The sequence below is a fragment of the Anarhichas minor genome, unplaced genomic scaffold, assembly GCF_050575085.1.
Source record: "Anarhichas minor isolate MPS153535 unplaced genomic scaffold, ASM5057508v1 ptg000136l, whole genome shotgun sequence".
Lineage (NCBI taxonomy): Eukaryota > Metazoa > Chordata > Actinopteri > Perciformes > Anarhichadidae > Anarhichas > Anarhichas minor.
Window position 1 is genome coordinate 5,665,959 of NW_027466582.1, and position 142,774 is coordinate 5,808,732.

At 41.6% G+C, this 142,774-nt stretch overlaps 8 protein-coding genes and 1 long non-coding RNA gene across 18 annotated transcripts in view; 5 read left to right on the top strand and 4 right to left on the bottom strand.

Annotated features, from left to right (window-relative positions):
• Positions 1-17,727, top strand: part of hbs1l (HBS1-like translational GTPase) — a 20,109-nt gene extending 2,382 nt beyond the window's left edge. The window contains exons 4-18 of one of the 2 annotated variants that reach the window (XM_076084547.1): positions 1-81; positions 8,530-8,638; positions 8,958-9,208; positions 10,086-10,251; positions 10,966-11,083; positions 12,359-12,505; positions 12,928-13,002; positions 13,121-13,238; positions 13,972-14,040; positions 14,132-14,236; positions 14,753-14,843; positions 14,990-15,098; positions 15,415-15,515; positions 15,788-15,932; positions 16,028-17,727. The exon at positions 1-81 is cut by the window's left edge and continues 171 nt beyond it. In XM_076084547.1, the coding sequence (XP_075940662.1) occupies positions 1-81; positions 8,530-8,638; positions 8,958-9,208; positions 10,086-10,251; positions 10,966-11,083; positions 12,359-12,505; positions 12,928-13,002; positions 13,121-13,238; positions 13,972-14,040; positions 14,132-14,236; positions 14,753-14,843; positions 14,990-15,098; positions 15,415-15,515; positions 15,788-15,932; positions 16,028-16,039 (1,697 nt within the window). In that variant the 3' untranslated portion in view covers positions 16,040-17,727. Of the gene's footprint in view, positions 82-1,014; positions 3,644-8,529; positions 8,639-8,957; positions 9,209-10,085; positions 10,252-10,965; positions 11,084-12,358; positions 12,506-12,927; positions 13,003-13,120; positions 13,239-13,971; positions 14,041-14,131; positions 14,237-14,752; positions 14,844-14,989; positions 15,099-15,414; positions 15,516-15,787; positions 15,933-16,027 lie in introns of those variants that run through there. The other variant, XM_076084548.1, reaches the window with a different exon arrangement.
• Positions 17,728-18,064: 337 nt separating this feature from the next.
• Positions 18,065-22,883, top strand: aldh8a1 (aldehyde dehydrogenase 8 family, member A1). Its single transcript, XM_076084552.1, has 7 exons — positions 18,065-19,527; positions 20,125-20,272; positions 20,798-20,953; positions 21,037-21,186; positions 21,331-21,587; positions 21,954-22,115; positions 22,210-22,883. Exons 1-7 carry the CDS (start codon positions 19,381-19,383, stop codon positions 22,660-22,662), a joined length of 1,473 nt encoding a protein of 490 aa, XP_075940667.1. The 5' UTR covers positions 18,065-19,380; the 3' UTR covers positions 22,663-22,883.
• A 25,035-nt stretch (positions 22,884-47,918) lies between these two features.
• Positions 47,919-65,206, bottom strand: LOC142942382 (uncharacterized). Of its 2 annotated transcripts, none has more exons than XR_012951597.1 (4): positions 65,062-65,206; positions 59,143-59,406; positions 49,919-57,163; positions 47,919-49,332 (listed from the first exon to the last, which is right to left on the bottom strand). It is a non-coding gene; the product is annotated as an uncharacterized LOC142942382 (long non-coding RNA). The 2 variants fall into 2 exon arrangements; XR_012951596.1 differs by having other exon boundaries at positions 47,919-48,867; positions 49,112-57,163.
• On the top strand, positions 55,405-84,207 carry sgk1 (serum/glucocorticoid regulated kinase 1). 6 transcript variants are annotated; one of them, XM_076084681.1, is made up of 13 exons: positions 55,405-55,527; positions 59,174-59,413; positions 69,572-69,787; positions 72,341-72,404; positions 79,773-79,848; positions 80,063-80,138; positions 80,300-80,488; positions 80,583-80,714; positions 81,458-81,694; positions 81,792-81,887; positions 82,143-82,298; positions 82,410-82,499; positions 82,747-84,207. In XM_076084681.1, exons 1-13 carry the CDS (start codon positions 55,420-55,422, stop codon positions 82,912-82,914), a joined length of 1,848 nt encoding a protein of 615 aa, XP_075940796.1. In that variant the 5' UTR covers positions 55,405-55,419; the 3' UTR covers positions 82,915-84,207. The 6 variants fall into 6 exon arrangements, with proteins under 6 accessions (XP_075940796.1, XP_075940792.1, XP_075940791.1 ...); XM_076084677.1 differs by lacking the exons at positions 55,405-55,527; positions 59,174-59,413 and adding an exon at positions 65,397-65,516; XM_076084676.1 differs by lacking the exons at positions 55,405-55,527; positions 59,174-59,413 and adding an exon at positions 66,635-66,685.
• A 3,507-nt stretch (positions 84,208-87,714) lies between these two features.
• Positions 87,715-93,400, top strand: slc2a12 (solute carrier family 2 member 12). Its single transcript, XM_076084281.1, has 5 exons — positions 87,715-87,871; positions 88,329-88,425; positions 90,196-91,491; positions 91,767-91,889; positions 92,527-93,400. Exons 2-5 carry the CDS (start codon positions 88,353-88,355, stop codon positions 92,661-92,663), a joined length of 1,629 nt encoding a protein of 542 aa, XP_075940396.1. The 5' UTR covers positions 87,715-87,871; positions 88,329-88,352; the 3' UTR covers positions 92,664-93,400.
• An 847-nt stretch (positions 93,401-94,247) lies between these two features.
• On the bottom strand, positions 94,248-99,777 carry tbpl1 (TBP-like 1). Of its 2 annotated transcripts, none has more exons than XM_076084282.1 (8): positions 99,605-99,777; positions 98,855-98,931; positions 98,420-98,660; positions 98,216-98,298; positions 97,772-97,835; positions 96,851-96,954; positions 96,270-96,364; positions 94,248-95,969 (listed from the first exon to the last, which is right to left on the bottom strand). In XM_076084282.1, exons 3-8 carry the CDS (start codon positions 98,552-98,554, stop codon positions 95,887-95,889), a joined length of 564 nt encoding a protein of 187 aa, XP_075940397.1. In that variant the 5' UTR covers positions 98,555-98,660; positions 98,855-98,931; positions 99,605-99,777; the 3' UTR covers positions 94,248-95,886. The 2 variants fall into 2 exon arrangements, with proteins under 2 accessions (XP_075940397.1, XP_075940398.1); XM_076084283.1 differs by having other exon boundaries at positions 99,673-99,710.
• Positions 99,778-118,852: 19,075 nt separating this feature from the next.
• tcf21 (transcription factor 21) lies at positions 118,853-120,204 on the top strand. Its single transcript, XM_076084792.1, has 2 exons — positions 118,853-119,275; positions 120,008-120,204. The coding sequence occupies exons 1-2, from the start codon at positions 118,853-118,855 to the stop codon at positions 120,095-120,097; spliced, it is 513 nt and encodes a 170-aa protein (XP_075940907.1). The 3' UTR covers positions 120,098-120,204.
• Positions 120,205-135,523: 15,319 nt separating this feature from the next.
• Positions 135,524-138,705, bottom strand: LOC142942273 (zinc-binding protein A33-like). The gene is made up of 6 exons (XM_076084538.1): positions 138,054-138,705; positions 137,819-137,914; positions 137,507-137,737; positions 137,382-137,404; positions 137,033-137,151; positions 135,524-136,839 (listed from the first exon to the last, which is right to left on the bottom strand). Exons 1-6 carry the CDS (start codon positions 138,456-138,458, stop codon positions 136,328-136,330), a joined length of 1,386 nt encoding a protein of 461 aa, XP_075940653.1. The 5' UTR covers positions 138,459-138,705; the 3' UTR covers positions 135,524-136,327.
• A 1,355-nt stretch (positions 138,706-140,060) lies between these two features.
• The window catches only part of LOC142942139 (zinc-binding protein A33-like), a 3,180-nt gene continuing 466 nt past the window's right edge, over positions 140,061-142,774 (bottom strand). Inside the window, exons 1-6 of one of the 2 annotated variants that reach the window (XM_076084347.1) lie at positions 142,579-142,774; positions 142,349-142,444; positions 142,037-142,267; positions 141,915-141,937; positions 141,566-141,684; positions 140,061-141,372 (exon numbers count right to left, since the gene is read on the bottom strand). The exon at positions 142,579-142,774 is cut by the window's right edge and continues 466 nt beyond it. In XM_076084347.1, coding sequence (XP_075940462.1) covers positions 140,861-141,372; positions 141,566-141,684; positions 141,915-141,937; positions 142,037-142,267; positions 142,349-142,444; positions 142,579-142,774 — 1,177 coding nt within the window. In that variant the 3' untranslated portion in view covers positions 140,061-140,860. The remainder of the gene's footprint in view (positions 141,373-141,565; positions 141,685-141,914; positions 141,938-142,036; positions 142,268-142,348; positions 142,445-142,578) is intronic. The other variant, XM_076084348.1, reaches the window with a different exon arrangement.

The window sequence follows — 142,774 nt, forward strand, 5'->3', positions numbered from 1 at the left end:
ACACGGCTTCGGTGGCAAGAGTTAGCCAGGAGAAAGCGCCGCTTCCACAAAGAACCAAACAAGAGGCCGTGGCTGAGAAAGGTACGCCTTGAGTGGATCAAATTATGATCATTTTATTGGTTGTGGAATAAAATTTATTAGAAATTGTTGTTGTTAACTGATCCACGTTATTTGCTAAAGAAAGCACAGGATCTTAAAATGTCTTGTCATGTAGCTAGTGATCTAGTTTCCTTTTTAAAGAAACTGCACTCAGTTACTAGTACACAAAATACGGCCTAGTCTATTTGTATCACTTGATCCATAATTAGAAGTAGTTTGTTCAGTATACATACACACTGCCAGTCAAAATATTTTGAATATGCCACATTTTTGCATTTTAAAACAATCAATATGGTTGGCTTTTAGAGTTGTTCTTATACCGATACCATCATTGGAAATGCCTCCTGTACAACCTTAAATGCTTATCAGCTCATTTGCGCTACACAGGAACAACAACAACATTAGCAACATGTGTCACTCGCTACCCGATTCGTACATCCTGGTCGATCGGTACTGTGCATGTGCAATTCCCAACACAGATTAGAAATTAAATAATGGAAGTATCTTAACAAGTTAGCCATCTTGCTTCTTTCTCATCTGTGCTGAAAGTTGCACATGCACAGTACCGATGGGACAGGTGCTAGCAGAGAGTGTAACGTTAGCCAGAAATAGCGAAATGTCAGCAAATTGGCAATGTTTTACTCTGGAATATCTGTCAAACTAGAAATGTATGAATGCCTGTGGATTCTTCTGAAGGTACTTGATCAAAAGACCATTTTGAATAATGTTAATTAGTTTTGTGTACATGAAAGCTCACGTGTGTGACGATGACACATTTTAGCCATGCGAGTGTTTAACAAAGTGCCTTCTTTCTCTTCTTTTCCCTCATGTTTATGGTACGATTCATCTGACTTCTGTTCTGTGGTCCTCCTGTTTCTCCTCTTCGGCAACTGCGATTGGCTTTCGTAAGGTAAGGAGCTTCTCACAAAGACATTACATGCAATGCACATAAACCCCAGACCGATAGGTGCAAACACACACAACCGCGTCCGCAAACAAGTGCACCAAACCTGAGTGACCTCTTATTGCAACATACGGCTGACTTTTGGGTTAGCAGCTCTGAAGATGAACATTTTATTCATCAGAACAGTGGTCCAGGTGTTACTTGTGGTGCCAATCTTGCACAGCTCATGTCTGCGCATGAGCAGAAGAGTAAAGCGTCAGGAGCGGTTGACACAGGGCGAGGTTTGGGTGTTCACTCATTAAGTGCCCTCACAATGGGACCTAATTCCCCACTGTCCATTGTGCCTAACCAGAATAGTCTTTCATTGGGAACGTTGGCGTCTTTAAGCATGACTTCAGCATCTCACAGCTCTGCTCCCCCCCTCCTCTCAGTGTCACTCGGTAGTCTGTCGCTAAACAACCCCAAGATAACAACTGCAAGCTCTCCTCTGGCTGCTCCTCCCGGGTTCAGAAGTCTCAGTTCTGTCCTATTGTGCAATCAGCACTCGGTGGGAGTTGGGATTGGCGGCAAAGCCGCAATGGCTCATCCTAAGGGAAGCCCATCATTGGCTGATTTAATGCAGGAACATTCAAACCGCAGCCCAACCATCAGTAGCTCCTCTCACGCTCCCCAAAGCAGCATAGCTTCTGTGACGTATCAGGGGGGGGCTGCACCAGCACAAACATTCTCGCTGTCTGGGCTCGCTTCACAGCACCAAAACAAGAATACGCACATTCAATCGCAAACACAAAGCACTGAACAACCGGCAAACTCGCTCACCTTTTCTAAACCAACCAACAATACTCGCGCATGCCTAGCTGGAACCGCCTCATTGTCTCAGCTGGCCTCGCAGCATCAGCTCAACAGTTCCTTAACTTTCCCTCAACCCGTGAGCGTTGAATCTCCAGGAAATGCACCGAAACAACCACCTGGCATCTCTGAGCTGCTCTCTTTGTCACAATTGGCATCTGAGCACAAAGGCAAAACCTCAACTACCTCAAATGGGTCACAGTACTCCCTCACCTCGCTCCTTTTACCAGCAAAACCAGAGAGGGCTGGTGTCTTAGCAGAAAGTACTGAAGAGGGTGGGACCAAGTGTAAGCTCGACCACAAACCATACCACCGAAACATCAGGTCACCGAAGATGAAGCAGACTATTGATCTGAGTGCACTCATGGCCCAGTCAGATGGAGCAGGCCCTCGGCACTTTGACAGCGACCCACTCTCACCGTCCTCTCCAGATTCAGTTGACGTGGGGATGGACTCTTCAGTGTTTGCACAACCATCAGTATTTGCGATCACTTTGTCGATTCAGAGCCACAGGCAACAGAAGAGGGTGAGGAATAAGCCGAAGTGGAAAATAAGAGGTCAGAAGACAGGAAGTGGTTCCCAGGCTTTCCTGTGTAAATCCCAAGATGAATTCCAAGAGCAGCATGCACCACTCCCGCCGATTGTACCATTCCACTTCGACGTGCCTTCACCTGACGACATCGTCCGCGCTAATCAGCGAAAAGCTTTCACCAGGTAGACGAGTGGAAACAAATGGCTCTTAATTCAGCCGTGTGAACTCACTTTGGATGAGAACCTCAGATCTTTTTGGTGGTCTTTCCTCCACCAACTGAACTAATCTTAAAGAGATGCAGGACTCATCATCAATTTTTAAAACTTTGTCCCTCATGAGGAGTGAAGAAACTTTTGGGACCAACAAAGACCGACAAATGACAAACTCACTGCTGAAAAATAAACTCTGCCAGAAACCGTATTACTACAACACTTCTTTTTTTTATAGCGGCATGCTAAAAGTCTTAAGTTGCTACTATATACAGATAAATAATGTTTCTTCATCTCTCTGGCAGCTTGAAAATAATCACAGCTAAGTTACAAATGGCAAGTATTTTAAAAACTTTTAAAAATGTTTTTTTCTCATTTACTGTAGTTATTTTTTCTACCTTTTTTAAATTTGAGTCTTATTTTTCTATGCTTAGATAGTCATTGGCTTTTTAATTTACATTTTATTTGTAAAATAGTGTCATCTTATCCGGGGAACATTTGAAGTACATCTCTTTCTGCATGGCCTCGTTTCTGGTTTTGATCTGCATGAACCCTCAAAACGAGAAAGAGGTTGATTTTGTTTGCAGGTGTGCTGCAGCTATTGGAATATGGATCAGTTAACCATTGTTCTGGTTTATTGCTGCCTGGGTTTGAGATCATGGGGTAGACATTTTGGTTTAGAGGACACCTGGAGATTTTCCCATGAGGGAGTGAGAACAAACGCGTGCAAGTGCATGACACACGCACGCACGCACGCACGCACGCTCGCACGCGCGCGCACACACACATAGACAAGTGAACCCTTTCAGTGTTTGATATTGAAAAAGAGTTTACTATGAATTCAGGCACTGTGAATAAAGATTGCACTGAATGAGTCAAAAGGGAATGCCTTCAGACTTGAGGTAAACGGGGGTTTTCTTGCTCTTACAAGCTTTTAACTTTAGGATGTGCAAATGAGTTTGATTCAGTGGGTGTGTCATGACACTCTGCCAGAGGTTAATTTGTCCAATTTTGAAATAAAGATGACTGAATGTACGTTCTCCGAATGCACCTGTGTCTGCGTGTGTCTCTCTGGTTGTGTGTGTGCTTTTGTGTGTCTGAGTGTAAAAATGATCTTTTTAGGGTTGTTGTATTAAACTAATTCTACATAACCAGTTAAACCGGTGCTCTATTCCCTGTTCTCATCTAAAATATAAGTAGAGTATGTATGTTTGTACAGTAGCAACTCTTTATTGTAATAAAGATTAAGGAGTTAAATAGAAGGCATGCTCTGCAGTATGTATCTGGTGCAGTGAATGCTTTTTTTTTTTGTAGGGTAGCCCAGGGTTTGTTTTGGTAACTTTTGAGTTTGAGTCATTAGTATTGGTTTGAATGGTGAAACTTGCCCTGAAAGAAATGCATGTTTAGGACTTCAGATTGGACAAGGACTGGTTAGATGGTTGGTAGATAAACTTTCCAATACTGTTGAGTCATTTTCTTGCACTGCCTCATTGTTTGCATAAATGTGAGAACGCTCTTTGAGTGAAGTAGGGGGTTTGGCTAGATGTGCATTGACTTTATACTGGTGCAGAGAGCTGAGTGAAGTGAACCCTCAGGGTGGCAAACAGACCGCTGAGCCTGAGGGGAGAACATAGTCAACGAGGAGCAGATAGTGGAAATAATGACAAGTCAAACATTTAGAAGTCAAACAGGTTTCTCCGTGTGTGAGCAGTCCTGGGAGTTTGGAAATAAGATGGTTTATTATGGATGTTGTGGTGTGCTTTGTGAGTGAAGATATGTATCATGGTACAGCGCGTTTGGATGTGAAAATCTTGAAATGAATAAGTCTTATTAACAAGTGGGTTTGTCCGGCAACTGTTTCGTCCTTTTTCTATCTCGAGGCGGGCCAGTGTGTGGGTTTGAGCAGGAAGCTGCACTCTTGGAGAAAATGTCACCGACTCGGCGTAGCAGCCGATCGTCTCACTCTCTGTGTGTCTCACTCGCCACCTACGTAGGAAAATCTGATCATGTCTCTTGACTTTCACAGCTTTTGTCAAAGGCTTCGACAGATCAAATCATTTTGTGTCTTTACAGGCTCTGCAGCTCTGCAAGGCGTACATGTTGCACAAACATAGCGCTTTATGTGATGTGGTGCCAATACTGGAAAATACCATTTTACTCACAGCAAGTGGTCAAAAGAATGCGGGTGCGTTTAGATTGACGTGCCATCGGTACTACTGCTTTGTTGTGGTGTGATTTGTTTGAGAGAGAAACAGGATTCCTTATTCAAATGGAAAGTTGCATTCTTGTTACAAGAAATACAAGAGTTGACTTCTAGAGCGGTTGAAGGCACAAACACTCCTGAACAAGCGTATTAAGCAGTGATGTGACCGTCTGCAGAAGCCATGCGCAGTCTGGTTCATTTATTATCTAAATGTTGTGGTTGTGCAGCCTGAATCAAAAATCCTGGCTATGACAGCAATAATGTTTTTTAATGGAAGTGCAGAAATATCTTGTCATGGATCGGTTTGGTACCGATCTGTATAGTAGAATTTGCCTGTTTGTTTTGCATGTTGGAAGCTAAGTTGGAAGCTAAGTTGGAAGCTAAGTTGGAAGCTAAGTTGGAAGCTAAGTTGGAAGCTAAGTTGGAAGCTAAGTTGGAAGCTAAGTTGGAAGCTAAGTTGGGAGCTAAGTTGGGAGCTAAGTTGGGAGCTAAGTTGGGAGCTAAGTTGGGAGCTAAGTGTACATGACGAGTTGTCTTCGAGCGATTCCATCGATTTTCATTTTGTTTTCGGCTGTGGTAGAAATCATTCCCTCATCAGCTGTTCCCGACATAACAAACACTTGTAGTGTAGTTTAGCAGCAACGTTGTTAGCTGTGTGTCTGGCTGGCATTCTCTGTCAGGGTTTCCTCTAATGTATTGCAACCGTGGCGTAATGTTAAGAGTATCCGGTGCTAATTTGAGCATCTAGCATGTGTTGAGAGACACTCCTTTGAATTGTCTTTGCTTGATGCAGACATGATGAACAGTATGATCATGACGGTGCATGACTGTCATGTCAACTTTGCACCACAGTAAAGACTAACAAGTGGAACAGAAAAGCAACTAACTTAATTCACAGCATGGTCACATTGTGTTGAGCCTCTAAAATGAAACGCATCGCACAACTCCGATCCAGTGTGCCGGGCTTTACTCACCTAACACTTCTTTTGTCCATCTTGCCTTTTAGAGATGTTCCGATCCCTTTTTTTCCTTCCCGGTACCGATTCCAATACCTGAACTTGCGTATTGGCCGATCCCGACCCGATACACGTGCGTTTAAAAATAAACAGAAGACTATATTATTATTTTTTAACCACTAACTATGTATGGATGTGATTAGATTGCTATCATTGTTGTGTCGCCTGGCTCAGGTTAAAGCCTTTGTAAAACATGAACAAATACATACAGCGAAAAGAACCTTCGGTAGCACTTATACTCTATGACACCCATGTCTATGATGAAAAACATACTTATGTGTTATAATCTGCATACAGCACTGTATAATCATAGTTAAAAGTTGTAGTTAAAAGATGAGTTGTCAAATGTGAATTAAGTTGAACTCTTTTTGGTATATCCATCCATCGGTGGGGTTTAATCCTAAACGTATACTGTGTCAGGTGACTTCACTTCATCCTATCTGGTGAACATCACCACTCGGTATGATTTAAATCTTCATAGCGTTTACTTTGTTCCTTTTGTTCCCTGAAGATTCAACCAGACAAAACTAATCCCAAACCTTTACAGACTTATTGACCCAAACTCGGATACAACACTTAAATCGGCTAAAAGGTTTTCCCCCTTTTTTCCCCCACTGTAGTCCTATGAAGATTTGAGTTAAATCAAACACAATCTTTTACAGCCTTTAGCGGCCTCAAGTGGTAGGGAGCCTCTATCAATATTTTATACACATAATTCTCATTTTGTTATTGGCATGACCATCAAAGCAGTTGTTTTAAATAACCCTTGTTATTTTACTTCTGCTCTGTTACTCTGACCTGCATGCTTGTGTGTTTGGATGGGTGGTAAGGGGGGGATCTTGATATTTGCATATCCTGGGCGGACTCCCTTTTATCCTGTGCTCAGTTGGGCCCTCAGGCCAAGGTGTAGAGATGACTCACTCGTCTCACTCACTGCATGGGTCCCCTCTTCCAGAGAAATCCTGGCTGAGAGGACACCAACTGTTTACCTGCCGGTCCAAACAGTGTAAAGAGATCCTGCTCTAAGTAAGCCTCACAACCTGATTGCACTGTATTGCTGCCCCCAGGCCTGCCCCAAAAAAAGATCTGGCAAGTCAGTTGTTTGCAAAGGTATTACAGTGTTTTGAGTCCGGTAGTTAGAAAATAGGTTGTTTACTATGCGAGAACTTTGGCGAGTTACGAAGGGTGTGTCTGTCTGTTTCAACACAGGTTAAGATGAAAGTGAATAAAATACAACCATCATGTGCTTAATAATGATGCACACTAGGGACGTGTAGGTTAAATTAACTGATCCTAGTGACCATATTGGATTGGATGTGATCTAATTGTTTCACAGCTGATATAAGTATATTTCAGGCTGGCTGATGTCCTGTTTGACACAGGTGGTAGAAACCTCCTCGTCACTGTAATAAGGACATGAAAAGCCCCCCAGCTGCAGGAAGAACCAGAAAGTCCCCCGAGAGGTCTTTCGCTATCTCATGTTGCCGCTTACTGCAGGACAGAAAACACTCCAATGATGCAGCTTTCAGTGACGACAGTGGTGTTACAGACGTAGAACTGTTTTTAGCTTTCTGCTGTGATCTTTTTAAATTACTACCTTATCCACTTTTCCCAACTTTTGAATTGATAAGGATCAGTGTGTGGGAATAAACGCCATGCAAAATGTCATTATTTTAAAAAGAGAATCAAAGCCTCTTCAGGCTGCAGTGAGCTGCCTCACTTGTGAATCAGTGTTTCAGAATGAGAGGGACTTTTTCTCTAATGCAGAGCCAGTCATTCACAGAATGTGCTGCGAGAGAAAGTCCATTAATAATTCAGTTGAATCACATCTCCTTTCCTCTCATTTCCCTCAGGGTATTTTTTTTTATGATGAATAAACCACATTATGCATACAAGGGATTAGTATGCTTTCTAAATTGCATGCTTAACCAAAGCTGTAAGATGAAGAAAGTACATTTGTACACCTTATCGTGTGCGATAATACACATTCACCTCCTGCCCTGCACTTTGCTAAAGTGACACCTTTTTTTCGGAAGATTCATTCTGTGAAATGCTCCGTCACACTGTTCTATTCACGTGGAGATGGGGAGGCAACGGCCACTTCTGATATTAACCCTCTCAGAACCTGGATGTCACGTCCCCACATATATGCACACAGATGCGCACGGGGTGCAGTTGGCTTGGCTGTGCAGCCCGGTCTAAATGAATCAGTCGCAGGTTGATATGACTGGGACCGGCGGCCATTTGGGACTGGGATGACGAAGCAATGACCTCAGCAAGTCTCACTGCTGCAGAATATGGACTATCAGTCAGATCTATGGATGCTCAGAGAGCAACTGATTGCATCACATGCTCACACAGAATATATATATACCTTCTATGCCAGTAAGACACATGGCTATGACCAGGACAATAGTCATATCCTCTGGATGTCTCAATCAACACCACATGGCCAACCATTGCTGAATAAGCTATGTTAGAATATTACCAGGTATTTTATGTAACTATTTAGCAGATGCACGCAGGCAAGAAACCCTTCAGTCTTACCATGGTTATGAAGAATACGTAGCGACTGTCACCAATTCGTATAAATCACCTCGATGCCCTTTTTAAATAGGAAAAAAATGTAACATTTCATTGGTATTGTTCACAGTGGGTCATCAGGATTGCCTTTGTTTCTGAGGAGGTGTACAGTTTTGCTCCTCTCTTCCCTGTAGCTAAAAGCAGAGATGTCGCTCACAATAAACTGGACTCTGAAGTGGTACCCAAAGTGGCCCGCATGACCGTCTCTGGCAAGAAGCAGACCATGGGCTTTGATGTCCCCAGGTACCTAACACACAGGCCTCTGTCTATTTACATTGTAAATCATTTAATCTTTGCAAATTACTAGTTATATTTGAAATGAAAAGCAGTGAGGGCTTTAAATTTGGATGAGCTGTGAACCTGAGGTGTGTGTGTGTGTGTGAGTGTGTGAGTGAGTGAGTGAGTGAGTGAGTGAGTGAGTGAGTGAGTGATCACCCGAGTAGACTTTCTTGTTTGTGGAATATATCCGCACTAATGATTTTGGAAGATGCATACCGGCATGATCATGATCTGTGCAGAAGATGTTCCACCGTGATGAAACTCATCCGTATTCTCTCCTCAGCACAGCGGAGAACGGCGTTGTCGCCGCTTCGGTACGCCGTGGTGGCAGCCCTGAAAACGGCACCGCCACCGCTGCCTCAGAGGCCGCGTCCAAGCGTCCCGGGACTCCGTCTAAAGGGTCAAATGGAGAAGAGCCCTCCACGGTTCCCACCCCGAGCCGCTCCGCTGGAAAGGCCCGGCAGACGATCAACATCAAAGCTGAACTGGAGAAGAGGCAGGGGGGCAAACCTCTGTTAAATTTGGTGGTTATAGGTAGGAAGAAAAATACATGAAACCACTCATAAATTCATATTTCAGTTAATAGAACGTCAAGGGATCAGCATAATAACAACAAGGGATGCAAAAGACATTCTGCACAAATATGATGTGCAGATGAAAAAACTAAATTATGCTCTATTCAATCCTCGTACTACTACATTGATCGACAGTTAAATACAAAGAGGAAGTAGTCTTCATTTATTGAGCAATATACAGTACAGTAACATTTAAGATAAGATACAGCTAGAGTATAACATGGAGGAACTTATTTAGAAATACAGTAACAACATTTTGGGAGTTAATTATTTTTATGAATTTTTCAACTTTCTGCAATAAATTCACATCAAAATATCCAACATTTGTTAAAAAAAGTACAACATTTTCTGGACTGTGACTTTTAAACTTGAATCGTTTCGTGCACACGTCTAAGTTTAATAGTAGTGAATGTGTTGAACTGCAGACCAGTGCAGTTGCTCAATCATGTTGTCTCATTCTCAGTTAGACCAGAAAAGGTGACTTGGTAGTTTCATAAGTACAGATGATTGTAGTTTCCCACAGCCTGTGAAACCTTTCGTGTCACCACGTTTATCTCCCTTCCCCCCCTCTCACCCTCCATCCTTGTTCCCATTTCTGTCTGCCTTCTCTCCACTTGAGCAATGCTACTTCTTTCCTTCTCCCATCCGTGGCTTCCCCTTTGCAATATCTTATCTTCTCTCTTCCCCTACCTGTCTTATCACTCTTGTTACATAATCCTCTGTCCTGACCCATCCCTCCCTGGTGTCTTCTATCCCTCCCCACACTCTGACCTCCTTTTTATCTTTCCGTCTACAGCCCTAACTCCTGCGCATTATTCCATTCTTCTTCTCTGCAGGTCATGTGGATGCGGGTAAAAGCACTCTGATGGGCCACCTGCTTTATCTGCTGGGCAACGTGAACAAGCGCACCATGCACAAGTATGAGCAGGAATCAAAGAAGGCAGGCAAAGCCTCCTTCGCCTATGCTTGGGTCCTGGACGAAACTGGCGAGGAGCGAGACAGGTACATTTAGAGGGTGAAGCTACTCCCAAAATTTGCCGTTGTCCCCCCCCCCCCCCCTTCTGCACATTGAGAGCAGAGGTCTGGATCTGGTTATAGATGGAGGACACTGGACGCTTACATACATGCAGTCCCTTCCTGCTGTGTGCTTTGCTTGATAACAAGCTAATCTTAAGAGTCAAACATGTTGTCCCATCACTGGTGCTAGTGATTGTAACTCAACGTAATATTGTCCTAGATGTGATCTGGAGAAAACAGCTTGTTCATGTGAAGGGCCAAATCTTTCCTACGCTAGTTGGGGTGTGTTGTGCAGATAACTAACATTTGTATTGATGACCTTTTATCAGCTGAAATATGCTTTATAGAACACACGTCTCCGTTTGCCGTCTCTGTTGTTGTTACCAGAGTGAAACGGAAGCGAAAACCGCCAGAAACAGAAAGTGACTCGGGTGGGAATCCATATTGACTTATCAGTAACTTCTGAAGCGAATGCATAATACTCCGCCCAGCCCACCACAGGGCGGTGCTCTTGAAATGAAATTGGCCGAGGATTTAAATCTACATGACCTTATAAGGCAGTCCAGCTACTCAGCACTCCATCCACGTCCACAAGATTTTTACACTTTGTTCAACTTCTACACAAATGATTGTACAGATGAAATTTTTGACTGAGTCATCAAAAAAACAAATCCCCTCATTTATTTGTGTTTGCTCCAGGGGTGTGACGATGGATGTTGGCATGACAAAGTTTGAGACAAACTCTAAGGTGGTGACCCTAATGGATGCGCCAGGACACAAAGACTTCATCCCCAACATGATCACAGGAGCTGCACAGGTATACCAAGTATCCAAGCATCCAAGTATCCAAGTATCCAAGTATCGAAGCATCCAAGTATCCAAGTATCCAAGTATCCAAGTATCCAAGCATCCAAGTATCCAAGTATCCAAGCATCCAAGTATCCAAGTATCCAAGTATCGAAGCATCCAAGCAGCCTGCACAACGCATACAAACCATCACAGTGAATGAGGGATCTCCAGGTATCAGAATGCAGACCTCCTGATGTTTGTGTTCTAGTGGTGGAAGCCGCCATTATATAAATATATACGATCCCGATATATATATATATATATATATATTTCTCCATCCCGGGGATCAAAAGAGGTTCAAAGTTAATCTAATGTAGTATAGGAGATGATGTAAAGTCCTCTGTCACAGTTCATGCAATTCTATAATTTATGTGATTTTGATCCCCCTTGTATACAATTAAAAAAGGGTTCTTCCAATACCTCTGAATATATCAGTCAGCTACTAGCTAATTGAGCCTCACAGTGAAACTCAGCATCTCTCTTAAGTTAACGAACATCCGCACGATTAAAATGACTTCCTTTCCTTTTTTGGCGGTACCCTTGCCACACCCGTCGGCGTGAATTGAAATAACTTTGGTGGTTTTGGGTGTGGGTGTCACAAGGTGTTTTTGCAGCATGGGTGTGCTTGTCTGTGTCTGTTTCGAGGCACTAATGTAATTTCTCTTTTTACCATATGACTATCCTCCCGATCAGCCTCATCATGTAGTGACTAAGGGGTTTTCTGTCAGTCACATGCTCTTTGAGTCTCAAGATGATATTTCTCAGCCTGTAATTATCTCCAGTAAACGGTTCATTAATTTAACACGAAAACCAAATATTATTGCATTGCTGTTTGTACGATGTACGATTACAAGATAAAACATTCGTCATCGATGAAGAGCAGCAAATGAGCTCAGCTATTGGAAGAACTCACAGGGGTTTGAATGCATAATTGTTCCAAAAGACTTAGGAATTGTATTCAAACATGACAATAAATCGTGAGTATTGTTTATCTTGCGTCATAGTGGCTTCAAGCTTAAATTAAAGTTTGTCTTATGAACTAATAAAGTTCCTAATGTGATGGTTTGATGGGGCTAGAAATGGTTTCTAACATTACAGACACTCTTCTCTTAGGGCTCACAAAAGAGGTTTCACAGGTACCATATGTGTAAAAACACCAGAGTTCAGGCTTTAAATGACCTAACAAGTTGAGTTTGTGTGTGATTTTAAACGCCCACATCTTTGCCCTCGGTTCTCTCTCCAGGCCGACGTGGCGGTGCTCGTGGTGGATGCCAGCCGAGGAGAGTTTGAGGCCGGCTTCGAGGCGGGGGGTCAGACCAGAGAGCATGCCCTGTTGGTGCGTTCGCTTGGCGTCACTCAGCTGGCTGTAGCCGTCAACAAGATGGACCAGGTCAGACTTGCTACACATTACTGACACAAAGTGGGGATGTGTTTTTTTGAGAGTTACAGCATAGCTGATATTGATTTGACCGTTGACACGCTGTAATGCAATCTGCTCCTGGAAAAAGAAAAATCTTCTTTTTATCTAAATCACTTTAGATCAAAATAACTGGTCAAGCAGCTGACGTTATATTTTCTGTGATGAGGTGAAAGCTGCTATATTTCGCCTGCAATAAAGTGGAACCTTATTATGAAAGTTCAAGACTTAACGCTTCTACATTCTCAGGAGAAAAGCCCAAAGACTTTGTGATTTAGTTTCCTGTAATCACTGGCATGTTGCCGACACATTTCCATTTCGATGCCATGCTGAAGGGTGTTTCTGAAGAATGTTTCTGTCTGTGTGTGTTTCCTTTACGCGTATGTATGAATCAGGTAAACTGGCAACAAGAGCGTTTCCGAGAAATCATTTCCAAGCTTGGCCATTTCCTCAAGCAGGCAGGATTCAAGGTGAGTTTGCATCAAGTTACTCGACATCTGAGAACATCGAGCTAGTCATTAACTCATTTTAAGGATACGTATTTCATAGCTTTGCTATTGTTTGATCCATTGTTTACGTGTTTTCCAGGAGTCTGATGTTTTCTACATCCCCACCAGCGGCCTGTCCGGAGAGAACCTCGTCACCAGGAGTTCAGTGTCCCAACTTACCTCTTGGTACTCCGGTTCCAGCCTGCTGGAGCAGATCGGTAATGCACACTGGCATGGAGCAAGCTGCCCAAAGCCTTTACTGCCTTTGGACACTTAGCACCAGGTCTCTTTGAGGGAAAGTAAAAAAAAAACTAAAAAAAAACGCATAACAAGCACAAGCTGCTTCTGCCCTGTTGTCATCATGGGTCTCATGAAAATGCATGAACAAAAATAATTTTAGGTTTTCATGTAAGTTGTTTGCATCTAGACTTTATCCAATTTGAATAAGCTTCTTGAACTCAAAAAATAGTAATCAACCAATAGAATAAAAGTGTTTTCCTGAAAAGCGGTGACACCATGAAATAATACTGACTCTGCTAGTAAGTGATCGCTTTATTCAAGTGTCCATAAAACACATTTGTTTGCATCAAAAAAACTGCTGCCAATGACTTTTCTCTGGGTTTTAAAGTGATACTCATACTAACAAAAAATAGTTGAGTATTAAATACTCCTTCATAGACAAGGGGTGAATGTTTGCTACTCGAAGCACACATTTTGAGTGGAATATTACTTAACAGTGACTCGGTGGGAAACGATTTATTGTGTCTTTAGAGGTTTGTGTGCCAATTTCAATAAAGTGCTGATCGTCTTGACTAATAGCCGGTAAGGGAACTAGCATTATTCCTCCAGTACGAGTGAAAATGATTCATCACCCTTCTCGGAATCATTTCTAGTCTAGCCTGCTTCTTATTGTTTTTTTCCTCTTTTTTTTTTGTCTGTCATCTTCTAAAGACGTCTTCAAAGCTCCTCAGAGATCTGTTGACAAACCGTTCCGACTGTGCGTTTCCGATGTGTTCAAAGGTAAAATCACTGACGCATACTTCCAAGGCATATGATTCCTTCTCATTTCTTTTTTCTGTGTTAAAGCTGATGTTGCATATTCTCTTCCCAGACCAGGGTTCAGGCTTCTGTGTCACAGGAAAGATTGAGGCCGGTTACATTCAGACCGGAGAGAGGATACTGGCAATGCCTCCCAATGAGACCTGCACCGTCAAAGGTACGCACGGATGTGTCTTTGCTTCCAGTCTGGCAGGGTGTTTGACTTTTGTACTTTTTCATGCAGTCCTTCAGAGCATTTTCCTCATAGATGGCAATGAGAGAAGGGCTCACAAAAATCCAACACCCATTACACAGGTGGAAATACCTGAAGAAGACACTGTTCCACTTGTTTCCGCATCAAGACAGCACATTATTTCTAACATATTGTCGCCATCCAACAGCAAAAGAAGCAACAAAAAAAACCACTCCCACATGCATACAAAACTATTTATTATTAACATTAACTCGGGATACAGGATTTTACATTATATGATACTTTCTCAGGCATAATCGATAGTTTGTCGTCTTTGTTTTCTTCCATTTACTGGAGGAAATAACACATCAGCTACAAACACACCTGCGCCTGGATTTGCCTTTTTGTGCCTCTCTGAAAGTGGGCGACTATTGAGTGAGTGGTGAACGCTGCCATCCTGTGGCAGTCGGGGGAATCACACTCAATCTGCTTCTACTGCAGGTATTACTCTCCACGATGAGGCTCTGGACTGGGCTGCAGCAGGAGACCATGTCAGCCTGACGGTCACCGGCATGGACATCATCAAGATCAAGTAAACGCATGTCTTCACTGGTTCTTTATTATATGCCTGCATGTCCTTTTTTAGCTCTTATCATATTTACTGGTGACGCTTTGTTATGCGTATGTTTGGGTCGTGCACATTTGGATACATAATTAGTGATAACTGCTTCCTTCCAGTGTGGGCTGTGTGTTCTGTGATCCCAAGGAGCCCATTCGAGCCTGTACTCGATTCAGAGCCCGAATCCTTCTCTTCAATATTGAGGTCCCCATCACACAAGGCTTCCCAGTAAGAGCAAGCACACACACACACAGTCACACTACCAACAGGCATTATGTTTTCAGGTGTTCCGTACAGACGTTCATATGTCCGGTCCGTTCTCATGAACGCGATATCTCAGGAACACCTTTCTTCAAATTTGGCACACATTTTGGTGATCAACGGTCACAAAACCTGTGTGTGTGTGTGTGTGTGTGTGTGTGTGTGTGTGTGTGTGTGTGTGTGTGTGTGTGTGTGTGTGTGTGTGTGTGTGTGTGTGTGTGTGTGTGTGTGTGTGTGTGTGTGTGTGTGTGTGTGTGTGTGTGTGTGTGTGTGCTCGGTGTAGGTTTTGCTGCATTACCAAACAGTAAGTGAGCCAGCCACCATTAGGAAACTGGTCAGCGTTCTACACAAGAGCAGCGGTGAGGTCCTGAAGAAGAAACCAAAGTGAGTGTGCATTGTATTACGCTTTAGATTACAGAAACAAGTACACATAAAGACGTTACTTACTGTGTGCAGCACTGACGTAATGAATAGTCACTTTCAACAACTTATCACTTTCCCCAGGAAGTGCTTCATGTTACTTTCTACTTCACTAAATATGGTGGATAAAACGTAATCAAATCAAACAATGCTTGAAAATGTAATTCCTGTTTGAACGTTGAAATCCAGGTGGCTGTGTTATCCTTACTTCCTGTTTGTGTGTCTTTCTCTTTAAGGTGTTTGAGTAAAGGTATGAATGCCATCGTGGAGATCCAAACCCAGAGGCCGGTGTCACTAGAGCTGTACAAAGACTACAAAGAGCTGGGCCGCTTCATGCTCCGATATGTCGGCTCCACCATTGCTGCAGGGGTCGTCACTGAGGTAAAGTGCTGCGTCAAATATATTTGATGTTATTGTATAAAAAGGTGTGTCCCTAGTCAGGTTTCTCGTGATTTTTTTATTTTTCCTTACCGCAGATCAAAAAATGAAGGGCCTTTCCCTTTCCATCGACGGAGCCAGTCAGACCGTGCTCTGGACACTGCAAGCTGCCACAGACGAAGTGCAATTCCTCAAGAGATGTCCCTCATGGACTCAGAGCGTCACATTCATTCATCCAACGTCCTCTCCACCCGCCGCACCGGCTGCTTCACCTGCCTGCTCTGATTAACACTAACTGCACAGATTACCATGTGGCAAGATGCTGAGGAGCCTCCAACGTCAAACAGGCGCTTTACCCAGCTATCCACCCACTTCACATCTCCCCATTCATTTGTTAGTTAAACCTTGTTGCTCTAAATTCACTGTTCGATCAAGCCAGATCAATAATAAGACAATCTCACCCATGCCGAGACTTCCACAGTGAATGATGTCACTGTGCTTTTCTTGAAGGAGCCGTAGCCGATCATTCATTTTGACTGAAAAAGTAAGAATGCCGGTGTAGCAACCAGTGCAGAAAGAAATCAGCTGTGCTGTAAGCACGTCATCAACTTCCTGCTTATGTTTGGAGTAAAAGAAGTCCACATTTCGTTTTTTTCTTTTTTTTATGTCAAGTTAAGATGAGGATTCACCTCATGGCTCCTTTGCATGAAGCTCTCCCAATCAAAACATGAAATAACTGATTTTAGATTGAGACCGAAATAAAAAGACGAGATGTTATGTCGTATGGGAGTTGAAGGCAAAACATTTCATATTATTTTTACTATAAATATGTTTTGCATCTCACACTACATAGCCAAGCAGACACGGTCCAGTCTCACCAAAGTAGTTTGTGAACAAACAAAAAGGGAACACTTAAATGTTCACCTCTGGATAAAGAGACATCATTCTAATTTATGTTGGCAAAAAGAGACTTGAAGTACTTCTGCAGTAAAGCACCAACATGCTTTTTGAAGTGCTCATCTGTGTTTTTTCCTATCAAAGACTCAGCAAAGAGGAGGAGGAGGAAGGTTGAAGAAGCTGTGTTTTTGTTTTTTTCCCATGTGTTGGGAAAGGTGGTGTGACGGAAGATGATGCAAAAAATGAACATGACATCAGTAATAATGTGTTTTGAGTTTTGATTCCAGCAGTGTTTCTCGCCTGTAATAACAACATCTGACAACAAGAACTCTGGCGCCAAAGTGGGTTTTCTATTTTTTTTCAAAGTACAAATGTAAAAGTAAGTAGAAAGTGAAAATGTAGAGGTGATCACTTCCCGTCAGCTTTGACAGTGACACAGATGCGATGGTTCCCGCTGGAGTGGAAAGCACCTCAACAGACGCATCTCACCGTCATCGAGTGCGTAAAGAAGAGAACATTAGTTCAGAGTTTTAAAGAAATGCCCACAACACACGACCGACAAGGAACATGTTCCGTTAAAGTAACGTAAGAAATGCATCAAAGGAGATCACAATTTAATAAACAATAACTAGTCAATGGAAAGAGTGAAAGCAAATCAATCTAAAGACACTTTATGCCTTTATTTTCTGTAGTCAATCAAATATGCTTTTTTTAAATTATAAAATGTAGATTTGTTTGAGTAGTCTGTAAAGTTTGTTTATTCACCAAAACTCTCTTTTAGAGTATTTCTGCAAAGGAGAACAGTACACAAATTAAAAGAACATAGTATTAAATTAAGATAAATAAAAATCAGATACAGATGCATATAATGCCTGATGGTGTTTTTGCATTTGTGAGGGTTTCTGGTGTGGGATCTTTATTTGATTTTTCTTTTTGCTCCAAAAATGTGTGACGGTGTCTGATTATGTCTCTGATTAACAATGAGCAATAGTTCCCGTACGCATAGTCGCATACACAGGGAAGTGTGTGTGCGTTAAAGCTGGCTAAAGACGAGTTATGCAGAGAAAGCACAGAAACACACATATTGTAAGTATGATGGTTTGTATGTTGTGTTATTATTTTATTTTATTTTATTTGCATTACATGATTTGGCAGTTTGTGAGTGATGAACCAGCAACCCAGGCTGTGACTGTCGGTCCTCTCCTTACCTAGCTTTGGGTGATTTTATTATCTTTGATCAATTTATTATCTTTGATCAAATTGACACCTGAATATATAATATGACTCACTACAGCTGCCACAGTTGCTGGATGAACTACCAAGGCATCAGTCACAAACACTGCAGTTAAATGACGTGGCCGTCTCAAGAATCCTGACTGATTCCAGACTGCAGAAACAGAACAGCAGTGGAGAGGAACGTCCACCACACAGTCAGTGCGTCGGTCCACCGGAGGGCAGTGTTCAGCAACATGCGAGGTGTCTCGTCATTAAGTCAAAGAAGTGTCCAGTCCCCTTGGACCACGTATGAAACACAAAGCCTGAAAGCCTTTCTGTCTACAGACCTCTGAAGGGCCATCAAGGCATCTAATAGGAACCGTTAAGTCTGGTGGCCCCTACCATGATGTCGCTTTCTCTGTTAATGGATGATGCTGATCACCTGACACCTTTCTGAAGAACTTTCTACAATGGACTGTCACACTAGTTTACACAAGAGTAAAAGAATAACTATAGTGGGCACCATAAACTCTAATAATCACTCTAATAATTTAAAACAGAGGTTTAGTTTTACATTGTCATCATGACAGAAGGTGTTCTTTTGTGGCCCTTCAAGTGTGAACTAGCATGTGCTCCTTGTGATAAACTACATTGGTGATAGTAAGCCACAGCTCTCCTGTGAGCATTAAAAACGGGTTAATCTTCAACATAAAGTAAAAGTCAGAATACTGTTTGATCTCTGCTGCTTTTTTTCTCTCTCTCTGCAACAAAACAATCTCGTCTCAAAGTCCATTTATTTACTGTTCTGGAGCGTTTTGTTTTCTTTTTTTTTACTCTGCATTTTGAGGACAATCTTACCTCATTTCAACTTCGTGTTCCCGAAGCCAAGAATGAATTTAGAAGCTTCACTGTCAACATAGTGGTGAAGTCCAAGTGTGTACATGTTGCACCTTATTGAACAAACAAGTCTCACCGAAAATAACCGACATTTTCTTTTGAAAAGCGAGTTCCCTTTATTTTACTATTTAAAAAAAGAGTCATACACCTTCCTAATGTGTCTGTTCATTTGACTGAATTGATCTAGTTAATGGGCTCTTATCAGCATGACAACCTTGATTCCTAACCAGTGCCTGGGGGAACAAGTAGCCTAACCATGATGCCTTTTATTGTGAAATGTGACGGACGAGGCCGCTCTATAGTGGGAGGATCATTGCAAAGTCTAGGTAACTTCTCTTTACTGGATTACCTATATGATTAGAGACCATTACCTGCAGCAGCATCTCCTGCTGTCCTCTCACTCGGCCTGTTGTGTTAAGTTTGACGGCATCGCAGTGCAGCCATGACGAACCCCTCGGCGCAGAGCTCATACCTGGTCCTGGAGAACTTCATAGGAGGGAAGTTCGTCCCTTGTCGGAGTCACATCGACTCCTACGACCCGTCCATCGGAGAGGTCTACTGCAGGGTGCCTGACAGCGGGGAGGAGGAGGTGGGTCATCCTCAGACGGGAGAGGCTCGTGCAATATTAAGTTTGTTGGTACTTTCTGCAGTGGCCGCAGATGTTTGCATATTTGTAGGCTGGTATGTGTTGTGTCGGTGGCTGCACGTTCCTCCAGCTGACTCATCGTGCATCTGTCATATCTGGTTTGGGGTTAATCATTGTCATGTTCCTATTTTGGTCACTTTTATTTGATGATAAAATAATCTTATCAAACTTTACAAAGGTTGTTATTTATTGCAGGGGTATTGAACTGGATTGCATTCGTTTTTTTCTTCCAAACACTGCTGCATTTAAACCAGATTTTTTATTTAGCATTCTTGCAGATGGTCCAGGAAATGAAAAAGATAATGCATTTTTTTTCATGTCGTATATTCTTGTTGAATATCCAGGTTCTGGTGTTGCATATGAAACACGTTCGGAGGGAAGCACCTTTGTTCTTTACAGTGTCAACAGTGAAGTAATCGAACATGTCAATATACCTTGGGGATATTGACATGTGCTTTCCCTGCTGGGAACCTCCATGTTGGGAAGCAGTTAAACTTCACTCAGAACAAAGTGCTAATCTCTGTGCTTTACTGCCTTCAGGTGGAGGCGGCGGTGGCGGCTGCTAAAGAAGCCTTCCCCGGCTGGTCCGCCCGCAGCCCAGAGCAGCGGGCTCAGGTCCTCAACAAGCTGGCCGACCTGCTGGAAGCCCACCTGGAGGAGTTCGCCCAAGCTGAGTCCAGAGACCAAGGTGTCCTATACTGTTTCAACACATGTGGTATCAACCCAAGACTCTGCCAGATCCAAATGAACACAACTGCATGTTCAAATTTTTGAATTTAATTCCATTTGGAAACCCTAATTTCAAAACTTCTGTTCAAGCGCAGTAGTAACAGACGACTGATGACATGTGTAGGGCTTCAACCGAAGAATATTTTGGTTATCTATTAACCTGCAGACAGATCGATTTAATAATTTGGTCTAGATTGACCACGGAACAGTTCAATCCGACCAAGGGTCATGAAATGGGGTCATTCAAATCAAAAGAGCGTGCAAGTACTGACCAAATTTAATGGTAATCTGTGTAGATTATGAGATGTATTGTGCACTAAAATGACATTTGGCCTGAGGGTGGCACTAGAGGACAGCTCAAGCATTGTCCAAAAATAATCTGTGATCGTGCCACCGGATCATTCATCAAACACTGATTGATGAATGTCTGATACCTGTATTATTCTCTGCTGTTAAATTCTATATCTTTGTTGTTACATCACAGGTAAAACGGTAACATTTGCGCGGACTGTGGACATTCCCCGGTCAGTGCACAACTTCCGCTTCTTTGCGTCATCGGTGCTCCACCACACCACCGAATGCAGCCTGATGGACCACATGGGCTGCCTGAGCTACACTATCCGCTGCCCTGTGGGAGTGGGTGAGAGCTCAGAGTGTTCTCCATTAAAACCTGTTCTATTTTGTGTTTTAAGTGGTTTTTAAACTACGTTGTTGTGCGTGTAGCTGGTCTGATCAGCCCTTGGAATCTCCCCCTGTACCTTCTGACCTGGAAGATTGCGCCTGCAATCGCTACAGGCAACACAGTGGTGGCAAAACCCAGCGAGATGACCTCCGTGACTGCCTGGATGATGTGCAAGTTGATGCAGCAGGCTGGTAGGACTACAGCACCCACAATGCATGAGTAGTCCACTTATATGTACAGAAGTTAGCAGGATTCTCTTCGGAATTATTGCACATAAATATTTCTACACTATTATCTTTATTAAAAAGATAATGCACACCTGTCTGTCTCTGCAGGTGTTCCTCCAGGAGTCGTCAACATGGTATTTGGCACTGGCCCGAGAGCAGGCGACGCCCTCGTCGGCCATCCTGAAGTCCCATTGGTCTCTTTTACTGGTTCCACGGCAACTGCCCAGCGCATCACAGAGCGGAGCGCCCCGTACTGTAAGAAGCTCTCACTGGAGCTGGGAGGTAAAAACCCTGCCGTTATTTTTGCTGATGCAAACCTGGACCAGTGCATCGAGACCACAATTCGCTCCAGCTTTACCAATCAGGTAAGAGAAAAGTGTTAGGGAGTGTTGGTTACTTTTTACTATTGCTGTACTCGTGTTGTATGTTGCATGCTTTTGTGAAGGTTAATCTCAAGGCTGGTAAATCTACTGTTTTGTGCTAATTGTTGTGCTAGTTGCAATTGGAAATGTGTTATGGAATCTGCTATGTTAATGTAATCAAATGAAGTCTGTCACCTTAATGCTCTGTGGCTATGTGATATGGATGCAGTTACATGATTTGTCCACATGAGGGAGATCACAGTCCATATTTTGTCACGAGGCAGATTTTTTTTTTTTTTAAAACAATGTCTTGAACAATCAGTGCTTCAATCTGAATCCTCTGTCTTTCTCCTTCCCTCCTTATGTCAGGGAGAAGTCTGCTTGTGCACCAGCAGGATCTATGTAGAGAGGAGTATTTACTCTGAGTTCCTGGAAAAGTTTGTGGCTGCAGCTAAGAAGTGGAAGACTGGTGCGCCCTCTGACCCCAGCAGCAACAACGGAGCGCTCATCAGCAAAGAGCACCTTGAGAAGGTGATGGATTAAAACTGGTGTGAAAGAAAAATGTTCTATTGTTTCCAATACTCATATACTTTAAGTTGAAATCCTTCTTTGTCTTGATCCCCAGGTTCGAAGCTACGTAGCACTCGCCAAATCTGAAGGTGGCATCGTCCACTGTGGCGAGGGGGTGGACCAGCTGGACCTCCCTAAGAGCAACGCCAACGGGTACTTTATGCCGGCCACCGTCATTTCAGGCATGTCCGACAGCTCCCGCGTCATGCAGGAGGAGATCTTCGGCCCCGTCACCTGCGTCAGCCCCTTTGACACAGAGGATGAGGCCGTTTCCAGAGGCAATGGCGTGCGTTACGGCCTGTCGGCCACCGTGTGGTCCAGGGACGTGGGGAAGGTTCACCGGGTGGCCAGGCGATTACAAGCAGGTCTGGTGTGGACCAACTGCTGGTTGGTGAGAGATCTGAACCTGCCCTTTGGAGGGATGAAGAACTCTGGTGTGGGGAGGGAGGGAGGCAAGGATTCCTACCACTTCTTCACTGAGGTGAAGACGATCGCAATCAAACACTGAGGGAGGAATGGATAAATGTGAAGAAAGTTTATAGACATTCACTCATCTCTTTTGGGCAACTCTTAGGAATTTCAATGACTAGTTTCTCCTCCCACCCTCTCGGATTTCCGGAGCCTGTAATTAAGTCCCTTTAATAGAATACAAAAGTCAGAGTGGAAAAATTCAGATGTATAAACAAACTGAGATCCAATAAAGAAATGCGTCACAGTGCAAAACACTAATATTCGTACGTTTTTCATTAATTCTTTGCTGAATATTGTGAATCATCATCTTTTATTGTTGAGCAGTTGGGGGGGGGGGGGGGAAGGGATTCAAATTTTGAATGAGTGCAGACCAGATAAGGCAGAAACTTATTTTTTGCAGATGTCAAGAAAAGTACAATTTATGAAGAACAGCAGCCTAATCCAACATCCTTTAATGTTTACACTGCAGTCCATTTCTGCGTGACTCAGAAGCATTCTGAAAGTCAGCTACAAACACTGACAATACTAATAGAAAGCAGTATAACACAAGGAGAGTTGTACAATTGTGTGCCTCAGCAAATACCCCTATAGACATATCTTTGTCAAATCACCCTACTACTGAACGTATTTCATTACTGTAATTGTAAAAAAACAAATTAAAACGCTGTAAATAAATGCCACCTGTAGTTCAGTACGTTTTTATGGTTACATTCTATCGTTGTCGTCTGTGGAATGTCGTAAATCTTCATATTTGTCGCATAACGTTCGTCAAAGAGAGATTCTGGGTTCCCGCTGACAGATTAACAGTCACTTTAATATGTTTTAGATTTTTATCAGCGCACTTTGTACGTAGTAACGTGTGTCGAGGTGTTGTCTTTAATGGCCGAACACTCGGTCAAAGTCTGCTCGGTTTAGAATGTTTTGCGTCATTCAAACCTTAACGCGACTGTTTTACAGCGAGTTGTTTTTATGTCGGACCTGCTGACGCAAGAAAGGTGAATAAATGCCAAACTGCCCCGTCTGACAACATGTTTGCAGAGAGGAATAGGAATGTCAGCAAGCTGAGTGCTCTGGATGACCTAGCCTGCTGACATTAGCCTGCTGACATTAGCCTGCTGACATTAGCTTTGCAGGTTTTTAGTCATAAAACAAAGCATCAGACAAACTCACATTTTGACCTGATGGTAGTGTTGCTAGATGAAAAGTCAGGGGATCACGAAAGCTAATAGTTAATGATGAGGGAGGCATGAATGGTTTTACCAAAATTTATGGCAGTCCAAAAAATTGCTGTGATATTTCAGTGTGGACCAAAGTGGTGGGCCGCAACCACTCAAAATGTGTTTCAAGTTTCATTTGACAATCTTCAAAAAAGGAAATACCAATTTAAAATGATGGGTGTCAAAAGGACTCTTTAAATATTAAGTTAAGTGACTTTAAAGTCAGTACATGCCAGTTGAAACAAACATTTAAGTAATCAAACTGCCCACCAAAAGCTTGTTTCATCTTCCTCCTGTAGTTTTCAGCACACTACCCCTCCCCTCTCTGCCCTCTATTAAACATGTCTCCTCACCGTGCTGATCATCTGATCATGATTTAATGCAGAGCGAGATGAGACTGACTGTGCACTACGCATATGAGAATGTGTGCGTGATGCTCTCCGCTCCATCTGAGCCCACGGACCATTTTAGGAAAAGAGGGTAAACGAGGGACGTGTGTGAAATCACGTCCCTCGGTGAGGTGTATGTGACATTTACCATAGAGCGCGTGTGTGTGTGTGTGTGTGTCCCACCCTTTGTGTTTTGGCTAGGGACTGGGCATTGTGCTATGTCACGTTGCATGATTGCATACACACATCCGTGCTCCTGTGCCTTCGACCTAGAACATAACGTGATGAAATGGATACCACCCAAAACTCATGTTAGGAGGTCTGAAGTGGCTTATTGCGCACACACACACACACACACACACACACACACACACACACACACACACACACACACACATCAAGGCAAAATCTTACAATCAGAATGTGAACAAAGTCAGCAATTATTTCATTTTCCTATTCTTCTTGATTTATCTTTCATCTCCCCCTCTTGTGGATGTTTCATTGAGAAGGAAAAGGCTTAGTGAGGCGGGTCTCGCCCCGCTGTACGTGACTTTGAGGACACCCCCGGTGGCTTCAGCCAAACCAAGCATTTAACTTTCGCCTCACTTATCGGGCACTGCGAGAAATGAAAATAGAGCATCCTTCCATTTTATAACCACAAGGAAACTGCAATATCTAGCTCGCCAGAATATATAAAGGACATGTTTTCATACTGCCTGCAGGGATGTGACAGGCTTCATGCAGAGGGCCATCCCATTGATATGTATGTGGAAATAACAGTTACAGCCAACGACCGCTTTCTCTCTTCTTTTGGCCATAAGTCTGTGAAATGTTATCTTTTTATGTGTTATATAATGTACACACAGGAACATTTTGTTTCCTATTTGGAAACGGGTATGTGAATGTGTGTGTGTGTGTGTGTGTGTTCAGATAGAGACCGATAACAAGAGAAAAAGCAACACACAGAGAAAACCTGACTCAACCGCCAATCATTATGTTTCCTTTTGTCCCAGATTCTGCAAATTGAAAGCTTTGTTTACATGTATCACATTAACTACCAACCTCGTCCATTATGACATCTCGAATTACGGGCTATGTGCGTCGTCATTGAAAAGAAAGTTCTTTCTTTCAGTCTCATGAGAAACAAAGTAGAATATGGAACAGTAGAGACAAAACCGGTTTCTAGTCTTCCTATCTCTTTCCTTTATCCTGGCTGTGGTATTTTCCTTTTTCTCCTTTTCATTCTTTTTTTTGAATGTCATGTGCCTCACACAGTAGGCTTGCTCAATCTCACCACAAGCCTCTCCTTCTCTCAGCATGCTCCCGTCACGTTTGGGTTTGGGAATTTTCCACAGCGGGCGGCCTTGGTTTTGTGGTAGATAAGCCCCGAGATGAAGCAGAGTCCCGAGAAAATGCTGCAGTTCCAGCAGGTTAAGTAAACTCGGCTGAGAAACCTGAAGTGTCTTTATGGAGGGACTGAGAGAGCTACTTGGCTACAGGAGGCTAAGTGTTTGCAGCTGCGTGTCAATCTCTGGTAGCTGCCTTACTTTCACCAGTCTGCAATGACAGCTAAAATCGACATATCTGTGATTTTTGTACGTTGCTCTCTCACTCGCACGCAGTTTATTGGTTGTGCGAGTGTGAGTTCAATGCTATATATCCCTGGTGTGTGTATGGATTGCATCATCAAATTTGCTTTTATGAATATTGTGTGGCCCCACCGAAAAAAAGTGAAGCCAATGTGGAAGTGTCTTGAACGTGCTTTCTCTCTAATGGCCAGCAGGGGGCGCCTCTTCTGGTTGAAAATATTGTATGGAAGTCTATGAGAAAATGACCCCTACTTCTCACTTGATTTATTTCCTCAGTTATCATGATAAACATGAGTTTATTGTGTCAAAAGCCTCAATACAGCATGATATTCATTTTGTAAGTTAGGGTCCAATTTAGAGTAAAATAGACGATGAAGCAGGATATGCTTTAGGGCGTGGCTACCTTGTGATTGACAGGTTGACTTTGTCCAGTGACAGTCTGGGAGGCGTCTGTGTTTTCGCCTTACAACTTTAACCCTTTCAAAGTCTGTTTTCAGTTCGTGTAAGTTAATTATAACATTTTTGGAAGCCTAAAAATGTCTTTTGCAGAGTTCAGTTGTATCTAACTCCATCCTCTCGTGTCACGTTTCAGAAACTGTATTCCACGAACCAATGGGTAACGTCACGTTGACTACATCCACTTCTTATATACGGTCTGTGGCTCCTCCACAGTGTTGCTTGTTTTATGCCAAATGACACCAGTGTGGACAAACAGAGTAAAGAGGTTTGGTTTTAAATGGAGCACAGTGCAAACACGTGTCAGGAAGCCCCGGGTCATGGTATTATGACAAAAATGTGCAAAGTTCTGTGTCTGGTTGCAGGTCTGAAATGTTGCCAATCCATCCTTGCATTCTGGAGAGCAAAGTGATGTTGAAATAAAACGTTTTATCGCTGCAACAACGAGGAGTCGAATAGAATGAAGCTGTTGGATATCATTGGACACGTCTGTGGCATATTTTGGCGTTTGATAAAAATCAGCATCAGACAAAAATATCATTACTGATGTAGACTGTTGCGAGGGTAAGAATGTGCTGCCTATTGTCTAAATGTGGCCAGAGATTGCAAGCACACTTTTAGGCATCACAGTTCAACTCCCCAGGCAGCAATGATTCATGCTTGAATAAATAGTTCCCCGCTCATTATCGTTCTAGTATTTGTGCCGTTGGGAATTCTCCTCACCCATTTAGGAAGAGCTAGTTAGTATCTCATTCTCTCAATAACATAGTGCAGGAACAGGTACAGGAGGCTCTGAGGAGATTAAACTGAGCTGCGATGTAGCTGGTGTTGTCCTTGTGGTTAAGTAGAAAAGGTGTCTCAGAGCTCCAAGACGTTTGTGCTCTTGCTATCATATCCCCCTTCGTCGTCCTTTTGGCGATGACCTTCTCATAGTCGTTTGCAATGAGGAGAGGCATTGCAGCACTGTTTGCTAATATCTAGTGCAGAGGACGTCACCATGCCGAGGCCGTTTCCGCAAAAGAAGTTTGCGTAACATCATGTAAATAAAGCAGACACGAGAGGATACAAAGGCCTGGGTCAACCACAGCAGAGCAAACAATACAGAGGAACCAGGTCAGCATGGAAATATTAGATGCTTACAAAGGGGCGCTTACCAATACAAAGTTCAGTCTGCTTGAAAAGTCCAGAGAAGAAGGGACATAAAAGAGTTTATTATCGATAGGACTACTTTAATGGTCAAACATGTAAAAGAGTGGAAGGCGAACTTCAAATCAGACGACTGCTGAAGTGTCCATAAGCGAGACATTGAATACCGACCAGCTGTTATGTCCAATGTAACGTGACATTTTGACTGTTGTCATACCAACATCAACATGTTTGCCCAATGTTTATTTATGTAAGATGCTCTCCAGCTGAAGTACTCTGGGCACAAGGCACTGTAGGCTGCAGAGTGAGAGGGGTCACCAGCGGTGGAGGCCAACGAGCCTGACGCTGCCTCTCCTTAGGTTACCTAACAGCTCTCATCTGACACTAGGGAAGAAAACACTGAACACGTTGACACCTCCGTCGTGCAGGTGATCACTCATCTGTAGTGGAGCCGTGTGAGTGTGTGCTCAGTGTGGGATGCTCTGCTATAGATAACTCATATTCAAGGTTTGACATGCTGATGAATGTCTTTCACATAATCCCATAGCTTGCTCTTTTTACGTCGTACATTTCATACTTTTATACCGTCTGTCGATACATCTTGTGAGTAACCTGCTCTACAGTACGTGAAATGATAAAGTCTTTGGTGTTATTATAACGTGTGCGTTACTGGCTCACATGAATGGTTGAGGTAGAGAGCGGAGGAACAACCTTTTAGTGCCTTTTGAAACCTGATGAAATGGCTTCCACCGTTACTGTCTTTGTTAGTTCACATGACTGTCTGCCAGATAGAAAAGAATATTAATTAACCTCCCTTTCATTCTCTCTGTATGCAGCAGCTCTTATCTTTGCATTTCAAATCTAGCTGGATCTGTTCAGCGCTAAGACTGGAGCCCTGGGTGACTGCTCGGCCCGGATTTATTGAGCCTTAATTAAAGAGTTTGAATGGAAGCAGACAATTGACCTTTCAGGTGAGTATATTTCGTCCAGGGGTCTTTTCACTGGGAGTCACTTTATCTTCAAAGGTGAATAGATGCAAGATAGAGTTAGCAAGTTAATAAAGATCATGAGATGTTAAAAAAAAAAAAGAAGTGTTATTTATAAAAGCAAGTATGCTTGTGTAGAAAACTGGCTGCAAGGTTGAATCATATCTCATGGAACTGTTTTGAGACACAAACATTGAGTTTTAACTTTCCCATTATAATGTAAGTGTCTACAAAGTTCAGATTTACGCATCACCAAATATAATTCTTCTAAATTAGTTGTTACTAAAGATTTACCAAAATGCTGAGGCATCAGTTTTCCTTTGCTGCTCTGCATCATTAAAAGTGTTAAACACTTATTTGTGAATGCTGCATCTACATTTGCTGCATCTCTTAAACACATGTATTTCTTGTGTGCTTATGACAAAGTCATACCAACATTTACAAAAAAACTGGCATATTTCTATATATTTTTAATGCCCCCCCCCCCCCCCCCCTAAATCTGTAATTTTCAGAAGTTATGCTACAGCTTGTGATTCTACGGTATCTTCCTGTTTGTAATTGATTGCTTTTGAATGGAAAGTGCTCCAGATGTTTCTAAAATATTGATTTACAGATTACAAAAGTGTGCACTGGCTCAGACATTCCTTAAGTTTTAGCCATGCAACCGAATTCAGCAAATCACTAGCTTGAAGCTAACTAGTAGCTACTAAGAACCTACTAGGAACTGACAAATAGTCATGGTTCTATGAACAGCTGGTGCAACCAAATCCTGTCATTCTGATCCAAACCCACATTTTTTTCTTGAAATGTCTTGAAGAGGAAAGACATTTAGCCTCACACAGTCTCACGGGTTTCTCTTCTGCATACCGGAGAATATATGAATTCAGAATTCCTACAATTAGATCCTTTCAAAAATATACCTTATGGCAGTAATGTCTCACTGGAAAAGGGCTCACAAAGCTTGATTTCATTTTCCATGCAGAGGGGGAAGGATGACACCAAATCCTCCCCTGAATGGAGAAATAACGAAGCCAACATGTCATGGTGGAACAGTGTGCAGAGCCTGTCGCCTCCAGCATGGCTGCCTCACAAAGGCCATCAGAGTTCCGCTGAGACCAGCACAGAGCCGAGGCCTGTCTGTCAGTGCGTGGGTGGATATGTGTGTGTGTGTGTGTGTGTGTGTGTGTGTGTGTGTGTGTGTGTGTACATAAGTGTGGAGAGAGGGAGAGAAAAAGAGAGACAGAGAGAGGGAGAGTTGCCTATTTAATGCTGAGTAGTCAGTTCCAGGCTGTAGGACCAGATGGCCCAGTTTGGCCTTTGATTGCACAGGCCATGGTCCAGGTAAGCATTTCAGAATCAGAATCAGAATCAGCTTTATACGCATACATGGAATTTGTCTCCGGTTTCCACTCCGCTCTCAATATACAAACACAAATTTACAATAAACAAGAAAATCTATGTATAAACTCATGGAAACACACAACAATATGCATATATATATATATATATATATATATATATATATACACACCAGAATAAACCAAACCTTACCTCCCAGCCAATGTTTTAGTTTTCAATTCCTGCCTGAAAAACTCACATATCAGGTCATAACCTGAGCCTCTCCTCAGTCCTCCCACCTAAACGTTTTTTGGAGAATGGAAAAAAATGACATGTGAACAGAGGGAGACAGAGCAAAAGAACATTTAGATGTTCCTATTTGAGGGTAATAACTCACAGAGCAAGAGAAAGATATGGAAATAGTAGCAGCATTACTTTAATCTGCTACAGAACTCATTCACTAGTTTAAAATGTTTCAGTATTACAAAAACAAAGCCCTCTTACTAGATTTCTTCCACAATCTCCCCAGTATCCCATGGCCTTCATTAGCGGATGGAGTTTGCTAATATCAGTTAGTTCATATCATATTTCATGTTAATTGTAACTGTTCCATTGTTAATCTTTCATTACCTGTTTATGTATCATATAGTATGTTAGCAGTCAAAAGAACAAGCTATGCATGAACGGAATCTACTCCCTAGACGAACACAACGAAACGGTAAAGTTTGATTTAAAGTTTTACTAAAACATCATCTTTTGACTAGAGACCTTGAAAAGGTGAAGACCCTAGTTGGTTAAGTTTTGAACAGAGTACGAATGTGATTTGTGAGTTTGATTATGTTGATAGATGTTGTGGCCGTGGAGGGTTTGTCTGTGGATTGGTAATATTGGAGTAACACACACTATTTTTATGTATTTGGATTATTACAGTGGATACAGGAGTGAAATGGACTGTACTATAATTTGCAATTAGTTGGGGACACTGGAGTGTAACGGACTATTTCAAATCTTCTGATTATTGAATTGACAGTAGTTGTCTTGTCTGTCTGTGTGTGTTTGTGTGTGTGTGTGTTTTAGTCTCGTCTTGTTCATTTTGTACTGCTATGGTTATGATGTAAGTTGCAATGTTTGCATTGTCACTACGTAAAGCTGCTGCAAAGCTGTAGCTAATAGGTAACTTTGAAAGTGCCAAAGTGCCAATCCCAATAAATCCCACCAACATCTGCTGTCTGTCTCAGGTACAGTATCTATTATCTACCTGTATTCCAGCCCTCCTCTTCCCCTCTTTACCTCCACCTCCCTTTTACTTTCATCCTACCTCTGCTTGTGCATCTGTCCCTTCACCCGCACTCATCTTTTGTTTTTTGGGGGCGTGCACCCTTTCCTGACATTTTATTGGTTAGCCTGTGACACACCGCCAGCTACAAAACATCAAACACATCTAACTACACAAAGAGTGGCGACCCTTCCTGACTCAAAAGGCGCCATGTGACCTCTCCGTCTGTTTACATTTGCTTCCTGTCCACGACTGACAACATTGATCCCTTGTCGCGTCGGTGACAAAGATAATAAACACATACGCATTCCTGACATAACTCAGCTTTTTATTTGTCCAAGCGGCATATCATTTTCCATACATCCATTTTTTTAACCATCTAATAGTGAATCCATTCCATGACCTCAATGTAGGCTGTAACATTGCATAACATGGCAAATATTTACCAATCAAATTAGTGCAAGGCCAATTCAGTTTGATACTATTATTTTAAAAGTGCATTGATTCGACACACACGCACACACACACGCACACACGCACACGCACACACACACACACACACGCACACACACACACACACACACACACAGACACTAGCACTGACACACACACACTCCTTGCCGTCTCGTTTCGAGCTTTCCGTGACAATAGGGCCTTGTCTCAGTGCATTTCCTGACTTAGTGCAGAGAGAAAGGGACACTTTCCGGGGATTCTTCTGCTGTGTTGGCCTCATGTCTATTATTACAAATACACACACACACATTTGTGCACAATCTGCACAACTAATTTCACTAATCAGCCGTATGCCGTCATAAATGTGATCACTTTGTGGGCGGACAATGAGCCTTGTTGTGTCCTGTACTTGTTGGCTGCGGTGTACGTTCTGATATGATCAAAGCCGGTTTTCCTTTTATGTGAAGCGTCCCACCAGTTCTCTACTCATGCGACATTTGGTAAACCCTGTACAACAGTAGTTTATTGTGGAAACGAAAATCTGTAATGTCGTTTTAATAGGATAGTTCGGTTGTCACATTCGTGCACTTTTTTTGCTTCTGTGTGGGGATTTTATCTTAACTTATTACTGATTTCATTCTCTGTGGGATCCAATTCATCACAGACGGAATCACTGGTAGAATTTGAAAGATAGACGGCTGATGCAACTAAACCACAAATTATAAAAAAAAACAATAATTTGTGGGTCTGATTTATGTTTTAATGCGCAAAATATTTCCTAAAACATCTGGGCTCTGTAGTTTTTAGCAAATGTTATTTAAACAGGAGTAAGTAGTGAATTTGTTGGGAACTACTTTTGGCTGTGGATTAATACACAGTTGATGCTCGTGAGTTTTTACGGTAGTAGGTTGGTGTTTCTAGGACTGGGACTGAATTTAGTGAGTCGAGAATACTGAATAAGGAAATGTTAATTCCTCTACACAAAATGATGCGTTTCTTTCGGACTTTTCTAGAGAAATATTATATTATTTTCTCTTCATGTAAGTATTCAAATGTAGTCTCATCGGGGAAAATCACATACATCTGGCAGACCGTATTCATATGCTTTCCTCTCCGTTCCTCTTCCACTTCTCCGCTAATTGGATGATTTGGCATTAAGTATTAAAGTGTGAGTGTATTGGTCCTCTGTGTGTGTTGCGTAACACTCTGTTTGAGAAGTGCTTGAAAAGGAAGCGGAGCACTTGTCCTAGGGTGCTGTCAGTCGTGGCACTGAAACCAACTGTGGGCTTGAATAAAAAGGAGAGAGGCAGAGATGATCTGAGAGGGACAAAAAAAAGAAAGAAGGTTGTGTAGATGCTCAGCGGGGCCTCACAACACCCGCAGGCCAGCCATCTATTGGCCCACTGGGATGTCGTGCTCAGGATACAACGAGACCAGTTGGGGAGAAGAGGAGAGGAAGGCAGGCAGGGAGGAAGGAAGTGGCAGAGACTGAGACAAAGAGGGAGCTGAAGACTTGCAAACTCCAGAGAAAAGAGTTATGAAAAAAAAGGAAAATAAGATGAGTAATGGAGTCGTCATGATATTGTTTTCAATAGTTGCCCATTGTTATGAAATTGTGCTTTCAAAATGCATGGTTTCATGTAATCACATATCATTTAAGTCCCTCTAAAGGCATTGATAATAGTGTGTATGAGTGAGTGTATAAAGGGAAATGTCAGAAAGGAAATCAAGATTAAAAGATTTGGGAATGAAGTTGGTCCATTACAAATAAATGTATTGTTTCGCATCTGATTGCAGGAAAACGTGCTTGAACCTCCATCTCTTTCCTTCCAAAGAGTGACCTGAGGCAAAAATGCAACTCCGTCACAACGCATCCTTGATCTGTTGCTTCATGCAGTGTTTTCCACATCACATCCACCCACACTGACGCAGCATTAAACATGTTTTTCACACAAGGATTTTCAATTAATTGACCTTATTCCCTCACACTGACCTGAGACTCCCCCTTACTAGTCCATTCTGATTGGCTGGGTTGCTCAACAACAACAACTTTCCCATGCCTTCAACCTGTTGCTTGTCCAATTACTATAGTGTTGTTTTTTTTAATCCTGTGTCCCCATGTGAGGTTCTCAGGGACGGTCTTATTGGATTGATTCAACCTCTATAAATGCTTGAGTTTGAGTTGATTTATGCACATTTATCCCCATCAAAGCCCCCTCATGGTTTATTAACTTGTCTCAGCTACCTGTTTTCACGTTTGCATAGGACTCAAAACGCCCCCCAAACATTGAAATAACAGAGCTGACGTGCAGCTGTTTATGCACGTACTGTTTAAAGGTGGAAGGGGAGTATTTAGTGACAAAGAGGGAGGGAGGGGAGGAGGAGGAAGAGGTGAATGTTTTGGTTTGGAGAGGGAAAGTGTGCGTACGGTTCGGGTCAGCATGGAGCCAGGGTATAAAAACACTGGAGGAAACACTATGTGTAATGTGGATGAATGAACACCGGACTAAGGTTACTATAGTACACGCACCGAACATGGATTTATTTGTGTGATACATGGATTCACGTTTGAGAGCATAAGGGCAAGTTGTGTTAACATTCATTGACAAAATGTTACACAATTGGATAGAACATAGTTTTCAAACCAAAACTGACTAATAAATCAATGGCCTGCATTATTCATGCTCTGATTTACTCTAATTTGGAGGCTTAATGTTCTCCCGATGTCATCACTTTTGCCATATTGGTAAATCTGCTGCAGCAGCAGGGAAAAGCAACAGTAAACATTTCCTCCTAAACTTTTCCTTCCAAAAACAGCATTTTGAGCAAAAAATACCATTTATAACTCTTCAATTATAAGTCCGCTAGTTTTAAACACTGTACCTTGTTGATTGCAATTATTTGACACAGACAATACTTTGCAATAGAAGTATGTTAGATTTGTGATTTGTGCTCCCAGATAAGCCAAATATGGCTGTGGATTCTAAACCTATAGAGTATGAGCGCTAAAGTCACTAATAGAATGGTATGGCCAAATGTGTAAAAACGTACAATAATATCCACGTACGCAAAGGATAGTCTACACATCATTTATTACACTCACTATATTCTCCTCATTATTTCGGTTGCTGCCCAAACAGCACAGATCTAATGATACTAGGATGGGGTAAATATCATGTTACAATTGTGTGCGGCCTCTGAACATCAACATACCTGACCCAGTGCATCATGGGATACATTGTGCCCTTGGTAGGCTTCAGCAAATGGCTAATGACAACAACAACAACTCCTTTCAATGACATTGCTGATCTTAACGAACTATTTAGAGTATCAATGCGCTGCATATGTTTATACCTCATAATACATTTCTAGTTTGTGACTACAAGTGGGCTACATGTTGTGTCAGTGACCAAGCCGCTTGCACCAGCTCTTTGTTAGTGAATTAAGATCGCCACAGCTTATGGCCGGATTGTGATGAAATGTGCTCTGATATTTATGCTTCTATCAGATTATATTTTAGCCACATTAATGTCTGGCTTTGAAAATGGCAAACATTTAATTCAATTTGGAGTAGTATGATGGATAAGGGTTTGTGCTATGGGCTGAAATTAGATGGGTCAGCCTCGATCATAAGCGTATTTTCTCATTAATGATAGCATTATTTTGAAAGGGCACATCGCCGGTGAGTGACTGCATTCTATACATTCACAGTTCTATTGTCTAGCTGCCACTTTAATGATACAGACGCCGTTAGATACGTTTTCAAAACAATCCTGTTCCGCCTGCTGCTTTAGCCTCAGAGTAAAAAGTAATGATAATAAGGGGGGTGATTCACAAAGGAAAGGACAGATCAAAAGACAATGAGACAGGAGAGGATAGAGATTGGGTCATCACCTCCTCATGGGCTGACAGAGGCTTTGTGCTTCCTATCTATTAAAAGAGCTGTGTTGAACTCCGGGTCGAGTGAAAGTGTGTGCATGCTCTCCGGTGGTTAGAGGTTAGGGTCTGTATAAACAGGAGAGGATTTTGTGCACCAGTTCTTTTCTGATTCTAAGTCACTACCTCTTCCATACATGTCATCAGATTGCGTGTGCATGTGTGCTTGTATTTGACCTGCAGGACACCAGCTCAGACTGCTGTCTCCATGGCGAGGGCTGCTTCCTGTCATCGGAAGGCTGGGCTTCCTGTGCTGAGGGCGCTGTTACAGTTGGTGAGTGTACTATACACTTCTCATATTGGGTTACTTTTCAGCATCAAGCAGATGGGTAAGTCCATACATTTGTATACAATAAACTATATACTATACTATATAGGTATTGTTGTTTGTGGTACATTTAGGGACTAAAATATTTATGCAAAAAGCAAATCTGAATTCACCCCTGACCCAAAACACTTCACTGGCCAGTCTTCATCCCATTGTTCGAATGGCAGCACAGGTCGGGGAGGCAGAAACAACATCCAGGAAGCTGTTTCAGTCCACAAGAAGTCCTGCACACTGTATGACTCATCACCCCCCCCCGTATCTTGATTAGTATTCTGTAAGCACGAGACCAAAAAGATAGAGCTGAAGTGAAACAGAGGCGGGTGGGTGATGTTTGGGGCGAAGCTCAAGTTGGAGGGAGCCTCTCAAAATAGCAGAGGCAGGTCAAAGCCATTGTTTGAACTGTCCCAGTGTCTGCTCTGCAGACTACTCCATCCCTGTTCACCACACCCCAACTACTAAACTGAGTGGACAGTAGACACAGAGGCACCGGGGCAGGGGGGCAACTATTTCACGGCATGCTATTCTTTGAGGGTGGCTATTGTAAAGCATCAATAGGACAATAGGACGGTGCTTTCAGTAAAATAAATGACAGTGCTGAATGTAAAACTTAACATTTGTTATTGTATGCCAGTATACATTACGTCTGTGTAACTGTGTTACTGTGTTGTTTGCATCCATCGACAGTATAGCAGTACACTACAGATACATTATAAAGTATATTTTGTTGTTGTTAAAGTCAGTCCAGAGTGTGACTTCTTATTCCCACTGACACTGAAGCCTCCTGAGCATTGATGGAAGTTTCCATGACCTTTTCTACTTACGTTGCAGCCTTCTAAATTAAAGCAGTGATTGACTGCCAGTGCTTACATAACAATGGAAATACAACACAAAGTCTTAAGGCTGTTTTGTAACTTTAAAAAATTGCAGGAAATTTATGCACAAGTAAGTATCTATGGTTGAAAGTTCCTGCTCAAGGGTTGCAGAGCTGACAAGGTCACAGTAATTTCACTCTCAAGACAAATTTGCTTATTTTAAAAGAGATTAACAAACCAGACACCATAATCACTGCTAAAATGCTGCAATATTAACATTCCCATAATGTCTTATTTGGAATAAAGCTAATGCACAAATACTTAAAGGTGCTTTTAATAGTGGACTCTGTGTTTTTTGAAAGAAAAACAGATCGCTTGAACACATTTTGGTCTTATATTTACAAAGGTGACATTTGTACAACTTCATTGTTATAATGCTTTGTAATAAGACATTGTTTGGACAACATAGACAAATGGTTTACAAATTCTGAAAGCTGAAGACTCCATGTTTTCAAAACCGTTTAACATTCATACTTTCTATAAACAGAACTGTTGTAACCACGTCATAGAGGTAAGATGCGGTACCAGGTTCGAGTTACTTCTGATACCAGTTTTGAGTCCAGCCCTTGTTTCTGTGACATGCATCAGTTATAATATGAAATAACACATTCCAAGACATCAGGCCATTGGTTTTCCTATAAGGCATTCCTTAAAATATTCATGTGTCTGGTATATGTTGGCTGTCTGCTTGACATTTGAGACTGACAGCGGGAGACAAAAACTGCTGATGTCCATCTGACTTTTTGTCTTTTGTCAGTTAAAATCTGTTTTCTTTTCTCTCTCACAGCCACTCCCTGTGGCATACGAACAGGTTTGTGTTGTTGACATACGCAGCAGAAGTCAACTGTCAAAAGTCAACTGTGAAGAGTTTTCCGCAACGGACAAACTCACCTTACACTGTTGAGCCACCCAGCTAGAGTTCCACACAGGCTAAAATATACACTGACACTTATTTGACCCAGTTCTGATTGTCATCTGGCCAGGCAAGACTGGTACTGCAGCTCTGCAGTATCTGATGAAACTGTTCTTCTGAAATGTCGCTTGACATTTCAGAGCAGCGCCGCTCCCTGCACAGTGAGGCAGTCCGCATCTTTACGTTATAGCTGATATGTATCAAGCAGAACTAAGAGAGAGATACAGAGTGGCGAGATTGCACAAGAACACCCACTCTATCTAAAAAAGACTCTGTGTGTGTGTTTGTGGGTGTGTGTGTGTGTGTGTGCTACCACAACTAATCGGTCCATAAGAAGCAGTAGGTGTCACAGCAAAAATATGCAGGATGTCGGAGTTACAAAAGTGAGTTTTCAACCAGGAAAGTTGCTGCCTACTCAAAGATTAGATAAAAGACAATAAACTCTGTGCACAGAGGCATCGTTCTGAATTGGAAAGCAACCACTCAAACCTGGACCGAGGCGTACTTAAAACACTTCACTTTTTATCTTTTCTGAGGGCTCGGACAAAGACAAATGCAATTAATCGACTCTCAAATACTTTCCTGAGATTGTTGAAACTCTATGACTCAATGTATCGTCCTGCGAGGCAAACCATACCCATCTGGCACATGAGGAGGATAAATGAAAACCTGTGAAAGAGTTTGCAAATAGCATCTGTCCCATTTTGGCAGTTATCTTCAAAACTGGCCTCCTCTCCCAAGCAAATAGTGCCACACACACACACACAGACTTGCTGTCAGAGACACATGATGGGTGGTTGTGTTGTGTTAAATAGACCAAAAATAAGAAGTGATGTGCCGTAAAAGAAAAGTGGGTACCATTTTGCAAGAAGGCACCCTTTATCTTTAGCAGCAACAGTAAATAAATAATTTACTAATGCTTTAGACCTCACTTATTGAGCATTGACAAGAACTCTTTTGGGGTTTCCAGATTGTTCTTAGAACTCACTATTTATTAAAACATGAGATAATATTTAGAGCTGCTTTGCCTCTTTTTTCACATACATATGCACTGACCCCAACCCTCTGACGTGAGTGACCCTCACCCCTTCACTCCAACGACTAATCCAACATACTCCCATGACGCAACCATGAAGTCAGTGATGTAATTTCGGTGTAACTGCACCGATGGCCTTTGGCACCGGTGTTCTTTTCACCAATGAAGAAGAACGTCAGACTGAGACGTTAATATTCACTGACGGACAGAGCAAACTCACAAAATGATCGACGTTCATTGTTATGTAACCTGGTGTGTCTCTCTGTGTGTGTGTGTGTGTGTGTGTGTGTGTGTGGGGTGGAGCCATTCACTTCTTATCCTATCCATCACAAGATTGTCCAATCTGAACATTTTCTACAAATATAAAGACAAGTGAATACAAATTGGTAAGGAATGCAGAAGTGTATCTCATGTTATATCATTTATCAAAGAGAAAATAATATGCTCACACATCTTTCCCTTTTGACCTCTTTCCCCCCTCTATCATTCTCTTTTATCCAGCTTTATTTAGCTCCGTCTCTTCTTCTTTACTTTCATCTTTTTCATCATTTCTACAGATATCCTTGTATCCTTCACAGATCTAAGCTCATATGTAGACACATTGTGCTGTGTTTCTCAATGTGAGTACAAGTTAAGTGAGCACACTGCTGATTTATGAATGTGCTATCCTTGCAGGGAATACAAGCTGATCGCCGGCCCAGAGAAACGAATTACTCTGTCAGTTGGAAGCAATATGCAAGACCAGGGAGGAAGAGGATAGTGAGGAAAAGAGCAGAGGAAATAAAGAAGCTGATCTAGGAGGAAGGGGAGGTGAGGAAAGAAAGAAGAAGAGAAGATATAAGAAAAAAAGCTTAAAAGGAGGTGATGACTTTGAAGAACAGAGGAAGGAGGAGCAGTAAGATTTGGGAGCAGTAAGATTTGGGTCCTGATAATAAACAATTTGGAGGAAGAATATGAACAGCGGAGAGAAATATAGAGCCAGAACCAGGGGAAGGAGAGAAATGCTTGCTGTCATAGAGGAGTCAATTAGTAAGGGGTGATGAGAGGAGAAGGAAAATAGGAGGAGACAGAGAAGACGTAAGACAGAGCGCACACACAGAGACACACGGAGTCAAGCAATCAGTGGTAATAATAGTGATGTCACATTTCCTTCACCCTATTTTTAATACGTCTTTCTCTTTGAGACAGATGGGCCTGCTCTGTATGCAAGACATGACCCACTTCCCCTCATCTGCCCTCTGTGTGTGTGTGTGTGTGTGTGTGTGTGTGTGTGTGTGTGTGTGTGTGTGTGTGTGTGTGTGTGTGTGTTGTGTATATGCTCATGAATTGGCATACCAAGATTCAGTCACCGAGTAGTTTCAGCAGGCTCCCAGTATACAGACCTGTCCCGCGCACTCATTGGTTCGCGGGGATGTGCCTCAGCCAATTAACTTGCAGCAAGATTTTATGGCCAGGCTTGCGTGTGCAATCAATTTGTGTGTGTGTGTGTGTGTGTGTGTGTGAGAGAGAAAATAAAGAGAGAGAGAGAGAGAAAGCAGGAAAGAAGGTCAAGAAAGAACATTAATTAACACGCCTGTGTATGTAGCAAATGCAATGTATGTGCCAGGCTATGGAAATAGAGAAGATGCTGCGTAATGACACATTAGAAGCAATGTAGGCACCAGGAGTGATCACGCACCTCACAGCACCTATTTCTCATTCTGTCTGACTCTCTACTTCCCTCTCTTTCCCCCTTACTCATGCCAGTTAATGGTTGAAGGAGCCGAAAGAAACCCCACAGGAATCAAATTGTAGGGGGTCAAAGAACCAGCCAGTGTAGTCAGCGGTGCTTTGTACACCATACCTGTGGGTTCTCTGTGGGTTGCTTTTTGGTTCCACTTTGCTGCCTTTGTTTTCACTGTGTGGCATCTAAAAGACTACAAGACAACCACTAGGGTAGAGTGCACTGCCCACTAGTTTATTACTGGTAGTGAAATGTCAGGTCGATTTGTTTTGGAGTTAGTAATAACATGTCTTGCCGGGCCACGGTAACCTACATTGGGATGCTTTTCCTAGTGTTTACAGTTTCATGATAAAGTTGATGTCACAAAATATCTGATTGATTCAGCACAAATCTTTGGCCTACTTTGACAAACAAATCTTGAAAATCTTACAAAGTCAAATTGTGTCTTTAGGGAGTGATTTGGTTTTTCTAGTCATTTTCCTTCTTTTTTGTTGTATTTTTGTTTTTCTCTGTTTTTGTCAGGAGAGTATATTTTCTTTCTCAGCTCACTATTCCCTGGAACACGGCCGGAACATTTCCATTTCAAAGCAATGCTGGAGTCTCTAAATCAGTGTGTGTGTGTATGTGTGAAAATGCGTGCATGTGTACGTGCGTGTGTGCGCGTGTGTGTGCGTGTGTGTGTGTGTGTACGCACATCAGTGTTTGAGTTTGTTTGTGTGTCAGGCGGCTGAACTCCGTGACGAGACAGCTCTCTGATATCTTCTGCTCAGATGTTCAGTGACATCTCTCTTTGCTGCTTACCCAAAAGCCAAACTGTTATCTTATACACTCTTCAAAGGCACACAGATGAATGCACTTTTTGCCAAAGAGGAAGTGAGTGAGGTGAATAAGGAACAGAAGGAGAAAAAGTCCTGAGCAGACCTCAGTCAGTGCCTGCATATAAAAAGTGCTCCCTGCAAGGAAACACCATTTTAAGTCAAATAACTTTGGCTTCAATTAAATATCTAATGCTTGGTTCATATTTTGCCTATTTACAACTAGTCACATGCATTTTACATTATTGTGGAAGTGCTTTTTCCTACCCTCAAGTCAGCTATGGATTATCTTGACACAGTTAATCCAGCACAAAGAATACTTTAATTTGTTTATTTGTTTGGGGGAGCAACCATTATTCAAATACATAGTAGACCCTTTTGTCCAATATTTATTCATTGTCTATGCTAAACCAAACTGTCCTCCTTTTGCGACATAAATCAGTCATGCATTTAAAACACCCAGGCTCTGGTTCTGAAAAGTGAAGCAAATACAGAAGTCCCTTAAATTTGCATTCTCACTACTGGCCATCAGGGGGCGACTCCTCTGGTTGTATAGAAGTCTATGGGAAAATTACTCTGCTTCTCACTTGATTTATTACCTCAGTAAACATGAGTTTATGGTCTCAATCGCTAATTTCAAGTCTTTCTCAATACAGCATGAAGTTCATTTAGTACATTTTGATCTCATTTAGAGTAAAATAGACAATAACAGGGAATGTTTTAAGAGCACGGCTACTTTGGGATTGTAAGGTAGCTACCATGGCATTGTTTGGTCTGGAAGTTGTCCGTGTTTTCGTCTTAAAACTGTAACCCTGAACACAGTGTGTGTTCACCTCACCGCTAGATGCCACTTAATCTTACACACTGCTCCTTTTATTACAGATACACATTCATGGAATTTATTGGCATTATTTCTCAATACAACTGCAGTTTGGATAAACTTGGATTAAGATTTTGGTGATTTAGTCTAAAAACGGTTCAGCTGCTTCAACTCAGATCTTCATACAGAAAAGTAATCTGGTTTCCTGACTTGCACATCTTTATTTATTAGCACACTACTTGCTGTTAATGCAATTTCTGAAGACCAGGTTGACTTGTGATGTATTTCTACTAGTTGTGCTTCTCTTTGCAATTTGGTGCATTAAAAACTGCTTAAAAAGTGCCAATTGCGATACATTTGATACAAAGAAATGACTTTGTGATGAATGTTTTGAGGCTGAGTCTTGTATTTCTTTTTGTCTTTCTCTCAGCAGAAAATACACATGAATGAATGATGAAGATGATTAGAAAATAAATATGGGAGCGTGTGTGTGTGTGTGTGTGAGATCTGAAGTAGCTATGTGTAGATATGTAGTGGTCTTGGGAGTGGATGTAATATGAGAGCCTAACCCCCCCCCCCTCACATAGCTAACAAATATACATGTAAAACAAAGGGAGAAAAACAACAAGCCTGAAAGATGAAAGCGAATAAGAGATGAAGTGTTTCTCACTGGGGGCTACAACTCAGCTCTCTTTCCCTGCATTTCCCCAGTACAATAAGTTTATGTTTATGTTTTCAGATTATTTTACATATTCGTGTGTGTCCAGAAGTGGATGTCACTGCCTATCTACACTGCATATATAATGTTATCTTGTGTAGACAGAAAAGAAACAGGTCAGAGCATTGCACTTACTGTAACAGGATGGACATCCATTTGCAATGATAAATCCGTCCAGTCGACCTCTGGGGCACCGGCAGTGAATGTTGTCCTTCTCAACTATGACTTTCAGCATGAAAGGAATTTAAAGGACAGGAAATAGCCACAGAGAAAAAGAGAAAGCTCTTAGCCTCGCAGGTATAAGCAATTTCTTTCCCTATTTTTGGTCTCCCTGGTCTCCTTTTTTAATCATGCATTTAGAACCTCAACACTGTAATGCACATTCATGTTATTTTGACATATTTTTTAGGACAAACTGGGCAACACGATGAATACAAAAGAAAAATGGATATTGAATCTCACTGATACTTATTCAATGAAATCAGCAACACAGTGAGTCAATTAATTGATGCCAGTTAACTTGCATGGTTTAATAACAATAAGTAGTTCATATTGAATGAAAAACAGAACTTCAATGTGGGACACTTTGTTAAGTCTGGGACAGTTGAAATTAGATTTGGAACAGTAGCGGGATACACTGAGTCTTGGTCGGGTGGATGCTGGTATTAAAAAACTCCGACCCTTATCACTACTAGCGAGTAGTTACTTAAGGAGGAATTTACGACCCAAATTTAGGAAGGGATTTACGTACAGCTGGTGCAATCCAATCCTGGACTGTGTCTACTGGAAGCAACACGTCATTGTGTTGCTTTGAAGTCTATTGAGGTTGCTGTCAGTGGAGGAGCCGTTGCTTCTGAGAAACCGGCAACAAAGGCTGACATCTACTGTTGATGCTTAGAGTGTTTTTCTCACTTAAGTTTGCATCAAAGTATTTGTTAATAGATACATTAAGAGGGAAAATTAATTTGGCTCAGGACATACAGTTTTTGAATTCACTGTATATTTTACCAACTTTGGCTTTCATCTATCTGAATCCTCAGTCCCAGCAAATCTATTTGTTTGTGCTCTTGGTTGATATAGTGTTAACTTCTACTGACAGATCACTGTATATGTGTGTGTTGGGAAAACAGAAACCAGGCCACATCCCCTGGGGAGACAGACTGAGGCTCATATCCAATGCTCTTTATGAAAGAGAGCTGTCCCCCCTGTCAGATCTCTCTTCTCCCAGTGCCTTCATCTCTCTCCCTCTCTCTCTCTCCTCTTTATATTCATCTTTTCTTTTCTCTCACATCTACTCACCCCTCCAGCACACTCCCCTGTATTTCATTCATCTCTTCGTATCTTTTCTCAGAATCTATCAGGATTTCACTTTGAACTGGTCCCCCCTCCCCCTCCCCCCTCCCTCTCTCTCTCTCTCTTCGAACTTGTCCGCGGCATTCATGATGAAATTGAAATTCTTACCTTACAGCTAAAGCAGATGATGATTTATGTTTCACAATGAATACAATCACTCCAGACTTGTAATTAGCCTTGCAACTTTAAATGATTAGAAGATCCGTTAATAACCTGTGTGCTTTTATAAAGAATGCCATCAAATATATCTAGTGAATCATTCAATAATACTCTTTTTTTTAATTGCCAAAATAAAATCCTTTTTTTCTGGATTTTCCAGGCAGTATCCAATGTCTGTGTCTGTGACACGATCTCACACCTTATATGGCTGAAGTGCCTGCTGCATGCCAAAATCACTCTGCAATTTCCACAATCTACTCAAGTTTGAACCCTGGAATGTCCCTTTTCTTCCTATCAACATTGCTCATCTTTACCCCCCTCTGCTCTTGACTCCCTCATAGTGTTAACGTGGCGACGGGGGGCCGGCGGTTGCTCATTGGTGTGGCGCCAGATAGGAAGCAGCTGACTGCTGTGCAGGAAGTGGACAATAAAGGACAAACTGAACCTCAGGCAAGTAAAGAATAGAATGTGTGTGTGTGTATGTAGCCTATGTGTGTATGCATATATATAACCACATTGTAGTGTGTTAACATTTGTTAAGTGTTCATATATTATCCAAACATAATATGTGTCAATATGCATCAACAAACAAACATTAAACATAAAATTACATTTGATGCTAATAGCTTAGTTAGAATCTGTTTAACTGATATTCAGCTGCTGGTAAATGGTCTGATGATGATCTGACGTCTGAGACCGGAATCATAGTTGTTTAAGCTCATAAGATTACCTTCCAAGGTAAAGAGTAAGTATAAACTTTCATATCCGAAGCTCAGATCGGGGCAAAGGGAAATGATTGGCATGCCATGAGCCTGCTGAGAGACAAAAGGCAGAAACAAAGCGTGTCTGTAAATAGTGCTGCTGTACGTCTGCGCGCTCTCTGTGGCTCCTGCAGACTTCCTTATCTGAGAGGCATCGCTTGGATCGCCTCTCTGAAGTCAACGCTTCCCATTGTTCCTGGAGAGGCTGGAATTTCACAGCTGGGCTCAATGAGAGTGACAGACAGCGGTACACAGGGGAAAGTGAAGGGTTGATAAGGACCATGCATGTAAAGAGAACAGACAATAGGAAAAGTATGGAGCACAATAAGACTTTTTTTTTTGCCAAGTTGAGTTACCAATGAACCAGCTATGTGTCAAAGCATAAGGCTTACATCAATACAGTCTAGTTCATTTCAAGTAAAACAACTCATATACATTAGAATTACAGAATATGCTGTATTCAGGTCTTCCCATGATATTACATTATTTTTGAGCAAAACTTGTTTTTACTTTGGAGTGATTCTAAAAAGCCCATGGTGACACTATTGGACTGATGACCTTATGACATAAACATTGTTTGGACCAATAGCCAACAGGAAGGAAAGAAGGTTCATGATTCTGTATTTAGGGAGAGAAACCAGCTCAATATCTCCTCCCCTGTTATCCACTGACTCGCCCTTTAAATTCTGAAGTTAGCACTTAGACTTTGGGAGAAACTAAACCTACAGAAAAAAAAGTTTTAAACTGTGTAAAAAAACATATCCCTTATGAATAAAGACACTTTTCATGCCTTGCGGGGAAACTTTCCAGTCTCATAACTTTTTCAGCAGTTCAGCTCAGTTGCGATGTTAAAAACCAGGGTTTGAAACAGAAGCTTGTCTTTATCTTCTTCACTAGTGCCAGCTCGCTCCAAAACGAACTCATTTGTGCTGTGGAGGACAGAGTGTTGTGTTAAGGTACATTTTGGTAACTACGACTGTACTATTTAGACTGCCAAAAGTTGTTATTCAAAGAAATCACAATTTTAGGGTTTGCAAATTTCTCTGGAAATCAAATGAAATGTCAATCCCTGTAGAAGGACCTGCATTTGGAAAGATACATTTTTTGACTAGTGTTTCAGGATAAAACAACTGCAAATGATTAGTTGACTACTTGCACGTGCATCCTGCTGTCACCCAAATTGGAAATGCAGCATGCATATAACAACTGTGTGTGTCTTTATTCCTGCCTTTGTGGTTTCTAGGCAGACTAAGATCATTATCTAGTCAAATATCTAAAGATATGATACAATGCCCTTCGCTCTATCTCCAGAGACACATGACTCAGGTGTGTGTGCGTGTGAGCAGGTAATACGTCCCCGACTCCCCCTGGCTTATTCCTGTCAATCATCCATTGGAGACTGTCTTACTGAAAAGGTCACAAGGAAGACAGACGGATGGAGAGAGAGAGAGCTGAATATTTTAAATAGTTATTGGCTCAAAATAGACAGGCAAGAATGGGGATGAGAGGTTTGCACCAAAGTCTGAATTATAACAGTTCCAACATCAGAACTCAACACACATTTTTGGTTTGTTCAACATGAAGTCTGACTACACCAGAATGTTCCTACCTGCCCTGCTCAGACTAGGTAAATCACCGTCTCAGCTATGCAGCAACCAGCCCATCACAACTGGGCCACGGTTTCACTTCCTGCAGACATTTCACACATACAGCACGTACTTCACATTCTAAACCTTTCACGTCATTCCTTGGATTTTGCTGCTTTGGAAACCCTGTGAGAAAAATCATGCAAAGCTAATACCTTGGTCTTTGGCACTCCGTACACAGATACAGAATGTGCTTTAACATGTCTATGTCCCGAACAAACACTGGGTGCACTCTCACATACACACACACACACACACACACACACACCCTTTTTCGTCTTTGATTCCTGAGAATAATTTTGTCTTCTGTGTAGAATTACAGACAGAAGAGGAACAAACAAATTAGTGTCTGTGTGAGTGTAGATAGACAGTGTTAGCGCGTAACACCGCATGTATCCATATCATTACAAATGACGCAACCATTTTCTATCTATGCGTGTACTGTACACATGTCACACCACCATTCAGTCATCAGATGGTGAACATCTGATTAATGTGTGTCAGGTGACTCAACCGCAGCACCTCTGCCAAGCCTCCGAGACATCACCGCACCTCAGCACCACATGTTTTTAGAATTGCCTTGTCCCTGCTTGTCTGTGTGGAGATTGGTATTGAACAACACCGTATGAGAGCAAAGCAGTCAGACAGGAAGCGATCACAAGTGAATGTAAACACCAGATTGTAATCAGTGACTCGAATCCCTCTCAATTGCAATTAAATTATAGTCGCTGCAAACTGTAGGAGCAGATTCTGAGTAACTTTTTCGTAAGATATGAACCGTTGCATGGAGATATGTTGATGCCCTGATATGCCGCCTGTAACAAATTAGTCTTCTTGTTTGGTTGTACATCAGCAAAATGGGTGAGGTAAACCTACTCGCTTGTTCGGAAGCGTTTAACTGTATCACATGGTCCGAATCAGGAGGTATGGAGATCAGAAGATGTCAGTGCCATTTCCAAGTTCAATAGCGACGAGGCAAGATACATTTTAAGTCGATGATATGATGATAAGTGCTTTGGTTTGCAGTTTACGCTGAACTTGCTGTCAGTGTAAAAGAATGTCTAGCTGTTTGTGTCCCAGTAACCCTTGCTTGCTGTGGTAGATGTCTGTTCCAGTGAGACACCTGAGCCTGGTGAAATGTTGTGGATTGAGCACAATGTCTTCAAATACAATTCTGTGCTCTGTTCAGAGAGTCTTATGTCCGTCTCTGAGGCGATCGTATGATTATGACATCTTTAGAACGACCATTGTGTTTGAAATGTACTGTAAAAACAAACTCACCGTGCGATCTGAAGAGGCGTGTACAGGGTTGGACAAGAAGGCAAACATTCTTGACATCAAGCCAAGACTAAAGCAATCATAATTGTTTTTCAACCAACTGTCATTTTATTAGAATGTTTCAATTGTTTTGATCTAACCCGTAAATGTGTGGGACAAAACCATTCGGTCATGTTTTCACCCAAACAAATGGAGTGACAATTGTTGCATTGTTGTGATTTTTTTTTTAACAACAAAAGCAAGACGAGGTCATTGACATTCTCACCTCAAGTCAGGTTTTAAATTCTACTCTTTGCGTTTTGAGTTCTTAACACTTTTTAATGTATTTAAACATGATGTTATTTTGACAATGTTAAAAACAGGAAAATAGTTCAAAAACCCATTCCTCACATTATCTCCCTCCATCCCTGTGTCTTTTTACACACACCCCAGCATTGTGCCATACCACGATGACCTACATACACTAGATTGGAAGATTCATAAGCTTTGGGCTTGAGGAGCATAGTCTCAAGCTCAAGTCCATGTAAAGTGAAACGTCACTTTCATATGTCATTCTTCATATGTTTTATTGTCAACAAATCCCATTTAATGACCAAAACCAATTATAAGTTAGTTTATTTCTCAATATTTCTTTCCTAACCTGTCTGTGGCACTCAGCCCTGAGTCTATTCATTCCTCACGATGTAAATCCTTTAAAACAAGTGATCTGCTTATTAAACAGGCAATGTTTTAACAAACGTCGCTCAGAGAGGAATATTCCTGCTTTTGTTGGGGACTACTTTCAGCAGTGGAATAAGCAAGTCTGTTTTGATATGGTCATGTCTAATGCATTAAATATGTGACTTGTGTCTGACTCGAATCCAAGTCACGTGACTTGACTCCACACATCTGCAAAGTACCGACATTAAACCATATTTATGCCTCCGCGCCGGCGACAGCCGTGGCGTTATGGGTTTTAGGTTTTCCATTCTCGTGAACGCGATATCTCAGGAACTCTTGGAAGGAATTTCTTCAAATTTGGCACAAACATCAACCTGGAAACAATGATGAACTGATTAGAAGTTGGTGATCTGTGACCTCCATAACTCAAGAATTGACAGGCTAAATATGAAAATGTTTAATAAGATAAAGGATAGGATGGAGTGATGACATTTTGGACATGGAGGTAAACTGCAACACAACTGGTTGGCGGAGGCTTGCAACCGTGATACCGTAATTCTTGTTTTAAGTGTCAAATGAAACATTATGTAAAGTAAATCCTAAGTGAGGGAGTCTCACCCGCTGCGTGTTGCAGTCGCTGCTCCTGTTTTAGCTGACTGAGCACACTTATCAGAGTCGGCCAGTGAGCCTTCGTAATTGGTTGTCTCCTCTCCAGTTCTTTCCCTCTGTCTCCTTAGCTCAGCACTGCAGTGTTGTCAGTCCCACTGGGACTTGTTTCATGGCTGCACTCCCACCCACGCACACCAACATGCACACACACACCAACACGGTACTGTGCCCTGGCAAACAAAAATACACAACCTCACACAAAGGCACCAAGTGGCACATATAAGCATGTCTATGCACCCCACTAAAATCTTACCACCCATCCCTCTATTTGCAAACACCAATACTACTAACTCTTATGTATCGCTTCCTCTCTCTCTCACACACACACACACACACACACACACACACACACACACACACACACACACACACACACACACACACACACACACACAGGAACCAACAGTAGGCAAGTGGCTACATATATGCTTCTCATTAGGCCATGATGAATTCAGTAAGCTTGACTTGAGGCCCTGTAGAGCCTTAAGGTAAAGTACACCTAATAAAAAGTATGACATACACATAGGACATACATATACAGACACACAAACACCCCCACACTCGCAAAATGGTGTTCATCACTCAATTCATTAGTCAAATGTGCCTGTCACTGAATTAATGTGGTTTACTGCACCTGTCAACAGTCTGTATTTGTTTGCAGGTCGCAGTCCTTCACTAAATCTCAGTTATCGTTATATCATAGCACACACACACCACGCGCCAGAGCAATGCAAACACACACACACACACACACACCTATAGATGCAGATTTTTCACCCTGTGAATCAGATTTGAAGGAATCGAGAGCTTAGCGACAACACGTGTGCAAGGCACGGTTACTATTTTCAGCGCGTGGAAGAGAACATGCAGTGGTGGATGAGAGAAGCACTTCTAGTAGATGCTCTTTGCTGCAGCTGGGAAAAAAGCAGAGCAGAAATATGTTTAATTCATGAAAGTGAGTCTGAGTCTGAGAGCAGCTTTTCTAAAGACAGTTGATGTGAATGTGTCTCAGGAAACAACTTGCACAACACAGAGATGCATGCAGTCAGGTACACGTGGTGGAGGGAGTTTCGGGGCATTGTTCCCGAGTGATGAGCTCACCTTCTGGGTGTCAATGGCCTGTCAATGCCCAGAAAAAAAACTCAACCTGTGGCAAGACGTCAGTCCATTACCCATTACCCTGTGTGTCTCTGAGTGGACAAGCAGAGCTAATGAGGGCAGTGGAAATTGATCGTGTTTGATCCTGTGGTAACAAGTCAGAGGACAAAGTAAATAGAGAGAGAGAGGAGGATATGCTGCCAAACATGCATCATTTCATCATCTTCTCATCTGCAATGTTGATTTACTCTTTTCTTGCAAATGTAACTTGCTGTAAATGTGAATATCGTTAATCTAGCTGCAGAGGTGGAGATCTCTTTGCACTGCATGGCTTGTAGAGCAAGAATAAACAGAGGCTTAATCGATTTCCATTGATGATCTTTTGCTGCCCTTTACACTATGATTCTTATTTGGGCTGGAAACTGATTTTGCAGAATGTATAATGTGAAATGAGACACATTTTCATTTACAAACACTGTAGTTGTTTGAGTTTTAAAGATTTAAAAATAGCGATCAAAATAATGTACCGGTAATAGAAAAACATTTTCTCATTGAGTTTTGTTTGGGCCGTCTGTGCTGTCCCTCGGATGGTTTCATCAGTGAGGCGAGTTGAGTCAGGGTGTTTTTTCTCTCGCTAAAAGGGCTGAGGAGGATTAGCAGAGATTTTTTTCTTTTTTTTTTTTTACCAGGTCTTCGGTATATGATCAAAACATGCCCAGTGGAGCTCATTAGCAGACCGAGATAGAAAGTGTATACCACCTCTGACCATCACAAGGACTTAAAACTGCCTCACTTGGCTTTCTATTAAAAGTTCTCGGTCGGAAAATAAAGTGTCTGATTATTCTGGGAAAATAATAAGCGTGGAAATGCCTGTAAACACATCAAACGCCACTGATCACGTGGCCGTCATGGGTTGAGGCTGTTTTTGAGGAGTATATGAAACTTTACTGCATCTAGCTCAATCCATAATTTATTGACTTTGCGATCATTTTGGCAATTCTCTGAACCATTTAAGAAAGCTTGTTATTAATTATTTATTCGCTGCATTTGAATTCACAAGAGCAGCAGAGAATCTTTGGGTCTTTTGGGAGATCACAGAATAATTTATGTTGCTATCGAGCTATGTATTTGAGTGAGTGTTGCAGTTATGTAAGAGTGTTGTTGCTGTCAGACTAATAGCACCCTACAGATCTATGAGGAGATGTTTTGGCAGGCTAGGTTTTTGTCTTCTTTTAGTTTTCTGACTGGATTCACCAGAGCAAACCCCTGGTGCTCAAATGTTCAGAGCCAAAACATGCCTTTTTCTTCTCTTAATTTCATTGACTATATGTAGTGAGGCAAGTATTAAAAATGTAATAGCTCAAACTATCTTTTATATCTTTGTGTGCTGTTTTTGTGTAGCCCTTTCAATTAAAACCATTTGAGGGCTCAAGTTAAAAACAACTCTAAGGACTAATAATGTGCGGTATATAAAGTTTTACAGGCAAATTAGATTTTAACAGATGCCGGTGGAACCAAAAAAACAAGTCCTGAAAAGCTTTCTGTAGAAGAAAATACATTGTTTGCCTCTGTTGGTAAATTGCAGGCCACCCTCGCTTTTTATCCAGCCGGGTGCAAAGCTGATTTCACCAATCATTGTTCCGTGTCTTTACCGATGAGTCACAGTTGATTCACGACTATGACTGATGCTGATTACAGTGAATACCGCACAGTCACTGTTTCCCCCGCAAGGAAAGACACATCCGTCTCAATATGAAGCCGGGGCAAACTGGCTCGCTTGCTCCATAATGAGAGTTTAATTTCCGCATGTGCCAACGAGTGTTATTAAGACACACCTTGTAATCTACACAGCGAGATGAGGTGGTGATTTATTTTGTCCCATTGAATTATCAGGTTCTTAACCTTTCTTTATAATTGGTTCAGTCTTGATCAATACACTAACAGTATTATAACTTTGTTATTTATTTCAATATATTTTCTGCAAATCAAATTGTGCATTTACAGCATTTTCTGCAAAACTGCTAGTACAAATGTTGCACAGTCAGTTGCACTGTCACTGAAACAAATATTTTTACACACAAATATACAAATATAGACCACATCTACATAAATAGATCATAAAGAGGAAGTATGATAAACCTTGACTGAAAGGCAGCAGAACTTAATCCGGCGTATCATACCTTCTTGGGTTAATTTTAAAGGATTAGGAAGGAATCATAAAGTCAGTATTGTCTGATAGAACAGCCATATTGCCTGCAATTTGCTAACATTAGCCACCATAAAATACCGGACCAAGTAAAGCTGTGGCAGCAAAACTGCTGAGTCTATTTGGATTGAGCAATAGTGTGTAATTACATTCAACTTCTGATTTGTAACTCTTGTTTTTACAATCATAATATAACATCTTAATTAGGGAGAATCTTTATATTTCTACCTTTTGACAGGGCCAAGTTGTTTCTCACTTCTATATTTGTTTATGCATCAAGTTAAACTGGTATTAATCTTCTGGATTTGGCAAGAAAGCAAACAAGCTAATTTCCCTTGATGTCAAACAATTCCTTTAAAAATGCTGATGTTTTTGAACTGACTCAAAGTGACCAATTTAAAGACAGAAACAACTAAAAGTCACCAGATTCTAAGACCAAAAGTCTTGATTTTCACTCCAACCAACAACTGTTTTCACTGACTCATACCAAACAAGAACTGATCAGATAAGAGCAGTTACTTCTGGTAAAAACAAAAAAGCAAACAAACAAAAGGCCACACAAATATTGCCTTGGATCTAGTCCCAATTATAATTCAAGTCACACTCTGACATTAGCCGCTAGAAATGCCTCAGGCCATTTGAGTTTGTGAGCTACAGTCGGCAAAGGTCAAGTCAAATCTAATTTCCTCATCATGAGTCAATTTATCCTCATACAACGGTTTGTATGATCGTGTACAAAAAGTTATGTTTCATTATTTCGTGCGTTGTACGACTGTCCAGTGATCATTGGGCCTGCACGAGCTCCCGCAGTGCAGAACCTGTGTTGGCACCAAAACTACCTGGTTAGGTTTAGGAAAAGATCACAGTGTGGATTAAAATAGGTACATTTGTTGCCCGACTTACTAATGTAGTGTTAGTCAAGTATACAACGTAACACAGCTAAGGTGATATAAGTCACAACTTGGTTTTGCACAGGACATGAACATCAGTCTCCTGGGTAAAAGTCCTGTGCCTGTTTGATCCATCCACCCTCTCCAAACTCCTATCTATGTGGACTTTGTCACTGTTTGGACTACGCCACCTGACTTCATTAAAGAGAGCCCCGCACGTCCTGTGAGTTCTATACAAATTAAATGACATTACTTTCGTGGGTATAAGTAGGAACAGTGAATGATATCGACCTGAATGGGTGAAGTCAGCAAACATCAGTTGTTAGTTGGTAAGTGAAGAAGGCAGACGGACACAAGACAAGGAAAAGCTGCAAAACATGCAGCAATTATTTCAATGATTAAAAAAAAGTCTATATTGTAAAAAAATATTTGTTTTTCTTTTGGCTTAATTTTTCATTTATTATTATTTATTTTTAATGCAATACAGCCAACTCACAACTAAACATTTTGTTATTATTTTAAAGATTTTATTTTTGTTGCCAGGTTTGCTGTGCACATTAAGTTTATGGACTCATAAAAGGAACATGATTCAGCTTTATCGTTCTTGGGTCACATCAGGAAATTAAACTACCCCCGTGTTATAGGTACAAAGGCAAGGGCATACACACAGATATGATTATGTGTGTGTGTGTGTGTGTGAGTGTGTGTGTGATTGCTTGTGTGTATGAAAGCCATCTGGATCAAAGCTAGAAAGATAGCACACTACATTAAACCCTCACACACTTGCCGTGGTGGAGACATATTTTGGGTGTCCCTGTCCTCTTCAGTCAGACAAGAAGAGAGAAAGAAATCACCAGAGGATGAAGTGTGAGGTAGGTTAGATCGAAGGAGGAGGGAGAGGGAGAGGGAGAGAGAGGGAGGTGCCACCATCGACTGCAGCAGAAAATTGAGCGAGCGGAGGAAATGGGGGAGGGCAGTGTGGTGATGAGAGATGGAGAAAGAGAGGGAGAGAGGGAGAGAGGGAGAGAGGGAGAGAGTGGCGGCATTTGCTCACTGCAGAGCCTTTCATTGATAAAGTAGCGCTGGTGTGAACCAGAGGACTGCAGCTGGACACATCACACACACACTACTCTCATACAAACACTTCCTGGGTGTTTGTTTACAGGCTGACACCACGGCACCGGCATCAATGCATTCACTCACAGTGCACTCCAAACAGCACCACTGAGGACACACACACACACACACACACACACACACACACACACACACACATACACATCACACGCTGAGACACTCTTACTGATACGGACATCCTCGCAGACTCCCCCTCCTCTTCTCCCAACCCTCTTTTGGGCATGGGAGCATAGTTCGGTAACAACAAGGAAGAGACACCTGAGGAGCAAGGAGTTGGTGCATCTGATCCGGGATCCTTGGATAAAAAGAGGCTGTTAAAGGTGCAGCGGAACCAGCCAACACACCAGTATCAAGGTATGGAATGACGAAGGCATGTGTGCATGCATTCTTATGCCTACAGACACACTTTGGAGGGATATGTAAAGATGCTCTGCATGTGAATACACTTACACGCGCATTGGTAAACTTCGCACACACACATCAGACAGCTTACTGAGATGCTTTCTGACTCCGTGGCTGTAAACAGAGCTGTTTTCTCCTCACAGCAACAGGAGCTGGCACCTTCTTCGTCTCTCCATCTTTTTGTATGCATTCTCTCTCACATCCTCCCTGTCTTTTTTCTCCATCCTGACCCCTAGTTGTTTCAGCGATATCATTTTTATTGCAGCGTCCTGCCTCTGTCCCTCTTATTTTTGTAGTCCATCTGTTTTCTCCACCTCCACCTCCTCTCACTCTCTTTCTCGCACCCTCTTTTTTGCCACCTCTCTCTCTTTCTCTCTCAACGAAGGAGCATCCCTATCATTTTGTGTGCCGCGCTCGCACTCTTTCTCCTGCCTTAATCAACTCTTCCTCTTTCTGTTTGAATCCCTGTCAGTCTCTCCGTCACGCTGGGATCTACGGAGGCAAACGGAGTGCCGGTGTCGGCCATGAAGCTGGTGAACGGGGGAGGAGGAGGCGGGGGAGGTGGAGGAGGTGGGGAGAAGACTGCCTTTTCCTTTAAGAAGTGCTCCGCTTTCCAGTTTGTCAAGAGAAAGGTCAGTTTGGGTGACACACACACATTTTGGGATTGATGCATCTGCGAGTGTGTCTGCCTACACATGCACCTACACCACCAGAGTGGAAAGTAGGTTGGCAGTAGGAGGAGGTGTCACAGCCGGAGTGTTCCCTCTCTCTCCTTGTGTGTGTGTGTGTGTGTGTGTGAATGCCAAAGATGATGTCATTGTAAAAGCTAAGCCTTGCTAATCAGGCACAAGATTCGTCTCCCTGCGTACTTGTGTTTACTGTGTGTGTGTGTGTCTCTCTATGCATGTGTGTGTGTGTGTGTGTGTGTGTGCATGCTCCAAAACACTGTTGCATTACAGAACCCACAAGTGTCTGTTGTGTTAAAATCATGACATCACCGAGCTGGCGGGGTCCTACAGTTAAAGATCTACTCAGCATATCCTGTATTATGCTGCAGTGCTGTCACAAGGCTCATTTCCTGTGCAATGTTAATGGTTTGCTTTAATTAATTGGTTTTCTTGGTGTGCGTGTTTGTGTTGAGTGTGTGCGCTGACGTCAACATTTGGCACAGCTTTCTGTTTAGGCACACTTCATAAAGGTTTTACTGCTGCCGTTTTTCCCCCATCCAATCCAACTTAAGTCAAATTGCAGTTATGTTTACTCATTAGCATCAGCATTACACTTTCATATATATGTCTTGGACATTTAATTGAAGATTTACAACCCAACTGATAACTTTGTAGACTATTAAAGTGGATATGATTAATTATCATTTGTAACTGACTAACTAACCCTTGTAAATTACTTATTTTCTAACAATCCACCAAATCTGCAGTTATAAATGTTAGTAAGTCAAACGGTCATGGGTTTGTTACCTTTAAACGAGACATTTGTAAAGATTTTTCACAATTAGGAATCTTACGTTGTTCATATTACTGCCCTGTAGGCAACTAGTTTGATAATTGATTAGTCATTTGGTCATCAGTAATCATCAGAAATTGTCCGAGCAAAAGTGCAAACAAAGTCAGGTTTTCCGATTTGCTAAAACTGTGAATTTCTGCCAAACTGGTAGACATGATCGGGGGTTTGCTGGACTTGTGAGCTTCAGTTGACATGCTGTTATCTGTCAAAACCCCACTTAGTGTTTGTTGCACTCGCTCAAAACATGCCGAGCTTGACAAACAGTACAGCTTCTGCTCCCTCAGATCTGAATAATTTGCCACAGATTTACATGAGATCAAAAGAAAACATTGAGCAATATATCTTGGGAAGATGGGAAGGAAATTACTAACATTACTTCCAGCTTGTGGAGGAGACAAGGATTGATGCATTGATTCAATAATTACAGTATTGCTTTGGGAATATGGCACAACATTTCCTAAACATATTATAGATCAGATGATAGAGTAAGTGTTTATTGCACAGGTTGTTCAAGTTACCACATTTTCAGCATCAGGGAGTGAATATATTTCAGGATAACAATTGGAAACACTCAACCTTCATGTGTACTTGATAAATACTCCTTGGTTTTAGGTTGCTGGGAAAATTTAGATACTTTTCTAGTCTGGTTGTGTCATCGACATGGGTTCTTTCTTGCAGTAGGGCTTTCCGAAGTGTGTGTTGGTCTCAGATGGCGTACAATATGGTGTAGATCCCTGATGACTCGGCCTGTTGATACGAACAGATTGTGTTGTGTTAACACCCACGCACAAACAGACATGCACTCCCACAGGCACATTCTGCTCCGATAAGTCTCCCATGGGATTTAAAAAAAAGAAAGAAGTGAAATATGAATCAGGTATTAAAATCCTGAGGCTCTATCAATCTATCCAGCTAGCTATCTATGATACATCTTTAGCTTTTCTTGCCTTTCTTGTGTATATTTATGTATAAAACTTCGGTGCTCCACCATATCAAGAAAAACAGAATCTTCCAGATATCAGCCCCAAATCAGAATTAATGCCTGCTGCTGTTGAGGGTTTAATTGTCCCTCTATTTGTGTCTAAATAAGCCTGGTTACATAATGGGAACAGCAGACAGAGCCCTGTATCATACAAATTAGTAAAGGAAATGATGGAGGAAATATAAAATCAATCGCTCTGTGTGTGTGTGTTGTTTTGTCTGTGAAATAGACCTGCCATTTGGGCAATATTGGAAATTTTGAAATGCAACATTTCCCCGAAGTTACATCCATCAGCTTTTGATCTATGACGTGTTACTTCATAGATCATATCTATGAAGTAACACGGTGTTACTTCATAGATCATATCTATGAAGTAACACGGTGTTACTTACCCTGTAAGAGTTTAAATGACGGTGGAAACCCATAAAAAAGATGATGTAATTTATAGCGCTTCAGTGAATTTTAAGGTTGGTTACAAACATATTCCTACTGTTGTGAGCACTGTGTTTTTGTGCCTGAGGTGTTAAGCTCTGGATGACAACTCATCAGTATCATGGTCAGAGTGACATGTTAAACAAGAGGTATGACAGCGCACTGTCTGATCCACAGGGTAATGCCAAATCATTTCTCACTCTGCTTTCGATGCGATAACAAATATCAAAGGAAAGAATCCTCTAATTGGATGTAATGTCAATCCAACGTTCATGTTCTGTGAGAAGAAACTTGTGTGGTAGCATTCTTACTTTACTGTAGGTGTGTGTCATCAGATATGTCTGCTAGTCCTACAGTGGCTGGTTTGTTTTTGTGGTGACCTGCTGGAGTGTTTTTCCAAGTCTTTTTTTTCCTTCAGACCCGACATGCCTTGACGTGCTGTCTGGCTACCCTTCGACTTAGGCATTCAATCCCTGTGTGTGTGTGTGTGTGTGTGTGTGTGTGTGTGTGTGTGTGTGTGTGTGTGTGTGTGTGTGTGTGTGTGTGTGTGTGTGCCACAGCTGTCTGCACTCTGTGCTGCACAGTCACACAGGCTACTGCCCCCGCTGTGTGTGTGTTTGCTAAATGTTCGATTCACGCTGCAGGATGAGATTTCATAAATCTTCTCCTGAAAATGATGCTTTTCTTTCCCTGTCGCTATATCCTTCTGTCTTCCATGATCCACTTTTTCGGTTTCCTCTCCACTTTCACCACCTTTTCCCTGTTGTCCCTCCCCAAAACCCACCCACACACACACATACACACACACACACACACACACACACACACACACGCGCGCACATCGGATTTTACGGTTAGTGACAGTGCTTTTCTGGGAAGCCTCTTGGTCACTGCAGGAGAGATGCGTGTGCAATGTGCACAGAGAGAGCTTTCCGACATTGCCGACATTAAAACAAGTAAAGTCAAAGGCAAAGATTTTGAAGAAACTTGAATAGACATTACGCTGAGTCTTATTTGAGGGTTCTAACAGCCTTGTGCTTTGTATCATCTACATGCGACTGGTATGTGTGTGTGCATGTATGTCATTCTGTGTGTGTTCCCCTATCTAATTCATCTAATTCACGTGTGGCAGAGAATATAAGCAATCTGTGCCTCTTTGAAGGTGTATTCGGTGTGTGTGCGTGTGTCTTGAAATGACATGTAATCAGTGATGATGAGAAACTCCTCTGATCAAAGGTTGCAGCTGGCAGGACTTACAGTGTGTGTGTTTTTGTAAAGAACATGTAACAAGGTAAAGTGAGATCAAACTTACCTTTTTCCCTCTGCGCTTATTTCCTGTGTAGGTACGAAGATGGATGCGAAACCCGAAGGTCAGCGTTGAGAAGGCCCAAGGGAACGGTCTCCTTTACTCCTGTCCAAAGTGTCCACTGGCCGATGACCTGTGGTACACACACTTCCCCTCGCCTTACGGCTGCTGTCACTACGGCGGCCTGCAGGGCGGACAGTACCACCACCAGGAGACGAGCTCGCCGTGCCCTGCCAGTGGGCAAACCAGCGGCCATGACAAGAGCAACGGCTGCAAGGTAAAAGGAAAAACAAATACATATATATATATATATAAGAGAGAGAGAGAGAGAGAGAGAGAGAGAGAGAGAGTGAGAGTGCCAATGAATGCATTTGTGTCAGCAGTCAGTCATTAAGTCACTGTACCTTGTGAAACACAATCACCTGCAGTATAATTTGTCACCTCCATCACACACACACACACACACACACACACACACACACACACACACACACACACACACACACACACACACACACACACACACACAGTCAGACATTAAAATAGGTTAAACAAGCCAGATTTAGCCAGATTATCTAAACCATTTTATTCTGCAGAGGTTCACTTCAGCTCTCATTACTGTCGTCAGTGTTGGAACAAGTAAATGGCCAATATACTTCATTTGATACTGTTTTTACGTGGGAATACACTACATTTAAAGGAACATGATAGGAAATCTAAGGGGTGAATGGAGAGTTAATAAGGACAATGAAATCTAATTTCATAATGTGTGCCATACAAAGAGGAAAGTCCACTCCCATCATCCTGCCATTCTCTCACCACAAACGTCCTCCTCTGGCCTGCAGGTGCAAGTCTATCCACTAACACACTCTGTAACAACACTCATTTTACAGAGCTCCCTCTGTTTGCCCATTAGCGCTCATTAAAATAAGTCAAAGAAGCAAATTAGGTATTAACAGGACCCTAGACATTGTTTTGTTTGTCTTCATTCTCCCTTTAAGCTCTACTGTGAGTGTTGTTATGTAACATAAACAGTAAGAAGACTGGGGCGTTTTTCAAAAAAACATTGGCTGGTGTTTCTGAACATGAACATTGTATCAAAATTAAATAAAAAATGAACTCCAGTGAATGCTGTCAACAATGGCCTCGCCCAAACACACACCAGCGCATTCACTCTGATGCTGCAGGTGTCCAGGTTGTCCTTGCAACTGCAATCATAATAGCCATCCCCCTCTTATCAATCATCATACCCATCAGATGGTTCCCTGCTTTTGTGTGTGTGTGTGTGTGTGTGTTTCTCCAGTCCCATGGGCGACATGAGAGAATGAGTCATCACTGTCCCAGCAAGACAAAGCCACACTGTGCACTGTGTGTGTTTGCATGTGAGTGTGTGCACCGAGAAACAACGTTGACTCATGTAAGGATTTCTAACAGGACCGTGCTGTTGTCCATCAGTCTGCTCTCTTTCCTTCAGCCCCTACGTTTGTTTTTTTTCCATTTTGTTTCATTTTGCTCTGGATTTCTTCCAGGCAGTTCTATCTCACTCTATCTCTCCATCAATTCCACCTCTTGCCCTCACAACCAATAGATCTGTCACTCATGTCTCACTGGAGATAACCGGTGTGAGTGTCTGCGTGTATGTGTGTGTAGAATGAATGGGTGTTGCGGTCAGGCTGGAGCAGGCTGGGGGTGGGGGTTGTCAAAGAGGAGGGGTTTCTGTGGTGAGTCATAGCTAGTTTACACTGCATAGTATGTGTGAAGTCAATGCAAGGTCAATGTGGTGTTAAACGGGACTGACCTATAGCAGCTACTCCAGTGTGGCTTTGTGATCCGAGACTCAATCAATGATTAACCACATTTAAACTGGAAACTTACAACACACAGCAGTTAGATGCACAACCTAAATATGGACTGAAATGCACCCTTCCTGTATTTGACTTTGTGTGCCATTGCCAAATACTTCACTACAAAAACTCCGCACACAGACGTCATGTTCTGCGCTCTTTCAAACATACTGTTCCATATCTCGGCACACTCTGTCCAAACACTTCACAACTCAGGCCCTCAAGTTGGCTTGCCAAACACTCGCAGAGCAGGACACTCGTTCAACAAATGGAACAGTAACGGAAAAAATTTTCCCGTCGCATGTCAAATGCACCGCTCCGCGCTCTAACGAGGCCACCCACGTCCTGACTCAGATGCAAATGAGCAAAGCTTCAATAGGAAACTTGTCAACGCATCAAAGTGAACTGTATCAGTCGCTGTCTAACAAGTGTCTTAAGAAAGTGGGGTGATGACGCCGAGAGGCTGCCGTCACATTTTAGTGGAGGAGGAGATGAATGAGACGCGTTGACAGACAGTCTCAGCTTAGGCCTGTACTCATAAAGTGTGCAGAGACAGAAGGGAAAGCTACAGGGACATGTGTCATGGTCTCATACGAAGCTCTTCGTTCTTTACTTTTTATGCTGTTGTAAATGTAAATGCTTATTATTAGCTTTTCTCATTGTGAGCAGCAGCTTTTGAATTTGTTCATCTGTACGTGGCCAAAGTTTTCACTAACCCCTTAGAGGCAAAACAAACAAATAAATAAATCATGAACTCTGCAATATTTGAATTAATGTCAGGACATCTACCTTCTCTCTCCGGAACAGCTTCCATGACAGATTGCCCACCTTCACCTCCTACTCATTGAAAATCCATCACAGCAGTTCTCTGTGCTGCTTTAGTCTATCACAGCCAAGGCTAAATATAAACCAACTTTATGGCGCTGATCTTATTATATTATGAAATCAGTGTACTCAATCTATGGTGCCTGCATTTTTTTTTTCAATGGGGTGATAACAGCAGGTCCAATAACAAAGAACAGGAGGGGAGGTTTACTGTAAGTAGGAGGAAAGATTGGCAATTTGGAGGAAATTAGAATTGAAAACAGACAAAGGGTGAACAATAATGGCAGGAGAGGAAAAATGAGAGCAGTTGAGGGATTGGTGGAGCTAAGGGGAGAGACATAAACACTGGACACAGCAGTGATATAGAGAGAGATGAGAGGAGCTGAGAGGACAGTATTAGTAGTAGATGGAGGATGAGGTCAGAGCATCTGCCCCACAGCCTGAGCATGACCAGCAATCAACAGCTTATCAATCCTCCTGATAAGGACGTCCTGTACTGTCCCATGTATGCAACATCACACACACACACACACACACACACACACACACACACACACACACACACACACACACACACACACACACACACACACACACACACACACACACAGAGCTAATGCAAACGCAGCCTTTCCACTAATCTCTTACATCAAACCTCTACTGTTCTTGATGAAGACTAAATTAAAAATGAAAACAACATGAACTTTTGCTGAGTGCTGGTCGTCCCGTGATGTTATCTCTCTTGTTATCTCACAGTTTCAGTACATTTCTAGAATCTTACTGGAACTTCGGAAAACACTCTAGATTGCATGTTGTAATCAAACTGCTACTGAAACTTATCATCAAGTTAGATAGAAGAGACCAACAGAACATTATGTATTATATAAGCCATTACCCAAGTTGCTTAAGGCATCCTTTTCATTTCCTTATGGACATTTCTGGGTATGGATCATGTGATAGCGTTGTTAATCAGTCAGTGTATTTGCTATTAATTAAACACCAACTTTATCCACAAAAGCCTGACCCGCTCTGTCCATTTGTGTTCATTGTCCAAAACGTATTCATGCAAGAGAAAAAGAGAGAGAGAGAGAGAGAGGGCAGGAGAGAGGAGGAAGGAAGAAAGGGGAGAAGGAAGGCAGGAAGGGAACAAAAAAGATTGGGGGTGAAGAAATCCAGGGAGATGAGAGAAGCCAAGCGTGTCCAAGAAGAACAGTGATTTTTATCTGCTCCCAATCCAGCCTGTGTTGTCAACTATTGATTAGATCTCAGCCAAAAGTGGTGAAAAACTGAACATGAATTTCTAGAAACCCCATTTGTCTGCGAGGTAAACTCATTTTGTTAACGTTTTGTTAGACAGCTGGAACTAAAAGCTTGATCAAAGCTATATACCTTGTCCTCACAGTCAAAAAAAACACCCATCTCAGATGATCAGTGGCATTTAAAGAGTGTGTTTCTCATGTGGAAGTTGGCCGTACCGGTTCATTCTCCACAGTGACAAAACAGAGGGGGACGACGTGTGACGAATCTCCCTCTCCCTCAGCAGTGACAAGGCCCTGCAGGCTAAGCTCTGTTCCACGAATGCTAATGCTTTGTGTCTGAAAGAGTGAACGAGACCGGGAGGAAGGCAATTGTTGGTGGACTGATTTAATTCAAAGATCCTGTCAAGTGAGTCTGTCAGTCGATAACAAGTGCAAATGCAATTCAGGTGCTATAATCAGATGACAATTCTTGGGATTTTAGTAACAGAAATGCCCACACCTTTATCCCACGTACTAACTTCTGTCTAACGTTGTCTTGTCTTGACTTTCATGGTGCCCGAGGTTTTCTAGCATGAGAATACGTTTCTGCTGGACTTTGAGCTGCAGACTTTGGCTCTTGAGTCTTATCTGTGAAGTGTCTTATTTGTGCATTCTGAGAGGGAAGTAGATCACTTCTTAATGAAGCTAATGGTTAATGTGTGTCATATTCGAAGGTCGCACCGTTACACTGCTGACCCTTTCAAGGCAAGGATGCGAATTCTGGACTCTAGTCATCAGCAACTAATTAAAACGGCGAACTCCGGGTGGAAAATCTTGGTTTTTGGATGATTTGGTGTTTTTTCGCGGGTATTTAAGTAATTATTAGAAAGTATAATGAAACAAACAGGCAGCTATCTAAAAAAGAATTATAGACTCTCGGACACAGTCTGAACAAAACAGTATGATTCATTGCAGGGCTGTTGTATTGGATAACTAAGTGCACCCAGTGAAAACATTTTGTTGTCTGTGTCTTTCCAAACCAACATTCAGTTCGCACCTCACCTGCCAAACAGCTTACCTTATGAAAAACGTCCCTTGAATTCCAGCCGTAGATGCATTAAGCATGAATTACATAACTGTAAAAGCGTTTTTAGCTTGTATTGGGACTAAGAGGATCAACCCACAAGGTCCAATTATATTTGATACAAAGAGTTACACAGAGAGTACTGGGAGCAACAATCTATTTCCAAGTGGTTAGCTTGTCATGCATATGGTTCCAATACCAGGGAGAAATGCTTCTCATTCCAAACTTCTGCTGTACTCTTTTAAACAATTCAGCTAATTGACTCAAAACTTTCTTTTCTCCTCGTTAAAGACCTCAGCACATATTCATATTCATGGCACAGGTCAGAACCCCCTGAGTCTTTTACACTCTGCGCTCAGTAATGAAACCGGTGAAGTGCCAGCTTAGCGTTGGTATTAAGCCAGTTTGTATCAGTCTGGCACACTTCCAGCTCCTTCTTGTCCTCCTGGTAATACTGGTAAAGTCAGCTGGTTGACTGTTGAAAACCTCGCCTCTAAACTTATTGGAATCATGCTCTATATCCTTTACAACCGTGATCATTTCCTGCCATCATTCATTGCTCTTCCTGTTGTTATGACTCAAGTTTTTTCTCTCCTCTGAGTTTTAAACATATTTAAGCAGCATTTAAATGAGGAAACTATCCCAGGCTCTGGAAAGCAGTTTGAAGCTATACCCTGTTTACACGTAGCAATGGGGAGCTACTAATCCTCTGCCGTTCATTCGTTCCAAGGCCAAGTGCTCTGGCAGTGGAAGAATGTGGTTGCAGTAATAAACTTTCTTGCATGATTTCTCTTCTTTGCTCACAGTGAATGTATATATACGCACACCCCGAAATGGCACAATGGATTTTTGTTTCTGTTGCTATTGCAGCATTGCACAGGCTTCCTCTGCCAAAGCACAAAAAAAGGAGATAAATACAGAAGGCACTTCATACCTTGGCTGCGGTTTGCTGGATTTGTCGTGACACAGGGGGATGTGTGAATTAGCTTTGTTGTGTTTTACCCTAGCTATAATAAACTAGGGGGGAGCTGAAAAAGGAAAAGTAAAGCAGGTGGTTTGTGATGTTAAGAGCCATCCTGTCTAATCTGTGTCTGGTTTGATACAGATAACCAAGGCATTCGGTGTACTTAGAGAGAGAGAGATATCTGCATGACTGCATGTTGTGCGCTGAAATGTGAGGGTGAGTGGGTGTGAAGAAGTGACACATCTTTATTTTTGATAAGACTTTCAGGGTTTCAGTGCAAGAGTGCTTGAAGAAAGGGGTTAATCGTGAGGACAACCGATATTGACTGATGGATAGTTGTATTAACTGACTGAAATGGACTATAATGTAGGATATATATTAGTGAATAATCAGTAATTTGAATATTCACAAGACTCAAAAGACAGGTAACAAATTCTTTATCCGTTTCTACAACCCATGTGGTTCAACTCCCACCGTATCAGCGAGATCCACTAGTATCCTCCCTTCCCAGTCTCATCGTGGGGGAATTATTGTTGTTCTAATCTACCCTGAGAACCCAGCTAATCCCGTCTTCCATCTTGATGTTCCACAGCTAATGCCAAGAAACTGCTGAGCCACAGAGACTCTGCAGCACCCTGACTATGCAGTGTAATTTTGTTTCTTCTATTTCCACACTCAGCTCTGAAACTGCTTAGTGCATTGAGGTTTTAGGTCTTATGGCTCTCACTCGACAACTAAGCCTTGAGTTGACCTGATCTGCTTCCACATGGACAATGTGCTTACTCATGGCATTACTAGTGCACAACAAGCTATTGTATTTGTTAAATACTGCATTTTGTCGCTCTGTTAAAGCCTCAAACCTATTATTACATTTCCAGTTCAAGTCAAACTTAGGACCTCATTTTGGTTTTGTGGTGCTAAATCCTGAATCCACGAACAAAATCCAACGTCATGCAGCAACAAAAAGGAGAAATAATCTAACATTCAGAGTCGAGATGCAAAACGAGTGTATTGGCATGCTGTGGAACCTGTGTTTTGAATGGACAGTTAGCACTGATATCCAATTGCATGGATCAAAGTGGTGGCTTTGATCCAAACTGAAATATATCAGCAACTATTGCCTGAACTTTGAACAGACATTCATGCTCTACTGACTTTTCATCTAGCACCACCAGGATCTTATGTGTCGTTTTGAGTGAAATGTCTCCACAACTATGAGTTGGATGACTTAGGTGACTTTTCCTAAGACACAAACATCAGGTTCAACATTCGCATCAGCCTCAGCTAGCATGTTATACCAGCTGTATATAACTGCTAAACATTAGCATGTTAGCATTGTCTTTGTAAGCATGTTAGCCCAGTGACATTAGCATTTAGATCAAAGCACTAGGTAGTTACCCTCAAACATCTAAAATGAAATATGTGAATTTAATTTGCAACATTTTTAAAGTCAGTGTATCAATGTTTTCACCTTTGGCCAAGTCAGTCAAACTGTGCTCACGTAATGTAACATGTTTGTCTATCTCAGTGAGACTCAGTAAGGCTTGATGTCACAACAATGGACAACGAAACAAATGTCATAAAAGCCCAAGCGGTGAGTAAATAGGCTCTTCAGCTTTTCATTTACAAGGAACATTGCAGAGATTGAGGCACACTGGATGACCATGAATAGGACCATTAGTCAGTAAATCAGCGCTGACCTCAGCGCTCCTCAGGATTTATGAAAAGAGTCAGAATATGACCCCAAAGGAGGAAAATGGCCTCAAAGCAGCTTAAGTTTGAAATCCCAAACGTACTCCTTTGTCTGTTCCTCTGTTCAACAATAACATTGCAGTTCTCTCTGTCCTGCTCTCTTTTGGTAGACTATTTTCTTTAAAAGTTTGTGTTTGCGATCAAGAAACTAGAAAAAGAAAGGCAGAAGAAAGAGCAGTGACCTTGGTGTTAATGAACAAGTCTTATCTCTGTCAGGGAATGGGACGGCTTATGTAAGAATATCTCACACTCTCGTTCTCTCTGTTTATCTTTTTGTCTTTCAAACATATTTTCTTTGTCTCCATATCTCCACTCGCACCTCGTTCCTTTCTTCTACCAATGCTCGCTCGCCTTCCCCTCATTTCATTACTCTTTGATGCTCAGACATATGTGGCACGTCACGCAGCTTGTTAGAGGTGGAGGAACACACCGAGGAGAGCTGGTAGAGGACAGAGAGGGATAAGCAGGGCGATGCAAAAAAAAAAGGGGGTTACCAGGAAAGAGGGTCATAACACAACATAGGAAACACCTTACAATGCAATACAGCAGCTTTAAATACCAGTTTAAAAAAAGCATATTACATATTTTGTCAGATTAGCAAATCTATGTCTTTCAGGGACTGTGTGTTTCTGACCACTGTACCTCTCTGTCAGTGCTGTGTTTCTCTCTTTCCGTAAACGTCTTGTCTACCCCTTTAGGAAGGGACTTGATGCAGAACCTTTTCTGATGTATTATGCATGTGTTTATCATTACATGTATTTGCAGTACAAGCAGTGTTGTCGTGAGTAGCAATGCGAGTGATGTGTTTACGAGAATGTTCACAATGTGTTTTTCAGTTGCAGCTTTATCACAGTACTGTATTGTATGGCCAGATTATCTGTACGAGAGCAAAGGGCAACTCTTAAGGTAAAGGTTTTACGTAACTCTGTCAATGGCTGAGACACTGTTGTTGTTTTACATCTTTACAAGATGATGTGGAAAGAACACAGGCAAAGGGCAGTTGAAGAGGTTAGTGAAGAGGAGGCAGACGGAAGGGGTCTGATGAAGTCTGGTATGGTGTGTGGTGTTGTTACTTCTTGATTTATGGAGCTTTGTGGCTGATGACTACATCCTGGCTGTAGTATGAGAATTTCCCTGTATTATATTACATCCTGAGTTTATGAGGTGAAAGGACACATCTTATAGGACATGTGTCTTATGCAACCTAACTAATAGCAGGACCACTGTTGTCTTAAAGGGTCGCAGCACAAAACCAGGTCAAAGGGGAGGGAAAGGAGTTAAGAGAAAGGGGAGTCTGGAGATGGTATTCATATACGTGTGTGTATGTGTTATACTTCCTGTGGACATATTTTCTTACCCATTAAAGGAACGCATGGTACTTTCTCTGGAAGGTTCAGGAAGAGGCCATACAATAAAGAATAATTTGAATGATAAACATGTACAGGTCAGGCTAGTAAAGTCAGTTTATGGGTCTGTACATACATAACTATGATGAAATGTTGCCAAGAGAAAAAGTGTTGTGTGACCTACACATGGATACATCCACTTTGTCCTTGACTTCGTTTGTGTATACAATTTGCATTTGGCAATAAATATGTAAATATGTATGTACTTACCATATTCATACACATGTTTTTGAAATAAAGAAATATCTGAATTAATTACCGAGTTTTATAGGTGCTTGTTGGCAGATTTTGTTGGACACAGCCAGGCTAGCTGTTTCCACATTTCCAGCCATTGTGCTAAGCTACGCTAAGACAACCAACCGCTGGCAGTAGCTTTATGTTTAACTCTCCATCAGCAAGCGACTAAACGTATTTCCAAACAAAATGAAATTCTTATTCCTTTAACGCTTTAATGGTAATATCAATATGTATTGATTGAATACAATTTTGGCAAAAAGTTACTGTATCACTTTGATTTCACAGTAGATACAGATAGCTGTAGTCCTTAAAAACACACGCACACACACACACACACACACACACACACACACACAGAGACGCACAGTGTTGTGACGGAATGGTATCATATTGTGTTTGACACTCTCTGCAATTGTTTGGATCCATTTTGTCCTTCTAGCACTGAGCTATGATTATAGTCAAGGGAGCAACCTTTCATACACAGGGAAAGTTTTTTTTGCAGAGTTGCAAGTTTTGAACTCTAATACTCGGGCACTCGCACGATCTCTCTCACACATATTTCCCCATGCCAAGTTGTGGTAATGCAGAGGCCAGTAGAGCAGCAGCCACTGATAGAGGCCTTGATAAGACTCATTTGAAATGGCTGCAGTCACTGAACCTGTCCACTCTGTGTGCCAAGGACACCATTTGCCTTATATAACAGCCATTCTGGGTCACTGGTCCACCTACAGTATGCAATTTGGTTTCCTCAGGAACTCCCGCACCTTCTCTCTCCCGTAAATGTGTGCTTGAAGGCTATATTTTTTTTACTTTTGCCCATGATATGTATTCAGTCAGTGTTGCCTGTCACATGCTAAATGATTGAGTGCAGCTGTCACACAAGAGGAGATTACTCCCAAAGCTGAGAACTTACTCACTGCCTGCCTCCAATGCGAATGTGTCCCTCAGTTATTTTACTCACAAAATGAAGGTGTTGACTCAAGCTGTGGTCGTTTGTTAGCTGGTCTTAAATGTTGCTTTTATTCCACATGTAGTACTTGGTTTTAAACTATTGCAAAAACACCTTCACTTGTCTGCGCTTTCAGGTCAGGAAGTGGAAGATGCTTTCCCGCCATCACGGCGACGCTACAGGCAAGCAGAAGGAAGCAGAGTCAGACGTCCACCTGGGTGGTTGTCAGTCCTGGGGGATCCACGCTTCGCCCCTCATGGCCAGCCCTGTCATGCTGGAGTGCTCCGTCTGCAGCGGGCCCTACATCAGCTACGCCCTGGAGGAAACCTGGCAGCCACGTCAACGCACACAGGTAAGTTAGCCAACAGCTAATTAAATTACAGGGAGCAAACACTAATTTATTACGTTAATCAGTGGATTTTTTTAGTACTTTTAGTATCACTTTTAGTACTGACCAAAACTGTTTATTGGTATTCAACCGAACAAGACCCACCTTTGTATCAGTACTTGTAATTGGGCTACTTCACAGACCTATTTTAAATAACCCTGTGGCATCATCATTTGGTCAAACCAAACAAGACTGCTAAAAACCAGTCTGAGAGAAGTTCATAACATAAGAAATGATGGACAGTTTAATGGCTCTACATACGAATATCATTAAAAAATCCGCAATTAAATATTAATGAACGGAAAGCCTACTATGGATATGACCCCATCAGATCTCTATACTGAATCAATAAACAACCCAGAAGAAAGAGAGGAAAAGAGCCTGAGATGCAAATATTCAAGGAGAAAAGGGCATGAATGGAAAAGTGATTGTTGACTGCAGAGATGTTAACAGTATAAGGGGATGTGAACAGCAAGGTGTGTGTGTGTGTGTGTGTGTGTGTGTGTGTGTGTGTGTGTGTGTGTGTAAAAAGGGGAGGAAAAGAAAAGATGGATAGGCAAAGCTGCTATAGTGAGACTTACGTACATGGAGATGAAATGACCATGTCATCTGCATGCAGGTAGATAAAGCGTCACCTCTGAATGGATGAACAAAGTGTTCTCACACTTAAACACACGCACACACATGCCTCAGCTTGTCTGGCTCTCTGAAAACACCTATGGGGGAATACTGAGTTTTCAGAGCTGCAACGTGGAATAGCAAACTAGGCTAAGATTGTATTTAACAGCAATACTTGCAGAGCAAAGTATATCGCAAAGATCACTAGTGACTACAACATCAAGAACAAGTAATATCTGACACGACAGTGTGGCTTCATGGGAATGCCCTGTGACAGCTGACAAACACACGGTTCATTTATGTGAAAAGGTAAAGTGTGACAGACTTATGTACTTGCTGTTGAGACCTTGTGTGCACATTCTTGAGTGTTTACTTGTACATTTCTGAGCCATTCAACCTGCCACGTTAGTAGAGCAATGTATTGACTATTATATTCAAAACGGTCACACACAAAGACATAAACACCACTTCACATGCACTGGTGGAAAGCAACTGCATACACTTACTCATGTACTAGTTACTTTCCAGATTAAGATTTTATATAAGACAACATATGATACATTTGTATAATACATTGCCTTGTTAAGGATTAACCTTTATGGCTCGTGGCATTTTACAAAAACGCAATGTCTAGTCGGGGCCCTTTGTCTCTGAGTTCCACTAAAGAGATATGTCCCCTCTGAACATGCCAGATTGTTTTATTTTGATAATGGTTTGGGGTCCAAATTATCCATTATTTCACAATAAAAACAAAGATTTGAGAAAAGTCCCCCAAAACATGTTTTCAATGACTTCATCCGTACTTTTACTTTTACTTTTTGAATCCAGGACTTTCACTTGTCATGGAGTATTATTCCATTCATTTATGGGTTTACTTAAGTAGAAGATCTCAACACTGCCCACATGTTGTCTTTGATAGATAAAGGGAGATAAATAGATACATTTGAAACTCTCTCATGTCTCTATATACAGTTTGAAGATATGCTGCAAAGTGAACTTACAAGATCAAGAAGCAGTTCGTCTTCTTTTCATCCTGGCGTTTGGTCTCACTAAAGCCTAATAACACAGTGTCGTCATTTTGTTAGAGCAGAGGTTTCTCACCGCTTTCATTACAGGACTCAAGTGATTTAATACAGTCTCACCCTGGAAACCCAGCCTCGTTTAAACACGTCACGTGTGGAACCAACTGAAACTGGGACACGAACAAGTCTGGGTCAGAACCAGTGGTTTCAGAAATGTTGACTAAGAGTGCTGCTGTTCAAAAATGTTACATTTCTTAGAGTCACTGTACTCTTTTCAAGAGCTTATAAGCAGCTTAGATCAGTGGTTTCTAAACCCATTAGTGTGTGCGCCTCCTCTTCACAGGTTACATTTGTTTGTTTGTTCAGTTGTGAAAGAAAAGAAAAGATAATTTGCTGTGTCAAAAAGATGTTTTTTCTATGCTATCCTATCACGTTTAGCTTTGTCTTGTGAACTCCTTGTTGGGATCTCAACCCCCAAGTTGGGAACCGCTGACCTAGTTTGTAGCTTGGCCAGCTTATTTTTTTATTTATCTAACGTTAAACAACGTTACAAGCCTAAGGGCTGTACAGTTCCACAATGCGTAGAACACCTTTTGTCATTCAACTGAATTCAAACATTAGCTCCAAAACCGGATTTGCAGGGACGTACACAATAAAGCCAGCGTGTTGCCTAACATATCAGGTCAGTTACTAATGAATATGCATTTCTTAAAGACTTGATGACTACGATAATTATTTGATGGCTTTGCAACTGAATCCACGGTCTGAATCTCAATTTGCTATGAGGGTGCATCTAATACTCAATATATACTTTGCATGTTTTTGTGATTTATACATTCACTTTGTTTTACTGAGTAATGCCATATTTCTCCCTCAGGCGATGGACCTGTACTACCACAATCAGTCAGACGCAGACAGCTACTGTTGCCCTGGTGAAAACAGTAAGTCCCCGGCAATTAAACCTGTACTTTTGTATTCTTCCACTTCCTCCTGTCCTTCCTTCTCTCCTATCCATCTTTCACACCGTGACTCTCATTCCTCTGTTATCTCTCGCCGTCAGTCCTGGGTCATTTCTCTTTATTGTCCGCAGTTTTGTTTATTTTCACCTCATCATTCCAAAATAATCCTCTACCATTCATTCTCTGTTTTTCTCTTGTTTGTTGTTTGCTTTCCGTCCAAACGTGATGGCTGTGGGAGCAAAATGATTCAGCCTGCACACACACTGTGCAACTTTAACTCACTTCACCGTTCTAATCCAACCTCTGAGCTCCCATAATAACTGTTGTTCATAAACCAAGATTACTATTGTGTTGTTTTGTGGAAACTGGCCTGGAGAGCAAAACAGTACTTACAGACGTAATACTGAGCGCTGATCATCATCACACAGTTACCTTTCCCACATCTGTTCACAGCTTTTGTCATTCGCTGCAGTAGATTGTTTCTGTCCTTGGGTTAAAGTCCAGCATCGTTTTATAGCCAACATGACTGTAAGTGACTTACAGTGACTGGTTTTAATTTTCCACCATGCCCCTTATTTGTGCCACAAACCATAGTCCAAACCAAAGTACACAGCATGTGTGCGTCTCATGCTTTGGCTTAAAGCCTATAAATTCCTTTTTTTATTGCTACCTTTACCTTTGCTGGGAATTTAGCGTGAGCTCTACACATGAGTGTGGGCATGTGTGTGTTTGAGCTCACCACATATCATTTTTAGCAACACTTTCCTTTACTTTGGACTCAAAAAAAGATCTAATTCTGTGCTGTCTTTAAACTGCAATAGTTAGCAGATGAAAACTAATATTTGACATTTAATTTCTGAGGCATTGCTATAACATTGTTTTACTATTCAATGTAGGAACCATTCATTTCCGCTCTTCATAGCCCGGCCGGTCGCATGTGCTTTTATTGCATTTTAGTGCATGTGAGTGTTCCCCGCTGGCTAGCTAATCGCCGCCACTCTGCACTGCTCTCATGCAGGTACCTGCTGCCTGCTGGAACATCTCTCAGAGAGAAATGTGAAAAACAAACAACCGTATCAACACGCATAACACCCATGTTCAGATTCAAATGTTTTTCACTGGGAGTCGCCTGCCTGTTAATTATGGGAGTTTTCGGCACATGGAAAGACATCCAAGCAATTAGCCAAGCTGGTGACAAGCTGTTTCTGTGGCCTCGGCGGCAATGCTGCTACACCCGGTTGTTCCGAGCTCAGCAATTAGTGGCTTTCCGAGCACAAAAAAAGTTTGTCGCATATGAGTTATTTACAGTGATGCAGTGATGTGCGTGACAGAAGGAGCAGCAGAGAGCAACGGCCGAGTGCCAGGGATGGATACGGTAATAATAATGATAGGGAATAGAGTTCTGGCTGTCCAATTTCACACAGGAACAAACAGCAAACTGTGTGTTCTCTCACTGTGTTCTCATGTATGAAAGAGCATCTGCTGAGGATGCCCTCATTAAAACATGTTAGTACGCTCATCATCTTGCTAAAGAGCAGTTGATCAGCATTTACATGCTGACTTATTGTATAGTGCTCTTCTTCCTCAGATGCCAACATGTTTAGTTTATATGACGTGTGACTATATAGCCTGAGCATGTGTGTGTTCTCTTTTGTTCTCAGTGATTTAAAAATAATATCAACATAGCAGCTCCCTCTCTGAAGCTGTTGTTTACTCTTTTCTTGCACCATTCATGACACATCGCTCACCTGTGTCAACCTGCCCTTCGTAAAGGCAAACGTACACACCTACGCACGCAAATGTCCTCAAACTGTACTTAATAATCCTTAATTAAAGGCGCTCCCAAACCAGAGTCAGTTTAGAGAATCTGAACATGTTGTTTTTTTCCATTATACCCTGAAGATTTGCAGTTAGACAGATTTGGTTGTGTGTACTGTATTCAAGGGCTGCCAATGACATAATCCCTGTTGCCTCCATCACAACCTAATTCTAGCCTTAATCCAGTAGTCAAATCCTTGCCTTTCTTTGCAAAAATGCTCTCACATATTGGGGCGTCCAGACGGCCAAAAAGGGTGAAGAACGCAAGTTTTTCCACTTCACGTCCTTCTGGATCTTTTTTGCATTTCATCCCCCATCTTTTCCCCCCCATAACTTACTGCCATTTCTCTACTGTCGCTACATAATAGGCATACAATATCCCAAAAACTTGTTTTCAACTTTCTTAATTTTAGCTTTTAAAACCTAAGAGTTCCTAGAAATAGTAACAGAAGTATTAGAACACACTATACATCTTTTTTTAAATATATATTCATAGCTTCCTGTTGACTTACTAGACAACTGGAAAGAACAGAAATTCTGAGAAAATAGAGACAAAGTTCTGAAACAATACGGTTTTGTTCAGTTCATAAGCAGCTTTGTATTTCTTTAACATGACTTCTCCATTATAACCCAGGTAAACCGGTTTTCCTTGATTATTTATTTCCATATGTGTTTTCATTTTTCGTTTAGCTGACCTGCTGTGCACTGACTATATACTAGCAATTAATTGAAAATTGCTAGTGTGCTTCCACACTAGCAAATCTCTAGCAAATTATTACAAAACTCTGCGACCTAAAAAAATAAAGTGTTGCCAAACACACAGACCAGGAGTTACCTCTAACAGACAGAAGCCCCAGAATACCACATTTCAAACTGTTTGGTAGCCTGGCTAGCCAAACACTCAACACACATCGGTGGCAAAATAAAAGCCTAGCTGTCCTCTCTGAATGGCCGAGGCCTTTATGTAATGGTGTCATCTGGTTTCTCACCACCGAGGCTCATTCACATTCAACGGCAGATCAACTGTAGCCACAAACATCCTCATCATCCCCGGCACAGAGAGCGGACATTATAAGACGGAGGGATTGGTGGACGAAAGAGATGAAAGGATTTAAGGGCTGGATGTCATCTGCCAGAAGACAGCATGAATACGGAGATATGTTACTCTTTGTGTGTGGGTATACTGTACGTGTTTATACTACAACTCTAATATCCTGCACCTCAACCCCACTGGCACTGCAGCTAAACGTCTTCCTGTCCTTGTATGTATGTGTGTGTGTGTGTGTGTGTGAGTTAGTCAATTCCGGCTTTGGCATTGATGACAGTGTCTCACATACAGGCACAGAAAGGCAACAAACACACAGCTTGAGTATTGTGGAGCCTCCTCTTGTTCAGGGCCCAAGCAGTCTGCCAATCCAAAAGGGATAGAGGGCCAGATAGGAAAAAAACTGAGTGGACCTTGTACTGCTCTCTCTCTCTCTCTCTCTCTCTCTCTCTCTCTCTCTCTCTCTCTCTCTCTCTCTCTCTCTCTCTCTCTCTCTCTCTCTTCTCTCCTGATCTTACTTAACACCTCTCTCTCATTTCATCCCGGGGTATAACCACAGATGCAGACACAAGAGCAGTGCTCACATCCTGGCGAAGGTAACGTCTTCTTCATGGTCACTTTTAATCTTCACCTGTCACATATTTTAGTGGTTATTACTTGGAGGGGAAATGCAAAAGTAGCTGCTCATCATTCAGAGTTTAAAACCAGTTTGCTTCTGTACATCTGTGTGCACGTTTTCAAGGGCATCGCCTTTCTTATTGTTTGAGAAAGGAATATGTGATGTATGAGGTTTTTGCTTCTTTTACCACATGGACTGCTGTTTAGCGTTCAGTCGTGAGATATTGTAGATTAAATGAATGAATGGATGTTAAAGGACGGCAACCTGTGCTGTCTCAAGGAGAAATAATCGTTTTCTAACAAACAGCTCCAAGTTCCCCTTTGGTGCAGTGAGGGAGAGGTGTGTTGGACACCTTGCGGGAATTTATAGGATGTACCCGATGTTTTAGAAAGAGTGTGCAGGTTTGTTTTGCCCTACAGCTCTCTCTCTGTGTGTGTGTGTGTGTGTCTGTGTGTGTGTGTGTGTGTGTGTGTGTGTGTGTGTGTGTGTGCGTGCGTGCACATCAGGTGGCTATGGGGGACAGATTAATAATAGATTTGACCTGAGTTTGGGGGGGAAACAGAGACAGCAATAGAAAGTTGAGGCTATATTTAAAAATTGCAGAGTCACACATGCACAATGAACACAGTGATTTTCTGCAAGAGGCTGGAGGTCAGGAGCAAAAGAATACACTCTCTCTCTCTCTCTCTCTCTCTCTCTCTCACACACACAGCCATATTCCTGACTCTTAGTCATAACTGCTGCTTGTCTTTGGCTCAGAATTGTCACAGTCTGATAACTATTCTGCTCAGTGTTGCTGTAGCACAAAAGCATAATATACCTTGCTCTCTGTTAGATTTGTGACCTGTCGCTGGTTAAGAGCTATTCATCTCATCATCCTGTCTTCTTTGTTTATTTTTTGTTTGATCCACGTTCCCATTGCGTTTTCCTTACTGCATAACCTGTGCGTATACCTTCAGTGCTTTGCAACATGGTGTCCTCACATTCTCTACTCTCTCACACACTCAATAAGACAAAAATATTCAACATTATCCTGAAATAACCTCCTGCGTGTATGCACCTGCAGGAGTAGTCGGGAGAGCAATGCATCAAGAGTTAATTAAGGCTTCAACTTGTTGGCAACTCCCAAACTTTGAATTGAAGTAAACTCAGTGAATTTCCATTACCCGGGGTTACTTTTTAATTCGGAGCTCTGCAGGTAAATGACCTCAGCCAGTAGGCTGTAGTGGAAAAAAACTGCCAACAAAAAAAATAAAATGAAGTAAACCAAATGTTTGCGTTCAACCTTTAACTTCAGGCCATGTTTTTGCCTTTATTTGTTGTTGAAAGGTTTCAAGTGACATGCAGATGACTGAGAAAAATAACTAACTAATGGTTAGTGAAATGGTTCAGTGCTATAAAAGTGAGAGTAATCATGCGGATTGATTATATTTCCAGAAGCCTACTTAACTTTATTTGGCTCAAAAATCCATCAGTGTCCTGTGTTAATACCTTTCGATCTATTTAGTTGCAGGGGGGATACAGCTGTCGATATGTCAATTAACAAATGTGTTATGTGTTTTGTGTATGAAATACAAGTGAAGTCTGTATTTCCAATGGTTGAACTCGAAAGTAGGAGCTTATGAGAGAAGCATTTGAAGGCAGTACGCCCCCCCCCCCCCCCCGCCCTGAGGGAAACTCATTCAGCCTTTATGAAACGCCAAAGTGTAGACTGGAAGGAAATAGAGGCGGAACGTCTCCGCCCTGAAAAGAGGGAAGAAAAAAATCTTCAGGATGGAAATCTCCAAGAGGAGGAATGCGGTGTAGTTCGATTACCTGTTTGCCGAGGAACCTATAGCGTCTCTCCTTGTCGCGATTCGGGAAATAAAGCGCCCCTATGAAAGACAGAACGACCGCGTTGACGTGTAAGTAGGCTGCATATTCATTTTAAATGTGTCTCCCCGATGTGTTTCCCCAATCGAAAAACAAGTCTCTGTAATATTCTCACGAGAGCCATATACTCCTGTAGGGAACTAGGTCTATATGGACTTAATGGTGTTCCTGCCGTTACCAGCCTATTGTGATATGTATAGCTTCTCTTTTAAGGGTAAAGCTAAAGCTCCCTAACCTACTTTCTGTGCCTGGAGTGTGTGCGGTTGGGAAGAATTCAAGCACTGGAAGACATAGGACTACTTGGGGGTGCGCTCCATTCACCCCATAATCCCTTGATCTGGATTTATGGTGCTGTTATGTATGGCAAAGCCTCCCTGATAAGGGAGTATGTTAAAAGTGCCAGAACCTTGGCAACTCTCTTTTGCAACTTGTTCTTGAGCCTTGGCGCTGCAGGCAATGAAATTAGAACCCCTCCAGATCTGAAAGGTTTGTTTGTGTTCTCTGGAAACTGAAGTGTATGGTAACATAGCTACTGGTGTATGCTTTTTCTCTCTAGGCAATTAAGACAATGAGAACCTGTGAATTTATACAGGTTTTTGGTGTTTTTTACGTAATTGCCATTGTTGTATTTTGTTTGCAATGTGCATCAAAGTTGATTGTTTGCATTGTGTTTTTTTTTTAAAGAAATTGTGCAGCGCCAATTGTTTTTCTATGTATCCTTCCTTTTTACGCACGGTTATCAATAATAATTGTTATGTTATACCTTCTTGCATATTAACATTCCACTCAGGCGTGTTGATAAAACTTGAATAGGTGCCTTTCATAACCGTATACGTAACTGAGCCCGTCTGCTCATCTGTGTGCCAGCGCGCAAAACGAGAAACGAGTGGCAATTTTTCCAAAATTTCATTCTGATCACCACATTAGAGCGCTTTGACTGCTTTTGAGAGCCAGGTCGAAACAGATTGTGGGTCTGATCTGTCTTTTTTTTCCGTTTGAGTTGGATGCATTCAGAAGTTTCTCCGTCTGTACTTTTCCACTACCAGCGTCTTTTTTTCTTGGCATCGGGCCCTCCTCGGCTCAGGCTCTCCCTCTCCTCTATACCAAGGGAACCTGCGTCACTCCCGGCGGTTTAAACTGAAACGCAGCCAAATGGTGAAGCCGATATGCCAAGTTACGAGGTTATTTGTGATTATTTCTACAGGACAAGGTTGCAATCCCAAGAGGGTTAGACGGGGAGCATGGATACACTGTTACAACAAGTACCAGGCGCTTGGAGAATAATCCCGAATCACGGGAATTGTTCACTTTGTGTACAGTTTATTCTGTGCTCCTGGTACATTGAGGGTCCCCATATGTCACTTACTGGACACATCTGGATATCATTCGCCTATATAATTTATTTTCAGCTTTGTGTAAACTGAAATGTTGCTGTCTTGGTGACAAGTTCAGACTGTGTGACGCGTGGGATGTTAAGCAAAGTTGCCATGGTGTTGCCTTTCCATGGCCTTTCAGTGCGTTGTGGGAAAGAACTTATTTATTTTTCCTATTATGTTTTTTTTTTTGCCGCAAGCACATCGTGAGGCGCGGCTATGACGTGCAAGGAGCGCAACGGCCTCTGATTGGCCGAGCATAGGATCGATCATCTTCTCACGATCCATTTAGCTGAAAGAGATGTTTGCAGAGGATCACGCCCACCAGGGGGTGTGGGTGTGTGGAGCAACTCCTCCCCAGCCTCTTATAAAGCAACAAGCCAAAGGCATGATCTTTATATTTTATGAGTTCAGAGCTGCCGTTCAACTCATCACATCATGACGGTCAAAACAGAAACGTCTGTCCTGACTTACTCAAAATCTAGAGGGCTCGTGGCATTAGTCACCGGTATGGAATCATAACTATTTAAAGGCGATTCTTCACCACATGTATGGACTACTTTTTGCTTTTTATTTAAAAATCTAAACATTCTTTTTCTTTCTTTTGTTTTTTTGTGTTGCAGCTTTTATGAAACAGAGGAGGATGGGTCTGAACGACTTCATTCAGAGGCTCGCCACAAACTCCTACGCCTGCAAGCAGTGAGTACCATCTGACTCATGTTATTGTTCCGCATTCACTGGAGGACAAAACATTGTGACACGCAACCAGAAATGCCGGTTATTTGTCCTCTGGAGAAGCTTTGTGTCTCAGTGTGACTCACAGATCAGTCGATTCACATAGAAACAACAACAAAGTGTGGATACTTTTGATGGTTTGTTGAATGAACTAAGAATGAACTCTTTCTTTTTTCAGTCCCGAAGTTCAGTCTATTATGAACCTGAGTCCTCCTCAGGACACTGAGCTCATGAACACAAATCCCTCTCCTCCTGTAAGTATATTTGCATTAAACAGTGAATTGTGTGCTTCCTCCTTTGTTTACATTTCACCGTATGCAGAGATACACACGCATATCCTCTGTTTACATGTTTATCATACATTTCGGGGTTCATAATGTGGCTCTAACGTCCTCATCTTCTCCCCCTCTCTCAGCCCAGTCCATCCCAACAGATCAACCTCGGTCCGTCCTCCAACCCTTCAGCCAAACCCAGTGACTTCCACTTCCTGAAGGTGATCGGCAAGGGGAGCTTCGGCAAGGTCCTGCTGGCCCGCCACCGTGCCGATGACCAATTTTACGCAGTCAAAGTCTTACAGAAAAAGGCCATCCTCAAGAAGAAGGAGGTAAATGTGGATGCAGTCGTGCTAAAAGTACACACGCGACAAAAAGGGGTCTCCTTGTCAAGCTCTCTAACCCCGTGCTCTTTGCATTCCTCAGGAAAAACACATAATGTCAGAGAGGAATGTGCTGCTGAAGAATGTCAAGCACCCGTTCTTGGTTGGCCTGCACTACTCTTTCCAAACAACGGACAAACTCTACTTCATCCTGGACTACATCAACGGAGGAGAGGTGAGTTACTGGCTGAACTGCTGCCAGTGAAAGATAAGGATTATGGAGCAGAGATGATATATAGGAGAAGCAGATGAATGAATAGGGTAGAAGGACATTTTAATGATGGCTATAGTTGGAAGAAGAAGGGAAGTTACTATTTATGTATTTATGAGGAATTATGTAGTGCCAGAATCAGAGATTAATATGAGGCAGAAACACAGACAGAAAGAGGGGATATCCTGTCATGTGAAGCAGAATAGAAGTTGCCACTCTCTTGTCTTTCTGTCTGTAAAGGAAACACCTCTCAGGAAATCACGGGGTGGGTTGGGACAGCGGGAGAGACTCTGGGCCAAAATTAGCAGCGCCATTCAGACTCAGTGTGTGTCTAATCCAGCTAATTTCCTGCGATTGTTGGACGAGCAAAGACAGTGCTGATTAAATATGGGACACATTCACTTTCCTTCTCCCCTTTCTCTTTTCTTCCCCTCTTCCCCCCCCCCCCCCCCCCCCTCTATCATGCTGCTCTCTCACTCCACCTCTGGCCCTCGTCTCATCTGTCTTCCCTTGTCAAACTTTTTAAGCCTTCCTGCCTCTTTATTCTCATCCGGTTTCCTCTCTGTCTCCGTATCTGTCTTTTTATCAATGTTCTTCCAATATCTGTTCTTTGCTCATGCTGATAATCTATATCAGAGATACTCTATACACAATCAAGACATTTTAAGTTTTGTTACTAAAAATATATATTTTTCTTTGTCTTCCAGTTGTTCTACCACCTACAGAGAGAGCGCTGCTTCCTCGAGCCCAGAGCCAGGTTCTACGCAGCAGAGATCGCCAGCGCACTGGGCTACCTCCACTCCCTCAACATCGTCTACAGAGACCTGAAGCCAGAGAACATCCTGCTGGACTCACAGGGACACATCATTCTCACAGATTTCGGCCTCTGCAAGGAGAACATTGAACCCAATGGGACCACGTCAACCTTCTGCGGTACACCAGAGGTGAGGACAACTTCTTCCGGTGATTCCGAATTTGACAGCCCTCTGTAATATTGAGTAATGTAGCTTACCACTTCTCCGTGTCTTTTTCTGTCGACAGTATTTGGCTCCTGAGGTTCTACACAAGCAGCCGTACGACAGGACGGTGGACTGGTGGTGTTTAGGAGCTGTTCTCTATGAGATGCTCTATGGCCTGGTGAGTGACATTGACATTCACCTCACGTGATTCTATAGTAAAGTTACACCGCCTCCTCAATTTTGTCTTAAATGTCAGAAATATTCTCTATAATATCGAGTGATACTGTACGCAGTGGTGCAATCTTATCTCACTTTTGTTCCACGTGTTTGCACATGCAAGATTTTAAATGACGCAATCAGTGTTGGTCATGTGGATTCCTTGCTCCTTCTTGTTGGCCAAGATGCTAATCGGTTCTTCTTGTCCCTTCCCCAGCCTCCGTTCTACAGCCGCAACACAGCGGAGATGTACGACAACATCCTGAACAAGCCGCTGCAGCTGAAACCCAACATTTCTAACGCAGCCAGACACCTGCTTGAGGGCCTTCTTCAGAAGGACCGAACCAAGAGGCTCGGCTGCACAGACGACTTTGTACGTGCTTGGTTATTTAGTTGTATGTGTGTTTCTGTAAGAATTCATATTTACACATTATGTGCGTTAAAGGACATCATTTAATTATTCATCATTTGTGTCTCTTCACAGACTGAAATTAAGAACCACGTATTCTTCTCCCCCATCAACTGGGATGACCTCAATGCCAAAAAGATCACCCCTCCCTTCAACCCCAACGTGGTACGTTCCTTTTTAATACCCCAATAGGTGTTGATTATGGCAGATTTAGGATTTTCTACAGTATAGTAGCCAAGGACCACAGACTTGCTATTGTCTTAGTCCTCAGTATTTACATTTACACAACTAGATCAACTAGTGTGAATTCTCGCTTGGGAATTCACACATTACCAGATATGGCGAGCTATTTTACAGCCTGACTAATCCCTACTTGTCCCCCCCCCCCCCCCCTCTCCTTCCTCCTTCCCAGACGGGACCTAACGACCTGCGACACTTTGATCCAGAGTTCACAGACGAGCCGGTGCCCAGCTCCATCGGCTGTTCCCCAGACAGCGCGCTCGTTACAGCCAGCATCAAAGAGGCTGCTGAGGCCTTTGTGGGCTTCTCTTACGCCCCATCTATGGATTCCTACCTATAGGATTTAAACACAGGCCCCCGGCGGACACCAATTCAGACTTACAGGACATGGAATGTGGTGTGTCCACGCACTTGCATCTTGACCCCACCTTACATTTACAATTGGGGTGATACATTTTTCTGAACCAACCCCTGCAGCAACTCCGCATCTGCAAAGAATTGAAACATGTGTACTTGTCATAATTTCTCCAACTCTTAAGAAGAAGACGTGCTGCAAGAGGAAGCCTGCTTTCTTTAGATGACTCATTGAGATCGTAATCCTCCATCTTACTCTGATTACCCGCACAATTCCTTCAATTTTCCACAACAAACACAAACTGCAGCCTTCAACCGCCCATCTCTTACCTGATAGTGGAGGTCCTTTGCACATAGCTCAGGCAGCTTAGAAGCCCCCCCTCAACCCTGAACCGACAAGCACACACACCAACTTCCACCTTCTCTCAAAAGAGGAAGGCTGCACCCTACTGTACCAGCCCTGACATGTATTTCCATCCTCATCTATGTAGACAGTCTTATGAGATTCTGTCCAACCACCCACAGGGGAGCTTCCTTTTGAGTTTTGAATAAGTAGAGATGACATTCATTTGGTGCTTTGGTTTCTTCTCATTTACTTTCTGTGTGATTGAAAAAGGGACTTATTCGAAGCTGAATGTTACAAAGGGGGATCTTTTATTTATTCTCTCAAATGTGCCTTTTATTTATTTTCTCTCCATCAGATCTCACATATTTTGGGTTTGTCTGCGGCGACCTTAACGTTACCACGTTTCATATCACTTTACACCTGACTTTTTAGGTTACCAGAGAGGAACGGTGTGTAGCACCAAATCAACACACCTGTTGCAGCAATAACGTGAGACGTAGAGAACTTAAACAATGTTTCATATCTTCATTTGCACATAAAACAATAATGGTGATAGAGAGAGAAAGAGAGAGCACGGCTGCTAGGTGACTAAGAGAGTGATGTGTTCAGGAGTGTGTGTGTAGTTCTGCTTTCCAACTGTGTCCCCCTTATGTGGTCTTCCATTCGCCTCACGGCGGCCAGGCTGACGACATCGAAAGTGAACATTCCATTTTAATATTGCTGTAATGCAGTTTGATGGTATTTAAGTTTGTTTGTATATTTGAGTTATGTGTACTAGTTTTAATGTATATTATTGAACAAAAACTGACTTAAGGTATGCTTAAATATATATATATATATATGTAACAATTCATGTTAAATGTACTGTAAATTTAAGATTTATGTGACCATGTCTGGTTTGCAATAAAAGTTTAACTTTATTACACCGTATAACCTTGTTTGTAATTTTTTTTTTATTGATTTTCCTTTAGTTTGACATTTGCAGATACTTTTTTACAAAACCTTGTCTTGACATTGCACCAGCGTCCATAGAAGGTAAGCACATCAAAGCATCTTTAAGTTATAAAGTAAACATGTAGAGAATAATCCGATTAACATTGACTATTCCAGGTTTGAAGGAGCTTGAGCTACTGGCCACTGGCAAACCTCCCACATTAGAGTAAAACGGACTTTACCCCCCTCCATGCGTCAGCAGCCTTACACAACAATTACTGTGAAGTCCAAATGTCTGTGTGTGTGTGTGTGTGTGTGTGTGTGTGTGTGTGTGTGTGTGTGTGTGTGTGTGTGTGTGTGTGTGTGTGTGTGTGTGTGTGTGTGTGTGTGGAGGGGTCAGTTTGTGGGCAAATTATTGGCTGGCCTCAGATAACGCAACTCCAGGTTAAAGCATATTAATGATCCAGAGCAGAGTTCCATTGCACTAGAAGATAATTGATTTTATGAAGCTAAAGCTACAATTGCATGAATGATAATTCAAGTAGAAAATGATGTATCGTGTCTTCAATAAGATTTCAGCAGGGTGTTTTGTTGACAAGTGACAATGCCCTTCTACTGGAGCTAAAGGTTGTGTTCATAGTTAGTTGTGTCTGCTGGGGTGTCTTTAAAGAGGACTCTGAATGTCTACCAGATGCAGGGGCTTATTGTGCAGATGACCTCTGACCTCAAACTCCCTGGGAAGTGGGTAAAATGAAAAAAAGAGTTTTATCACAAGGATTTACATTATAAGAGTGTTGGGAAGGTGTTTTGGTGGAAACCCATACAATTTTTAACACGGTGGACTTGTCCAGACAACAGTTTGACATTGTTGGTCTGAGAAGTTGCTTGAAAATTCAGTGAGTCCAGTTCAAAATATCCACACGAGATTTATCAACATAAATATAATTGGGGAAAATGTTATATTTTAAAGTAACTTCACATCTTTTTTAGAATTTAAAAGTCCCGACATCTTTCAAATTTATTTTCTTAAAATAGATATCTACACAAAGCCAGTATTGTGTTACAGACAGTCAAATTGTATTGGGCCAAAGATATTCTATAATATTTCCAGATCTGCTCAGCAGCAATAGTCCTGCACTGCCATCTGCTGGCCAAGTCTTGAACTGATGAAGTAAACCAGTTGCTCTTACTTCAATTATGACATGACAGACATCGTGCTTTTGTTCGAACAACTTCAGCTTCATCAACCCTCAATTACTTATTATATTTAATACGTGATCATAAAGAAAACTTTATCTATGGCTGTAATGAATATGTATGTATATGTATGTATGTATAATGTATGTGTCACATTGTTAAATGTGGTGGCAAACATATATATTTTTTCACATTTGTAAACATAAACATTCTAAGTGGAACCATACGTGTTGCATTTGTCTTTTACTGACATTTTACAACATTTTTTTACGACATAAAATTAAAGAAATATGACGTATTTTACCACATCAAATATTAAGACTTTTTATGATATATTTTCTGACATACCATACTACGAGTTTTTTATTATATTTTTCCTGCAATACTCTGACTTTTTGTATGACATTTTACCAACATACAATAATAAGACATTTTAATGAACATTTCCACAACATTGTTTATTAAAAAAAATACCCTGTCTGTATATATACTATTTTAGTATTTTAATTCTTTAGTAATACTTAGTTACTGTGGATTTTTTTACTTAGTTGATACTCTTACTGTTTATTACTTATTTACTAATTTATATTACTTGTTGCTCTTGTATTTTTTACTCTGTATCTTGTGTGCACTGTCCACTTTGCTGCTGTGATCCTGTGAATTTCCCCACTGCGGGACTAATAAAGGATTATCTTATCTTGTTTTATTACTATTACACGATGACTTTGTGATGTATTTTTTGAATATTAAAGCTATACAGTTTATTTGTAGTAAAACGTATTTGATTAAATGGAAGTGTGTTAGTAGTATCGCTCTAGCACGTAGTGCTCATATGTGTGCATGTGTCTACTGAAGCACCCTCCCACCTCAAAACCTAAAAAAATAAGGATCCCCAAAAGCCACGGTGTAATTCAAACATCGAATAAGTATCCAAAAGAAAACATAGGCTACAATAAAATATGATGCATTAAGTGTCTCTAGTGTGACCACAGTTAATAATTATCTTTATTGTCCTTGGTGAATATTGATTTAATAATATAACTTTCTAAAATTGTATTCATTTTGGTGGTGGTGCATCTGGTTCATGAGTACTACACCACTCGATGTGGGGTAACAGGAGTTCCACAAGGTGGCACTGTTTTACTTTTTACTTGGTGTCTTAACTTGTAATGAAGCATGCTTATTAAAATAAATAACTCATCTCCCGTTTTCTATCAAGTTGTCTACCACTTTCAATCAGTTAAAATAGCCTACTTCAGGATATTTCATTGTAGAGGCAAGTGTGATTTTAAATATTCTTGGTTTGACTCGTAATGGAGTGTTTTTACAATGTGGTTCGGCCTATACTTAAAGGATCTATCTACTTCAAATCAAGTTTGACCTTTTATACCATCAATATGTGTGTTTGCTGATTATGCTGCCACTATTTTCTTGCTGAGTGAGTAAATCTTTGATTGTCTTAAATTAAGAAGAAAAAGAAGCCTCGCCATCACAAAGTTTATTTGACTTAGTGCAGCTTAGTCATGTCCCTGCTGAGACACAGCATTCCTAGATAGTATTTAAGCAACGCTAAACCTAGATAAGAAATGACTTTCCATAGGACCATTTACCTTGTCAACCTGTTGTATAATAATAAGTGATTATTTGCTGACATATTAATGACCATTACAACAAGTAGGCAACCCATAGTTATCTTGGTTACTGATTTATTACACAACACACACCTACACAAAGCTGCCTTTGGTAAAGTTAACTGAGGATGAAATGGCAGATCAAAAACAGGTCACTATAGGTCATGAATCTCTAAATACATTTCCAGAAAGGAGGGCCAAACGCAGAGTGCTGCATGCACTTAAGGCTACATTCTGTCATCTGTGAAGCTGCAGGACAGGTGTGACAGCTCAGTCCTGCAGCATTCATAGAAACAGGACATGGGAACCGAGCAAAAGAGCAGGTGGCCACCCTGTTTGTTTTCACATGCAGTATCAGAGAAAGACCATGATTGATGCAGGTGTAGTTACTTTAAAGTGATGATCACTGCAGAAAAAGAAAACAAACGCGTCATAATCCTTTCTAACGACGACTGTAAACTATACAAAACAGCACAGAGAAAGATATGCATATCACTAGTAACTAGTCTCTTCATAATGTAGCACAAAGAAGTCATATTAGCCACACTGTTCCATTACAAATGCATTGAACAATACATAGTGTCTGCTTGACACGTTTGAACCAATAAGGATCTATGCTAGGCGTTTCAAGACTTATTACACGTTTCTTATTGGTGGTTTGGGCAGACATGGGCGGGGCTAAACAAGTGCTTTAGCAAAAGAAGTTGCGTGCGTGCACCGACACGAGAGAGAGAAGAGTTGGGAGTAGAGGTAGAGCGAGAAAGTTCCGAGGAAGAAACCGAATGACCGGTACACACGAAATTAAGACAAGAACAGAAACACCGCTGGGTTGCCAGGTAGGGAAGTGTCACATTTGTTAATACGTTGCCTGAAATGAAACTTGTCATGAGGCGAAATTCGCTTAAGTGTCACGTGAAATAGGGGACAAGTCCCATATTTGAAGTGATTGTGTTAGAAAGTGCTGCTGAATTTGGTTTTCCTTGGTGGTCTTTGCTTTCTGGCTTCCACAGAATGACCTTGCAACATTTTAACTCAAGTCGTGGACAGAAAACAAAAACAAAAACACAGAAAATGAAGTCTCATTCAGTAGTTATTACATAGAAATATATCAATTATGACAACCACAAGGTGCTGCTGCTGTGGGGAAGTGCCCAGCTGTTTATACCGATGCGCTCGTGCATGTACACTGACAACGTTTTTTTTAGTTTATGATTTAGACCAACGTTTTTTTACTCTGCATAATTAATGACGTTTCTTTGTTTGAATGTGTTGGTTTGTATCTGTTTTATCAAGGTCTACTGGTAGAGGTGGTTGACAATGGACCCCAACAGTGAGATTTTGACTTCTAACTCCTCTGAGACCCAGAACCTGGAGCAACAAAGAAGCACAGGTACACAAAAAGAGCAGTATAATTTTTTTTATCAGATAAAGGATCATGTTTTTTTAAGGTGGATACAAGTCTACACCCTACCTCCCTACAGCGTGCACTCCCTGAAATCGGTAACTTGGACTGATGTAAAAAGAAAGTCCCGTGCAAAGTATCCAGATAAATCAGTAAACCAGATCGTGCAACAGATCATTCGACTAAAACTAGAATGTAGTTTGCTGTTTCTGATTAATGATTAATGAAGCGTTATACCAAATATGTCACATGCACTCATCACAAACAGGTTGTCAACGGGCACAGGTTAAATCTATTGCACGGACTAAATGGAGCATGTGGAAGAGGAGCTCGTAGACATCTGGACAGGACTCAGAGAGGAATCAGAGCATAGTTTCTGGGAGTTTTTTCAGCCAATCCATCCTGGATATACGGCGAAAATATGACAAACAATAATTGTGAACAGGATTTAAACTGACAATACTGGGTATTGCTATCAGGAGTGAATAAGTAGGATTGGTTCAGCCCTAGCTGTTTCGTGGCAGAACATAAATTAAAAGTGTTGCACAACAAGTTAATTAGAACATGTTCAATATTGCAAACCCGTTCATACATAATGTTTGTTATGGAAAAGGATTGAGAGAGGGGTATGAAGTGCAACAGTCAAAGCAAATGACTGTATAGGACCCTGCAGTTTGCAGCTGCATCTCTGTTTTTCCTGCATGTTGCGCCATGAGAGTTACATTAAAACAACATTTTAAAAGGTCTCCCTTGCAGGATTGTTAGGACAATTGAAATTAAATAAAGTCCACAGCCTGTTATAAAAACAGACGTAGCAGGTTTAGACAATAACCATAATTCAAGTGCAGTCTCCTTTATTCAAAGCTGTACTTCAGCAATATAGCAAAACAAGTACAAGGATCTATTGTGAAGTTTATGACATATGAATATCAAAAGGCCATGCATATTACAACAGTTAATATATATATGTGTGTACATGCTAATAAGCTCATCAGTTTTGCTCCATTCAGAAATTTTTCTTTCCTATCTCTCTAATGATAAGGAACACCTGTCAGCTCACAGTGATACATTCAAGATAAAACGTGTCGGCTTAAGCCGCTCATACACTCAATGACTCCCAAGACTGCCTCAGCATTCTTCTTGTGAACTTCTGACCTCTAATTCCGCACAGTCAGCTCTTTTAAAGTGACTTCTAGGTTGGGGGGAGAAAAAGCTGTGACCCTGCCAAAAAAGTTACGACACACACAATATGTTGTACTTTTGTGACCTTTTACCCCCCCCCCCCCCCCCCTCTGACATCATGCTGTCATGTCACTGTACCTGTTCTGATGGGTGATTTAGATTCTCATTTAATTGTGACTCATTTCCTCGACTGAAGGTTTGTTAGTGGAGTTTCTGTGCTGTGACATGCTATGGACACGTAATATATATTATATTATATTTTGCATTTATGACCTTTGCTGCCTGCCAACCCTGTTTTTGGTGAGATTATCACACCGTTAACCTGATATCTGCAACTGCACCATGCATTGAAATTCTACGAGCTTTAAACAAGAACACTCACTCCAAACTTTTCCAAAATATTGCGAGAAAGTTGCCAAGTCAGCAACACTGACAGCCTTCCCTTCAGGCCTCCCGCCAAAGCCACTTCCCCAAAAGGATCGTTAATAAGATAAACATATAACTAGAAAGGTGCTGTAACCATGACTTGACACGTTATCTCACATCCTCTGACTCGCCCTCTGCCCCTCTCTCCAGGCAGCAGCTGGCTGTTGCTGGTAGCGGCTGGAGCGGCCTCTCTGAGCGGCCTGATGCTGGGCTATGAAATGGGCGTGACCTCTGGAGTCCTGCTGCAGCTGCGGGGCCTCCTCCGCCTCTCCTGCCGAGAACAAGAACTGCTGGTCAGCTCCCCCCTGTTCGGCGCTCTCATCATCTGCCTGGCTGGGGGTCCCATATTGGACCGCTACGGCCGGCGCTGCTCTTTGCTCCTGAGCGCGGCCCTGGTGGTCGGCGGGAGCATCGTGCTCATCGCGGCCAGCTCGCTCATCGCGTTCACACTGGGCCGGGTGATAGTCGGCATGGGAACGGCGCTGTCAGGGACAGGAGCGTGTCTGTACATTGCGGAGATCTCACCGAGGGAGAGGAGGGGCCTGCTGGTGACGCTGTACGAGTTTATGTTGGTTGTGGGTGTGATGCTGGGATTCAGCTGTAGTTACGCCTTCGCTACTCTGCCCCATGGCTGGGCGTATACGTTCGGGCTGGTAATCCCCCCGGCGCTGCTGCAGATCAGCGTAGTTGTGTTCCTCCCACCGAGCCCACGCTTCCTGGTCACCCAGGGTAAAGTGGCGCAGGCCAGGACAGTGCTGGCCCGGATGAGAGGTGGGGCCCCGGAGCATGTGGAAAAGGAGCTCTTAGACATCAGGACAGGAATTAAAGAGGAATCAGAGCATAGTTTCTGGGAGTTGTTCAGTACCAAGGCCAACTTGCGCTCCCGACTGCTCACAGGTGTGGCCTTAGTCTTCCTCCAGCAGGCTACCGGTCAGCCCAACATCCTCTCCTACGCTTCACCGCTTCTCCGCAGTGTGGGCTTCGACAGCGACGCCGCAGCAACCTTGGCCTCCACGGGGTTCGGAGTGGTCAAGGTGGTTGGCACCATCCCAGCCGTGTTGCTGGTCGACAGCGTGGGAACCAAGAGCTTTCTGTGTGGGGGTGCTGTCGCAATGGGAATGTCGCTGGTTGCACTCGGCGCATTAACGCACCAAAGCCACACTAACCTCACCAGCCTGTGCACAAGTCACACTACATTAAACCACACACGTACAGCGTGGGATTTAAATGAAACCTCTGTAGACTTGGGAAACAGTGACATTTTTTTAACTGACCTCCCCGACCAGTGGAGCAGCGAGGAGTCACAGCGGACTACCAGAGCAGATGATGGGGTCGGGGAGTCGGGAGGAGGAAGCACTTATGGAGGAGGGTCCTCCTTACTGAAGTGGGCGTCACTGATCAGCTTGCTGGTGTATGTGGCAGCCTTCTCCATTAGCCTCGGGCCAAGTAAGCACCAATCAGCGTGTTTAGTACAAAGTACAGCAATAGCTATCATACATACATATCATACATACACATCATACATACAGGTTAAGTTGAAATGCTCCAGTTTCCCAGATAAAGAAGTGTGGACTCTGATGTAAAAGCATTCAACTCCCCACACACAATTGTCAAATATCAAAATTCTACAATTCTATTCTGGATCATGTTATTTGTATTTATGCGTTATTAACCATGTTCACTTACATCCCTGAATGTGTGTCTACGTGTTTTCTTTCCAGTGGTGTACGTGGTGCTCAGTGAGATCTTTCCAATGGGAGTCAGAGGCAAAGCTGTTTCTGTGGTGTCGGCTGTAAACTGGGCCACTAACCTGCTCATCTCCATGACCTTCCTCACAATTACAGGTGTGTGTGTGTGTGTGTGTGTGATATTAGTTATATTTAATAATTGTAGGTTCAAGTTAATTTGACTGAAACTGTCTCTGATATTCACTAGTAGATCCGTTTCTGTTCTGCAGACGATAATTGCAGGTAAACAAACATTTGAACCACTGCACAGCTTTATGCTCTTCAGTTTGTATTTCCATATGTTGTCAATAACAGGCAAAGAAAGAGGAATCTAGCAAACTCTATAATGTTCACAGCCAGAGATTTTGTACAAAACCGGTTTCATTTGTTTGCTTTCTGAAGAAAAAAGGTGTCTCACCTTTTTTCCTCCTGCTCGTCAGTCTCACTGCTCACCTGTTGTGGAGCCATAATACTGCAAAGTATACTGTATACTGTATACTGTATACTGTATAGTGTATGGTGTATAGGATTCGCAAAATAGGAAGACCCCGAGAACAGTCAAGGCTTGACCTGATTTGCCAATCTTTCTTACTTGTGAAGTACCTCTAAACTTCATTAAAACATCTGTCGCCAATCGAGCCAACTATGCATACTAATGAGGAGGCGAGGTCACAGCACGCAAAACATACACGTATGCTGCCTGAGGTCATGCGCGGACATTTAATGACACATTTCTTTGCTGTTGTCTTTCCAGAAAAGATTGGTGTGGCCAACGTGATGTTCCTCTACGCTGCCATGAGCTTTGTTCTGCTGGTGTTCGTCATCTTCTGTGTCCCCGAGACCAAAGGTCGCACGCTGGAGGAGATATCGAAAGAACTGGCTAAGAAGTAAATGGCAGCTTACACGTGACCTTAACGTTGTCAGTGTATCTAATAAACTGATTTGTGGAAGTGGAAGCCAGATCAGCAGCAGCACGACCACAGAGATTTCCGATAGTCCGACTTTTTTAACGGACCACAACCGAACACCTCACCTGAAGGAGAGCGGAGAGCAAAGGACAATAATATTAGCACTGTTAAGACTTTGGGGTACCACTCTTACATCTCACCCACATCTGTACTGTACATCCCTGGATTCCTATAATGACGTCTTTGTCATATAGTTCCTTCTTGCTACATGCTGTATGTATGTAAAGGAAAAGATCAACAGCAAAGGGATGGTGGAAATTGCATATATAGGAAATAATTAAATAATGGAGAAGTATGTGTGAATTTGCTCAAATGAGGATATCTCAGGGTTCACTCTTGCTTGTTAAAAGGCAGTAAAACAAAAAGATAAGAATAGGGATTGAATATATTTTATTGATTTAGTCCCCTTCTTTCTTTGTGTCCCTATTTAAGAATACAGCAGAAAGGGGCATTTTACCTTAAGACCAGGATAGAAATGACTCCCCACCAGCCAGCAGAACTAATGAAGCTCCTCGAATGAGTGCTCACACTGTACTGCTACAATGTTCTTTCCATTTTGACATGACATTGCGATGTCAGACATTATTTACATTTACAAACAAGAGGCCATCTTGCAGTGGGATCACACCAGCTGCAACGCCAAATTGGGCCAGGGGTGTAAAGAGGGGGGGGGGGGACTAATGACCCCTTCCCAACTTCCCACCCCCTTACATCCGACGCCCTTGCTCGGACCACACCCACCTCCAATCTCAGCCTTCATTTTGATCTCAACTACACACCTGTTACGTTTCCAAATCCAGTGGGTGGGTCAACGGCCTCTTCAACCTCTTCGTCTACACATCTGTAGAGTTTCACGACTGCATTTTGCACAACTGCGACGCTTCGCGGTGACGACATCTGTCAAAAAGACAGAAATATTAACACCTGGTAAAGTACTCAAGGACTGACAGTGGTAGTTGCTGCTATAATAGGTGGCCTGGACCACAAAGATTGGCTCTTTTGGACCATGGGGGGAAAAAATCAAAGATGTTCTAAACGATTAGACGCTAATCACTTCAAATGTATTCAACACTCTTTGGATTTCAAATGATTTCCTTTAACACAATATTATTTATATGCTGCTCCCTGTTTTATGTAATGTAACAACATTAACAGGCCTCAAACCAGTCATGCTGCAGAACGCACTGTCTACCACAATCTACACGGTGACCGATACATGGATAAAGACCACGGGTGTCTCTTCCTTTACATTTTATGGGAACAAGCAATCAATTTTCTCTGTGTTACTTGTGTCTGAGATGCCAAAATGATACTTAGGTGATTAACAGGAGGGATGTTTACTTCACAATTAAAATTGCACATTTTAAAATCTGTACCTCATCTTTTTTTTCTTGTTGGAAAATGTAGAAATGTATTTGTATTGTGTCACACTGAAAAGCTTGGATGGCCATTGAAAGTGCTTCAATGAGGCCGTGATGACAATGAGAGTAAATCAGTAGTCCCGTGGTGGCGTTCTATCATCAACCTTTATTTTTATACAAAATACAAAATTCTGAACAAATGCTCAGTTGACACTGGTTCAAAAAGTCCATCCCACATACTGGAGACAACATGTCCAAGTCTTTTTTTTAATCTTTTCCATCAGATCCAATACAGAAATCTACGTTGCCTGTCATTAGGTTTTCACATTTAAAAACACTTAGGAAAGTTATATTCTATTAAGGTTTATTGTTAAGGTACTGGCTAATACTATAAGCGTGGGCTCTTTGAACACTGTGCATGACATGCTCCTTCTAAAACTCAGATGAATGTACCGACAAACCTGTTGACGAGCGGCAGTGCTGAATGAACTGCCATGTTTGACTTAACTGAATGAACTGCATTTTTAATTTTGAGTTCTTTACTTAAACATCACCAGAGTTTCTGTTCCTATGCAGCGATTTCCAAGACCAATTCTGGACAGAGTTTAATAACTTTATTCCTGCGCCAATTTTCAACGCCTTGACTTGTCTCATCCCAACTTCAGCCTGGGACTAACCAGTAGCTGTCTTAAGTGACAGACAGCTACTGGTTGGTATCAAGTATCTGCCTTTGACTTCAGACAGCATCCGGTTAGCCCAGTAGCCAGTAGCTGGCTTAAGTGAAAGCGAGTTAGGGATCTGTGGCTCAACACACCACCTGAAACATTAAATATCCTTTAACTTTTCAAAAAGTTTCATTACATTCCAAAACATTTATGACAGAGATCTTGATCTGTACATATTTCATCTTTACCTTGTGTTTTAAAACTATTGTTAAGAAATGAAATCAGATCATGTGTGTGCATTCTGATCCAACGCCACAATTGAGAAACAAGAACATATTTATAGTGAACTAACCAAACTAAGTAAGTAAGGAAACCAACCATTAAAATCAGATGAATGTATATTGTGAGTTATGGATATGTCCATCTGCAGAAGGACCTGCTCTTACTCCGAGTCCACGTGTAACAGTCGAGACTTAGTCTGTGGTTAGACTGCTGCTTCCCCCTTTAGGCAGCACTACGGGGAACACAGTGGACGCCTTGTGTTTGCGTTGACACGTCTACAAACGAGCCAATGGACGGAGAGCCTTCCAGAAGAAAGTGGCAGATGTGACGTCGTCTTGTATAAAGGGTTAACGGTGAGGTTTCTTAGTGTTATCCTACGGTACTGATGTTTCGCAATGATCACAACTGCTAAGCATTAAAATGGTGAAGACTGTTAAAAAAAATGGTCTTTCTGTGTCCATGCAAAAAAATAAAAACAGAGCCAATTTACCAGCGACAGCGAATAACTGCCTCTACCTTCAGTGTCGTGTCAAGTTCGGTAGACCGGTTTCCCCCGAAGGATACGACGTTTAAAGACGTACTTGCAAGTTTAGGCTGTTAAAATCCCAAGAGCCACACAATCCACAACAGCAATACATTTTTGTGAGAGGGACATTTTAAGACTCCAACTGGGGTTGGTGGAGATTTTCTTCAAAAATCCAGGTGACACACAGTCTGTTGATCGGGTTAGAAGTTTGTGGCTGTTGCCGCTTCGATCAAGTGAGTAAATCCAAGGATAAGGTGCTTCCTCAGTCATGCCTTCTCTTTCCTTCGATGCCTCCTTCTGCAACTTTGTCTTTTACTTGCAGCGGGGTCTCTGAACCTCGAACAGCAGTGGGTAAATCTCCTCAACAGCTGTGGCCACATTCTGCACATTTGGTCCTGAACCATGCGATAGGGATGAAAGCATAAGAATAAGCTTTGAGTACAATTAACAGCAAAAAAAACAACAACAATAAACCCCATATACAGACAAATGCAGAATAGCAGAAGGCATAAACTATGTCACCCTGAGGGAAATGCCTTGAGGAATTGGGTTATTTACAAGCCGCTTTTCTGGTTGTAACGGACTACAAAAGTGCGTTGCGACAACACAACCTCAATCCCATAAACTGGAGTGCCCTCGAACTGTGCGTGAATGAGGGTGAGAGAGTTTAGTCTGCATGTAGGTGTGAGAGGTACCTGTAACTGTGATGCTGCCAGTAGAGAACACCTGTACAGTAGCCTTTATGTGTTTGATCCTGTACGTGGCAGCAGGATGGAGCTCTGGTTCGTAACTGACAAAAACAAACACGGTTAAGTATTGTACACTTCAGGCTTTCAGCACATAGAAAACAAGTACATACACAGCTTTGAGAGTTTTGCTATATATATATATATATATATGTAGTCACGTAAACACTACAGCATCACACAACACATTTTTCTGTCTGCTTATTATGGGACCAAAAGTGCTGACCACTAGAGGTCATCCTGTACTTGCAAATGCCATTAACGTTATAATAAATGTTTTGAGGTGTCTCAGGCTAAACTGAGCCAGGAAGTAAATGAAAAATACAAAAAGGTAATTATGACAGTGGTCTGTGTTTTCCTTCCGAGATCAACATTTATAACTCAAAACTAACGAACCAAAATGAGCATCATCCAACTTAAGAAAGCCAGTCAGCCACAGGAGGAACAATCTGCATAATAAATCATTTGTAAATGGATGTGGATGGTGAGGATTTGAATGACTGTGGTGGTGATGTGTAGTACTGTATTACCTGGCAATGGGTCGGTTTTTCTTTGTAAAGTCTATAAGTTGGATTGCAAACGGCATGGAGCACACTGCCAGGACGTTCACCACTTTGAAGGCTGAAAACCTCACCTGGACAGACAACACACACACACACACACACAAGCAGACACACACACATGTGAATGTATTTAGAATATCACATTCAAGGAGAACTCTTTGTCTTTCAATCTTTGGTCTTATGGACTATCTGTGTCATCAAGAAAAGTCATCGGCTCTAAAGCGCTGGCTTTAGGCTCAACATGGCTCTCTACCCCACTAATCTCGCTTCGCGGTACACCCCTCTGGTTGCATGAATCCTTTTAACCAAATAAGAACTCAAAGGAAATGTAGTGAGGCAGTCAGTGTTATGTGTTTATGAAAGAACTGCTTTCAGGCCGAAGCCTCCTCGGTACAAAAGGACGCTTATTATACTAACCGTCGGGCATATTAAGCCAAAACTAAGAGAATAAGATAGGGATTGTAAAAACATCACCCGAAATCTACTGACACACCACATACTTTCTTATAGGCCTTTTAATTTAGTCAATATTTACAGATTATTACAATCATATTTTTACATAAGTCTGAAATATAATGAATTATGAAAACATTTCTAAACTTTTCTTTCTCTCTAAATACTACAATGAATCTTCTTTCGCCACAAATTATGTCTGATATACTTACTTAAGAACATAAAGTGTAATTGTAACGTAAATGACAGTTCGTTTGAATTCCTATTGCCATGCAAGACTTGAACCTGAACTGGACAATCTGAAATGCAAACCTTTGACGGATATTAAAATAAGCTCTTTATCTGCAGTCATATTCATTTTTCTGCCTTTAAAAAAAAGAAAAGAAAAAAAAAGTTGCATCTGTTACGATGCAGTTAACCAACAGGTTTGCTCACCTTGAAACCCAGTTTCTGCAGAACGCGTGCTAACCTGCGAGCACCCCGCTTTGCGTCATCCTCACTGAACAAAAAAAAGAACAAAGTGTGAAAGCCAGAAAAACAATCGTATGCGCCCTGTACATGGTTTGGCATGCCAGGTACACGTAAATAGTACCTGGCAACTTTTAGAGTTCAGGGCACCAACAACCAAAGGCATCCCAGTGTTTGTTTGAGGTGGCTGATATGCCAAAAAATGATAATCACTAGCTCTCATGTGTAATGTCGCCATTGTCTCTGTGACAGGTAAGACAGATGGTAATACCTCTATATTATTGGCAGTTGATATTGTGCAACATTATTACAAAATGACTAGGCCACAAACTCCATTTGTGTGCAGTTATAGATTGTATTTCCACACTTCGAGTCAGTTAATGGAGTTTTTTCGTGTGCAGAGTATCTTACCTTGTTGCTCCGGTGCAGATGATTTTCCCTGAGGACCAGATTGAGGCCGTTATTTTGGGTTTACGAAGCTTCATCAGGACTTTCTGAAAAATAAAAAAGTGGTGAATTTTGAACGCTGCCACCATGACCCATTTCATAAACGCATGCAAAGCTGTACAGAGTCAAAATAAAGGTGAGCTCTCCAGCAGCCTTTGGCTTCCTTACCCCTCCTTCTGGCTTATAGATGACATTGGTTCCCTCTAAGGCAATGGTGCGCAGGTTGAGGTGGCACCTGGTCCTGAAGGTTGCCACCACATTGGTGATAATGATATCAAGTGCCTCGTCATTGCTGGAATCCATGAGGAAGTGTGCGGTGCAGCAAGAGGACCACAGGAGCTTTCTCCTCACACATTTATCATCGACGCCACCATCATCTTTTCACGGACGGACAGGGAGACAAGTTGAGCTGCAAGGGACAAAAGGCCCAGGATCAATATGTTTCACACACATTTACAAAAGCTACCATGCAATGCCATGTCCCTTAGCCTTTTCTTGATCTATTATTTTCATATATAGACTTGTTTTTTTATTGTTTTCATGAGACAATTAACTAACACACAGGTATGAGTGAATGTTGTGGAAGGGGGCTTAACTTGTCACCTTAGTTGCAGCACCAATTCATCCGATTCCCCAGCTATGTGGTGCACAGACACTCGAAACACGAATCACACAGACATCTGCAACACATCAGAGGAGTCATTTAAACATTTGTTATGTACTTCTACGCTATTTGTGCCATGTATTAACGTTAGCTTGCCCGCTGGTGATACAGCCCCATACGTTACCTAGCGCTTTGTAGCTAGCTAGTATTACCAAGCAAGATAAAGGCAAATTATAAATCAAAACATGACGTTAAATATGTTAATATTTAAGGTTTAGCTCGCCGTAGTTTTGTCTAGGATGTGAGGTGTATTGCAGCTGATGTATCGCTTTTATCACAGTGTTGCATTACATAGTAACGCAACTGATGAAGCTTGTTTAGGGAATTGATGCTAAACTAGCAACTATTGCTAGCCCAACAAACCGGCTGTCAACTAACAACCGCTAACTAATTCAGCATCACAACGTGGACTAACGTGAAACGTGACGATCTCACTGAAATAAACGACTGAACATAAAGAGTAACGACACCCCACTACTGCCCCTGTGAATACAGATATCAGTTAGCTAGCAACAAAGAAAGTGCACAAGCATTAACGTTGATGAATGAAAAGTTGTTAGCTAAGCTAGCTAGCAGGCTAGCTGTCTAACGTTACACTGGAGACGAGGTATTTCCACTGTTTCCAGGTGGGTTTGCGTGTAAATGGCAAATGTGTGGATGTTGAATGTTTGCTTGAATTCTTAAGCTACCTAGTGCTGTATCCCCGAGACATAAACAGCCCAGCCAACGGTAAAAAAAAAATAAATTCCCGACGGACCTCTTTCATCCGTTGACTGCAAAGCAAACCCCTTTCCGGTTTTCGGCTTTCAAAATAAAATCAGGTGACCTAGTGAACGTCAAAATAATTCACTTCCGGTAACAACTTTCAAAATAAAACAATAGTAGCCCATCAGTTTTACAAGAGCCTATCGCTGCATGCACGCATGCCACTTTTTTAATTGCTAAACAGAAAGTTTAAAGTTCGTTGGAGGTACCTTTACAGATGCATTTTAGACTAAAGCCATGCCTTCCTGCAGAACATGATCAATGTTGGATTGTTTTCCTCCCTTAAAAAAGGGAAGCGGAAATGCATTTATATTTGTGAATGTAATCCCTTACAATATCAAATAGGGTAACAAATCTTTTCACCAGGAGATATTTCATTAACTGATAAATAGTTATGCCTGCACATAGACTTGAACAGTAACCGCTGCCAGTAAATTGGTTTAAAGTTGGTATTTTGCGCCACCATGTGGACAATGAGGGTTGTCTTGGTGGAAAGAACATTATTTTGACATCATTTGTGGTAAGAAAAGCTCACATTTTCTACACCATGGCATGCAGAAGGAGCTTTTTAATAATGTTTTTTGAAAACTGATGAACTGGTGAATTAACTTTGACTCAGTAAAAGTAATTTGTCCAACAAAGGGTTAAAGTGCTTGTTGGCTGTGGCCAAATTCTGTGGCCACAAAATTGCCTTTGTGATCATCTAAGTCTGCCAATATTACACTTAACAAGCTTATGTTAACACCATTTCCAGATAACAATACGTAACTTTGTTCCCCCAGTGTTTATGGCGTATTGACATTTAAACTATGTGGATTAGTACATCTCTGAGGAAAGTGAGCACATCTGGTCAGTAAATACTCCTCAGGGAATTCTGGACAGACTACAAAAGAGGAGAAGGAGTAAAGTTTGGAGGCAGTTGGGAATGTTTGTGTTATCAATGAGAGAGTTCACAGCCGCTCCCGTGGCTCATGAATGAATTTAGTGAATGGATGCTGTCCTGAGGTGTCTGCTCACTGTCACATCATACAGTGATCGTGAATTTTAAGCAAACTGATCATGACTTCATGAGGTTTTGCATTGATTATACTTTTCCTTGAGCTCTTTTCACTCTACTTTATGTATAACACTGCATGAAGGTCAATCTGATAAGAATAACACATAATCCTTATGAAATAAAGTTGCTTAAACTAAACACAGATTTAAATGTGTGCGTCTTAGTGTGCATTCAATGTGTGCACATTCGTATGTGTTTGTTTTCAAGTGTTAATATCCATGACTTATTGTTTGCTTATGCACATTGCCTCCTGTAACCCAGCTCTTCTGCTAAGACCACTGCAAACACTTCTCTCTCCTGGCCTGCGCCCAAACAAAACAGAAAAATAACTTCTTTCTGATTCAGCTTTGTTATTATTGTTCTTCCTCCCTGGTTACCAAATTGTCTCTTTTCCCTCCCATTGAATCCTCCTGGGCTTCTCCTGGTGAAATATAGCCTTGTAATTGATGTCCATTCTGCGCACGACCCTTGTTCAGATGTCCCGAGATGTTTACTATAAAGGTTTAGATTTAGATCAGGTTAGGAAAGTCAGACCACTAGCAATGATGGTGTGCGTGTGTTTGTGTGTGTTGTAAGGCGGCTGACGCAGGGCGCAGGAGTATGTTTACAGTTTGTTGGGCTACACATCACTGGGGCAGCTTATTCCCAGGGGAACAATGCTCTTACTCTCATTAGGTCATAAGATGCGGCATGTAAACACACAGATGTGAGCACTTATGGCTTAATAGATGCAGATATGTCTAAGAATAAATAGACGGTCTTTCACTGTAACTACTCTGTGTGCGTGTGTCAAAGAGAGAGTGACTGAGGGAAAGTGAGAGATAAATAATTTTTCCATGCTTCTGGGAAATATATTTGTGTTTGTGTGCTTGCATGTGTGCGCATGTATATGCAAGTGTAAGAATAGTTTTGATCTGAATTGTGGTTGACGGGCTATTGGCTATCTTGAAAGTTTTAACCTTATATGACAGATGACGCAGAAATAATGAATGAAGTCAAATGTTTGCTTTGAGGAGGAACCATATTATCAACCTATGGGTGAATCGAGGCCACATTTACATTCATCTCTAGGCCCCAAAAGGTGTGTTTTCTTCTGAACGTCTGGATGATCTGGATAGTTTGGTATTTTTATGACGAAAAGCTGAAAAAGGTCACGCAATCTTCTCCAAACTCCCAAAGAAACATACTAAAACAAGGCTGTTTTGTGTCTTCAGCTTTCCAAAAACACAATGCCATTTCTTTTAAAAAACTTGACTCGTCCATGTCAGCAGATGCGTCTTTGCAGAGATGTTCTGCAGGGGTGACCTCACTGTTGCCTGTAAACTGGGCGTGTTTGTCAGGACCCCAGTGTTCTGTTTATGTTGGGCGTACATCACAAGCCCATTTCAAAAGGACTTAGACAGCGAAGTTAAACCTTTTGAGAGGCTTTTTGGTAGTGTTGTAAAACTAACTTCAATACTGGTTTGATGGCTTTGTGGGAACTCTCTGTCACATTGCTAAATCCTTACAGATTTGAGTTTCTACAGCAGGGGTTGAAAAGGATGCAGAAATTAACAAGTCAGGTGGGATCCAGCGACAGGGATAGAAATGACGAAAACTAAAAGCACAGTGAAAGGGCTCTAGACAGTAACAGTAAGCGGGAGGAGATAAGACGGTGACAATACGCACCTTCAATATGCATGGCTGCATTTCTGCATAGATGCATGTATACTGTTTCTGCATGCCCACATGCTACATGTGTTTACTTATGAGTGAGTGTTTCAGTATGAGACAGAGATGGATAGTGTGTGAGTGGGCTGTGTGGAGGGAATCCAGTGCTCTGGTAGTGCTGCTCTAGGGTCTCCCAGTGTAAACAGAGACGTGGGAACGACCAAGCCTGTTTATATCAGCTCCTATTCTTACTGGGACCAGTCAGCCAGGCATCATGGGGCACAGCCAACACACCGGCATATAAAGTTGCATGTTTTACATGCAGCATCCTAAAATCCAAGACTTAATTCAGATTTAGAATCTGAGGAAATTACTTATTCATCAAAAGCAGGGATGTAAGCCCACTCAGTCAGTGTGCACATCGTAATAATCATAGTAAATTCACAATATTTAATGTAGGCAGTCGTCTCAAATACCATGAATTGTTTTATGGAAAACGAACACAAATCTGTATCTTTCTCTAAAACCAGTGGAATTTCGATAATACACGTTGTCTTAGGAAAAAAAAGTACATTGATTTACCCAGGATTTAATTTGCAATCACAGGACTTAAACCTATCCTCAGACACAAAATATCCCAACATCTTTTTTTATACTGTTAAAGTCAGATCGTCTAAAGTATGCCCCAATGAGTCAGCAGAACCCGCACTCTCTATCTACTCGCTCACCTGCATGTTGAGGAGTCTAACATATAGGCCCAAAAAATGACATTCAACCAAACAAAAAGGAGTTTCTTCAAAGAAGTGAAATCCCCTCAGCCTCCCATTAGCTCCAGAGACGAGGCCGAGCTCAGACAGAGAGACAATCACTCCAACGCTCATCATGCCAGATTTACTGAGCTAATATTAACAGCACCTGCATAAATGTTATGGAGTTCCCTGCAAAGCTGTGTTTAGACTAGTTTTGGAAATGATGACACTGGCATGAACATTATCTGGTGCGATCCAGTCCGCAGAGAAAGCACCTGCTTTTTTTCAGGAAGACATGAAGGGAAATAATGCAGAGGACGCTGGGTCGGGATGAAATCAAAGTTTCTCATTTATTTCTCAAATGAAACACGAAAAATGGCAATTTTTTAAATGTTTATATGCAAACTGTATGTTTTTAGTATACCATCAATTTCAATAAGAAAACACATACAAAAGGTGTAAACCTTGTCTAGGGTGGGCAGATATGCTATACACTTAATGAGAAAACCCTCTGAAATCAGTGTAATTTCTTGTAATTTATGGACACATGTGAAGCCATCTTTTCATCTAAAAAATGGATTTGGTCAATTATGAAAAGCTGCATAAAACCAGTGCTTTTGGATATACGTGGAAAATCGTGATGGCAAAACCTCTTTCTGTGGCTCCTTACTGACCCATGACCAAACAACACATTTCTGCTGCAGAAACTGGGGCCCACTGGTCATTTTGTCAGCACCTCGGACAGACAGACACACAGCCAGTGTTTGGATAGAGAAGGAGTTGCTGTATAAGCTTTGTGGAGTGGATTCTTCCTCTCTCTACATTACTGAGTAATACGAAAACAAACTGCTGTAAGAGAGTGGAGGAGTCCGTCTGAACAGCACCCAACAATCACAAAGGAAAACCACACATGCATTAGCTTGGGAGAGGGGGCTCCCCTCAATTACACACCTGGTTGCCTTTTCAGATAGTGTATGTGTGTGTGTTTGCAATCAGGAGTGAAATGCATCATTGTCACCGTGTGTCTTAATATATACTATGTTAATGTACGTCGGAGAAGAGGGTGGGTGCCAAAAGTAGCTTGTATCTCCATGTGTATGTATGTAAAGAGTCTCCTAAACTTTGTGCTGGTAAAGGTCTGCATTTTGGTGGAATAGGGGGGTGAGAGGCGTTGACATAGAAGGATGTTTTGGGGGTGGCGTTTGGGGAACAAGTCAGGATGAAGGTGCAGAATGATGATAGGAAGGACGGATATGTGATAAGGGTTTGTTGTGTTTTAGCAGCTAAGAGTTTTGGGAGTTCAGTTTTGCACCGTGCGCGATGTTGTTGCATGTTTGCCGACATGCACACACTCTAATTGATCTGCTTTTGCTCATACTTGTGTTTGTGTGTGATAAAACAAAGCAACAAAGATCTCCCACTCCTATGCAACAACATGCACGCACAAGCGCATGCCTAAGCACATGTACACACACGCACACACAGAGATATCTAAATTAATGGTCTCCTTGGGGAGTCATCCAAAGGCCACGGGCGTTTGGGAGAAAAGATTCTTGGAAAAAGGCTTCATCATCAGAACATGTGCTCATTAGTAACCCCATCTTAGCCATCCAGAAAGAGAGAGAGGTGTACACTAAGGAATACATGTACAAGGTTATATACTTACCATGTTGAAGAGGCATTTACTTTACACTCTCTCCAAATGACGATGAAAGTTGTAGATAGAGTGAAGCGAATGAGGAATCAGCCATTGGTATGAGGAGCAAAGACACAGGTAATGAGGAAAGAGCATAAATAGTTCAAAGAAAGTCCAAAAGCAAAAAGAAAGAGTACAAAAAAAAAAAAAGATTCTTAGCAAGTTAGACTCCCTCTCTCTCCTTCAGCCTCACTCTGCGCAGGAAGTCATTAAAGAGTAAGCCAATAAAGCTGTGTCAGATATATCTTATCCCAGTCCTCCACAAGGATATAAAATATTGGCCTCCCATTCTCATCAGACACAAGGATCAACAGTTTACAGGCTTACAATGTCCTCCTTTGGGGTTCAGAGAGTTTACTGAAGTTATCAACTGTCTTGTTGTTGGTTTTCAACATAATTGTTTCCGGTTTTGTTGAACATGACTCATGAAAAAGGGACATCCTGGATAACACAAAGGTTTCAATTGTGGGAATGTTCATCTTAACAAGTCAGCAAATCCAGCATTAAAGTGTTTTGGCTATTAAAGAACAATTTATTTGATTTGGGAATGATTGCCACAGAGACTATACGTCCATCTATGTGGCCGATACGAAAAACCCAAATGGCCCTAGAGCCAGTGTTTGGTTTGTCCATTTGGGACTACTGCAGAAACATGGCGGCTGCCTCCGTGAAGAGGATCCACTCTGTATGAAGATATAAAGGGTTCATTCTAAGGTATCAAAAACACAATTATTCCACAATTATTTCAGATGATTGTACACTATAAAAAAAACATACTTATTAATGGTATATTCCATTTCTGCCAATAGATCCCCCTAAATGACACTGATCCTATAATACATATAATTCCAGCTAAATGTGATGTAATGTACACTGAGCACTATTATATTCATTTGGAGTCAAAATACCTGATGAATGTATGTTAATATTAGCTTTGCTTTGGTCACCAACTCCTGAGAACAATAGCTGGGTCTTTACCTTGCTAATCAAACAGCCACTTACTAACTTTCCCCATCTGCTGTTTGTTGCTGGGCAGGCGGCAAACAGCGGGTTTATTAAAGCTTTTTGCTAGAAACAGTTGCATATGTTCGTTGATGAGAGTGGTTTGGGGTCTTTTTCCTTTTCCGATGCGAGGGTCTAAGGACAGAAGACGTTGTATGCTGTACATAGTGTAAAGCCCTCTGAGGCAAATTTGTGAATTGTGATTTTTGGCTACACAAATAAATTGAATTGAATTAGTGAGACTGCAGCATGAAGTAGATTTGCGGGGCTTAAATCCAATTAAATGAGCTGAAAAAGGCTAAGTCAATAAATATATTGAAATATATACCTCTTTAACTTCCAGCTAGTTAGTAACTTCGTTTGACTACTGTTTGGCGCTGGGCTGGTAACCAGTGGGTTATTTGGAGCTTATTTGTACATGTGAAATGCATACACATCACTGCCTCTGCAGTTCCTCTTACTTCTACAGAGTGATGAGTGTCTTTCAGTTCATTGTTCTGGTTTTCAGGCCTTCAACTTTTCTGTTTCGGTTCCCTCTATACTTCCCACCACCAACCAGCAAACAGACAGAGTTAGCGACTAGCTGGTGAACATAGTGCAGCATTTGGCAGCTGAAGAGCTAGATATTAGGAGTTGGTAGTGAATAGAGAGTGAATACTGCTTACATTCACCAGTTGGCCAGAAACATGAATTAAAATGAATGCTAATGTTTCTATCTACTGGATATGTAAATGGCTAACTGTTTGGTAAAAAGTGATAACATCCCAATTTTGTGTTTACAGATTGTTTTCGCCACCCCCCAGTGGCTGTTAGCTATGAGCGGCCATCTTTATGTTGAGAGCTGCTGAGAGGCAATTCGAAATGCTCCCAATCTTGGATCTTGCACCTTTAAGAATCGATTCATTCACTCATGTTGTGGGGGAACTGCGCTGGAAAAAGGTGAGCTTATTATTACTCAATATAAATTGAATGAGTTGTTTTATTGTTTCAGCATTTTATGCAGTGTTTGTGTGAATGTGTGTGGGTGCAGTTCAAGCTCCCTTCAAGGGAAGTGCTTGTGATGATACATGCCGTTTCTTGGCTCTCTATCTTCTTTTTTTCCCCCGGATTCAGTTTTTAACATATTTGGACAAGTATTTTATATCTTACGCAAACAAAGAGACTAGTTTGGAGGGGAACAAAAGCAGCCCCTGTTGCTTTTTCTGTTGATAAGACTCTTCCAAAATAAATATACAACATAATAGTAATAGAGCAAGAAGAGAATGAATTATTCATGTTGCTATAAAGTGTGTAAAGATAGATAGATAGGATAGAGAGATAAAGAGAAGTATAAAGAGAGAGATAGAGAGATAGATATATATATCAAATGAATGGTAGGAAAAGAAAATAGCAATAAAACATAATGGAGGGATGAAGAAGGGGAAAGAAAGAGTGAGGAGACGAGGTTAATCCAAACAGACGTGTGCCAGGTTATTTTTACGACAGTCTCGTCAGCCATTATCTGCCTGCTCTGTTATGGTTAGGGATAAATACAGACCTGGGCAATACCAAGGAGGGGTAGATTTGTGTGCGTCTGTGTAGTAATGTGTAGTTTCGTGTGTATGTGGTCCCTCTCCTTCTCTCTGGCTCCCCTCCACCAGGGAAAGATAACCACAACAGTTTATTCCATTTCATCAGACGATCTTCTGGCCATTTTAGCCCTAATGGACACAGAGCAGAAGTTGTCTTTTTATCTTCTTGCTCAATAAAAATCTCAGGGCCAGTCTGCTCATGAGACTCTCTGTCTCTGGGCTAAATAAATATCTGCGTATTGACTGGGCTGGTGAGTGGGGGAAAAGACATGTTTGAGTAGAGTCTGTGTGTTTGTGATAAGTGAAGTAGGGGGGAATTTTCTGTGGGAAACAACTGTGTGTGTGAGAGTGAGAGAGAGAGAGGACTTGGACATAGTTACATGATATCTGGCATCAGACTCATCTGTAAGCTCTCCAAACACCTGTGTTTAAGGCGTGGAGGGAAGATAAACGAGAGGTTTAAAGTTAGACATATGACGAAATGTATCTGTGTGTGTGTGCGTTTAGATGTAGAGTGTAGAAAGATGTGGCGTTGTGTATTTAAAAGCGCTACATTTTATCATTCTATGCTTATTTAAACACGGATCTCAGTGTTACCTATGCGGCTATTTTACAGCATTTTAGTTTACACACACCTGCTACCTCAGGGAAAGCCAACAACCATGTGTTTAGGCAAGTGTGTGTGTGTGTGTGTGTGTGTGTGTGTGTGTGTGTGTGTGTTCTCACCCCATCTGGCCATGGAGTGCTGGAGGAGGAGAGGTGACGTTGAGTTTGCTGCAGAGAAATGATCTGGAAGGTTTATTATCTTTAATTAGCATCCAGGGGGAAAGAGATAGATAAGGACCACCATTTCGCTGATAGATCTGCTCTGTGTTTTCTTCCCCAAACTAAGAAGAAAGAGTGCAGTAAAAAAAAGCAGGAAAAACAGAGTGATGCATCATCTGTCCTATCCAGATGCCTCCAGATAAACCTTTATTTTTACTTTAACATAGATGGCTACAGCCAATGCTGTAATCAAATCCTTTAAGAGCATACACTGTGAATATATACTCCACTACGAGTAAAAGTCCTGCATTCAAAGTCTTACTTAAGTAAAAGTAAGTAAATATTATAAGCTAAATTTAGCCTACTGAAAGTAAAATTACTCATTCTGCAAAATAAAATGTTCTCTGTTTTGTGTTTTACATGTTATATTATTATATCTGATGTTCTTGGATTTATGTTAATGCTGAATTAATGTGTATGTTGAATTTTACTACTTAATTTTAGTTATACTGTTGGGTAGTGTAATATACAGTATCATCGCCGATAAGATCCTCAAATCTTACAAGTCAACATTTCATGAGCTAAGAAACACAGCCCCTTTCTTTGCGGCGATGCATTTACCAATTAATCTGGAAGGGGTTTCAAAAAGTTTAGTTAGCTTAATTTCTTTTTCATGAAAATGGCAAAAAGTCCAATTAAAAGTATTTTACAGTATTATTTTCAGTGCACATTTCCAGTAACATGCATCACTTTGAGTTTAGCCTACAGTGATTATACAGCAGCATATTGCTACATCACAGCAATCTGATGGCTGTGATGTCACAGTATCCAGCTGTCATTTTACTATAATTTATGGGGGAAAAAATGACACCATAACTTGCTGTGATAGTAATGCAAGTATTTGCCATTAATTTACTGTAAATTTACATTCAACATATCTTACAGTGAGCAAGGATGTTAGTTCCTTTATTTATTAACAAAATAGTAGAGATAAAGTTGAGTTTTAAAGCAAAACAAACTCATTAACATAAGCCGTCAAATTGTTAAAAATGAAATACGTTAATAGAGATGATGATGATGATGAAACTGTGAGACAAACACAAGCACACACAAACATGCTAACACACTTCTCACCTCTTGAGATGCAGACTGCTGCTGTCAAATAAATAAGCCAAAAAGTAAATGCAAATCAAACAGCTGGACAACAGCTGATACATCACAGTGACAGATACATTTTGCTTAACTGTGTGTCTAAGCAAGTGAGAGGATGAGCAAAACATAAATACGATTTATATACACACGTGAATAAAGTGTGTGAGTGTGTGTGTGTGTGTGTGTGTGTGTAACACAACAGCAATTCTTTTAGATATGAGATTAATTGATGGCATAGTTTCTATCACACCTCTTTGCAACCACAAACAATTCAACAACCTTCATAAAAAACAAGAAGAAAGGCAGCAGGACGGATAAAGATTCATACACATAAACACACGGCACAAAATAATAATAAATAAAAGAAAGCGGAAAAATGTGGAATTATACCGACGACAAAACAAATTCAAGCGCTACTCAGTCTGCGTATCAACCTTTAAGAGTCCACAGGCCAACAAGTTTTCATCCCAAATAAACTAAGTAAAACTTAAACAACGTAACATATATACTGAAAACACACAGTACTTGAAAGCCTGGAGCATCTCATACAGACGCTTAGGGGTACCTTGTGCATCAGTATCAGACGCCAAGGGTGTGACAAAGCGTTGTTTTTGGCACCCTAGGAATGAGAACGGGCTGCACAGACACGGATTTGTAACAGCAGAATTAGTTTTCTACGCAAGGACAGAATCGTAAGCCTATATGAGAAGGGAAGAAGGATTCTCACATTCATAATTATCAAAGCTTCACCTGCTCACTTTTGTCAGTCAGAATGCGCAAACTCACACTGAGAGCAGAGCATCACCTCTTCAGTTTGACCTGGAAGTGAAGGGTCATGTGACAATCTTCCGTCTTCTTTGAAATCAAAAACCTGGGACAGCGGTTGTTCTTTTTTTAACAACTAGATGGAAACAAAGAGCGGTATGTGGTTTCATTATCACCTTAAAAATCTAAATGACTAAAATCACATTCGGTATCCACCGTGGTTCTCCTACACGCTCGTCACACGGGAAAAGTTTCAGTTGGTTGCCATCTGAAACCTCACCACTAGATGCCCCCAAATCCTATACACTGCACCAATTTTGATAGTCAAATCAATTTAATAATCAGTACAACAGCTATATCATAGCTTTATATAAGGCCTTGTTAGCTTTGCATTAACTTCCATTTCTAGGATTTTGCTGCCCTCAGAAACACAATTTATGCAAGATGCAACAACTGCATCTCTCTTGAACACCGCTCTGAATACTAAACTCTTCAAATGCTAATAAGAGGCAGCTAGCTGAGAGTTTAAAATCTCAATCTGGCAACAATATAGCAGAGATATTTCTGTGCTGAGTTTTCTCTTAACTGCATGCAGTGTGGTGTCATCAGAGAAATATGCACGAACATGCTCTGTTTTTAGCATCATAAACTAATAATTAAATCCTACTTTTAGAAGAGAGGTCACCATCTGTTTGTGATTACTCCATAAAGGTGAGGTGCTGTTGTGTCTGTCCTCCGCTACTAAGTGGACCTGTCTGTTAGCTGCACCGGAGCTTGAGTCACACTGACACAAACAAACACATGCACACACTAATGAGCTAATACACACACACTCGCACACATACTTGTCTGCTTCCTGCCTTGGGACTTGGGTTCAGAGGATCTTAACGGTCCCTTGAGATTTGATGTTGGATGTTTTTGTGTGTGTGTGTGTGTGCGTGTGTGTGTGTGTGTATGTGTGTCAGGGACTTTTTCTATCACAACTCACATCTCACCTTTTAGTCATCTCCTGTTAGCCTTTGGTAGCATTAGGTCTGCATCTCATGAGAACTGACACACACACCCTCACACACACAGATTAGGTTGAAATGAGATGTGAGAAGGTGCTTCTAAGGTCAGCTACCTTAATCTTCCACCCACACACACACACACACACACACACACACACACACACACACATACACCATCACTTGAGTGATATAGACAACCAAACATATCCACTCCTTTCATAATTACACATTCCTTTGTCTTTCTTTTAGTTTTTTCTTCTCTCTACTTTTCTGTCATAAATACAACCGATGGCTTTTCATCTTCATATTACACGAGTGTTGGAACTTTGTTGTTGCATATTCTCTGCCTGGCTTTCCTTGCATGTACAGTGTCAGGGTGTGTGCATGTAAGTCAAATATTTGTAAAGTTCCCTCCTTGTACATCAGGCCCACTCCTCGAGGAGAGGAGTATCGGCGGAGTAGCCCAGGAGGAGCCTCGATGCTGGGCCTGGTGGGGGTGACGGTTCCCTGTGGGACCCAGAGGGAGATTGTAGGCTGGAAGGGAGGCAGCCAGGGGAGGACGGGGGATATGCGTAATGTCTTCGCCCAGGAAGGCAGAGGTTTTCCTGCATCTGGGGCAGTTAACACCCTGGCTATCAGCAGTTCTGGATGGTTTATCCGGAGATATTAGCAGGTTATGTGGGTGTATCTCACTCGAGCCTGGAGTTTGTTCATTCGGACAAGAGCAGACTAACACCCCCCTCCACATGGACACGTGTAAAGAAATGCACATGAATGCAAAGAACACAACTCTCAGAGTGTTGCCTTTAGGGACTGCTCATATCTCTCTTCCTGGGCTCTGATAATACTCTGCCTCCCTTTGCAGAGTGAGCTACAGTAATTACCACTGAATGTCATAGTTATAATCAGTGTGCGTGAGAGAGAGTGTGTGTATGTGTATGTATGTATGTGTGTGTGTGTGTGTGTGTGTGTGTGTGTGTGTGTGTGTGTGTGTGTGTGTGTGTGTGTGTGTGTGTGTGTCAGTGGTCTGTTTGTGAGTGTGCAACTATGAGCTAACCGGACCACTGAGACAGAGGAGATATGATGTGATGAGATCATTTCATCTGTAGGGAAAAGAAAAACAAAGTTAATTTTTCAAAGTAAAATAAAAGCGCTGCACTTCAAAGATTTGTGAGGAGTTCAAATGTTGATAATAAATAAAATACAGAATACACAAACACATTTTTTTCCTCCTTGGCAACTACTCAGGAATCTTTGCACCTTATTTAACGTGTTACAAAAATGTCCACGTATATAAACAGACACACACACCTGTCGCTCTGAGCGACTCATTCCCCCCCTGAGTAATGAGGAGGAAGACGATCAAAGCACAGAACCTGATCCAGCCAATAAGGGTTCAGCACTGTTTATCATCCCTCTCCATCATCACCCTCCATGTTAACAACAGCCTGAGTAATCAGGTGTGAATAATATCAGTGACGGTCCAGCATTACACAGCTAATTAGGTGTGTGTAATGATAATCCTGACATTATATCCCCCTTCAATTACAGAGATATAGAGTTATGAAATGATCCTGTCATGCATAAACTGTACTTTGGATAAACTTTACTCAAACACTTGAATGAGTTGTCTGTGCAATCCTCCTTTGAATCTTAAATCTTTAACGCAATCTCCAAAAGTAGTGTTGAATCTCTGTTAGGCGAGTTGAGAAGCTCTTAACAAAACATTTTTGCAACATTGCAAAAATGACACCACAAATCTGGAGTATTGGGCAGCTATAGACATTCGAATCTCAGATTTAATCTTTGCAATTCTTGTTTTAACAGGTTTAATCCTGTGTACACAAGGCAGCCATGCAAAATCCAGTGAAAAACTCTAGACCAACCTGTTAAAGGCTCTATATACGGGATTCAGATCATTGATTTAGCAGCAAACAACTATTTGCAATGTGAAGCTATAGTGGAGTAACGTCGTCCTGAGGATAATGTTGTTGCGCTTCCTCTCTGTGTGTTGTAATCCGAGCTTTTCTGTGCTTTGTTTATAGCAGACCGTCCCCGCGTGCATTTTAGTGCAAGCAAGCCTTTATTGTGCCCCACTGAACAGGTAATAGCTGCCGCTCTGCCCTGCGCTCATGTGGCGGTTACCGCTGATAACGCCGTTGACTTGTATAAAGGCAATGAAGTAGTCCATGAATAGGACATATGATTTTACCGTTAATTACAATTCCTCCTCTGCATTGTTGGTTTATGGCATTTTGTCAGATACAACCTTTGCAACGAACCATGCCTTGAGCATAAGGCATAAGCGCCTTTCTGCGTGCTCGTAGCTCGCGCGCCATCTGTTGAGACTCGCAGCATCGGTGCCACGCTAGAGTATAAACAAAGCTTACATTTCTAGCCGTGGGCTTAGCTGTGGCCAAGCTGAGAACCATGCGGAGGCAATAGTGCTAAAATGCTCTGAATTACATATAGACAATTCCTTTAAAGGCAAAAATGAACAAATAAATAAAACACAAGGGTTTTATCGACCATCGTAGGCCGCTTGAGAGCCAAACAACGACACGTCTCAGTTTACCGTTGCTTGTATACTGCTTTAAAATGCAGGTATTAGTGTTTAAACAGGATTGAGTGTGTGGCCGCATCTTGGCTGAAAAAGCTTGTTTTTTCTCAACTGTTTTGACTCTATTTGTTTTGGCTAGACGGAGGTGACCAGACATCCAACAACAGAGAGTGGAGTTAGTAGTGGAGGACAGTGGAGGATGGGGGGGGGGGGGGGGGGCTGCTGTGAAGGATTTAGTAGGGTGCTGGGAGTTCTGGTCTGTTGGAGGATCACACCTCACAAACACACATACACACACATACTGTTCAACTGTGTGAGATAGAAAACTGAGCAGCGTCCATTCTCTCTGTTTATAAACTGTGGCCTCAATCACAGTGACAGAGACCAGACCTTTGACTCTGAAACCCGGCACTGTCCTACACTGCCCTACTGCCCAGTGCTGACAAGTGAAGCCACACACATACACACACACACACACACAGTTTTTATCTGTGCATCCGATCACCAGGCCACAAGTTAGACCAGATTTTGCAACGGAGGTTAGAAAAGTGCCATACTGTAGCAGCACACATGCTCAGCCTCACACACAAACACACTCGAACTGCAGCTGCATCGCGTCTCACTTACTTCCGACAGGCCACTTTGGGCACTTTGCCAATTCAAGTTCAAGCCAATACGACTTAAGTAACGGTGTGTGTATGTGTATTGTGAGCCCAGCTATCAATGCAGCGGTGCCTGTTGAACATTTCAGACACAAATTCAGACCGAAATGTTGTTAATCTCTTTGGTGGTGTCTCTGCAGTCTGCAGTTCTCTCTATTCCTCTTTCCCACGGTTGATTCGCTACTGACCTCCATCTGTCTTTCTTTGACATGTCCTCTTTTCTTTACAAATGGCTTTAAAGAACCTTTGAGTAGAGGAACAGTTTACTAAAGGTATGATCAGAAAGACAGTTTTTTTGCGTATTAACCGTGCTGTTTATTTGCCCCAAGCAGCCAGTGTGCCGACTGTACAGGCGTTAGCTGTAAAATAGCCAGCAACAAGCTAACTGCGCGTGTGAGAGTGTACCCGTGTGCTTGTGTTCAGCTCAGCTTCTGACTGATCCAAGAACTAACCACTACCTAATCAGTTCTTCCTGCTATTTCCCACTCTGCGTTTATGACACAAATTCAAGGATACCTGTACACATTTTGCTTAATCTGGAACATTTTGAACTCGTCGCAAAATGGTAAATTCACGTCTACTTGCAGCTCTCCATTAAATTTGTATGCAGGAAATAAAAACTCTCTGCAGGGAGCATCCTTTTTTTTGACATTCTTGGTCTTCCATCCACGTGGATTTTTCATATTTAAAAACTGAGCCTTACTGCTGAACTATAAGACTGGACATGAATCTGAAAACAACCTTGCCATCAAGTGAAAAACTGGGCTTTTGGGAGACGATGACCGGGTCAGGGACTGTGTTGCAGTTAAGCGAAAGACAACTTTTTTTGTTACCTCTTAAGGGGTCAGTATGCTTTATTAAAAGATAAGTGCTTGTCAGATTCGTTGGTCTGAAACACCTCCCCAAAACAGACAAGTGTGCCCACTTCACGCAGCAATTGGCCAAGTGTTTGGAGTTGAAGAAAAACAGTTTAAGCAGCCCTGCAGGAGCATTTTACAGATTCTAACATTCTCCAACATATCACACAATTTCTCATCCTTCACACATATTGTGAAATCCAATACATTTCCCACAGATGCACACACTTATGAAGATAATGTGCACACATTCCAGAGACCAATACTCTCCCTCACACTGTAAGGACAAGACTTCCAGGTCATTAACCGACACTGTGACAGAATATCAGTCTTATTCTGGAGGATCACTGTTTGCCTCCCCCCGGATGTTCCTGTCACTGAATATCAAAGGATTGTGGTCTTTTTGAAACATAATATCATATTCCCACTTCCATAAACATCTTCATAATTCTCTCTTACTGCCTAGTTTGTCCGTCACATCCTTTTCCCCCTGCTTTCTCCACTCCCTGCTGTACTTTCTGCAACCTCTCTTTTAGTTGTTTCTCTGATTTTTCCTCTTTTTTTTAGAGGTACTTGAACTGAAGCGGAAACCAATTTGTGCACAAGTGTGTTTGTGAATGTGTGTGTGTGTGTGTGTGTGTGTGTGTGTGTGTGTGTGTTGGGGGAGTACGGCTGTGATAAGGGACAGGGAACTGGAGTGCTTAGACATGGATGGATGATGTTTTTCTCACCCCAAGCCTCACTCCAAGATTACAGTTTCTCATTCTGTTCTTTCCAGCCACCAAGGAACTACTTTCTTTCTTTTGTCATGTTTTTGTTTTTATATATCACAGGAAAATACAAGTGGAATGTTTTGCCAATAAATAAAATAATATTTTGCTTCAGATTATGCTCTCTTTCTCTCACATTATTCGACTGTTCCTCTATTATATCGTCCCCGTGGGTTTTTGCCTTTTGTTAGTTAATGTTGGAAAGATTGGGTGAGGAAAGAAGACGAGAAAAGTAGTTTTTGTGAAAGTGAAGTCTGACTGTGAGAATATCCAGTTAAAAACAAAAATTGGAAGTGAGTCTAGCGTTACCCGACTCTCTTTCATGGGTCCAGTTGTGGTGACGACAAATAACCGGACTCACAAAATCACAACGACCTTAAAAGCCTGGTGTTGTGGATGGAATCCAGGAGTGCTCCCCTACACCAATTAAAGATTTTGGTACCGACAGTGTAACGGATGGTACGAACTGTGATTGTACGCTTAAGCAGACACATCTAAACCAATCACTAGTGTAGTCATCACAGATACAATGTAATTGTTTCCCCTAAAGGACATTCCCATAACGATTTAACAATGTAGCTCCACCGATTCTCAACATTTAACAAAAGGTGTCTGTGACAGAGCGAGAAATGATAATGACCCGAGGCATCAAATGTCCCCCTCGGTGGCCCTGCAAGCAACATCTGGAACCCGTCCCTTCGTGGTGACATCACACAACCAGCCTAACCTTTGACCACAAACTGGCTAATTAGCAGCTCGTCCTTCCATAACTGCCAGGGTCCCCCCTTTTTTCTCTCCCCATCTTTCTCACTAGCCCCCCTCTCCACCTGTTGCCTCACGTCACTGTGTGACTGGAGGGAAAAAACGGTCACAGAGAAGGTTTCCTAAACGCTTGCCGTACACTGTTTTGCCGTTCACATGAAGAGCCGTTAGCTTTTGCAAGTATGATCGTTTTGATGTCATTCCATCAGGGTCTGCGATTTATCGACGCACACGGGGGAGAAAAAGGGCCGTGCTCTGTTTCGTGAGCTATTTTAGTTTGTCTCCCTCTCCCTGACTCTCTCTGTTGTTCTCTGGTGGATCCATGTATCTCAGAGGTGATCATCAATCTAGCAGACTATTATTACTTTTCCACAAAGTGCTTTGATTTCCAGCCCACCCAGGAGATTAAGCCCCCGCCTTTCTCTCTTTCCTCTCCCCTCTGTCCCTTCACCTATCTATTCCTCTTCCTCTTCTTCCATCTACTATGTGTAGCGCCATCTCTCTCTCTCTCTCTCTTTTCCTTGCAACATCAGTCCTGTGAACTTATTTCCAAACTGCGTTCTCCTCTTTTGGATTTGTAATATCCATCATTTTTTTTCGAGATGTCACTAAATTCCTACTGGAAATGCAGCTCCACATTAAGTGCGTTTCTGTATTGTGTCAATTCTAGCAGTTAAAAGGTAGTGGTGGTGCCTGTTTAGATGCACTGTGACACCGGAAGCAAAGGAGTTAAAGGTCAGCTCTCAAGAGACACACCTCCCATCCGTGCACACGCTTCAGCTGTGGATGTGGATTCACACATAAACCCTAACACAAACACACACACACACAGAGAAAATCCTGCATCCCAGCAAGAGAGATCTACAGCTTCATGAAAATGTGCTGCTTTAGGCACACAACACATGTTTCAGTCTCACAATGAACAATTTATATATAAGAAGTCTGCAAGATGCACATGATTATCATCCGTATTTTCCACATAAAGCAGCTTCAGAGACGTTTTGGTTGGACTTGGCCCCGAGTGGACCCGTGTGTGGAGCATTGGTGTGGAATGATGTGGAAGGCCAAACAGGGGATTGTGGGTGCCGGGTATACATTACATCAGAGGGGACCGAGGCGCCAGTTTGCCATTTGAGACGTGACACCCCCTTGTCCTTGCACTTTATCCTGTTAACTGGCTAGATGTGCTGAAAGTTACGTGGCCCTGTGAGTGGAACAGGCTAATAGCAAATACTTTGGAATTTTAATTGTCAGGTTGAGTGTACAATATCATAAGTATTAAATACATTGATTTATGATTTATTTAAAAGTAGCACACCTTCTGAAGTGTTTTTGATTTGCAAATTTGGATCTAAGGAGCAGCAGCAGCTTTTTAAGATAACATATTGTAGAAAACAAAATATTCCAATTTAGCCTTTTTTAAATCCAATTTAAATATTATGAGAATCAACATTGTAATATCAATAACATCTACAAAACTAAACGTAAAAATCAAGTTGACCAAAGTTTGGGAGAAAAATAGTTGGTCATTTTTCTTCAGGTTTTAAAGATGCATCAAAAAGGGACCTTATTGCCACCACTTAAAAATTTTAACCAAAACTTAACCATTTTATTTTTACATCAGTAATATTTGTAACCACATCAGTCAGGATGGACAAAGGTTCAAAGATTAAAATCTTGGTCTGTGAATATTACAGATTGAGCCCTTTGATTCTAAACAGGTAGTCCATTAGTTCACAAAGTAAAGTTCAGCCCCCATGCAGTTAATGGTTCAAGGTGTTCCTTATGTAAACAAAAACGATTCTGTAGGCCAAATTAACAACCTCTCTGCAATTGTCTGAAAAGAGTGAATACTCAGTGAGTTCAACTGCAGTTAAAGTAAACTACATATTCTCCCATCCAGGGTCTCTTGGGGTCCTGGAACCCTTTGGGACCAGCATGCTGGATCAGCACCAGTGTCTCCTCCCAGCATGAGGTAACGCCCTCTCTAGCCATATGAAGATATAAAGTCCGTTCCTCTCTGCTTCTCTCCACGTTGATGAACACATCTCCAAGGCGTGTGTTTGATCACCCTGTTCGTTCCTGTCCAGCCTCAGCGTCCTGCTCCCATGTTTTGAGCCCGCTGCAGTTGGAGACAGTTCACCATGTCCACCGGGTCTCTCAGCGATGTCGACGACGAGCTCCTGGACGGCATCCTGAAGTTTGGCTCCTCCGGTAAAGACTCCAACGAGAGCACGGAGGAGAGCTCCAACTGCGAGGGCACTTGCTCAAACGACGCGCCGGGCAAGAAACGGAAAACAGCGTCCCGGAAAACGGCATCCAAGGGTGTGGCACAGCAGGAGGGCAAGCATGGGCCGAGGAACGCGGCCAACGCCCGGGAGAGAGCCAGGATGCGCGTCCTGTCCAAAGCTTTCTCCCGGCTGAAGACGACCTTACCCTGGGTACCAGCGGACACCAAGCTCTCCAAACTGGACACACTGCGCCTGGCGTCCAGTTACATCGCGCACCTCCGGCAGATATTGGCCAACGACAAATATGAAAACGGATATATCCACCCCGTTAACCTGGTGAGCCTGGGGGATAGAGTGAAGGGGGAACCCAGTTGAAAGTGTATCTAGGCTATTGAAAAAAAATTAAATGAATTGGATTTTGTTAAAATATTCATGATAGTATGTTTGCTTAATAATGTTAACATTATTTTTCATTCAAGGCTATAGGGACTGTAATTTATTTGATTGATGAGGATTTTAACCAGGGTTGCAGACTCCTGCTAGGCCTCATGGTACCAAGGTGATAGCTTTGTGAAGCAGGTGCATAAGAGGGGAAAACTATTCCTATTTATGCTGACTGCAAGGAAAGAAATCTGACTGAAAGTATTACCCTTTATGAGGCATAATGAATACAAAGACCACAAATTTGCCTTCATGTAGGCCTTTCATTTTTCAAAATAATGCAGCTACAGTAACACTGGGCCTTAAATGATTAAATAAAAATACCTTAAACAATTGTGCAATATTAAATATCATAGCCTGGCAGATCTCCAAATAACCCTTTGAAATGTTGTTGTGTCAGGACATAGGAGATAAAGATATGCAAAAACACTTAAAAGCTACATTTTATACGATTATTAATCATAAACATCTGGCGATAGTCCATTCTTCATTATGTTCACCTGATCCATGCAGGTGATTAATTGACATATAATTGGCCTGAGCTCTTGCTTAACTTCGATTTGATTGCTTGATGAATTAACATCCCAAGAAGCTGTTGGTGCTAACTGACTGTGTTTCCCTCCGCAGACGTGGCCTTTCATGGTTGCAGGTAAGCCGGAGAACGATTTGAAGGAGATGCTGAACACGACAAGGTTATGTGGAACGACGGCGTCTTGACGAAACCAAGCGGACACATCTGTGCGTTTTTTTAAGGGACAATAATTATCCAAGACAAAAAAAAAAGAAAAAAAAAAAAGATTGTGACAGACCTGAACGTCTCATCTCCGCAGACTTTGAGTGGGAATAACGGAGACAGTATCCTGTCTCCTTCGTTCCCGTAAAGACAATTTTAACTTTTATTTAAATGCATTCTGCCACCTATCGTTGTCTTTGCTGGTTCAAAGATAAACTGCGTGCTTTCAATTGCTTTTTTTTATACTCTGCAGATGCATTTTTACTCATGCAGGTCTGTTTCGGCGGCTGCATTATGATGGATGGATGTGCACGTGAAACGCGGCCACTGTCTCAAATTGTACAGATTACATGTATATAAATATATCTGTATCACTTTTACACCTTGTGTGTTGAATGTTTTTTTTTTATTCCGTTATTGTGTTTCATTTGCGTGTGTGGGCCGGTGCTCTGACCTAGTAACCCCTCTTATCACTCCACTCCTTCAGAATAGCAGAACCTGAGCACCAACGAAGCGTCAGTGCAGATAAGTGTCTCTGTTGTTTCTACCAGATAACAGTGGACGTGGATGTCATTACATAAACAAACTCCTGCCTTCAAAGATTATTTGGAACCTTAATAAATGCAGTTAGTGTTAAACAAATCAAATTAAGTTTATCTTTCTGCCATTTCTATTGATTTATAATGAGCGAATACTGGTTTAATTTCTCTTTTAAATATCTGACCAATTGTTAGGCCATAAATGATACAAGTAATGCCAACAGCGACACAACACACATTTATTTCTGAAAAATATCACTTCGGAGTTAGTGTCAAGTGTGAGTTGTATTAACTGTCACTGATGTGCACTGATTGGATGGACTATTTTGGATTCAGCCAATCAGAAGTGAAGAGCGGAGCGGCGCGAGTTGTTGGACGTCAGAGGACATTTTAGACATTTTTAAAGTTGTAGAAAACCTGCGGGCTGAGCTTTAATCCCGCCCAGACCAGTTGTTTTAATTCTCCCGGGTTATGACCGCTATGTTTACATCATGCAGACAGTTATTGATGCAGGCTGACATGCGGCCCCTCTCTTTTTTTTCTCTCTCTCTCTCTCTCTTTTTTTTTTTTTTTTTTTTTTACACGGATTCCCTCTCCTTTCACCCCCTTTCTGTATATATCTATATATATATATATTCAGTTATATTTGAACTGAGCGTAACATTTTATAATAATAAATAAGTAAAATAATACTAATTCAAGGTCCACTTACAAGCTTTTTTTCAGCTCTCAAACATCATCACATGGTTCTGACCAAGAGACAGAATTTTCTTGCATTAGTTTTGAGGTTAATTTTGCTTTATTCGTCACTACTTTTCAGTGACTAACAGGAGGGATGTGGATGACCTAAATCACACTTACTCCTTTACTTTTCCTATATGTGAAAAGGACAGTACCAAGTATCCTTTAACGGTAACAATAAGATTGAGTGCTGTAGTAATAAAAGAGTCTGACATCTCTTCAAGGACCCTCACCTAATACATCAGCGGCGGCGTGGCAGGGGCCTCGCCGCCACCTCAAAGGGACCACCGTGGAGAAAATAAACTTGGCCGCCTCTCTCTCGGGGCCAGCTGCAGAGAGCAGAGAGGAAGAGAGATAGAGAAGGGTAGGGAGGGGTCTGCATGAGAGCAGGGCCGGGATTCCCATACTTGTTAATTGTTTTGTTGGACGGCTGCCCAAACTGTGATGTGAAAAAGCTCGACGGGCTGAGAGGAGGAGAGAAATCACATCGTGTTCCAGCTGATCCCATCATGTTTCCCATCCACCCGCAGATCACTTACCGTATATTAGCATGACTGTTTTTCCGGGGGTGATGTAAAAGTGTGAAGGCTATGATCAACAGTTTATACTGTGCATTCCAACATCTCTATTCATCCCTCTATACATAAATGTTGGACAGATGAGCCAATAGAGAGACATATGTTTTTTACATTATACTTTAAAAGCTATTTATTCAGAAGATCTCATTGAGTCGTCTGCAAAAAGCAACGCATCACTCTTTCTCTTATGTTACATCATACTGTACATGTCATCACCATCCCAAAACTCTCCCCGGGACCCACCCTAACACAACCATCATGTAGCATCCTTAGACTGCCATCTTCTGGACACAGTATACTTTTGGGAACATCTTTGGACCCGACAATGAAACTTCAGGCATCCCTATAACCTCCCAAATGAGAGTGTTATACTAATGTATGTTTCCATACATTTCTAATGACTGGGGCTTCTCAAAACACAGTAATCATTCATCTTAATTGTCATTTATAAAATTGTTCCAAATTGTATTATATTGGCGTTGCAAGAAGCCTGCTGTGATTGTTTACATGGTCATAGATTGCGTGCTCTTTGCCGAGTTACATTAAGGATCTGCTGTTATGAAATACTTCACCTCACATGCTGCACTCACCTGTGATCATATATTGTAAATCTAAAATGGTACACTCTCTTCATCAGATTCAGGCTTGAAGGTCATGTGATAAATGCCAGATGTTGAGCATCAATATACTTGCCATTCTATTGTTGTCTTTGTGTGAGAGAGAAGGAAAGCTTTACACTTTTTTGTTTTTAAACTGTTTTGCTTCAAATATGTATAGCTTTAAGATAATAATTTAAGATGGCACAATAATGTCCATAACTTACTATTTACTAAATTCCAAAAGGAGAAAACCTCTTTAAAAATACCTTTCAGGAACCTGCTAACAGTATCTATTTAAACCAGTAGATGGCAGCAGAGGATCCCCTATCATGAAAACTTGTGAACGTCAACAAAAGCAATAAGGGCATGAAATAGAGGGGGGAGAGAAGTGAGAAATAATCACCCATCGCATGGATATTTGAGGATTTATGGACACTGTGAGATGATAAGGTGCCGCAACCAAATGGAGGACAGCAAGTGGACACACTGGAGACGAGGTAGTGTTGGTGTAGGAGTGAGGAAGCATCACTCAAATGGTGGAAAGGTTTTGGTAAAATAGTGCCGACCGCTGTGACCGGTCTGCCTCTTGTGCATTTTGAACATTAGATATCATGAATGTTGGACGTCAATGTGTAGCTCAAGAGTATGCAAAGCCACAAGCTCATCATGCATTAGACAAAAAAAAAAAAAAAACAGCCAGATATACTAACATGACTGAGGTTAAGGAACAGCTGCTAGTGGTGTCAATTTGTATCAGATGGTATGGCAGCCTGGGCAGCCTGGCACAGCAGCCACCAGCGCAGAGGAGATGCCAAAGATAGTTAAGGCCTAACCAGATCACCTACCAATGTTTTATGGGCATACTCACATGCGTACATGCGTGTGTGTGTGTGTGTGTGTGTGTGTGTGTGTGAGAGATTGTTGGCATCAGTTTGTGCTTATTAAAAGGAGCACAGCAGGTGTCATGAGACTTGTGGCCTTTACGTCATTGCTGGAGTCATCTATGCAGTAAACTATCCGTCCGTGTCTCCTTCATTCTTTGTGTTGCAGGTGTGAAAGAAAAGGATGTATACATCATGGTATGCTTGTATTAATACTTTCATACTTCATCTATCTGACTTAATATGTAGAAAGTGTGTTTTCTCTGTTTAGTAGAACTGCTCTGTTGTCTGTGTCAGTTTGAACTTTTGCCAGTTTATCTTCTACGGAAAGCGACACCATTGTAAATTTGTACCGGTATGAAGGTCTACATTCATAGAGACGTGTAACATTTGACGATTAGAGCCAACTTTAAACATTATCGAGAGAGCTGGCTAGTCCCCTTGAATAATATTGAATATCATTAATGAGTTAGTTATTGAAAAGAAAGATGCTAAATTACAATCACATACTACAGAAAACACACACAGTTCTTTCTATTCTAGTAAACTACTCCTTTAATTTAGTAATCGTGCCACATTTGATAAATTCTAGTTGCTAAAAAAATATATTGTATTTTATTTTGCTGACTTTTGTAGAAATTCACTTAAAGCTTTGAAATAACTTTTTTTTCCGAAACTACTTTTAATGCGTTGAAGTTTAAAAGTGATGCTGCAGCCTGTCACTTATCATAGTCGGATCAAAGCTCAGACAACTTGACACACACACACACACACACACACACACACACACACACACACACACACACACACACAGCTGTTACAGTAGAGCAGATGAATTTCCATCACTGCTTGGGTGCTTTCAACCGTTGTCGTCCTCCTCCTCCTCCTGAGCCATTATACAGCACGTACAATAAATTTCACTGTGAAATGTTTGTGCCTCAAGCCTTGAAGTACATGCTTGCAAACAGATTTATGTAGTCTAAAGTACATTCAGCAGACTGTGAAGGAATTTGACCTAAACACAGTAGCTGTCAGCACAGGCTTTGGTGATTACGTTACAATAATATATATGGACTAATCTGCACCTAGAAGCCAGTACTTTTACAAGGTAGGAGACAAGAAAACAACCGAAACAACAAAGGGCTATTCTATTTTCATTATTACATTGTTAAGTATGTATTTTGACATGTGGAAGACTAGGGTTGGATGGTGGACTGTACTACAACATGGTTGGTTGTCTGCACAGAGGAGCACACTCATTTTCGTCAAAGCCTTGAACTGCTAAGCTGATATAATACAGTATTGTAATTGGATGGTTTAGGGCTTAGAGTGTTGATAGTCAAATGCAATTCGGGATCAAAGAGCATATAAAGGGTAACGGAGGTCATGCTTACACACAGACATTCACACTCTCTCACACACACACAGACACACACACACACGCACACACACCATGCTGTAAGAGCAGTGTTAGTAGAAGGAAGGGGCGCCTGACTAAATGATGTTTTCCCAGGTGGGCACAATTACCTGTGTGTGGAGTGTGTGTGTGTGTGTGTGTGTGTATTTCTATGGGTGCATGCACACACGCCTCTGTATATGTGGGTCTGTGTGTGCATAAGAATTATCCACATGTTGTTTTAAGAGGATTCAGGTCTATTACAATTAGGAAGACATGAATCAAAGTCAGACTCCCACAAATCTCCACAGACCACTCACAGGTACAGGACCGTCAGCTGAGGAGCAGAGAGTCAGACAATGTCCTGATGCTTTTCTTAATATAAGCACTTAGAATAATACTGTGCAGACAACTATGATACCTAAGCAGCGTCCCGGGTTTATTGAACAAGTGGCTATTCATTCGCGGTTAGAGCAGAGCACTCACAAAGCCAGAGGGAGGACGATGGGTCACTGCATGGGGGAGCAGAACACAAGCTCTCACTGTTGAGTCACGGAGTTTATGAGAAGCCGAGGCTAATCCTCGGTGAGTCTGCGTACGTGTGTATTTGGACAAAAATCGGGTGTTTGCGTGGACGCCTAGCATGTGCAGGATTTCACTACACCTGCTTTAGTGCTTATCAAATTGAGGCGGTGAGTGTGTATGTGAGCATGCGGCCTTGTGTGTGCGCACATTTGAACTAGCGAACATGTGTCTCATTATAAGCTGAAATCACTCACAGGTGACTTTGTTTATTTGATCTCAATTAAGCCTCCGCCTCCTGCCACATGGATATGTGACCAAGACTTTTTTTTTTTTTTTAAATCGCCTTCTATTAATTCCAAACAACGTTCCAAGGATTGTGGTGAAAACCCAAAAGAAAAAGGGGAAAAAAAACAAAACAGATTTGTCAAAACTGTGCCCGCCCTGATGGCTGTAACAACATGCCATTTTTATCCACAGCTACCAAGACGGGAACACCTCGGAATACCGAGCACACATGGGCTCAATTATTATCCCAAGGAATTCTGCAAAAAGTAAAGTCGGCATTAAGGAAAATATTCCTCTAATCTGGGGTCTTCCTCAAGCTGGGTGTGAAGGAAATTTAGGGGGTCGCCGTTTTAATTGGGACCAGATTCGACCACCCTATCGAAACAGGGCCGGGACAGTGTTTTTAGTGGGGTTATTTTGTTGGGGGGAGAAAAAAAAAAAGGGACTATTTTGGTTGTACGTGAATAAATGTCAGATTTTTCAGAGGGGGTTTCTGCAAACCAGATCAGACTGCCCCAGTGTTATAGGAAGCAGATGGACAAGACCAAGGAAAGAAAACAGTGAGTCCCACAAGAGAGAGGTTCACAGTGGAATAAAACAAAAAAGACTTAGCATGACAGAAAGAAATGTAAATGAGAAAAAAAAGACAAAATGTTCACAAGTTATTACCTTAACGCAAAAATTGAACTACAGTATATTGGACGGTAATGGCATATTCTGATCAACTACTTTCTTAATGAGTTTAGGATGAAAGGCCACAAGTTTGACACCATGAAAAAAACCTAATACACACACACACACACACACATCTGTATTATGACAGATTTATCTGGTGAGTGGAGTTACGCAACTCACAACAGCACTTTTCTTCCAATGACAGCTCTGAGAGGCCACTGTGAGAGGAAAACTGTAATACTACTGTACACTTAGCATGGAAAGGAAGAAAAGTGTGAGACTGGCAGATGAAGAAAGTAGGAAAGACATTCAATGTATACACCTTTAAGTTTCCTGTTTAAAAAAAAGGAGGCAATACAGACCGTCCAATAGTACACCTGTTAAAATGACATCCCTTCTTTTTAGTGACAAAAACATGAAAAATGAAAAACAGACACCGATAATTGATCGGTTACAGTAGAGTGTAGGCGGTAAAACACAGCACAACTCAAACACGGAAGAGGATGTCGGGAATGGTCTTGCTCAAAACTCAGTGCTTTTCCAGTTACAGTCTATTTTCTTACACAACGAGATGCGGTTCCAAAAGTTAAAAAAGGATTCAATAAAAGCCAGCTGAAAGGTCAAACACTAAAGGGGTGATTGTTTGAAGGAAAAACACACTGCTGTGCCTTTATTCAGATTACATCTGTATTTCTTTCACAATTTCCTGTCAGCTATATTTTGACATTTAGCTGTCCACCAACTCCCTTACCTCCTCTTTACAGTTGGCATGGCACAGAGCAGATTCAAACCTAATATCAAGCATAATCTGAGGTTTTAAGAACAGTACATTCAAAAATTCAACTTGCAGTGTCATCAGATATATTTTTGCTGCTGCAAAACACTAAAGGCCCAGTCACACCAGCAATCAAAACAGCACATTTTGGTGGGTAAATATATTTGTTTCGATGTAATTTCCGGGAAGAGTGTTTCATTTGCAGAGACAAATAAATCGACCGCAAGAATTTTTCACTTTAAATTGCACTTTTGGTGACATTTGCTCAAAGCAAGACATCTCGACAGAGCTGTCCTACGAGGGAGCAGAGAGTCCAAAATGTAGGAATCTGTTGTAGGAAATTAGCTGTGTTGCACCATCCACATTTATCCAAGTTCCTCAGTCGGAGCTCCACAGAAGAGGAAGGGTTTGCAGACAGTCATGAGACAGGAGTCAATGCCACAGATATGTATTTTGAATAAACTGAACTAACTACAAGCAACTGAGCTAATTTTATTTGTACACATGATCATTCTCCCAAAAAGTGTATAGCGCAGTGTTGCATCTTCTCCCGTGTACCTGCCTTAAATTCACTGTGATAGATGATCTATAGGTTTTAAATATGTGTATGTGAGGGTCAGTAAGAGAGAGAGGGGCACTTTCACTAGACCCCACAAGTTGAGTTTCATCAGCATGTTAAGACTGTGCTGTCTGGGGGTACAAAAACCACCACACCCACCTACTCACCCATTCACATCACCCTCACTCTCCATCCCGTTCTTTCTCTCTGGATGCCATTTGTCCACCTTGGTACTCCGATGCCCTTCCGGAGAGCAAAGTATCAGCTTTCTTCCCCAGCGGCTCCCAGCTCCCTCCACCATGCATTTTTAATGGACACACTCGTGCAGCGGACAAATGATTTTTATTTTTGACAGGGGAGGGTTGGCTCCAGTTACATAGGGATGGGGAGTGAGAGAGCGAGCATGCACCCAAGTGCGCACGGTGAAGAATGCACACAGACACACACACACACACACGGCCAAGAGAGAAAGTCAAGAATGACCCAGCTATCCTCTAAGTGCTGATGGACCAGATCTTAAAACAAACAACAAAAAAACATATAGATTAGACCATGTATTCATTTCCCATGTTCTTTACAAAACACACACCCCACACTCTCCATAAAGTGGTTGATTAATTCACCACTTGGATTATGATGGGCCAAAGTCCAGGATGATGAAAGAGGCAAGTAGCACAGGCCTCAATTAAACCAGGATTAGAGCCAGTCTAAATCCATTAACTCTGGCTTAAAACCACTTTAACTCCAATCAAATCAGAATTAAAATTCACAATGTGTTACTATGTGCATCATACACAATGTGACAGCGACCAAGTGCGTGTGTGTGTGGGTGGGTGGTGGGTAGCATTTCACTATAATCTCTCCTGTATTGGTTTTACCCCTGGACTGTGTGATCCATTCATTTAGGGAGTTGAGATATAACTTAATAGAAACTATAGTATTTCCTTTAATTTGAGGGGGGAGAGATTAAGCTAAGAACATACAGATACGAGGCAACATATGAGAAAATTTAAAAAAAACAAGTTCAACATTTTTGGGAAAGTATGCCTATTGGTTTTGTCTCCAAGAGTAAGATGTAAAGATCATATTATATCATATTATTCTTGTTAACATGGAGGGTGGAGTTAGCAGATAGCCTAGCCAAGCATAAACACCTAGCCTGTCTCTGTCCTTCATCTACCAAGAAATTGCTCTCCACATATATCTCAAATTGTCATTTGATGAGTTAGTGAATTTTAAGTGATTCTGGTCGGCAGGTTGTGTTACCTTTGGTCCGAGTCAGCCTAGCTTTTTCCCCATATTTCCAGCTTCAAGCCAAGCTAAGCTACTGGTAGTAGCTTCATACTTAGACTAATATACAAACACCATGGTAATGATCTTCTCATCAAACTCTCAAAAAATGTCAGACTATACAGAATTGTTAGTACAACCCAAATTAGACACACAAGCTGGGATTTTACTAAATGAGAGTTCGTTTTAAGAATTTTACAAGAAGCGGTCACATTTCAATGCAAAACAATATGTACTCTAGTCTAACACGGCTTTTAGGAAGACTTTGGTTTCATGGCCAGTCTTTGGAAATCAATATTGTTTTATCCTAAAAGCTATAATACTCTGTACACTTATTCCTATAAGTAAAGCCTGCTTAAAAAGGAGAAGTAAACACAAGTTAAGTAAATGTAATTTGTTACTTTCCACCTCAAGAGAGGGGAAATGATTGAGAAAGCAAAAACGTTAGGCAGGTTAGCTGAAAGAGCATTCCCAGGTGTGACCACAGCATTCCCTCCATACACTTTAAAAAACCACAGTGCGTGTGTGTGTGTGTGTGTGTGTGTGTGTGTGTGTGTGTGTGTGTGTGTGTGTGTGTGTGTGTAGGTCTGAGGTTTGTAGCTCGAAGCCAAACTGGAGCTAAACTTCAGTCCTGCAGCCAATACCAACAACTCCTACCTCAAGCACGCACCCACATACACACAAACACAGACTTGGTTAAACACATTTGCACTCAGAAAGGTGACAAGTGAGGACGAAATGATTTTCATTTAAATAGTTGATGAAAAAGTGACTTAATCCAGGATGACAAAATTACTGTCCTTGAAATAACTTTGTCAGCGCGAATTGTTCGAAAGTGAGTTTGTATTTGAGGTTGGTTGAGTGTGTAGCAATGAGTGTGCGTCAGGCCTTAAAGCTTTCCTATTGGTATAAGGACATTCACTGTTTCCCCTTCTCTTGATCCTCTCTCTCACTCGTTATAAGCTCTGCAACGAATGAGACTTAGCAGCTGAAAGTGTGTGTGTCATATAATCTACTGTATTTGCATGGCTAAATATTGAGTGTGTGCTTGTGTATCCGAGTGTGTGTTTAATTATGTGATCGTGTGTGTGTGTGTGTGTGTGTGTGTGTGTGCGTGTGTGTGTGCGCATGTGTGTAATGCGAGCCTCTTTGTGACACAGCAGTTGGCAGATAGAGGGGACTAAGTTACCCAAGCTCCCTTGGGGCATCCACATTGTGGAGGGCTGTCTGGGGCACCGCAGTGGTATGTATAGGTGAGTGTGAGTGTGTGTGCGTGTGTGTGTGTGTGTCCCTTGGCAAGGTAACATGATGGCTCGGGGATGACAGGAAGGGAGGATGACAGCCTGAGGCAGAAAAAGAGGTGAATTGGGAGCATGAAAGAGAGGAGATGATGAGAACAACAAAAGAAGGACAAGAGGGAAAGAACAAAAGCATGATGTGTCAACTACAAAACAGGAACCGATGAGAAAATACATGACTTCTAGACCTGGAAAACAGAGTGTCCTATATTACATCACCAACACTAGGTTGGTATTAGGTTGAGTTCAGACTGTGTTTACTGATTCCATTTATTCTAATAAGGTAATGACCTTTTTGCTTGAATCACCAGCCTAAGAAACGTTTAATTGTAAAGGTGACCAACATACTTAATTGTATAAATGTATTTATTTTGAAATAGTTTCAAGAAAACTGAAAGGAAGAGTGTGTAGCATTAATGAATATTTATCTTGCTCCATGTCTTCTGCATGTGTACGTCGGACACTTTTTATATAAAATGATATAGGTTTCTTTGCAAACATTGAATAGCCTACATCCTTTGATAATATATATTTTGGATTTGAATGGAAATGCTGCTTTGAGACAATGTTGAGTTCGCCTTGATATTGTAGACTGAACACAGGAGCAGCTGCTGGATGTGACTAAACAGATGGTACAGGTACGATACTGACACAAACACACAGGATCCACTCGCCTGATGTGATGCATTACGTATGCACACCCACCTGTCGGTGTAAGATGTGAATGAACAAGGATGAGATTTAATGGCTGTTTTACATACCCATTATCCGACTCTCCATCCTCTCCCAAAGCCTTCTTCCCTCTCCATCTCCATCTCCCCTCGCACCACCAGCTCCATTCAGCCCGAGCTTGTTGTTTGAATGAGAGGAGCGGACCACCCTGGGGAGAAATGGGGGGGGGGGGGATCACATTACCTCCAAAAATGTAGAGGGCCTACAAAAAGGCCATGAGACATCAGGGTGAGGGAGAGAGGGCGGCAGAGAGGGGGAGAAATAGGAGAGCACATGAAAGAGTGCATTAGTGAGGGGGGGAGGGAGAGATTGATTGGGATGGAGAGATGAGGGAATGATAGAGAGGTGGAGGTGAGAGAAAGAAGGGGTGGAATGGGGCGCATCACTTTCTTTCGATTATAATGATGTATGGCTCTTTTGTTCAATATTTCAGAATTCAGTATTTTGTACAGTTGGTGGCGATACTGAAATAAAGAAGAAGTGTTGGGTACATTTTTAAGTTCATACTTAATGTTTTTGTATAAATAATTCACATTTAAGGGAAATTTCAGTTTCATACAATCCGAGTCTGAATTTTGGTCAAAATGTCACTCAGTAGTGATTATATTACTTGAGATCTAGGTGTGGACTCCTAAATACATTGAATAAAAACCATAATGGTGACATAATGAAAAAATGTTTTTAATAAATATAATAATAAATGACACAATCACCACCATTTAAATTGGTTCCCATAAGCCTCACTTTCACTTTGCAAATCATTCTGCCGCTGGGTTGCGAACAAATCAGGAGCTACAATGAAGCCAGGACCAAAGAAAGTCTCAGGTTCTGGCTGCTAGCATTAGCATTAGCCACGTGGTTAACACTAGCCAGCTAATGTTAATGCTAACACTAGTGGCCAATTTAATAATCTAAACAAAGAACCCATTTTCTCGCAGTGGCCTTTCTGAAATGATCAGTGGCATAAAAACGTTCTGTTGTATTCGATCCGGTTGTCTTTGTGACAGCGGCCCTAATAATTATACCACATTGCTCATACATTAGCAAACTGATGATGATGATGATGATGATTATGACACTAGCTTTTGTTTCATACATCATAATCATACTATATTTAGAATTGTTGGCAGTAAATTAGTTTTCTCTTATAGTGCACCATTCAGTTCTGTAGTTGGTCTAATTTCCGTTTTCTTTTAGAGCTGAGGGTGCTGCTGCTGGAAGGACATCTTGATAGGCCAAAAAAGCAAAAGATGCACCCACAAAAACAGAGCTCTTAAATGCAGGAAGTGGCCAATCAGAATATACCAAGTGCTCCCCACGTCATGGGGGGGGGGATTGGAATTTCTAGTTTGGAGATTTTGTTTATTTCTTAAGACTGTATTTAAGACTAAGTCCTGTTTTGTTTTATTTGCAGTTTATTTGTTTAGAAAGTTGGTGTTGCAGTTGGTGGTGATGATGCTCCATGGGTCAGTTTTGTCTTCAACTATCCAGAGTTTTTTAATGAATTGGGCTAAACCATTGGTTTGTTTAAAACCTGACGGATTGTCAGACAAACTTACTTATTGCTCTCAGATCTCTGCATTTACTTTTGTGAGCACAATGTTGTCATAGCGGATAGAAATGACCAAAACTATGAAAATAATTAGGTTTAAATAAAATGTTCCTTTAACTCCTACGAACCGCTAATCACACTGATCGCTATCTAGAGTATCTATTCAAGTTAATGTATACCTGTTGATTCAGCAAGACATACATATATTATTGATGTGTTAACTATCCTGTATGACTCAGCAACATAATTGTGGACGTGAAACAGTAGCTGAATGGAGGCTGGTAATGGATGAGGTGGATATATGAGGTAAAGGCCTTCTTCTCATTGACGTTGCAAATCAAAAGGTAGTGATTCACACACATAAGGTCATTGCCACATGGCATGATTCACCTTCTTATCTCTCACAGAAGTAAATGCATCCTTTACTGAGGCTGCAATTTCTAAGGAAGGTCCTTAGGAGGCGCTGTGAGTCAGGGCTTTGGGACTTATCTGCAGTCTAGCTCTTCCTATCGCCTTCATTGACATTTAATGATAATTATAACTTGGGTCACACCAGGGACAGACACACACACACACACACACACACACACACACACACACACACACACTGCCTGGTTAAAAACATGAAGACATTAGCAGTAACTTGATGCTGAGTGAGTATTGATCTACTCTCGGGGGGCTTAGAGAGTGAGAGAACACTAGACAGCACTTTATCACAGCACTTGACCATCTATGCTGGCCAATGCAAGTGTGTGTGTGTGTGTGTGTGTGTGTGTTAGAGAGAGGGAGATGGAGCTTTAACAAAGCACTTTGTTATGTAGAGATATTTTGTAGAACACAAGAATAGGATCTTAACTGTCAGACCTGTGTTTTTGAAATCCAGCCTCCTTTTACTCAAATTTCAACCTTGCACTTCATTCATTACTAAAAACCAAACTTCCTTTTCCTTGCTTCCTTTCCTCCTTCCTTCCTTCCTTCCTTCCGTCCTTTACCGTCTCTCCCGATATCCTCCTGTGAGGTCCTGACTGACACATTCAATCTGTATCTATAACATTGTACAGACCAGACCCAGTAGTAATCAGGCCAAGCGTGCGTGTGTGTCTGGTGTGTGTGTGTGTGTGAGACCGGTAGGGATTTCATGATTATGATTGCTGAGGACACGTGCTGCTCAAATTCTTCAATGATTGCCTCCAAATGAAACATAAATGCCAAACAAAACAATAAACCCTTCGAGAGAGAGAGAGAGAGAGAAATGACAACATCATATACTTGGAGGCTTTTTCTTGAAGATATCCAGACCACAAAAACATGAGCAAAAACTGACCAATAGGGACCTGAAAACAAGGAGCAGATGGAAAAACATCCACATAAAAGTGCACACGTGAGTTTCCATGTGTGTGTTCTTGAATCTATACTTTGCATTATACACTGCATTAATTTAGACAGTAATTGTGGCGTCCTCGTACGGCATGTCTTGCTCATATTTGATTACATTTTATGCTTGCTTCAGCATTGTGTAACACAGTTATTCTCTCTCCGGTCCGCCATCTATATTTGCGAATCTTTCCTCAACACACACAGACACATACACATACACACACACACACACACACACTCTCTGTCTTCTCCTCAAAAGCCAAGTCAAATGAAATAGTTACTGAGTGCTGAGTGTCTTCTGTCTCAAACCTTCAGGCCTTTGACACATCTCTCTGTCTCTCTTGTATTCTTTCCATTTGTCTCTTAACTTGATATCTGCTTACTGTTTTGGCCCCAGTTCAGAGCCATGTTGTCCCTCTGATCACCAGGAGATGGGCCGCCTTGGATCTCTCCATCATCCCGTTTCATTCTTTTTCATCGTCTTTATCTCTCACACGTATGATTTATAAGTAGAACCCTCACATACAGTACACACACACACACACACAAATACCTTTGATTTGCCTTTTAGTTTAGTTAAAATCACTGTTGTTAAATGTGATAGATTCTCTTCATAATGTTTTGGGACAAAAGTACTTTCCACCCGGTTACAAAAACAATGGCCAGCACTTTGAAATCCCCCAGATTAATGTGTTTATTTCATCTGATTAGGAGAAAAACGGGACTTCCAGTAAAATAACATCTGACGTATTCTGCTCAGTGGCTCCTCTGGTGCTCTCTGGTAAACATCGAATGATTGATCGTTCAAATGGGATTTTGAGAAAGAAAGAAAAAAGTTGGCTACGCTGGTTTGCTGCCATTCCTTTGAACTGGAGTAATGGTTTATACAGGAATGATGATTTGTAGAGAGAAAAGTATTTAAAAAAATAAAAATGCTAATTTTTTATTCGAAATGTGAAATCTGACAGAAAATTGAACCCTATGAAGATGCCTACTTATAAAATGATGGATTGATGCCAAGTCGCCAAATTCCCCCCCAGTCTTGAATTCAATTTGGAATAAAAGTATGAAAACATCTACGTGTCCAATACTGAAATTAAAACTTGAAAAGTACACTTTGCCTGATTAAATTCACGGATGAGTAATCACTCCGGCTGACACTCTTTCTCTTCTAGTTTTTTCTAATTCGAATGAAATTCATCTTAGGTAATTGGGGAAAATGTTGTGTCAGTCAGCTCTTGATCTCCAACCTTCATTAGCTGAGAGAAGAGACTCAGAAACACTGATCATGTAAAACATGCAGAGGAATACAAAGTGGACGAGACACTCTTTTGTTCTTTTCTCTCTCTATTTCCTCTTTTACCTCAGTGTGTTTTCTTCTCTCAATCCTTTTTTTTCTCTTTTAATTTGGCCCCTCTGTTTGTTTTTCTTCATTCTTTCATTAGTTGAAAAAACATAGCAGGCATTCCAGCTGTAATACCATTGAGATTCAGTATCAGTGTGGGGATTCAGACTCATGTGTGTGAGTGTGTCAGAGAGAGACAATGATTCATCTCTCTGCTATGCGTGCATGCTCTGGAGATCCGTAATGACGACGTTGAGACTGGCTGAGAGCTGCATATCTGTTTATTTGTTTGTTTTTTCAACATCAAGGCTTTTTCTTAAGAACAATCAAAAGAGCCACGTTACTGTAGACACCCTGCATGATCGGCAATTGCACCAGACCAGATGCTGTAGAGCTAAGTTTGACTATTTTATTCATTGCCCAACAGCTGGCATGTACATAAGAGCTCTTGAAGTAATTACTTGAAATACATTTGACTTGATATACATTTTATCTGACATTGAAGCACGTACAAGCTAAGTTTTGTTTATATAGCTTCAAATCACAGATTTTACCTAAAAAAAAAAAAGAAAATCTGTAAATGAAGCTTACACCCTCAGTTCAGATAAGGAAGAACTCCCCCACAACAGGGAAACATATTGAAAACAGGAATATTGTCTTAATCTGATAACATGATTCAACTCTAATAGTCTGTTGCATTCGCCTTTAGTCCCTAGTATGGGTTAACCTACCAGAGGAGCCGCCCCTGCTGTCCAGTAGAGGGAATGCCAGATTAAAACACTTCTGCATTGGCTTTATTTTACAAAATGTGGGGTTGACATCTGATAAAATCACTGCAGTGCCCCTTTAAGGCAGACTAAACCAAATTGGAACCAGGAAAACCATCTGTGATGATTGATAACAACTACTGTTCACATTTCTTTGGTCAACGACATGACATGTGAAAAAGATACAGAGATAGACCAAGTTCACCCAGCTATACTGAAATCAGAGTCATATTGTTAACGCTTACGGTCCCAAAATAAGGCCTCATCTTGTTGTTAGTCCTCTGCAGTAATGCTGAATGTTTATCTGGGTTTTCTTATCCTCACTGAAAATTCAGCTGGAAGGAGTTTTGCATTCCGACCAAAATACGGAAATACCGTTTCTGTGAAAGTGTATTTGATGGTGTGTACGAGTGTTTTCCTGTCGAGATCAAAAAATGATATTATTCCTTGGTCATAATCGAGCTGCACGCTGACTTTTTTGGGAAATGAATGTTTAGATACAATTTTCATATCATTCTTTTGATAAAGTTCACGGAGCAAATCAGGAGAAACACACTTGTAGATGCCCCAGACCTCTACAGAGGTTGGATCCTTGGTTCTAGTAGCAACACCAACTCTCCAATAACCCCACACCTTCACGTCCCAGCTGTGTTTTCCAGAGCTAAAGCCTTCAGAGCCAAGAACGTCAAGGCCGCGCAGCCTTTCTGGGTTTTCAGGAAGCGGCTGCATCTTGCCGCTTTTTGTTGAACGGGTCATGTGTTCTGATATGATCAATATTGGGTGGCCAGTGTTGGGGTCCAGAGTTACAGGAGCTTCAGAGAAAATATAGAAACAAAAGGGAACATTTAGTCAGATGTTTATTACAATAAAAGGTAAAAGTTTAACTTAAGGCATTACTGTGTATTTAGAGAACAGCCTGGTGTTTATTTGGTGATACATTTCATTGGTCACCTGTACATGATACTGCAGATTCAAATGTAAACATATGGCAGAAACACTTCTTACTGTATTGGATTATGTCCTTCATCTTCTTCCAGACTGTGAACAGCAGGTTCCCCACATGTTTGGCCTCATCGATCAGGGCTCCTGATGGAGTCTCTGGGTCTGGTAGGTTGCATTGGGATCTGAAGGAATATTAGGCAGCCACCAAATACCAGTCAAATATTTTGAAATACCCCACATTGGTTGTCTTTTTATTTGGTGCATCTTCTCTGGCTAAATCATTTGTGACCTCTCTAGTAATTTGACATGTGAGTGGCAGAGTGCATCATTCCCACATAATGTCTTTACCTCCCATCAGCCCTGACTGTCACTCAGCTGTACTTTGATAGATAGTGTTCAGGAAACAACTTACCGCTCCATGGTGGATTTGATATTCTGTCAAATAAAGAGAAAACAGGATAATACATCAATACATTTACATTTCTTTAAATATTCAATATTTAGATTAGAATATGAATTAACGCAGGTAACCAGTACCATCATAAATGAAATGTCCTCAGCTTTCATCTTAGTCTCTATGGCTTTGATTTTGTCTGTGAGGGAGGAGATCTCTGCAGTCAAATTCACAATCCTGATGTCCATTGCTCCACTCTTGAACTTTGCCTCCTTCCTCACTGCATCCATCCTAGCAGCCTCCTCTGCCTGCAGGAACTGGTAGAGCTTCTGAAACTCCTCTTTGATTGTCCTCTCAGTCTGCTGAGCCTGCAGCTGAGGAGGAGAAACACATTGTTTTTATGAAGGTAGCACATGTTGCTTTTTGCCGATATAACCATAATGTCCGAGACTTACCTTGATGTGGCCGGCAATTTTATCACACTTGGATTTTTGTGCTTTAAATTTCCCCAGTTTGGTTTTTAAATGCATCATCTTAAGCTTGAGTGTGGCCTATAGAAATTAAAGGTGTATAAATTAAATGTGGATTAGCAACACATTTGCCTGCATTGTGCAATATAAAGAATTATGAAAACTACCAAAGCCAAGACATGTATCGGCTGTTTTCATTAAACTATACATATCTGCTGACCTTCCAGGCTTCCACTGCTTCGTCGATGGGGACGATGTTGTGTTTCTTGTGTTTTTGTGCATCCCTACAAATCACACAGATGAGCTGTCGATCGTCCTGACAGAAGAGCTTGAGTTTCTCTCCATGCAGTCTGCAGATCTCCGTAGATCTTGAGTTAGCTCTCTGAGTCTTCTCCCGCCTCAAGGCCTCAGAAAGGTCTCTCAGTGACAGATTAGGTGTAGGCCGAGTCATTACAAACATCTGCTTACAGACCGGGCACGTCTGGTGTCCACTCTGTCTCCACCACTCCTGAAGACAGTGCTTACAGAAGCTGTGACCGCACAGCAAGACAACAGGATCCTTAAATATATCGCAGCACACAGGGCAGGTATAATCCTTTTCTGACAGAGATGCGTTAGCAGCCATTCTGTCGATGTCTCATGTGGCTGTCAGACTACTTTCGCTTTCACAGATTCACTGGTATTTGCTCGGCCAGTGCTCAGGTTCGCTACTTTTAGGTCCAAGTACTTTAAAAAAAAAAACACTCATAAACCCCTTGTTGCATAAAACGCGTCCTACTTACTAGATTGCCTTCCTCATTTGTTTTGTTTTCAAATACAGAAGTGGTTTTAGGCGCTAACCTCCTGACTCTTCTTCCTGACTTCTTTGCAAAATAGGAGTTAAAGTTTTTTTTCTTTTTTGAAAAATCTCTTGCAGTTCCGTCCTTTGCACGTTAGAAACACCCTCATCCGGGTGATGAAGAAGAGAGAAGAGTAACATTAAGCTAGAAACGGCAAGACAGATCAGATGAAGGTCACTCTTTGTGTAGGTGTGATCATCTAATGAGTAATACACTGCTCCGACTTTGGTGAAAAATGACTTCTATCAATTGTGATAATATATATAACATAACATCATTTAATCTAAAATAAGAACTCAAACTTCACAAAACATGTGAGATCTAGGGTTCAAGGGTTCAAGACTTTTTAAATGATTCTAAAATGATTCCCAAAAATATATCAGGTTTCCCAGGATTCCACAGGTGTGGAGAGGGTGTCTTTCTTTCAGTAGATAGGTACATACATAGATACATATGTCTTTATGACCACATGCGAAAAAAACCTGCATGCAGCTGGTATTTTTCCCTAAACGGGACCCAATTTTATAAAGAATTCCTGTGAAACACTTGGATCTTAGCTGGTATTCAACATTTACAAGATACCTCATCAATACTCAGTGGTGGGAGTAGATGGTGGCAATAACATCAGACAATGCACGGTGAACCGTTAACAAGTTCAGTTTACAATCTTGAAGACACAGCATTGAGTGCAAGGCTATTTTTAGTTGCAGGACCTAATATCAGCTGTTTCTGGGGTGATAACTAATGCAAAGAGATTTGCTCACATGTACAAAACACTCACATTTTATAATTTATAATGGCAGTTCTCTCCCTCTTTCTCTCTCTCTCTTTATCTCATATGCACACATAAGCTGCACACATTGAACTCACAGCAGTAAAAATCACACATGATTTGACCCCTGACCACTGCAGCAACAGCTATCAAAGGCTAACTGTTTTAACACGACAGCACACCATGTGATCAGCTGATCGCTCTCTCTGTCTCTCTTTGTCATACAGACTTTAAAGGAGAAGACTTAATAAATCCACACAGTTACATATTTGTCCTACTTGAGTATTCAGATCATAAGTAAAAGTATTAATACTATACTGTAAAAATACTCAGTAAAAAGCACTTAAAGTATATAAAGTAAAAGTATCCAATTCATAAAAATGCCATCAGATTTGTATTACTCATGCATTGATGGAAATTATGGATTTTTACTGCTGTAGGTCAACCTTAAATCCAAAGTCCTTCATAATATTTCTTTTGTCCAACCAACAGTCCAAACCTCAATATTTTTGTAAAAATGAATCAAAATAATATAAGAGAGAGAGAGAGAGAATGATTCATCTCTCTGCTATGCGTGCATGCTCTGGAGATCCGTAATGACGACGTTGAGACTGGCTGAGAGCTGCATATCTGTTTATTTGTTTGTTTTTTCAACATCAAGGCTTTTTCTTAAGAACAATCAAAAGAGCCACGTTACTGTAGACACCCTGCATGATCGGCAATTGCACCAGACCAGATGCTGTAGAGCTAAGTTTGACTATTTTATTCATTGCCCAACAGCTGGCATGTACATAAGAGCTCTTGAAGTAATTACTTGAAATACATTTGACTTGATATACATTTTATCTGACATTGAAGCACGTACAAGCTAAATTTTGTTTATATAGCTTCAAATCACAGATTTTACCTAAAAAAAAAAAGAAAATCTGTAAATGAAGCTTACACCCTCAGTTCAGATAAGGAAGAACTCCCCCACAACAGGGAAACATATTGAAAACAGGAATATTGTCTTAATCTGATAACATATTTACATGATTCAACTCTAATAGTCTGTTGCATTCGCCTTTAGTCCCTAGTATGGGTTAACCTACCAGAGGAGCCGCCCCTGCTGTCCAGTAGAGAGAATGCCAGATTAAAACACTTCTGCATTGGCTTTATTTTATAAAATGTGCAGTTGCCGCCTGATAAAATCACTGCAGTGCCCCTTTAAGGCGGACTAAACCAAATTGGAACCATCTGTGATGATTGATAACAACTACTGTTCACATTTCTTTGGTGAACGACATGACATGTGAAAAAGATACAGAGATAGACCAAGTTTATTAGTTTACTGAAATCAGAGTCATATTGTTAACGCTTAAGGTCCCAAAATGAGGCCTCATCTTGTTGTTAGTCCTCTGCAGTAATGCTGAATGTTTATCTGGGTTTTCTTATCTTCACTGAAAATTCAGCTGGAAGGAGTTTTGCATTCTCACTGAAATACGGAAATACCGTTTCTGTGAAAGTGTATTTGATGGTGTGTACGAGTGTTTTCCTGTCGAGATCAAAAAATGATATTATTCCTTGGTCATAATCGAGCTGCACGCTGACTTTTTTGGGAAATGAATGTTTAGATCCAATTTTTATATCATTCTTTTGATAAAGTTCACAGAGCGAATCAGTACAAACACACCTGTAGATGCCCCAGACCTCTACAGAGGTTGAACCCTCGATTCTAGCAGCAACACCAACTGTCCAATAACCCCCCACCTCCACGTCCCAGCTGTGTTTTCCAGAGCTAAAGCCTTCAGAGCCAAGAACGACATCCTTGCGCAGCCTTTCTGGGTTTTCAGGAAGCGGCTGCTCCTTGTCGCTGTTTGTTGAACGGGTCATGTGTTCTGATATGATCAATAGCGAGCTGCCAGTGTTGGGGTCCAGAGTTACAGGAGCTTCAGAGAAAATATAGAAACAAAAGGGAACATTTAGTCAGATGTTTATTACAATAAAAGGTAAAAGTTTAACTTAAGGCATTACTGTGTATTTAGAGAACAGCCTGGTGTTTATTTGGTGATAAGGTTCATTGGTCACCTGTACATGATACTGCAGATTCAAATGTAAACATATGGCAGAAACACTTCTTACTGTATTGGATTATGTCCTTCATCTTCTTCCAGACTGTGAACAGCAGGTTCCCCACATGTTTGGCCTCATCGATCAGGGCTCCTGATGGAGTCTCTGGGTCTGGTAGGTTGCATTGGGATCTGAAGGAATATTAAGCAGCCACCAAATACCAGTCAAATATTTTGAAATACCCCACATTGGTTGTCTTTTTATTTGGTGCATCTTCTCTGGCTAAATCATTAGTGACCTCTCTAGTAATTTGACATGTCAGTGGCAGAGTGCATCATTCCCACATAATGTCTTTACCTCCCATCAGCCCTGACTGTCACTCAGCTGTACTTTGATAGATAGTGTTCAGGAAACAACTTACCGCACAATGGTGGATTTGATATTCTGTCAAATAAAGAGAAAACAGGATAACAAATCAATACCATACATTTCTTAAAATATTCAATATTTAGATTAATATGAATTAACGCAGGTAACCAGTACCATCATAAATGAAATGTCCGCAGCTTTCATCTCAGTCTCTATGGCTTTGATTTTGTCTGTGAGGGAGGAGATCTCTGCAGTCAAATTCACAATCCTGATGTCCATTGCTCCACTCTTGAACTTTGCCTCCTTCCTCACTGCATCCATCCTAGCAGCCTCCTCTGCCTGCAGGAACTGGTAGAGCTTCTGAAACTCCTCTTTGATTGTCCTCTCAGTCTGCTGAGCCTGCAGCTGAGGAGGAGAAACACATTGTTTTTATGAAGGTAGCACATGTTGCTTTTTGCCGATATAACCATAATGTCCGAGACTTACCTTGATGTGGCCGGCAATTTTATCACACTTGGATTTTTGTGTTTTAAATTTCCCCAGTTTGGTTTTTAAATGTATCATCGTAACCCTGAGTGGGGCCTATAGAAATTAAAGGTGTATAAATTAAATGTGGATTAGCAACACATTTGCCTGCATTGTGCAATATAAAGAATTATGAAAACTACTGAAGACATTTCTCGGCTGTTTTCATTAAACTATACATATCTGCTGACCTTACAGGCTTCCACTGCTTCGTCGATGGGGACGATATTGTGTTTCTTGTGTTTATGTGCATCCCTACAAATCACACAGATGAGCTGTCGATCGTCCTGACAGAAGAGCTTGAGTTTCTCTCTATGCAGTCTGCAGATCTCCGTAGATCTTGAGTTAGCTCTCTGAGTCTTCTCTTGCCTCAAGGCCTCACAAACG

Bases quoted from the DNA above. Each gene is read 5' to 3' on its own strand.
- tcf21 (XM_076084792.1), top strand. From the start codon at position 118,853: ATGTCCACCGGGTCTCTCAGCGATGTCGACGACGAGCTCCTGGACGGC. The intron at 119,276-120,007 runs GTGAGCCTGGGG...TTCCCTCCGCAG, and splicing joins ATATCCACCCCGTTAACCTG to ACGTGGCCTTTCATGGTTGC.
- slc2a12 (XM_076084281.1), top strand. From the start codon at position 88,353: ATGGACCCCAACAGTGAGATTTTGACTTCTAACTCCTCTGAGACCCAG. The intron at 91,492-91,766 runs GTAAGCACCAAT...TTTTCTTTCCAG, and splicing joins CTCCATTAGCCTCGGGCCAA to TGGTGTACGTGGTGCTCAGT. The intron at 91,890-92,526 runs GTGTGTGTGTGT...TTGTCTTTCCAG, and splicing joins GACCTTCCTCACAATTACAG to AAAAGATTGGTGTGGCCAAC.
- LOC142942273 (XM_076084538.1), bottom strand. From the start codon at position 138,458: ATGGCTGCTAACGCATCTCTGTCAGAAAAGGATTATACCTGCCCTGTG. The intron at 137,405-137,506 runs GTACTGGTTACC...TTTATTTGACAG, and splicing joins AGGACATTTCATTTATGATG to AATATCAAATCCACCATGGA. The intron at 136,840-137,032 runs GTAAGAAGTGTT...TTTTCTCTGAAG, and splicing joins GAAGGACATAATCCAATACA to CTCCTGTAACTCTGGACCCC.
- tbpl1 (XM_076084282.1), bottom strand. From the start codon at position 98,554: ATGGATTCCAGCAATGACGAGGCACTTGATATCATTATCACCAATGTG. The intron at 97,836-98,215 runs GTAAGATACTCT...TTTTTTGTTCAG, and splicing joins ATCTGCACCGGAGCAACAAG to TGAGGATGACGCAAAGCGGG. The intron at 95,970-96,269 runs GTACCTCTCACA...CGCATGGTTCAG, and splicing joins TGGCAGCATCACAGTTACAG to GACCAAATGTGCAGAATGTG.
- sgk1 (XM_076084681.1), top strand. From the start codon at position 55,420: ATGAAGCTGGTGAACGGGGGAGGAGGAGGCGGGGGAGGTGGAGGAGGT. The intron at 55,528-59,173 runs GTCAGTTTGGGT...TTTCCTGTGTAG, and splicing joins TCCAGTTTGTCAAGAGAAAG to GTACGAAGATGGATGCGAAA. The intron at 79,849-80,062 runs GTGAGTACCATC...TTCTTTTTTCAG, and splicing joins AACTCCTACGCCTGCAAGCA to TCCCGAAGTTCAGTCTATTA.
- aldh8a1 (XM_076084552.1), top strand. From the start codon at position 19,381: ATGACGAACCCCTCGGCGCAGAGCTCATACCTGGTCCTGGAGAACTTC. The intron at 20,954-21,036 runs GTGAGAGCTCAG...TTGTGCGTGTAG, and splicing joins CCGCTGCCCTGTGGGAGTGG to CTGGTCTGATCAGCCCTTGG. The intron at 21,187-21,330 runs GTAGGACTACAG...CTGTCTCTGCAG, and splicing joins CAAGTTGATGCAGCAGGCTG to GTGTTCCTCCAGGAGTCGTC.